The sequence below is a fragment of the Falco biarmicus genome, chromosome 3 (genome assembly GCF_023638135.1).
Source record: "Falco biarmicus isolate bFalBia1 chromosome 3, bFalBia1.pri, whole genome shotgun sequence".
Lineage (NCBI taxonomy): Eukaryota > Metazoa > Chordata > Aves > Falconiformes > Falconidae > Falco > Falco biarmicus.
The window spans coordinates 7,140,894-7,285,072 of NC_079290.1; positions in this window are offsets into that span (position 1 = coordinate 7,140,894).

Genomic DNA, 144,179 nt, shown 5'->3' on the forward strand with positions numbered 1-144,179 from the left:
GGTCTGGTTTTGCTCTATAAAAGATTCCAGCCTGGATGACAATTCTCCTATATACAAAATCACAAAATGTTAGATGACAATGTGAAATAATTCGCACATTACCAACACGTCAAATATTTTGTTGCAAAGTTTTCTAAATATTAAGAATATTGTGGGTTAGACTTGTTTTCTGAATCTGGAAATGCAGAATTCCGTTATCTAACTGATAAAATTTTTACATGTCTCACAATCTTTTAAGGATCGTGCCTTGCAGTTATCAAGAATTGTATCTGTGAGAACAATGGCAAATATTTGAAATGGCTACCAAATGACTGCCAGATAGGAGCTGTGGTTCTTCAGGGAACTGCCATCAGTTCCAAATTGCCAACAAGTTTTGAAATCCTCAACTAATAATACAAATTTCTATTATGAAGTATGTGTAAGAAGTCCTGGTTATGCTACTTCTTGTCTCCTGCATACACAGCCTTAACCTCCTGCAAATGAGAAGTGCATACATGAAGATGAATACACAGGGAAAGTGACATGTTCAAGAAATACTTCTCTTTCATAAGCAACTGTTCTTTAAGGATTTTCAAAGCATCACTCAGAAATTTTGAAAACCATATCTGAGGCAGGCCCAGTACAAAAGCAGAGATTATTAATTTTTATTAGGACTCTTTTCAAGCAAGAAAGGTTCAGACAAAATATTACTAGGGTATCCCATCAAATAAGAAGAAAATAGCTGTGTATTACTGAACACATACCTTTATCCCACTATAATATTCCTGAAGCTTGTTTATATTACACAAAAATGAGCAATGTTAGACTGGATTTTCAACAGCATCTAAAGACAGTGGCTAATTCCAGTGAATATAAAGACATACGGAATCCTTAGCTCCCTTTAGAAAAAACAAACAAGAACCCAACAAAAAACAGCAAACCAAAAAAAACCCCAAAAACACCAGTTTGTATAATTCTGTGACAAAAAATACATACCACGTACCACACAGAGTCTGCCGTACCTAGTGATTATTTCTGAAATCTCTTATCTGTGGCATCTGTACTGCTCATGGTTTTCCACTGTGAAGCTGCAAATCAGTGAACTGCATGGACCACTTCATTGACTAGACAAATGACCTTAGCACGTTACATTTAACTGGATTACCTGAAAGATTGCATGTTTATCTCATGATGTAGCAGCTATCTCAGTAAGCTTATAGGAAAATTTGTAGAAAGTTGTGTTACACAATTTGAGGAAAACTGTAACTTCAATTTCATAATTTCTTTTCAGTCCCATGGCCTCTTCTGATGTGGTTTTATTGATTCATCTGAGTGTTTCCATTGGGTTGTAGTGTTTCATTTATGAAAACTTTTTGTTACCAATCTGATCTGTAGCAAAGGATGGTTCTGTAGGATGAACATGGTTGCAGAGTAAAATCAAAACTCAAAAAACCCTGAAGATTTATTCCACATTAAGTAAGGAAAACGAGTCTTTTTTCAGTCAAAATTCAAAAAGTTCTATGCCATCGATACAATTGCATGTCTACTCACAATGCAAACTCTTCTAAGAATTTTTTTAAAAAATCGCTCTTAAAGAAAAGCTAGAATACTACAAAAATAAGACCACAAATACCTCTCTCCCCTTTTCCCTCCTTCATGCACGCAAGTGAACTTATCAGAGCAACAGTTAAAGGTCTACCTGATGTTTTATCGTTCTCTACAGGGCTTTGATGAATATCAAAGTGTAAAAGCCTTTTACCAGCTGGATACAAGATTTAGCTGAAAACATGAGTGATTAAAAGGAATTATGCCCAGTGTATAAAAAATTCCAAGATACACTAACAAAACAGATCAATTATTTCCCCTCAAAGTTAGTCTTTTTCCCCTCAAGCATTCTACTTTTTTCTTTTTACTAAAGAGACAAAATGATATGACAGTGATACAGCAAGAGAAAGATGGGTAAACTTTTATTCATATGGTGTGATTATGCTTATTATAAGCATAATTTTTTAAAAAGTTTTTAAACATTAATTATGTATTTGACAACAACCCTGACAAACTCACACAGTGGCACTGTGATTTATTTCCAGAGCTGTCTAAAAAAAAGAACCTGAAATAACGTTAATGACTTAAAAGCATGATACCTGAATTCTGTTAACACAGTTTTGCAGTGTTGCAATTGAACTAACTTGGAGCAAATTTGTGGAAATATGAACTAATAGTGGACTACAAGGCTAGTGAAAAAGTTTTTTTGACCATGAGGTTCAAATAGTAGTGATCAACATCTCAGAATCTAAATAGGTGTCACCTTGGGTGCAGTCCTATTGACACAGAGGCAGATATTGCTTAATGACTCTGACGACGTCCTGGAAGAAATGAGAATGCATGATCATCAGACAGACATGAGCCCTCACTGTTCTGGCAGCTGCAAAGCCTTACAAAGCTGAAGTAAGGCTATGAAGGCTTCAAGTGGCATTTACTATTTTCATGCTTAGCATGATTTTCACCACAGCTACACAACCGGATCTGAAAGATGAAGTCCAATTCTCTGAATACACAAGCCAAGCCAGCCTGCCTCAAAAAAGGTAAAAGTCAGGTACGTGAAAGAAAGAACACTAAAAAAAAAAAGTACCTACATTCTGGATTATTTAAATCTGTAAGTGGGAGAAGGTGGTCTGAATTAGAATAACCTACATATGGTATTGCATAACATTTATGTTCATAGCATTTTTCAGTGCCTTAACTTCCCTAACCTACAAGTTTTGGAAGTATTCGTTGGGATACCCAGCATTTCAGACAATACAAGTTTTCAATGACACTGGAGGTTTTTTTTAACAGCAAAGCATTTAGCTGTTTCTGAAAACTAACTGCATAGTTTTTCTGTTTAAAATAATACTTTTCTACTCCATTTTTCTACCAGATTAAGCTTTTGCATTATGCCTTCTCCTGGTAGTTTCTGTATGCTGGCTTGTGTTCTTCCATTGCTCAATGCAATACAGGGACTGCAGTCTAGCATGGGATACTGGAACTGGTCTCCTTATACAGTACAGGACAGTGGTGTCAAAAATACTGATCCCACAAAAAAGATGGTTTTAAATAACATGCTGCTACATCTGTCTTGGTTTTCCCAAGCAAGTGCTGTGATAACACTCATTACATTTTCACAATAAGCTCATTCAGAGGCGGGTCAAATATATCTGCACATAACTGCATTTTCATTTGCAAAGATGCCTGTATGTTTCACAGCTTGAAAAAAAGATGGCTATTGTAGTTAAATCTCATATAATCTGGCCATAAGTTTTATGAACAAATTATATAACTGTGGAAAAAAATATTAATGCAGTAGTCATAGACCTTATGTAAAAAGGAGTTTGTGACTATTAGATATGTTAAATAGCCTTCCTGAAAATATTTTATCATTAAACCAAAAGTTCCCTATCTCAGGCTTTCATAAGAACTGAAAATGACATCACAAAACAATCTATTCAGTCCCCCGATCTCATAAGCATCCATTTCATGTAACTCCTCTAATAAATTTTAATACACTTGTGATCTTCGCTGAAGAATACTATTTTATATTTCTCACTTATTTGTGACCAGTTTATATTTACTTATTCTTGTGGCAATATTGTCTTCCTGCTGTTCTGCTTCTCCAGTATCTATGCACTCCATGCAGTGAGAGTTCTGAGAGAGTGCCATAATCTTCTTACCCTTCCACAAACATAACTCACTTTTACAATTCAAGCTAAAATGTCAGTTATGATAACAATAATAAACTCTGATATTGCAGATACATCTTTGAAATATGTCAAAATAGCAAAGTAAGAGCAGGAAGGTGCCATGACTGGGGATTGCTGAGATCATACAGCAGCCCAGGGAAGGGGTGAGATGCACCACCACAGAAGGATGTATTGGGGTTTGGGAGGGAGGGAAGCAACATCAATGTATTGCTCCCAATTTCTGTGACCTTTCTTTTTTTTCACTTTCCACTGACTTTTACAAAACCCTTCTTCTGTCCACTTTTTCTGCCATCATACTCTTCACTTTATTTAGTCTACAGGGGCATTTAAGTCTAAAAATATGAATGGACACCCCAAAACACTCTGCAATAAAATAAATCCAAATTAGACTTCCACCATCAACAACTTCGGTTCATATCTTGTCTGCATATAAAAGAGGTAAATTTCAGATATTAACCATACATAGATAAGAAATGTAGATGACACTGGTTCAACATTGTACCTCATCCTTGTTTTCATTGGCACAGGCATGATGACACTGGTATTTATATACCAGCTCCTTTTGGAAACACCTGCAGGCAACAGAGCAGAAGGTAGGAAGTGCTTTAGTTCTAGTTCATCTGTAGAGAAAAGCTGTTTACTTAACTCATATTTCTGTGAAGTGAAGGTTAAATTTAGCAGTAGTTCAGGCTAATCATGGGTAATTGTGTTGTACATCTGCTCCCATGCATGTTTCTGAACTGTCTTTTCCAGTTTGCTTGATTTCCAGTGATAGAGTAGGTGTTTAAAACACAGGTTTTCAGAAAATTTTGAACCAGTCAGCCCAATTTAAGTCAGAGGTAGTGGCAAGTCCAGCATCCACATCTGATAATTGAGAAACAGATTCTTGTTTTTCCTCTGTACTGAAATGTCAAAGTTTCCTTAAATAAATATTTTAAAGTCCACATGACATGTCATTAAAACAACAGTGTTTTATTTTCTTCATTTAAAAGTTATGAAAATAATAAGATAGTATAAATTCAACAGGAAATATTTGTAGAGTTATAACCTTCACATATTACCATGACTTTCTGTGATGTTCTTTAAAAGTACAGCTTCAGCTTCAGAAATTCCACTACTGGATAAGTTAATTGTCCTATATGAATTCTCACCAGTTTATTTTACATAGTTTTTCCTGGTTACAGCTGGTAAACTCCACTGAAGACAAATTTCTTTTAATGATTAAAACAAGTTACCTACAATGTTCTTGACAAAAATAAACACATAAATATATACTGGAATAGAATTTTCTCAAGTACCCACAAGGATTTTTCTAATTTCTGAAGATTTAATGACAGGAAGAGGAAGGAAGAGGAAGCACAACTTTCAGGTGAAGAACATAACCCCCTCTTTTGACAATAAGGGAATTTGAGCTACATACAGTGGAAAATAAAAAAAAAAAAAAACCAACACCGAAGTCTAAGATAATTAGATCATTTGCTTTTCATTGGTGGCAAGAAAATAACTGTAATTGATTGTGTAAAAAAAAAAAAAAAGTATTATTAAAGTTTAACATTTCAAAGAATAATTTTCCCCCATGCAAATTTGTATGTCAAAATATTGCAAGTCCATCTAACGTGTAATTATCTCTGTATTCTATTGTCTTTCCCTGTCTTTCTTATTAAAGTATATCTTACACTGTCTTCCTCTAAAAAATGTCTTAAAAGTTAAGGTCCCTGTTGCATGACTTGAACCTTTGTAGAACAACAGAATAAACCCAAACTTTAACGTCAGTTACAATAAACAGTTGTTCTGCTGTTACTCAGAATATATTCCCCTTTCCCCTTAATTTCCCCCAAACCACTACCAGATATAAAACCCATCCAAAATAATCAGAGTAACAACATTCATTCTTTTGACAGAGCATTTGTAAAACAAAATGCTTTCAATATTTGTGTTTTGAGTCTCTATTTTTAAATGGCCTGAAGAAGTGATTCCCTGAATGAAAAGATAAATCATGTTCAATAAAGAAATAACATATTTTGAAAGGAAAAGACAAGTAACCAACTTACCAAAAGAAGAGAGCAAGAGGGTAATTTAGATACAATTTTAACTGATAAACAGGGGAGAGCTTTTTCTTTGCTATCTAGTCGAGTTGTAATTTTGAATGAAAGCATACAGCTCCATGAGGATAAAGGAATTGCAGTAAAGTGATATCAACAGAAAAATTACAGTCGTGACATATAAAGAAAGACAGTGTGTTCTAGTACATGTATAGCTAATTATCTTACTAAGAAAGCTGTAAAGCATACTTGGACTAAACAGCTACAGAAACTAATGAAAATCCGAGCATTGTACTAAAAGGAAAAAATTATGCGTACTGAGGCTCATAAACACCCATAAATGGGAAACCTCTTGTAATTATAAACCTCTGTGAGCATATACACTTAAATCTAAAAATATGTTTAACATAGTATTTGATTTATTAATTTTATTTCTCACAAAAAATAATTTTTAAAACAATTAACTTAGAAGTAGTCACGACCAGATTCTCAACATACATGGGTCCCAATGGGTTGCACCCCTGAGTGCTAGGGAGCTGGCAGATGTTGTTGCCAAGCCACTCTCCATCATGATTGAAAGGACGTGGAGGACAGGAGAGGTGCCTGAAGACTGGAGGAAAGACATTGTCACTCCAGCCCTCAAGAAGGGCAAGCAGGAGGACTCAGCAAACCACAGGCCAGTCAGCCTCACCTCCATCCGTGGAAAAGTGATGGAACAGCTCATCCTGGAGGTCATCTCGAAGTATGTGGAAGAAAAGAAGGTTATCAGGAGTAGTCAAAACAGATTCACCAGGGGAAATCATGCCTAACCAACCTGATAGCCTTCTGTGATGGAATGTCTGGCTGGGTAGATGAAGGGAGAGCAGTGCGTGTTGCCTACCTTGACCTCAGCAAGGCTTTTGACGCTGTCTCCCATAACATCCTTCAAGGTAAGCTCAGGACGTTTGGGTTAGATGAGGGGACAGTGAGGTGGATTGAGAGCTGGCTGAATGGCAGAGCTCAGAGGGCTGTGATCAGCGGTGCAGAGTGTAACTAGAGGCCTGTAGCTGTCGGTGTTCCCCAGGGGTCAGTACTGGGTCCAGTCTGGTTCAACTTACTTATCAATGACCTGGATGAAGGGACGGAGTGTACCCTCAGCAGGTTTGCTGATGATACAAAACCGGGAGGAGCGGCTGACAGACCAGAAGGCTGCACTGCCATTCAGCGAGAGCTGGGCAGGCCAGAGAGTTGGGTGGAGAGGAACCTAGTGAAGTTCAACCAAGGCAAGTGTAATATAAGTTCCTGCACCTAGGGAGGAACAACCCCATGCACCAGCACAGTCTGGGGGTTGACCCGCTGGAAGGCAACTCTACAGAGAGGGACCTGGGAGTTCTGGAGGACACCAAGTTGCCCCTGAGCCAGCAGTGTGCTCTGGTGGCCAAGAAGGCCAATGGTATCCTGGGGTGCCTTAGGAGGAGTGTGGCCAGCAGGTCCAGGGAGGTTATCCTGCCCCTCTGCTCTGCCCTGGTGAAGCTGCATCTGGAGTGCTGTGTCCAGTGCTGGGCTCCCCAGTTCAAGGCAGACAGGGACCTGCTGGAGAGGGTCCAGCAAGGCAGGTCTGTGAAGATGACTGGGGGACTGGAGCATCTCCCTTAAGAGGAAAGCCTGAGACAACCGGGCCTGTTTGGCCTGGAGAAGAGAAGACTGAGGGTGGGTCTCATTAATGTCTATGTATATCTTCAGGGCAGATCTCAAGATGACCGGACCAGGCTCTTCTCAGCGGTGCCCAGTAACAGGGTAAGGGACAATGGGCACAAACTGCAGCATAGGAAGTTCCATGTGAATATGAGGAAAAACTTCTTCAGTTTGAGGGTGACAGAGCACTGGGACAGGCTGCTGAGAGATGTTGTGGAGTCTCCTTCTCTGGAGATCTTCCAAACCTGCTTGGATGCAATCCTGTGCAAGCTGCTCTAGGTGAAACTGCTTTAGCAGGGGGGTTGGACAGGATGGTTTCCAGAGGTCTCTTCTAAGCCCCAACCATTCAGTGATTTGGTGAAAGTTTTGTTTGTTTTTCAGTAATATGTTATTTCTACCTATTAATTCATTAAGATTTTACTATTTAAATATCAGTATCTTTACATCTTAATAGTTGCTTCAGTAGGACACAAGTCCAGTAAAAATATTAAGATTTGTTGGAAATAAACAAATTTCCTTTATTTTATATCTCTTGGCCTGTATATATAAATTGAAGTGAGAACACCTTTAACCTTTTCTCTTTGAATACAGCAACATTCTTTTCAGTTATTCAAATACTAGCAAAGGCTCATAAACAGCAAAGAAACGTTAATATTAAAAAAAGTTTAAGTTTAATTACATTTTTTATTTTTAGTCTAATGATACAGAAGTTAATGTTCCATGTCTAACTTAGGATGGAATATATAAAAATGTTTATTCAAATTTTCCTTTTGTGTTCCCTACAGACTTGCAATGTAATTCCTCATATATTATTGTCTTATTCACCAAACTGATTGTTTTCTGTTCTGCTTAGTTTCAGTTTTAGGTACACTCGCTCAAATAGTGCTGCCGCTTTCTCAGGTTAGAAGTAGCATCATTTGTGTACTGTAGATTCCTCCCCTTTTTTCATATTCTAATGATTTTTAGAATGTTTCTTTTCTGCCACTGTTGTTTAAAATCAAATAAGAGAAAATGGTTAAATAGCTGTTTATAAGGAACATGATGCATTTATATGTAGATAATATTATATTGACTGCAAAAAAGGAATACAGTAACAGCAATTAAATATTATATTTAAACTCCTTGTACTAACAGTAATCCTAAATGTCATTTGTAATAATAGAAATTTAATTAAAATTTGTGTTACTTCTTCAGTCTAAGTATCACTGTAAAGTCTTACATATCTTAACTGTACTTTTAACAACAATTTTGGGCTGAAGAAACAATTTACACATATCTGTATGACAGTTCACAATAGCTTTCCATAAAGCTAGGAAATTTTTATTTTTTTTTTTACTCACCAGGTAAAGAAATAAGAGAATAAAGGTTGTGTTCCAAAAATCTGAAATACATCATAAACAAAATCCTTTCAAAATAAGAGAAAGTAAGGAGGATCTGTGGCTAAAATAAGAAACAAACAGCTGCATAAGATTCACAGATATCTTATGCAAAAGGGCCCCAAACCAGATAATACATTTTTTCTTGAGATAAAACCAAACCTTCCCTTTCTATGAAACAGTAGTAGCATGTGGAGAAAAACAAACAAATGAACGACCAAACAAACAAGAAAACTGAAAATAAAGAGCAGTTATCAACAGTTAACAATGTGTCATTCTGTGTGAATGTGAAGCTTCAGGAAAAAAATAAAATTAAAACCAAAAACATTGCATCATCTTACTCCAGGTGTCATATCAACAAAATTGAAGACAAGAATATGATAGATACACATATCCAATAGAACATAAGCAAGAATTAAACCTCAGTACTGCCTGAGGGTCAAGGGAAAAATGTTTGGGGTTTTGTCTCATTGAATTGAAATGGGAAATAATAAAATCACTTCTAGTACCTCTTCCACTCACCCACTCCCAGATAGCACTCCAAGCTGGCAATTTACTACTTCTCTAAAGACATAATGTATCCCAGCATATCCTAATAACACTTCTCAATGACCAGAGGTAAAAATATGACACATTTCAAAGGAGCTATGCAAATATTACAGGTAAAACATTATCCCTTTATAGACAGCAGACACAAATATAACAGTATTTGTGGACTATGTTAATAGCTATCTCCCTATGCATACCTATTGTCAGAAGGCATTGTTTGAACTAGCCCTGTGTGTTTGGTTATATGAAACGGCATATGTCTGAACCCAGAAGGCTGTACAGCAAACAATGCCCTGTCATATGATATGACATATGTATGCACCCGGGCTATGGAGCCACGACATTAATAAGGGCTTTTCTAACTTAACAGATGAGCTCTCTATACGATACCTTTAAAAGAATATTTTCTGCTTCTTTAAGCTTACTTGTAATGGGGAAGCAACAAAAACCTGAAAGACTAGGAAATAAACTCTTTCTTACTGTTGCCTTCTTCCTCCATTCTGTATTTTTTTAAGTCTATCAGCATAAGAAAATGCACGCGGTACTTAAGATGTCTGAATTTAATTCAACGATGTAATTATGGTTTCCTAAGAGATGCCATTTATATGATACTCTGCCATTTTCTGAAATGATGCAGTTAAAAAGTTAAGTATCTTGCAGAAATTTCTGATAACACAGGAGCTGTGTGAGCTAATCTGATGCAATTCTATCACTCCCATGGAAATATATAGTGGAATAGCTAAAATCTTATTAAAGCGTTGCATAGAATATTTGTTGAGTGAGCAATGACTCAAAGAAAAGTGAAGGTTCTGAATTTAAATGCGTGTACTTTCTTCCACCTGTCTTTGAAATAAACAGTAATCCGAACAAGAATATATATTAACTATGAACAATGTAATGTAAAAGTAACAAAATTGTGGAGAATCACTTGTAGTGCTTATTAGGAGCTGCAAACCCCAACAAGCATGTACAGCTTTCAGCTGTAAAGTACCTAACATACCCGAACCCCAATCTTCCAATAATTTTTTTTTGTTTTCACTTTACTTATTAGTTATTCTGAAAATAAGAAGGAAAACATCTGTTGGTGTGCCTACTGCATGGGATCGTTTTACTACTTACTTACCAAAGATTCACAGTATCTGCTGTGGTTGGACAGCAAGCACCCTTTCCCACTCACTAGCCATCCCTGTAGCCCCTTGCAGTCTATGGGATCTTCTGCAAGTACAGTTCTGTTAGTCATGGAAGTCTTCACAGTGTACTGGCCAGACACATTTTTTGACACACAATATGGAAGTGGATGTGCTGCCTCTGATGTCATAGAGACATCAGTGTGATGTCAAAGCTCATTATTGCTAAATGTCTCATTAAATATTTTTAAAAGAATCATGAAAGAACTTCTCATGACAATCTTATAAATATCAAATGAAATGCCTCTCTGGGGCATGGATAAAGTAGTATAGGAAGAACACATGGGAAGAGACTTAAAGGAGAATGATGCAGAGAGTGGGAAGAGAAGAAATAAAATGAGTATAAAACTAATGTTGCTTGGGCTGAGATTTTGGGGATTTGGCTATAATTTTTGCTATGTTTTTTTTCATGCTCACACTTAGAAAGTGCAAGTGGCCAATTCTCAGAAAACCAGTTTTTAACAGCTATAGAAAATTTGGCTTGAGCAAAGCATTAAAAGTTGCACATGCTAAAATTAACATATTAATTCTCCCATCTATCTTATGAGTAACCAAGTCCTTTTTCAGAACAAATTCATTGATTTAAAACACATTCTTCAACACTGGAAATTGTTCCAGTTGGTTAATTATTGTCACTGTCATAAGTGTGTGCTTTAACTCCATTTGAATGTACCCAGCTCAGAGGAGTCCAGCTATTGCATCTTCTTGTATCTTTGCACAGTCAGGGACACAGACAACTGGGACTGTTCAGGCTGGAAGAAAGAGTGCTTATGAGGATCTTACTGATGACTACAAATACCTGATAAGAAAGGATGAAGATGAGGGAACCAGACTCTTTACAGTGGTGCCCAGTGACTGGACAAGAGGATGTGGGCAGAAATTGAAGAACATGACATTCCATGTGAACACTAAAATGCTCCTTTTTACTGTGAGGGTAGTCAAACACTGGTACAGTTTGCCCAGAGAGGTTGTGGAGTCTCCATCCTTGGAGATATCCAAAACCCAATTGAACACAGTCCATGACAATATGCTGTAGCTGACCCTGCTCAAGTAGGAGAATGTTGAACAAGATGATCTCAAAAGGTCCCTTTCAAACTCAAGATTTCTGTGATTCTATGAAATAGTTTAGGGGAAGTCAATACTAAAAATAATCATCACTACTTTGTTTATATGCAACATAGCAGGAATTTCTGAATCTCTGATATTCTAGTCATATTGTGGTAGAAAAAGGAGGAAAAGGAAGAAACTAAGAGAGAAAAGATTTTAAAAAAGGAGGGAAAAATGGGGCAGGGAAAGTAAAACTGGGAGAAAATACAGGAGATGAGAGAAATCGACAAGAAAAAAAAACATGAAGAAACTCCCAGCAAAGAGGCACTGAATTGTACTGTCTGATGCTTAAACAAGAAAGGTGAGAGTGGTAAGAAAAAGCAGGGTGGGAACTGATTGTTTTGGAAAACAAACCACAAACTTTTCAATACTTACTGTTCAGGTTCCAGAATAGATTGTTAGAGACTGTTATGCTTCTAGCCCCCGCAGAGGGATAAACTCGTTCTTATTACTAACAGTGATTTGTTCTCTACATGAAGAAGCCCAGATGGCACCACCCCCTCTTTTCAAAACTAAGGGCAGAATATAAAGCTGACAGCCAGAAAAGGCCACCTACCCTCTCTATGCCAATTCACATAGCCAAGAAAAGCAAACAAGGAAAGGTAGTAAGAGGGATACTGGAAGTAGATACCGTCACTGATGTTATCTACATTCTCTATCAGTATTTGTCAGCCCTTCCTCTAATTCACATAGTTTAAAAGATTAGAAAGTGTGTGAAGAATAAAAATGTCTGCCATGTATCACTGTCATCAGATTAAATCAGAGAATAAAAATATACAATTACAACACAGGATAAAAGTGATCAGAATCTATGGGTCACCATTAGAAGTGAGAGGCTTCCTGGTTTCTCCCTAATACATTGTGAAAGGAATTCCTGCATTTTTTTTTCTAGCACATTTCTAAATTCTACTTAGATGGCAGGACACAGCTTTCATAGATCCTGAAGCTCATTTTTTGGTTATTGAAACCAATCCTTTATCCCTTATTTTTTTTCCACTTCCCCTCCTTATTTTATCAATGTTTTTATCATGAAATTTGAAATTAAAAAAAGGTTTATTATGTATGATGTACAAGACTAAGGTCTGATTAAACCCTTATTGCTGTTTTCATGCAGAGGAATAGCTGTACTCATTGCCAATATATATGTTAAGCTAACTATGAGTTTCAAGAAGCTATGCTGCTAGTCTCTTGCTACCAAAGGTCTACCTTACAAAATGGTAAGGAAAATAACAGAATGTTTGAGTCAATGAATAACTTGTATCTTCTTATTTTTAAGTCAAGTGTGTTGTCCAAGGACAGTTTATTTATGCATAAGCTAAACTTTGAATAGTGGCATATATTCAATGTTAGCTATACATACCTGTATGTCATGATTGAATAGGCAATGAGGCATATCTTGAGTATAAATTTGATGAATACTTTATTTGTAATCTCCTGATAACTACAAGTTAAATGAAAATGTAAAATGTTACATAAAAATCAATTTACATTAATGTATTCACAGTAGCATTCTTTGCTTTTGTCAGGCTGAACTTTGTCATTAAAGAGAGAAGCTCAAGCTATTAAGTTGAAGGCTGAAGTACATTCAATGAAGGGCAAAGCTCCAGCATATTGTGAACATCTTAGTAAACAAAACTCTTAATGAAAGAATTCTGTAAGTCACAGGGTAGAATATGAAAAAATAGGTCATCTGCAAAGCAGGTATTTCAACATAGCTTGAATATGTTCCGAATATCATTTTTATGTTATGTATGTTTTTACTGTTAATAAGAATGTACTTAGAAAAAACAAAAATTATGCAAAGATAACACAAAAACCCCTTTGAAGTTAATTTTTAGGAAATATCTGTACAAAATTGGCTTTTCTAAAATGGTTTTGCTGACATTTCTTTCATATTTTTTCTAATTCTTCAATGACAAAATGAAGTCGTATACTGTATTAATCAAAAAAACCAACCCTCTTAATTTGTTGTTCAGCAAACAACTCAACTCAGATATATTCCCATATGTAGGAGTTGAATGTCAAAGGACTGCTGTATAGATATATTAATTAGAGGAAACTAATCTCAATAGTCCAACAGATATAATACTGAAAGTTATTACCCAGTGAGAACTCAAGCACAAATGTCTTAAATCATAGCATATTCTATGTTACATTAGAATCTTACTTTAAAGGTTACTTCCTAGCTAGAAAATATATAATTGCTCCATCTGCCAACCCTACAGCGTTGCAGTACTGTCAAAAGTGCCATATGTGGAAACGTCAGACTGTTGGCCTGTTTATCTAATATATATATTCTGTAGAACCTGTGAAATCAAATGGCAACATCTCTCAACAGATCTCAAAATACATGGGGAATGTTTGTTTTTCTTTCTCCCTTTTAAATAAGTGTAGTTAATATGGAAAATTTAGAAAGAGCTCATCAACTTTATTGTTGTATCCCAGGAAGACAAATTAATTGTGCTCACCATTGTAGACCAGAGTTTTCTGAAGAGATCCACACACTGAAGAAACTTAAGTGTAAGTTTATATTTTTAATGCACCATGAGTTTTGGCCAAGATGCTTTGTGCAGCTTCCACTCTTTTTATTGCTAACTTGTAAGCATTTGGGTACAAAAGTTGAAATTAATCAAGTTGATATTGTAAACTCATGATCAGAACTGTTAGTCTGAAAAGTCTGGACTAAAAGGAAATGTTAACTTATTCTTTGGTAACAAATGATGGACACAGAGCCTTTCTGTTCATCTTTTTAGTATACAAGAGAATAGAAAAGGACATGATTAATATCTGAAAGTATAATGTATTTCTTAGATTTTTGTGTCTGGCTTTACTGTAAGTCAGGTTACTAGAACTGTTTGTAAAAAGGAGTTCTGTTTCCCGTCTTTACTTGAGAAAAAAAAAAAAAACAAACAAACAACAACAACAAAAAAAAACCCCAAACAACAAAGCCCATAACCAAACAGATTTGATAAAGTTTCCAGATCTTCTACTCTAAGTAGCTGCTTTTCTGTGATTATGGTGACTCTCTTCAAATACAACCATTACAGAAACATGATATCATTTATTGACAGCCTGTAATGCTGCATTATAAGTTATAATTCAATAAAGCTATTCATTCTACACAAATATTATCTTCCTTTAAAAGAAAGCTTATAACCTAAGGCAGCAAGTTAATACATATTTGCCCTGCTAATATATTTACAAGCCATTTCAACTACTTTGTTCGTGCATGAGAGAGTCATCTGAATAATAACTTTGTTTAGAATGACATTATGAAAAATGCTTAGTTGGAATCAAAGCACTTTTAAAAGACATTAAAAATAGAATCAACTCTAAACTTGTGCAAGACTGTCTCTAAAGTAGGCAAAAAGGAGCATGCGAGTGTTCAAAGCTCCCTTTCTTTCTTTCTTCTGTTAATTCATTCCTTTCAATTTCTATGAGTTGGTGTGGGTAGTTATGAATCAAAAGCTTATATTATCAGCATGAATAAAAGCCTACCACTCCCCTGCAATTCCTAGGCTCCATCCCAAAATGGCCATCTGCAGTCCATGCTAGGAGATTATCCCCTGGTTCCTCTGAGAAACCAAAGGACAGCCAATTTTGTGCTTGGTGTTTGTTCTTGGGTGTAGTTATTCTGGTGGACACCTATTGTACAGCTGTTGCACTTGCCAGATGACTTCATCTAGGAACGTATGACTGTGCTATATGGTACTAAATCAAGAGATGCATGAAACAAAGGAACAAGACTTGTTTGATTTGTTTATAATTTTTTACATCTATTGTAAAAGCACTGTTGTGTTCCCAAAGAAGAAACACTGCATTCCAGACTGACTTAAGAAGTATTTATGGGAAATCTTCATGGATTGACATTTCATAATTTCACACTAAAACTCTCTATACAAATGCACACATGCACCCACATATACACAGGATCAGTCTTAATTCTTTGACAGTATAGGGAACATCTCTCCACTCTAGTTCTTCGACAGTATCCCCCTACTTCTGCTTCTTCATGCATCTATGCATTTTCTCTGCAGGATAGATCCACTCTTTCAACAGGTTTTAGAGCTGAGGGTGATTTGAGTTGTATGTTTACGAAAAATAAATAAGCATTTCCAGAAAACTCATGGTGTTCATGGTTTATTTCCAGTTCCAGATAGTATTTATCAAAAGGCAGAAAGATTGATTTTCTTATTTTTTCTTTCCCAAAGCATATTTGAGAATCATGAGTTATTGTCAGTCATAGTCTAGGAACAATAAATCTCAAATACATCAAGGGAATTAGCTCCATCCCCTCACCTGTTCTGTGATCAACTCCATAATTCTTCAGCAGTGTAGCAAGCAGAAATATATTTTTCAATGTGCAAGTAATATACCTCCCATAGAAAATTACAATTTAGAACAAGGATTTTATTCTGAAGTCAGAGAGGATAAACAGGAACTTTTGAGTAATATTTCTGAAGTGATACAATATGACTGTAGGAATAGAAAAAATCAGGAATTATTCAAACATTTTTCTTTGTATTTCTTCTGTAATACAGATGAAAATGAACACTAAGGTAAACAGAGATAACCATATTGCTATGAACACCTCAATTTTCCCTCCAAAATAAATAAATCTATCAACTGAAAAAACCCAAAAACTTTAAAAAGAGAGCTTTGGATGACAGAAAACCAGTCTTTTTATAATCCTTTCTTGATTCCCACTGTGTCATATATTACAACCTTCATTAGTCTTTTTTTCTCTCAACTGAAAGTATCTTCTTATGCCATTTGCTTTCCTTTGGGTTGTGACTTTTTCCATTCTCATCTCTCCTGACATCTTTTTCCTTCCAATCTAGATTTTGATAAAATATCCAAATAAAAAAAAACAACTACATGGAGGAAACTTGGGGAGTACAATGAAGAGACTACTGTTGCTCACTCCTCAGTTTGATAAGACCTCCTATACGATGAACATAACTATAATGTAAAAGACTCATAAAATGCAATGTTAAAGACTCAATAAAAAGCAGCTAAAATTAAACATTTCTCCCTCATTCTAAGAAAGAGGAAGCTTACCAAATCAGGATCTGAAGCACAGTGGCAGGAACCAGTACAAACTTGTTCCTCAGCTTGCACAGCTGGGATGACCCAGAGTGCTAGCCAAATTTACGCATGGTTCATCTGTCTAGCTAAGCTCATATCCTTCCTGACTGGTTCTGTTTGTTTCTCCAGAACAAAGCTTTCTTACTGTCAAACCTCATAAGTATCTCAGCAGCTAAATTTTTCTGTGAACATCAATTCCCTGCTCCTTCTGTTGTGTGCACTTTCATGCAAATTCTTCCAGGCAAAAGAGAAGGAATTAGAACTTTATTTACCAGTTTTGCCACCGCTACCCTTTTCTGTTGAACTGAGTCCCTGAGCATAGAGCTCGCAGATTTTTGGTTTGGTGATTGGTTTACGAGAACAACATGCAAGGAGGAAGAGGTTGGACTCTTTTTCCTGTCTTGTCACCTTTGTGTTGAGAAAAGGAGAAGAAACAAGACAATCAGGCCCACAGCCACTGGGCTGTTTCCAAACTACAGAAGATACATGCTTCTAACTATACCATAGACATGGTCCTGTCTTAATTGTGTAAAGATCTGGCCTCGAAGTGATGCACCAGGACCCCTCCTCTCCTAAAACCAAATCACAGATACAACCCTTCTTCCTCAGGCCAATCCAGAGGTCCCAGCAGAGTAAGAAACCATTTATCCTTCCATATAGCTTGAGAAAGAGTAATTCTCACACTTCCCCTATCAGACAGATTTACTCTCTTACCATAGTGGCAGGATCATTTAAACGCATTTTAAGTCATTAAGATAAGACACCTGCACCCAGAAGAACCCAGTTATTACCTTTATTGTCCAGTGACAGCAGGCTGCATCACAAACTTGCAGGTGAAAGGCTGTCATACCAGATGGATTTTTCTCTTCAGTTTTTAACTTAAACTCTCTCCTCATTCTCCTACTAAACACAAGACAATGTTGCTTTCAGAAATAAAGTATACTAAGTAATTGAAAGAAGACCTGTTCTGAAGAACAGATCTCAAGACTGTCTTCTTCCAGAGTGCATGTTGTTTTAAGTATGTGTGTCATGCAAAACATTTCTCCTGAATTTTCAAGTAAAAATATTTTCCCTAAAAAATCTTTCCAAAAGTTTACTTTTTGAAGAACATTAAGACTAAAGTAATGCTCAAGAAGCTTAATATTAACTAAGTAAAAAGGAGAGCAATGAGATCAGCATCAGAAAAGTGTAAAATGGTTACTTTAAACTTGTGCTTGTTTCCCTAACTTTAATTTTCATGACTTTCCCTCCTCTCTCTCCCTCTGAAGAAAAAATGCCATGCTGGCAATTGGGAACTTCTAATAAAGTCTTGATAATGTAAATATACACTGACCTTTCTTCAGAAGAAGTAAATACATAAAAAAGTTTGTTTAATATAGGTAGTTTACCATATCATCTAGTACTTCCTCCCACCAAGATTTTATCACACCATATCAAGGCATCATTTAGGGAATTCTAGAATATGGATTGTCTGCAGACAAATAATTTAATCTCCATGTGTGTATCATTACGATAATTCTTTAGATATACAATCACACACTATTTTATTCCATATTACCATACAACATTTCTACAGAGCAAGGGCTGTGCTTGGTTCATGAACAGTTAATCACATTCAGCTCCATTTTTACATGCAGGATCAGTTACTGCACATTATTTAACCCCTGCTCTGAACACAGAATTATTAGCTTTGTCATGAGCTTTTCTACAAGGATCATAAATACAATAGAAGTGCATTTAATAAATTTAGATTTGTAACACCATTGGTAATTGTGAGTGGTATATTAGGGTGGCTATACAAAAAGTGGACAGAGACTATAGAATCAAATAATTTACTATATTCACATAACTAATATAAGAGATACAGAATCTGACTTTCCAGCTTGATTTGCATTTTGTAGCCACGTGTATTTAAAATGGATTAATTACTGTTGCAGTTATCAATTCCTCCAAACTGAGCAGCCAGCAAATGAGAAATACACAACTAATAATTGCCTTTGTGATATAGAATGTCACACAGACTCATTGACAGTGGTGTATACAGAAGTCCAGGTCTTTGGAGCAGTCATGAACTACCTTAACTACACAGTCTGCTTTTTCTTCCTAGACACACTTGCCTTTGTGAAAGGCTGAGTTGCCCACCTGAGCTCCCTCCGAACTATGAGTTAAGCAGACGCTATGAGACTGTGCTGCTTAGGATTGCTTAGCTCCCAGCTGAGCCCAGGGAAAAGCAGCTTTCCCTGGGCTGTCTGGGAATGGGAGTTAGGGCTGATGGGAAGCAAAAATCTGCTTTACACCCCAGGATACTTCTTGTTAGAGATGGCAAAGCTGCTCCTAAAACAGTAGAAGGAATGTGAATTTCTTTAAAACAAAATTATATTCAACCGGGTTGGTTTTTTTGTTTGTTTGTTTTCTGTTAGTGGAAAGCTAGTTTCGTCACCGTGATCCCAATATTGCTTGTGAATACTTTGTGCCCAGTAAACTTGTCACAGTGGGTTTTCAAATAAAGGTAATCCCAGTGCAAGTAACATGAAATTCCAAAAGGAAGTTGTTAGAAAAAAAAAACGCCACCAGTATAAAACCAAGAAGCAAGAAAGGGTGAAATGCCCTCCGGCTTGGACTAGTCTTTTTATAAGTTTTGATAATGCTTTTTTGTAGGTGGAATAAAGACTAAACCTGACAACAAATTTAGATTAAAGCAATTCATATAGAGAAAACAGGTAATCACAATCTCTGAGTTGCACTGATTGAATTAAAATACAATTTATTTTAAATGGAAATTAAAATTTCTGAATCCTTCCCTTTAAATTTCATTAATAGAAGATTTTATTAAACAAAAAATGGGAACAATTATTGCTTCTAAGCTGAACTGAAACAATTCTTTCTCAATTTGGAACTGAAATGGAACAATCATTTTGAAGTATATATTTAAACTTGGCAGCAAGCAAAAGATTAGATTATTTTCTCATTACTCATTCAGAATACAAGTTTAACTAAAATATTTGTTCTATTAGGCATCTATTCAGCACAGAGATCATTTGCAGCTGCTAAAGACTTCAGGACAGTGACAAACAGCAGACTCTTTTCTGCTGTCTTCGCTTTGCAACATGAATCAGCACATACAGCACACACTCAAACTTCAACATCATGGACTCAGTTGTACACTGCTCTGCAGGTTGAAGCATGGACCTGTTTGGTTCACCAAATTCTGTGTGCCTGGTACCAGAACTAGCTAAACAGCTACACAGCTCAGCAGACCCAAAAAGGAGGGGGCGCCCCATATCTTTCAGGTTTGTATCCCCGCAGTAAACTACCTGTTGCTGCAGTGGTGATCTTCTTGCCATGGGTTTACATCCCTGCGTATACGTTTATGTGCTCCTAGATCTATCTCTCTGTTATGTGTAAAATTAGTTTAAGTGGATGGACAATATTTCTCAATAGTTCCATAACTTAGCTGCACTGAGGACATTCTTATTGTCAGGGAAGCACAACACTGCAGCCTCTTTCCACCTCCTTATCTGCATACGACAGTGCTAGAGTATTTAGAAAGAAATTGAAATGGCATGTTAGAAATGCAAATGATGTATAAGCTCTTACATGGTAACAAAAATGGGAGATTAAATCCTTTCACCAGCTGCCCCATATTCTTGGATGACCCTATTATAAAATGTGGTCTTTTTGAAATCTGTTAAAGAAGTGGTGCTGGTTGAACCAAATCAACTTAACCTGTAACAAAGCTAAAAAGATGTTTGTATGGTTCTCTGATTTATATAGATCATTATTCTGGTGATACCTTTTCCTGTAATTATCTATGTAAAATTGATTAAAAGTCATTCCATACTGTACTCATAATAAAACACGGCACATTTTCTCCACTAAAAAACAAAGGAAAGCTGAACATTAAAAACAAAGAAAAAGCAGTCTGTTATCCACTTTGGAGAGAATACTCTAAGTAATTGTATTTCACTAACATGCCCAATAGTAATTTTGCAACAAGAGAAAACAAAAAGGATCCTGGACATGTACAGTTTGCCATTCCTGTGATGCTTCCATTTTACTGCTTTAGTGACTGATAGAGGAGAGTACATTCACAGGCTAAAAACTTTTGGATGTTGATAGGAGGGGAAAAGATAGACAATGACAGACAAATTACTTATTACAGCTCCTGAGGTGTTCACAACACAGTCTTAGTTCTAGATATGATGACATGAAATGACCTCCATCTGTTTGGTCCTACTCACCTTTTCCATTAAGTTTTTGAAAAACTGCAGGAATATTGAATGTTGCTCAGACTTTTACCATGCAGGATACTCTCCTCATCTAGACTGGTTGTATCACTCTTATGTAGTGGTTGCCCTCCGTAGCAGTCACATCTATAAGCACAAAAAGGTCTGAAAAAAAGAATTATTCTGTAGAAAACTAAGGGGAAAGTGAAAGTAAAGGAAATAATTTCACTTTTGCACTGTGAAATGAATAACACAAATCTTTCAGAATCTTAATCTGAAGGTACAAAGATTTTCCACAAACCCATCAGACAAAAATAAAATATATTCAATGCAATGCAGAAATATAAAATCTAAGGTAGTCGGAACAGGATATAGCATATTTCTATATTTGTGTTGGTCCGTTTAAGAAAATAAAACATATATAGCATTATCTTACAGAAGAACATGTGTTTTCATAAGTAATAAACCATGGTGGTTTCTTTTGAGGGGTTTTTGTTGGATGTTTGGGTTTTTGTTTGTTTCTTTTTTTTAAAATAAATTTATAGGAAATTTTTGCTTAGGTCTTTGACATCATTCTGTACATTTGTAAAAACTATTTCATAGTTCACTTAACAAGAGAAATTTTAAAATCCATTAAACAGTACTGAATGTTAGAGGAAGATTTTGACATGCTTGAAAAGTCCCTTGATTTAGAGATGGGATTTTCAATATTGCAAGTGAATTAGAAACCCAAGCTTTCATTAATGTATTTCTAAAACTTCACACAAGTCTCTGCCCCTTATGAAACATGCTATTAAAGTTTTCCAAACTTACAGAACAGAAAACTGGTCCAAAGTGGCTTGTACAAAGTTAGTCATCATCAAGCCATGTGCAATATTTTATATCTTAATACAGGCAAAAAGGAGCAGAACATATAGTTGAACCTAAGAATGTATTGGTAATCCAAATTAATTTTTAAGTCTATTAGGCCAAAACAGTTAATTGATACAGACACGCCTTGCTAATAAAAGTTAAAATTGTGAAGGCAAAAAAATCCTCAATGTCCTGCTGTTGCCCCTCCTCCCTGGTGTTAATACTCACCCCTTGGGCAACTCTGGATGTTCAGGTGGACAGTTTCACTCTCCCTCAGAAGAAAAAGAGGATTACAAGCTTTTAGCACCTTATGGGCTTCCATGAGAGGACTCTGATGTTCATGGAGGAGGAAAGGAATTTTGGGGCCATTTAGCTTTATTTTTACACCCTTCCTCAGCATGGCCCACACCACACCACCAACAGTATCATGCATTCCTAGTGCACCCTGGGGAGATGAGAGCCACTGACCCCCAGGCAGCCAGGTCAGACAATGCCACCTCGACAACGACCAGGACAGAGGCAACCCCACAGGGCCCAGACACCTCCCACAGGGTACTGTGGAGCTGGAGGGCTTCTGTTAATACCGGCAAGAAAAACATTTACTGGGATGCACATCTAGTACAAGAATGAGGAAACGTCAGGTGAAATTGGTCAAAGTTTCAAAATAAAGAAAAAGTAGGTTGTTCTTCAGAGGACACAATTTCTGGGAGACATTGTGGATACTAAAAATCAATAATGGTTCTAGAAGTTATTGGCTCCATGATTCAAATTCATGGGAATAAAAGCAAACTGCTTAGCCTAGAAATAAAAGGCACCATTTGGAAATCAGAAATTCAATGAGCTATAAATTAATGAAAGAGTCTGCTTATTTGTACTCTCTGCTGCTGTTCTCTGACTCTTAGCTAAGCATCTGCTGCAGACAGCATCCGTAAGAGACAAGATAGTTGGTTTGGCAGATATGGATCTGAGCTATACCACTCTTTGTTCAATCTTACAATCAAGAATTTAACATGCCCTGTAATAAAAATTATAGTACCATAATAAGCATTCTAGAATAATTGGAAATGTATTCAAAGTACGGTTCTTACAGGCACTCTTCTAGTCTGTGTCTTTTTGCATGTCTGAATTTACAGAATTATGTATTTTTTTCCCAAACTGTGAGTGTCCAGGCTAATACAATGGTCAAGTAACTAATGAGACAAAAACATGGGGAGCAATACAATGTTAAACTATGTGGTCTATAAAAAGCTCAATAGAAGAATTCTGTGTAAAGTGATAGAATTCTGTGTAGAATTAATCACTCGTTCTACTTATCCCAGCTTTGCACATTAAATTTCCATTAACTAATGGAGAAGAATAATGAAGTCCACGTACATTAAATGTTGGGGACAACAAGCAAAAACTTTGCTCAGTTTGTACCACTGAAATCAGTAATATTATATTGCTGAGAAATAAGCACAAGTAGGACCAGAGTTGGGACAAATATTTTAATGTTACTCTGAGTTTGCAAAAAAAAAAAAAAAAAAAAAAAAAAGATTTATGTTAGATTAACTCTATTCCCATTACAGAATATGCAGCTTGTGTGCATATTAATTGATCTATAATATTTCAGATATATGAAGACTTCTACTTGTCCTAGACATGCAGAGAGAAAGACAAGATAAAAGGATTGTGGTTTAATTAGGTTTCGGTGTTTTAATTCATCTGAGAGCTATCTGGCAATAACTTTCACATTTCAGGTCATGATTCATTTTTGTTTCTATCTGGCCAAGAGATTGTCATAAGTTGCCTTTGTCCACCAGTCAAGTAACGTTTTCATATGAATGCCTGTCATCACAAGGCACTTCCAGATTGCTAATTTCTATCTAACAGTCCAATGAATTTTGTTGTTAGTGGTTTCCCTAAAAAAATACGCAAAAATTATATTCACTTCCTAATAAAACCCCACACCATTAGTCCTTGGAAAATTCAGGTAAGTTGTATTATTTCAGCACAAACTGATTTTGCGTTTACCCTACAACTAATGTACCTTTTGGGTTGTCAACCCCCAAAAAACTTGCTTCTCATCTTAACATTTGCTGCAGCATTTCAGAACACCTTAGTCTGGGATAATTACTTATGCAACTCTTAAATCTTTTTGTCCTATAATGAATACAGGCATGTTATGTGGTGTGGCCAAAGCAGGCCTGTTGCATGAAGAAGACAGATACATACTAAGCATGATACAGTTAATATTTGCTAGCTTGAACCCAGATAGAAGTGCACAAAACAATAATTGGTGACAGCGTGTAAGTATTTTATGACATTTAAACACCACCAACAGCATTTTGTAACACAGCTGAGACACAACTGCAAAGAGGCCAGCAGAGACTTGTGGTACAGTTGCACAAGTGGAGTGAAGGAAAATACATGCAAGACATAAAATCTGCAGGCCGGAAAGATGGCTTGGAAAACTAACATAATTCTGGAGAACAAGCAGGAAGGATGTACAGTAGAATGATCCTGTAGAAGAAGCAGGAAAGACTACAGCATCTTACAAGCATAGGTAAGTCTAGGTAGGAATAGTCCTCTGAAGATCATCTGATCCAACTTTGTGGTGAAACCAGAATCTTAGATCAATTTATGCAAGGACCTGTCAAAGTAAGTATTAAACATTTCCAACAAGAAAAACACCACAACTTTTCTGGGCAACCATTGTTTAACTCTTCCCACAATTAAGATTCTTTTTGTCTTGTATTCAGAGAAAATTTCCCCTGAAGCACCTTGTGCCCATATCCTCTTGTCCTGTCACCTCATCCTTGTGGAGAGAACACATCCACCTTCTCTGTGTCTACCTTTTAAATACTGGAAGGCTGTGATAACTTCCCCCACTTACACACTTCTCTTTGCTAGGCTGAACATACTTTCCCTCATATTTAAAGTTCTCCAACCCTCCTGCCATCTCCATATCTTCATAGTGCACTTGGTGGCTCGTGAACCCCTCCATTTTTTTAATGTCTCTTGAACAGCAAAGACAAAAACCAGATATAGCATCCCAGCTATAGTCGAAAAGTATCGGGTAATCATATCCCTTGATCTGCAGGCTATATTCTTGTTAATGCATCCCAGGATATAGCTTGCCTTGATTGCTGCAAGGGTGCTTTTATGGCACATATTCAATTTCTGGTCTGCCAGATCCTCAAGACTTTTTCTATAGGTGCACCACAGGCAGTCAGACCCTGGTGTGTACAGTTTCTTGAGATTTTCCCATCTTTCTCAAACTTTATTCAGCTCTTACTGACCTAATCTTCCTGCTCATTTAGCTCTCTTTGAATGGTGGCCATTCTTTCTACTGTATCTATATTAACTCCTAATTTTCTTTGAGTGGGATACTCTAAACCATGTCATCCAGACCCTTTACAAAGACATTGAATAGTATCAAAGCTTGAAGGGATTCCACCCACGACTAGCTGCTATTCCCTCAAATTCTGATGGAATCAAAAAAATACTGCAGAATAAAAGAAACATGAAACAATTTTGATCCCAAAATTAGCATGTCAAAATCAGATTAAAACACCCCTTTTGTTCCCCAAGGCTCAGTATTGGGGCCAGTTCTGTTTAATATCTTTGTCAATGATCTGCATGAGGGGATCGAGTGCATCCTCAGTCAGTTTGCAGGCAACAGCAAGCTGGGCAGCAGTGTTGATGTGCTTGAGGGAAAGAAGGCTTTACAGAGGGATCTGGACAGGCTGGATCAATGGGCCAAGGCCAGCTCTATGAGGTTCATCGAGGACAAGTGACAGGTCCTGCACGTGGGTCACAACAACCCCATTCAACTCTACAGACTTGGGGAAGAGTGGCTGGAAAGCTGCCCCGCGGAAAAGGAACCAAGGGTGTTGTTCAACAGCAGGCTGGATAGGAGCCAGCAGTTTGCCCAGGTGGCCAAGGAGGACAATAGCATCCTGGCTTGTATCAGAAATAGTGTGGCCAGCAGGACAAGGGAAGTGATTGTCTCTCTGTACTTGGCACTGGTGAGGCCCCAGTTCAAATATTGTGTTCAGTTTTGGGCCCCTCACTTCAAGAAAGACATGGAGGTGCTGGTGCATGTCCAGAGAAGGGCAATGAAGGTGGTGAAGAACTTCTTAAGTGAACAAATCTTAAGAGAATTTGCTGAGGGAACTGTGGTTGTTCAGCCTGGAGTAAAGGAGGATGAGGGGAGACCTTAGAACTCTTCACAGCTACCTGAAAGGAGGTTGTAGCAAGGTGGGTATCGGTCTCTTCTCCCACATAGCAAGCGATAGGAGAGGAAATGGCCTCAAATTGCTCCAGGAAAGGTTTAGACTGGACATTAGGAAAAATTTCTTCACTGAGAGGGTTGTCAAGAACTGGTACAGGCTGCCAAGGGAAGTGGTTGAGTCACCATCCCGGGAGGTGTTTAAAAGACATGTAGATGTGGTGCTTAGGGACATGGTTTAGTGGTGAACTTGGCAGTCCCAGGTTAATGGTTGGATTTGATGGTTTGAAAGGTCTCTTCTGACTGAATGATTTTGTAATTCTATGATTTTCTTTTGGGCATGGGGCTGGCACCACAATGATGAAAGAGCAATGACAGCAAAAAAAGGAACAGGCTCATTTCAGTTCTGGCTTCCCTTATCAACAAACTTTCAAGCCTGATCCTCTTCACCTTTGCAATGAAGGACACAGCCACCAGTTCCAGCTATACTTCTTGTGTTCCATGGTATTGTAGACTGACAGATAATTTAGGGTAAATTTCTACTGACCCATTGTTTTGCAAAGGTAGTGATAATGATTGATAGCTATTAAGAACTGAATATTGGCAATGTGTATTCAGATTTTCTATATAATTTAAAACAAAAAAAGACAAAACACTCTTTTAGTGTTAGGTCCTCTCTCTTTCTTCTTTCAATCTACTTTAAAAAACCCACAGGTATTAAAAAAAAAGAGAGACCTCTACAGTGCTCGGGCAATAGCTGTCCAATAATTACTCTTTTTGAGCAAGCAGGGATGGCTCTGCTAAAACTGCACAGTGAAAAGCATGGCATTTCTGGACAAGAAAAAACTAAAGTTATTCCTGAAATCAGATCCCATTATCCAAAATAATATCACTAAGAAATATTTCATTTATATTTCACCTAACTTCTCCTGACTGAATCATATGGTGACTAGAAGTAAAGCAAAACAGCCAAAGGGGCTTGTGAATCAAAAAGTTCACTGCCCTTTCCCGCTGGTTGTAAGCTCCTTTATCTACAAGCACTCCCCCCACCGCCCACCCCCCACCCCCTGCTTTGGGAACATATACAACACATGTTAATAGCTGAAAGGAACCGGTGTTCATAAGCACATTCAGGTAAAGCTTTCTCAAGTTTACTGCATGTTGAGATAGGTGATAGAAAAAGTAAAGCATCACAGAGAAGATGGAGGAAAAACAGAACAGAGCAATATTAACTATGCCAGAAGAAGCAGTATTCTAATACAAGGGAAAGCAAAAATCAAAAGCATTAATCTTGTAGCACTCCAAAGAAGGAAAGGAGGGTAAAAAGCAACAAACCATTACCAACATTTTTCTTAATGCACATTTAAGTAGCTTTTCAATTATTCTAAATCTTACTTTTAATTAAAAGTTCCTGCATTTATTGAGACACTGTAATTTGTCTTTTTTTTTTTTTGTTCTTAAATATAAATACATAATCTATTTCCAATAAGGAACATAAGGATCCCTTGTATGAATTCACATCTCTCCAGGCAAATGTAGCATGAAACACCAGATATAGGAGAAGGAGCAGAAAAGCTATTTTATGGTTCTCCTCCAAAACTGAAATTTTAAGTTATGTGAGGACATACATACACCAGACAGATTTAGATAGATGGAATTCCGTAATGCAGGAGCCCACCTAGAGATTCGGTAAGGGGATGTACTTCAACTTAAATCACAAGCAAAATTTGCAAGGCAACCCATTTTCCAGCCTGTCCACACTATTCAGGTTGTCTGAAATCTTAGATCTGGTATGCAGCTTACATGCTTCCTTCCCTGTTCACCACCAAATGAGAAATGTGATACCATCTGCTTCTAATTCACTTGCATGTTTCAAATCAGCAAGATGATTGAACTGACACTATAAGTGCCTAAGTTGTCCCATTGATTTTAGCACTCATGCTCAAATTTAGGCTTGCTTTAAGTACCTTGTTGAATTGGGACCTCAAAGTGCATTTAAGGAACTCATAAACCCAGTTAGCAGTGGAAGCTATTATTAAATGCATCAATATATGGTAGAATATCAGATTGTCCCTTAATATCACATTACAGAACAAAATATTTCTGAAAGTTAATTTGGCATTTGGAAGGGATGGACTGAAAGAAAATTATGTTAAATAGCAAAAAATTATATACAAATTAATTCAGCCTGGGAAGCCACCCCATCAGACATGTATTCCTTGAGTAAAATGGGTGTATTTTTATTGAGAATAATGTTTAAAATACTGCCCACTAATGTGGGGTCATTGCTCATGCAGAACCCAGTTTCTGCATGGAGGTTACAAGAGGTATCTATTTGCTCAAGCCAGCTCAATGACTGAATGCAGAAATGTATATTTACATTTACTCACAGTAATCTATCATTTAGCTGCTTATACTGCACAGTTCCTTTTTATTGAAATATATTGCTTTTTCTCTGTATAATTTTCTCCTGTCTTGTTTCATATAGACTTTCTGTTACATTTTTTGTACCAGCCACCTCCACCATAACTACTTTTCTTTCCAACAAACTCAGTGTTTAAAACTCAGCAGACTCATTTTCATACAGATCTGCTGAGAGCTTCTGCTGTTGCTCTTCACTTTGTCAAAATCCATAGACAAGAATATGTGGGTGTGGGGGGAGCAGGGCAGAGCGAGGGGGAGAAAGACAGCTGACACACATAAATAAAATAATAAAAAGAAGTGTATGTAATGTTTAAAGCAATGTTTTGTACCAGTGGAAAGTTATTACATGAGCTCTTTGCTCATTTGGTGGTGGATCCAGTAAGTACCAAATCAGAATCTCACCAGGCAGGTTTTGATCCCCCCTGGAGTGCTTGACTTCCCACAGAAGACAGGAGGGAATCAGAATTATCAGGCTACAGTCATGAAAGTAACTACTTACATCATGGCCTGCACACATTCTTCCTGGGACTCAAGGGGACAAGGGGAAAAAAAGACTTTTCAGAACAGTAACCAAACATTACCTTAAATGCTGACTAAAGTGAAGGACTTTACCAGGTGTAAACATACTACACTCATAATTTCCTACTCCTTTTATTTAAATGTTACAACAGCACTATATTGAAGCCAGTGTAAGGTATTATAACCATATATAGCCAAAAGTTATACGTTTATGAAAAAATGTTGCATTAAGCATTTCAAGTGGTCTTCTGATAAATCTCAAACTTTTTCATATATAACCATATATATGTAGTATGTTGCTTCCCAGGTGTTGTTCTTTTATTTTTAAAAAAAAGTATTTATAATATTTCCAAGTACATAAAGGTAGAGTACTCTCACAAGTGCTGTTATTCATTGTGACTCAGTCACTTGATAATGTGAAATGAAAAGCTAAGACAATCTGAACAGACAACAAATGGGATAAAAAAATGCAATATACTTCTGAAGCCGTAATGTAAATGTGTACAATTCTGCAGCTGATTAAAAGCAGAAATTCCTTTCAACCTTCATTTTGTAGGTTTGATAATTTCCTTTGCTAACTTCTATAGTTCTTTTAAACTTTTGCCATTATTGTTGTAACTTGTTTCAGCAATCATCAATGGAATGAAGAATCTATGTAAAAGATTTCACACACAACAAATGGCATTCAGCTTCTACTTTTCCTGCATACATATTGGAACAAGTACTGCTATTCGTGGACCTAGCTATGTTTACAAAGGGGAAATCCACCTTTGCCTGGAAAGAGAAAGTATCTAGTTGATATAGTAACCATAGTTAATATGGATTAATATGCAAACCTATTCATACAGTTACAATGTGATCAGAGCAGATCTGGGTGGTTTACCTTGTTTTCTATAAGGGAAAGAACTCAGGGAAATGTTGAACTCTGTCACATTTTTCTATGACTTGTCAATTTTTATTATTATCCAAAACAGACCTGACTTCGTCCTTTCTCAAGCTGGTGTATATTAGGGAAAAATCCATTTGATGGAGGTACATTGTCATAGCATCACCTATCCCGTGGTTCTTTAAGGTTAACATTTAATTATTTTGTGTTTCTAAATTAATCTTCATGAAAAGGCAGGGAAAAAGTAGCTAATAAAGTGAAAATTCAGACGGTGAATTATTTAGAATGTCTCCAGCTGGTGACTGACATTCTGATCTTGTTAAAAATTTGTTTTGGTTTTGGTAAAATTATCATGTAGGTTCCAAAAAAATGGTGGTTTTGCTGACACAAAATGCTAGCACAGTAATAAACTGTCAGGCTGCTGTTAACATATTCCCATTTGACTTTCCTTTAGTTATTAAATTAACTGATCATTTTCTTGTACTATGTGTTTCTAGCTTTGAGTATATGTTGATTAAAGATCAGTATGCATAGTAGTTGATCACCTGCTTTGTAATTAACTCTCTCAGGCTCCTTAGCTGAGTGAACGGAGTCTGCTTCTGAATATTGCAAGGGTGCTTTTTTTAACTCATTGGTCTATGACACTCAATTCAACTGGCACCCAGAGCCAGATGTAATTTCTTTCAGGCAACAAAGAGTGGAGGAGTTGTTTTGGCAAGACAGAAACTCCATGGACAGGCAAATTATGTTCAACAATATAGTAAACATAGGGATTTATGTCTCCAATGTTGATGTTATAGTATGCCTTACACACATTGCACAACTGTCTCATGAAAGCTACAGGTTCTGATGATAAAGTCTTTTTTTCTACAACCTGTACAATTTTGTGAATTTGCAAGTACCCTTTACACTGAAGCTACTTTTCTGCCTAGTCATTGATGTATCAGCATGATTCTTTTACTAAATGTACTGTCATGACTACTTACAAAAGCATAAAGTTGCAAGATTTTTCTCTTTCTAAATTTGTAATTATTCTTTAAGTGACTCCTCAATGAACTCTACATATACTAGAAACATGGGAGACTGGAATCTTTGTGAACAGTGTTTTTCATCCAGGTCTAATCTGTGCACTGTGTACCAGCTGGCATTCACTAGCTAAAGGTATAAAGGGGAGAACAGACATGTCTTGCAACTGTCTATTAACATATCATTATTTATTCTACTTAAAATCAACATCCCAGGAATTTCTTCCTCTCAGTGCAGGTTTTAAGTTTTGGCCTCTTTGTTGCTTAAAGAGAATTTATAAGTTCATGTTCTTCACAATCTATTATTTGTAAGAATGCAAATAATGCAACCAGTATCTGAAGTTGTGAGGCTGTAGACAGTTCATCAGAAAGTGAATAAATCCACTGAATTAACTTGGAATTCTATTGTTAATTCCAAAGAAAATTAAAGTAAAATCTACCCTTATTGCCACCGGAGGCACAATATCCATATAGAAGGCCTAAATAAGACAGAACAAGTTTCTTACCACTCTGAAACTCAGCAGTCAGCTCCATGTTCACTTTAAAATAGAAGTCAAGACAAGTGTCAGACTCCCAGCATTGAGGGTTTCTTAAATGTCCATGACAGTCTGCCAGATTTTGCTTATGTTCCATGAACTGCTGGCTCAAATAAGCATAACTACCAGGCAGATAGGATTGTCATGATTATTCAGGAAATACTTTTATTATAATAAGTAGAGACTGAAATGAAAAAATGCACATTCCAATTTATAGAAAAAAATATTTAGCTTAACATTCATAACAAAATAGAGGAGCTTCAATTCACTCAGCAGAACCTTGGTACTATTTGTGTCAGCGTGGAACCAGGGCCAGCTGCTCCCTAAAGCAGGGTAAGCTTGTCTGAATACCATCATGGTCAACCCTGTTCTATGACTACAGGGACCTCATAAGTTATAATTAAAAAAATACCAGGATTTCATTTGATGCAGTTTGCCCTAAGTAGGAAACCAACATGAGGGACCAACAAATAGTACTGTTTGTCAGAAGGAAAATATAAATATTTTTATTGACTCTACTGCAACCCCAAAAGTTAAAGATACCTGAAAATTAGTCAGTACATCCACATTATAATAAACCAAAAATAAATAACCCATATATTTTTGTCTATAAAATATTGAAAAAGTGATCTTTTAAAAACTTTACCTCTCAACTTATCTATGAATTGCCTGTGTTCAAAAACAAATATGCCTTCTTCTGGCATTTACATATTTGATGATATCCTAAAAAAATAAAGGTGAACTTTCCACATAATTTGAGTTAGCACCTGAAAATGGAATACAACGTTTTTTAAAAAAGCCTTAAAATGATAATTTCTTTATTTTTCAGTCTTTTTCTTATTCCTTGCTATGTATCAAATATATGACAATGGAATAAATATATCAAATATCATCAATTTCTTTTTAGTGTCCACTACTGAGACACTGTGTAGGCTGCAGGTCTATCTCCATTAACTTTGTGGATGCAATTAAAATTTGCAATATTACTATGGCAAGCTATTTATGAAATATCAACAGAACAAATACAAATGGAAAGTTATTGAAAAGCTGATCCCCCCCCAACACACACACACAAGCGATCATGTCTCCTATGCAGCTGAGGCATCTCCTTTGTTACCTAATGGGAAAAAATGAAATGATGCCCTGAAGACAGTGAGTGTTGTTTTGGAAATGTTTAAAACGTACTGTTCAAGTGTTTTCAGCAGTTAGCCAGCTTGTAGGCTCTCCTGTGGCTGTCAGCTGAGAGATCCAAGTATATGACAAAGTGACAAAAAAATTTAGCATCCCCATTAAGTACAAAAATAACACCAAACCAAATTGACTAGTAAATTGTTGAACCTTTCTCTAGCTATCAGCTCATGACAATCAAAGTTTCCAAGGTGTAAAATCTGCAAAAAATCTACATAATTTTATTCTTCAAAATGTAATTGCAATGATTTAAATTTGTGTTACATTATATCCTATGATACTGTAATGGCTTTTGGGGAACTTAAAATTTGAAGAAGCTCACTGACTTATAAGGACTTCTATCAAATTTGCAGTGTCCTAACAGTGTCTCACTCATATGAATGAATACTACTTTTAAAGTCACAAATCATGCAGGTAGCAAGGGTTTTTCTACAATAAGACACATATTTAACTGCATTACTGGACATTATCAAAATATTTTAAAAAAAGAGAAAGTTATGCTTGGGAAGATGTAAAATTATAATTTTATTAAAATCTAACATATGTAAGGCATATTTTCAAATGCCAGAGGTGAGAAAACATATTAAATCATTTCCTTTCAAGGAGTGGGTCTTATAATAAAGTCAACAATACACACAGAATCTAACTTCAAGAAAACAGTAGGATTAAAGTAAAGAAACTAAAAGAAAATAATGTGTGCAGAAAGATTAGCTACTTTATCTAGAATTCAGATTACCTGGGGAAAAAATATAATATGAAGTAATACTGTTCTGTAACTATTACATTAAAAAAAAATGCGTGAAAATAGTAAATATTTGAAGAAACATTGAGATTACCACAACATTTTTCATTTTTATACTGATAATTTAATGAACATTGGAAAAGGCTGGAAGTGACTTCTTTAGATCATAAAAATTTGCCATATCTGGACTGATATACAATCTAACACAAGTAATATAAATTCTCTGAAATAAAAAAGTTAATTAATTGTGCACTTTCTTTTCGGTTTACATTTCAGTTGGATGTCATGTGCAAATTGTTGATAATTTCCATTGTATTCTATATTATATTTAGCATATATAATATACATTTCCTTCTATATCTTCTGTAATCATATTGTACAATTTCATTCATAGATATGTATGAAATCTTAATGTAAAGCTTGTGTTGAAATTATTGAGATTGGAAAAAAAAGATCCAAACATGTCAAAAGTAGCTTTGCACATACAAGACCTTGGTTTTGGGAACTGCCATGGCCATGGCATGTCAGCTAACTCCTAGCCAGGTCGTTATATCAACCTCAGCCCCAACACAGGTGATATTAACAGCAGTCCTTCTGCATTCAATTTTTTGAACAGATGAGGAGTGCACAGTAATCAGCGACAATTCCTGAATCAAAAATGGAATTTGGTGAGTATCAATAACTAGAATTCAGTTAAGACAATTTAGCGATTCAGAATATTCCCCAGAATATTCTCTCATATACTGCCATGCCTCATATTCTGCTATTGTTTGATAAGTGTTCAGCTGTTCAGGAGAGCTCACTTCTGTGACATCATGAGGAAGGAACCAGAAATCTTCTAATTAAAATTTAAAGCCCCTTGAGTGCTGTGGGAAAATCTCATCAAACCATATGCCAACAGGCAGGACAGAGTGCAATCGTCATGTGATCATTGGTGCTGGAGACAGCAAAGGCTACGTTCCTTCTCTCTAATTAACTAAATTTTTCATTTTAATTTATTTGGGTTGCTGGTGATTACCTGGCAACTATTTTAAAAAAAAATAAAAATAATAGGTTGACTTACATTCCCCGCTATGATTGCCTGATAGTTCAGTTTAAGAGTTTAAATGGGAAACACACCTTTATGGCTGGCTTTCCATTAGTATTGAAAAGATGCACTTTTGGACAAGGCATCATGCATATTATATGCTTCTCTGTGTGACATCAGAAAAACACACTGGCAAGGGAGAAACTTGCTCGTTTTAACTCTATTCCATTTAAGCTTATTTTACCTCTTCTGCTTTTCAAACACTTAAAGAATAACTCAATCCTCAGATGTAATGTTGCTTAGAAAAGTACCCACGCTTGATAACCACTAAGAATGTCCTCAAGATTAATAAAATTAGCAAGGTTCAGTATTTTATTTTATTTTTTTAATATATAGGATAAAAAATTTTCTCCTTGAGAGGTAACCTATGCGGAGTGTCCAATTATCTGTTGGCAAAAAAGTATTACTTTTCAAAATATCATTTCACTGGCAGCGCTATATAACCCATTGCCTGACAGTTTTTGTGATATCTAGCGTGGAAGCAATTCACATCTAGATGTGGTCCTAAATTTTACTAAATAGAAAAGAAGCATTTTTCCACTTTATTAAATAGTCACTGTAAACAGTATTTTAGCAGCAGGTTATCACAGAGTTTCAAAACACTTTCTCTGCCATCCATGTTTAAATTTAAAGTGACATGCAAGTAATGATTCTTAGCTACACAGAAAAAAGCTACAGATTTTCTTACCATATGAGATATAGTACACTTGTGGGTTCACAGATGGCCAATGAATATTTCTAAAAAAAATTAATACAACATACCAAGAAACTTTGAAACCTGACTGCCTAAAGTTAGGGTTCTGTGTTGATATTTATATCTACAAGCCACTAAATACATCCTCTTGTACGAAACTGCTGAGCATGTGAAATTTGAATTGAAGAAAAATGAGTTACAAGTGCTGAGCACTTTGAAAAAACAGACTTAAAATATTCTTTCAGTAAGTAGGCACAACATATAATGCTTTACAATTAAATATGTATGAGCTTAACTTTTAAGCACATACTTTAAAATCTTTAGATGACTTTTTTTAGCAAAAATGATTTGCATATTTAACATTATTTAGATTAAAGTGAAAATAAGGAGATAACATTTACATTAAACTGGTTCTCAAACACGATTATTTCTAATGGCCTCATACCTTATATTAGTTGGCTGTTATATTTTAAAGCTTAGTACAAACATTGACAAACTAGTGTCTTGCAGTAGGTGCATGAAGAAGCAAATCTTTTGGGGATTAGATTCTTACGGATATCATAGAATTGACATAGAATTGAACTGATATGACTCACTGAAGAGAAAGGACAAGAAAATCACAGAAAGATGGAGTTTATATATTTAGTTTTGAAAACTGTTCCTCTGATTTACTATTGAATCCCTGAGTGAAGACAGTGACATGTTATTTGGATCGAGGGTTGATGGTGATTAATGAAATTATATTTACTAAGGACCACAAGTCATTTCTGCTAAACATTACATGAATAGCAATACACTGTCTTCAGAGTATTCTGTTTATACCTCTTCAACAGATACTCATTTTTCAGAATATTCCCTCCAGAATATTCTCTCATATACGTATGTAATTTTTAATGGATGTGTATTCTTGTGTGCCTATTTTCATCAGGGTTAGCTTTTCACAAAAAACAGCTGTATCCAGCTTTGTGAAATCTGGTCAGATCTACAAGGTGGCAATCTTTTCCAGTGCTGGCCAATTAAGAGGTAAAGTTCATCTAAGGACATAAGCTCAGTTGGATATGACAGTTCATGAGAAGGCAGTATAGGATACTGACAACTAAAAGAAAGGCTAAGGTCATGGCCTAAATAACCAGGCAGAAGTGAGAGTGGCAGGATGAAGCCACAATAGTTCTTGGGGGTTGTGCTATTAAGGTGGAGAGGAAGTTCTGTGTGGGATTGCACTAATTGTGACAAGACAGAGGCTGAAGGAAGTAATTTACATTGTTTCTCACACTGTCATTTGCATCCCACCTTGCCGATGTTTGCTTCCTGTGATCCAAGACAAGCTGCTCTAATCTCCTGAGCAGGTTGGTGCCCTGTGACACAAAGTAAGATTTCTGGATGCCTGGCAGTTCTCTGCTGTGCTTCTCCTACCTCCTTAGTCTGTGTGTTCCATCACAATGTCCATCAGACCATGAGCCACATCTGGAAGCTTAAAATACATGGGAATGAATTTAGACAGGTGGTTCCTAGATGTCGGCCCCATGCAGGATTTTTCAGGAATCACACTTTTCTAGTGTAGCCTTTGCTCCACTGTTGATTAAAATATTTTCCCTGAAGGATAAAGGTGAGATGCCATGGAATATGGAGGTAATGAACGTGGATTATCAGGAGGTTTTTGCAGAACTAGCCTCCACAGAAAAGTAGCATAAACAGGGAGCTCAGGTAGAGAACGGTGGGATGTTTTGATGTGAGAGCTCGGTTCTCTGGAGTAAGGAAAGTCATACAAATGATTGACTGGACTGGGAGAAGCTCTGCAGCAGAATTAATGGACTGGTGGTCTGGGAGAGTTATGAACTCTGAATTGGAGACAGCTTAGGTATCACCATTGTAGACCTTTCTACTTAGACACGGGGTTCAAAGAAGGGAACTTCCACTCAAAGATTAGGATTGAGGGAGAGATTATTTGCAAAAACTCAATCTGTACATGTTCATGGGGCCAGGTGGGCTACATCTGAGGGTACGGAGAGAGCAGGTAGATGTCTTAGGAAGTCTGCTTTCTATCATCTTTGAAAGGTCATGGAGAAGTGGACGGTGCCCTTAGTGTTTGGAGAAAGGCAAATGTGACATCAAAAATCCAAGGAACTACATGCCATTCAGCCTCACTTTGGCCCCTGGGAAAATCACAGGATGAGTCCTCTGGGAACACATTTATGAACACAAGGAGAACAATAAAGTAAATAGGAACAGTCAATATGGATTTACCAAGGGTAAACCAAGACTGACCAATGTGGTTGCCTGCTGTGATGGTATCAGGGACTGATGGCCCCAGGGGTGCTGAAATGGAGTCCTTTGCCAGGCAGGGACAGCAAGAGTTAACAGTGTTCTCAAGTCCCTGAGGTGTTCTCTCAGTCTGCTCTATGCACCAAGATGAAATAGTATTCTGTATCTGTGCTTTATTTTCTCTTTGTTTTCACTATAAAGTTCTTATTTCTACTGCTTGTTCATTTCATCTTTTGTCTTGTTTCCAACATACATGACTAACTTATAAATGTGTGTCAGCATCTACAAATAATAAATCAAAATTGAAAGTCATTCCCCAATTAAATTTTAGTCCAAGAGACAATAGTAGTTATACAGTTCCATGTTGCTTACCTGCTATTAATGAAGAAAGAACCTCTCCAGCATGGACTATAAGAAGAGTTCTCTTAGGACCTTTCCATGGGCAAGATTCAATGAAACTTTGGAGAAATACTTTTTTTCCATTTATATTCATACCACTACTAACTAGATCTGATTAACTTAATTTGGAACAGGTTTTTATTTTTGGTTTGTATTGTATTTTAACTGTCCGTTTGTACACATTGGTTCCAGTTACTCATTGTTTGTTCTTCAGCTTCTCTGTGAGGGAGCATCATATTTTAAGGGAATGCAAAAAATGCAACAGAACCTAAACACTGTTTAAAAAAGTAATTGTGTCCTTTTGGTCAAAAGCAAAAACTGTGCTAGAAACACAACCTACGTTGCGTGCATGAAAAAACATTTTGCCAGCTGGAACAATGAAAATGTTTACAGTATGTTCACAATATGATTTATTGGAGTTTACAGCTCTGGGATGGGTACATTCTCTAAGGTACTAGATTGCCTGGAGCCTACACATCTCTCCATGTTCTTAAATTGTTTCCAAACTACTTTTAAAGTATATTAGATATATTTGCTAACCCTTCTTGTTCTCTGACAGTCAGAACCACAAGCACAATCTGTGGAATCTATGTGAACAGATGGATGTTAAAAACAAAACAACAACAACAAAAAAATAGCTTGCCCATGTGAATTCACCCAAAATGAATGACCAATGACTTTTAGATATCACTTCTACAATAAGTGGCAACACGGTAACACTTTGGTATTACTGGAAGTGATGCCTACTTGAGAGAGAATTTTTCTGTATGCACAATATGTCCAGAAATAGTACATTTATTTCAGTGAAGAGTCAGTGCTTTTAAAGGCTGATTAAGTGACTACCATGTTCCTGTTTTGAAGTACAGCCCAGATTCAGAATAAACCAAAGTCCACACATAACACAAGTCTTGCCCTAGCAATCTACCTTTCTTAAATAACATGGGTGGGGCACCTTTTAAAACAGCATTTTACAGCATTTACATAGTTTTCAGCATTTAAACTCTACAGCATTTTAAAACAAAGTGCTGAGGTCATGTCTATACAGGAGGTGGTAGACAGACAACCTTCAAACAAGATTTATTATTTGGGCAAAATAATGCAACAGCGCAAATACACAGTTTTGAAAACAAGGTTTAGAAATGCTGATGTTCAGTCATAAGACTTTTCACACATCTGCTCATGTTGGTCTAATGGAAAAATGACATTCACTCCAGTCATTAATGCACATAGATATAAATGTGTAACGAAACTATCTTATTAATGTCCATGACATTCTGTCATCTGAGAGGTAGTCATTCCAAAACATGAAAAAAGCATTTGACTACTTACAGAGATCACAAACAAACATAAAAATGGAGGTTTCAAATACTTGCAATGTATGATGGGTTTATCACATTTCCTTTTCTCCTTTCTGTTCTCTAACACCCACATTTCTGGATAAATTATAGTTCTATTTATGCTTAATGTTATTAATAAATTTGCAATGTATGCACCTGGCATATATAGACTCATAGAACTGTTTAGGCCTTTAAGATCATAGAGTCCAACTACCACTTCCAAGTCCACCACTAAACCATGTCCCTAAGCACCACATCTACATGTCTTTTAAACACCTCCCGGGATGGTGACTCAACCACTTCCCTGGGCAGCCTGTACCAGTTCTTGACAACCCTCTCAGTGAAGAAATTTTTCCTAATGTCCAGTCTAAACCTTTCCTGGAGCAATTTGAGGCCATTTCCTCTCCTATCGCTTGCTATGTGGGAGAAGAGACTGATACCCACCTTGTTACAACCTCCTTTCAGGTAGCTGTGAAGAGCTGTAAGGTCTCCCCTCATCCTCCTTTACTCCAGGCTGAACAACCACAGTTCCCTCAGCAAATTCTCTTAAGATTTGTTCACTTAAGAAGTTCTTCACCACCTTCATTGCCCTTCTCTGGACATGCACCAGCACCTCCATGTCTTTCCTGTAGTGAGGGGCCCAAAACTGAACACAATATTTGAACTGGGGCCTCACCACTGCCAAGTACAGAGAGACAATCACTTCCCTTGTCCTGCTGGCCACACTATTTCTGATACAAGCCAGGATGCTATTGTCCTCCTTGGCCACCTGGGCACACTGCTGGCTCCTATCCAGCCTGCTGTTGAACAACACCCTTGGTTCCTTTTCCGCGGGGCAGCTTTCCAGCCACTCTTCCCCAAGTCTGTAGAGTTGAATGGGGTTGTTGTGACCCACGTGCAGGACCTGTCACTTGTCCTCGATGAACCTCATAGAGCTGGCCTTGGCCCATTGATCCAGCCTGTCCAGATCCCTCTGTAAAGCCTTCTTTCCCTCAAGCACATCAACACTGCTGCCCAGCTTGCTGTTGCCTGCAAACTGACTGAGGATGCACTCGATCCCCTCATGCAGATCATTGACAAAGATATTAAACAGAACTGGCCCCAATACTGAGCCTTGAGGAACACCACTTGTGACTGGTCACCAACTGGATTTAACTCCATTCACCACAAATCCTGGGCCCCGCCATCCAGCCAGTTTTTTACCCAGTGAACAGTACATCTATCCAAGCCATAAGCAGTCAGTTTCTCCAGGAGAATGTTGTGGCAAATGGTGTTAAAATTTTTACTAAAGTCTAGGTGGACAACATCCACAGCCTTTCCCTCATCCATTAAGCAGTTCTCCTTGCCAAAGAAGGAGATCAGCTTAGTCAAGCAGGACCTGCCTTTCATAAACCCCCATTGACTGTGCCCGATCAACTTGTCACCCTGCACATTTTGTGTGATAGAACTCAGGATGATCTACTCCATAACTTCCCCCAGCTATAAGGTCAGACAGATAGGCCTGTAGTTTCTTGGAGCCTCCCTCCTGCCCTTCTTGTAGATAGGCATCACATTGACTAACCTCCAGTCAACTAGTACATCCCTGGTTAGCCAGGACTTCTGATAAAGGATTGAAAGTGGCTCAGTGAGCACTTCCACCAGCTCCCACAGTAGCCTTGGGTGGATTCCATCTGGCCCTATAGACTTGCGTGTGTCTAAGTGGTGTAGCAGGTCACTGGCCATTTCCCCCTGGATTATTGGGGCTTCATTCTGGTCCTTGTCCCTGTCTTCCAGCTCACAGGGTACCCCAAGAACAACTGGTCTTAGTATTAAAGACTGAGGCAAAGAAGGCCTTAAGTGCTTCAGCCTTTTCCTCAGCCTTCGTCATTGTATTTGCCTCTGCATCCAATAAAGAATGGAGGTTCTCCTCAGCCCTCCTTTTGTTGCTAATGTGTTACAGAAACATTTTTTATCTTTTACAGCAGTAGCCAAATTAAGTTCCAGCTGGGCTTTAGCCCTCCTAATTTTCTCCCTGCATAGCCTTACAACATCCTTGTAGTCCTGAGTTGCCTGCCCCTTCTTCCAAAGGTCAGAAAATCTCCCTTTTTTCCTGAGTCCCAGCCAAAGCTCTCTGTTCAGCCAGGCTGATCTTCATCCCTGCCGGATCATCTTTTGGCACACAGAGACAGCCTGCTCCTGTGCTTTTAAGACTTCCTTCTTGAAGAATTTCCAGCCTTCCTGGACTCCTTTGCCCTTCAGAACTATCTGCCAAGGGACTCTGTCAATCAGGCTCCTAAAGAGGTCAAAGTCTTCCCTCTATATGTCTAAGGTAGCAGTTCTGCTGACCCCCTTCCTTACTTCTCCAGGAATCAAAAACTCTATCATCTTGTGATCACTACTCCCAAGATAGTCTCCAGCTATCACTTAAGTCAGAAGTCCTTCTCTGTTCACAAACAACAGGTCCAGTCTTCCTAATTGCCTCACTGACCAGCTGTATCAGGAAGTTACCTTCCACACACTCCAGGAACCTCCCAGACTGTTTTGTCTCTGCTATACTGTACTTCCAGCAGACGTCTGGTAAGTTGAATCCCCCCCATGAGACCAAGGGCTAGTGATAGTGGGACTTCTTCCAGCTGCTAATAGAATATTTCACCTGTGTCTTCTTCCTGGTTGGGTGGTCTATAACAACTCACACCATAATATCTGCCTTGTTGGCCTTCCCCCTGATTTTTACCCATAAACACTCAACCTTATTGTCACCATCATCAAGGTCTAGACAGTCAAACAACTCCCTAACATATAGGGCTACGCCACTACCCCTCCTTCATTGCGTATCCCTTCTGAAGAGTTTATAGCCATCCATTGTAGCACTCCAGTTGTGCAAGTTATCATACCATGTATCCATGGTACAGTGGCAAATATATCGTAGTTTTCCTGCTGTACAATAACTTCCAGATCCTCCTGTTTGTTGCCCATGCTGCCACATACACAATAAAATAATAACTTTATTTTCTTAGGAAAGTCTTCTAATCAGCTTTTCTTCAAAACAAAGGAGTAACTCTCTTATCTGCCACTAGGGAATTCTTTCAGAAACTGAAAAGGCACTATCCTGGAAAGAAAGTTAATAAAATTAGTATTGTGACACCTAAAATGCTTATAATGTTGCTTAAAAACAGTGAACAATGAGCTGATGGCGAAAGACTACATAACACCAGACCCTGAGACCCTGCACCCACTCAAGAAATAAAGGATGAGTCCTTACATTTCCCTAAGATTAATGAGACAAGAAGGGCAAAGACCAGGTGATCTAGTAATCCTAGACATAAGCATGGTCCCAAAAATGTATGGCCTCTCTTCTTCTCAGGGCAGGAGACAAGCAAATACAGTATAAGTATCAGGATTTCTGAAAAAATGGCAAATGAGCAGGATTTCTCAACATTTATGAAACAAGTGAGTAGCAAAGTAATTTTCAATTGATTTTGTACTACAAATACATAGTAGTATTGATATAAATTGATAAATTGATAAAGGCATGTATTTCATGTGTGTACACTTATGTTGATACATTTATGTATATTTATACACATTCTGGAAAAGGTAATGTTGCTTTCATCTTCCTAATACAGAAACATCCCTATACATTTTCATTTCTACGGACATTCTTGGAGTTCCCCAGGAATCTTTGATGGAGGCTAGTAACTTTTGTTTAGTTAAAGATTATTATGCAAAAAGGCATACAATTTTAATTAAAATATTATTAGACAGAGAGTGCATTCCCCTTCACAGCTTCCTTTGTCCAGGTTTTACCACCCTCTTGGTCAAAAGGATAAATGACATTTCCAGTTTACTTCATTTCAGGCTCAAGCCACTCATTCCTGTTATACTTTTTTTTCTGATAAATGAAATATCCCAGCACTCTCTAGGACACTTTCTTCACAGATATGTTAGTACACTGCAAATAAGTTCTTCTTTCAAAGCTAAGTAGACTGTTTTGCATTTGACCTTGAATGAAAAGTTTCTTCACCTAGACACTTGTTTTCATGCCTTTTTTATACATCCCCTTTTTTCAACACCTTTTTAAAATAAGGACACCATAAAAGTACAATGTTCCAAAATCCATTTAAACAGCACACCTGTGTGGATCAATGGTAGGTCAATACTCCCCTTTTCATAAAGATAACTTTTACATCATTTTTTTCTATCACAGTATAACACAAAGTCTTTAGTATGTCCTATTCAGGTTTGTTTATTATGACCTCCACATTTTTTTCAGAATTGCTGTCACTGCATGCCCAAGCATTGTAATATTACTCTGCATTTTATTCTCAGGATGAGTCATACTGAGGTTTCTTACAGAAATTTGCCACTAGCCAAAGGTCTTGCTACTAAAGCAGCCCATAAAAAAATTAATGACAAAAGAACGCCAGAAACAGGTTCTTTGCACAGGCTCTAAGACTGTCCACAAGGTAAGTGTGTAAATTAGTTAAGCCTCCTTGTCATGAGTGACAAATATCACATGAGACAAGGAAAGGAAAAAAAATGCATGGCCACTAAGATGATTCCAGATCCAATAAACAAGTACCTCATAAATGTGGATTACATGTTCTTGCATGCACTGAGCTTGTTCTAGTCCATCCTGCTGTTCCAGCCTCTAACAGATCATGATTTAGTGTCACATTAATGCAACATTTTACTCTGCAGATGGGCTATAGGGCAATAAACCCACCAAACTGCATCAACTATTTTTCCAAAATCTCCTAAGACAACAAATACTTCATACAAGAAACAGTCATTCATTAAACAGGTATGGCCTGCATTCCTTGTTTCCAGAGCTATAATTGTACATATGGCCCTACAGAATAAATCCTATTTAAGTGTATCACTCATCAAGTAATCCAGGCAGTTTTGTTTGACTGTGTTCTCTCCATTACATTTCATTCCACTAACTTTTATGACACACATCAATCTTCCCAGTGATGACTTTCATATTTGTTTCCAGATCACAAATTAAAAATATTAAATAGGACTGGTTCAGGCCTTGTTGAACCTGTTTGAAATACTCTCATTTGATTATTGTTTTCTTCAGCTGACAGTTGTTGAGATTTGACATTTACCTAGTTCTTAATTTAGTGATGGCCAATACCTTCACTAGTCATTATCATCCGCATAAGTTATCCTAGATGCAGTTTAAGGAAACACCATGTTCCCTTTTTTAAGTGGAATGTGACCCATTCTTACACAAATCACTACACAGCCTACTGTAATTTTCTCTGTATGTGTTTGCAATTTGAAGTTGTCTACACTTCATAATGCACAACACCTGAAAGAATGTGTAGTAAAAACCCCAAAGTTTGTAAGTTTTACACATTACTCATTATTATAACCAATTTGCAAGAGGTAGTCTTTAGCTATGAGAGTAATCTGGGTCTAAGCCATGATAGTATCTGAATTTTTAAAAAGAATTGGTATCTTTGTTCCTCTCCTTCCCTGTCATCTGAGGAGCTGAAATTATATCACAGTAGCTTGAAAAGCAATTATAAATAAAGATTTACAGTTAGATCTTTCATTCTTTCTCATCAGTTATATTTGCTCTAGAGTAATTGGCAACAGTGATCTAAGTAATTGTGGTTTATGATATTTCATTTAAATGCTGTAAGTCAACACACCTTAGTAGCTGAAGGATAAGGCATATTTCTAATGTATTAATAAATCTTTTTCACTTTTAGTTCCTGTGTCCAGTTTTATTTCTTAGAACTGTTTCATAATTTTGCAGCTGTACAGGCATTTTTAGTTATTTTAAAATGTTAATCATAGAATAGTTTGGGTTTGGAGAGACAATGATCATCTAGTTCCAACACCCTTGCCATGGGCAGGGACAGCTTGCACTAGAAGTTGAATGGCACTAGAAATGTTCTGATAACTCATTCAGTATTTAGCATCTGTGTGGTACTAAGGAATTTAAATATTTAGTCCTTTATTTTATAAAAGAAATATGCCTTTTATATGACTATGATCTATTCATTCTTATTTTTTAGTTCTTTAAGCCAGTGGGCATAGCATCAATAAAATTCAGGATTCTAGTAATTTCTATATGTATTTACATATTCACTCTGTCAGCTACAGTTAAACAGGCTGACATTTTCCTTGAGCAAAGATTTGATGTGAAATCTAACTTGTGACTCTACCGGACACCAGAACTGGTTAAATCTTCATCTAGTTCACACACTGGTGGTTGTTTTTTTTTCCCAAGAGAAACTACCTTTTCTCTGTATGCAGCACAGCCACAGGCTGGCATTGTAGGGTAGAATGAGGAAATTACCCTTAGGAAACATGGTTAACAGGGTAGGGTGAGGAAATTACCCTTAGGAAACATGGTTAACAGGGTAGGGTGAGGAAATTACCCTTAGGAAACATGGATAACAGGGTAGGGTGAGGAAATTACCCTTAGGAAACATGGATAACAGGGTAGGGTGAGGAAATTACCCTTAGGAAACATGGATAACAGGGTAGGGTGAGGAAATTACCCTTAGGAAACATGGATAACAGGGTAGGGTGAGGAAATTACCCTTAGGAAACATGGATAACAGGGTAGGGTGAGGAAATTACCCTTAGGAAACATGGATAACAGGGTAGGGTGAGGAAATTACCCTTAGGAAACATGGATAACAGGGTAGGGTGAGGAAATTACCCTTAGGAAACATGGATAACAGGGTAGGGTGAGGAAATTACCCTTAGGAAACATGGATAACAGGGTAGGGTGAGGAAATTACCCTTAGGAAACATGGATAACAGGGTAGGGTGAGGAAATTACCCTTAGGAAACATGGATAACAGAGTCAGGGCCCCTGTTGTTTCTATGTTTGTATTAGGTTCTGCGGTGTTGGTGCCAGGAGATGCCTTTAAGCACAATGATCAGGCTCAGCATAAGGGATTCCTGACCACTTGAAATCTGGTTTTACTTTCCAAATATTTTTTTTTCCCCACTAGCTTGTACATAATTGTTTTTGGCTGGACTGTAAGTTTTTTTCAGTATTGCCTAGCGTTTTAGTCTACTGCTATATCATTAATATAATGAGGGCATGTTTTTCCCCTGAAAAATCAGCAGCTACAGTAACAGTTACAATTTTTTCCCAGAAGTTTGCTAAAATGCAACTGAAATAGACTTTGTTACTATGCATAACTGAAAATCGAGGTACTCTGAAGAACAGCAGTCTGGATTTAATTTTAGGAAAGAAGTGACCAATAATTGATACAGTTGAAGTACATAATGCCAGCTTAAAAACTTGATTTTTAAGTTTATGTAAGTAGCATTGCACTGCAATGTTACAACATTTAAAATAAGTATTAAATATTAGAAAATACTGGAATCCATGATATATTATTCTCTACTGGGTACAGAAGGTCCCTGTTTGAATGCAATACTTCTTGACATATGAGCCGACTCAAGCTTAGATGGGTCACTATGCTGTTTATAAAACTGCTGTCTTCTAGCTCATGACCATTTATTATCTGTTATAATAAATCCCCCATAAATTTCTAGCAATTTATTTCACCAGTCCTCACCAAAAAATGTACAGGTATTTTGCTTTCTAACATCCTTACTTACACCCATCCAAAATACCATGAAAAACAAAGGCAGTTTTGGGCCATTCAATCTTTTCCAACATGTTTCATCACATACTTACAATACAGTAAATAAACTCTTTATTTTTAAGAAGCATGGTGCCTTGGCTGACTGCCAGATGCCCACCCAACAGCACTCTCACTCTGCCTCCTCAGCTAGGACAGGGGGAGAAAAGAAGATAAAAATCTCATGTGCCAAGATAAAGACAGGGAAATCACTTACTAGGTACCATTCAGGGCACAACAGACTCAACTCAGGGAAAAGTAATTAAACGTATTATCAACAAAAAATAGAGTAGGAAGTTAAGAAACAAACACCAACCTTCTTCCCTTCCCCTTTTTCCCAGGCTCATCTTCACTCCTGACTCTTCTACCACCTCCTTCCCTAACAAGCAGCACAGGGGGATGGGGAATGGGCGCTGCAGCCGGTCCATACCAGCTGCTCTCTGCCAGTCCTTGCTCCTCACACTTTTCCCTGCTCCACTGTGGAACCTTCCCTTGGGCTGGAGTCCTTCAGGGAATATCAACCTGTTCCAACGGATACCTGCTCCGGCTGGGCCCTTCCCAGGGGCCGCAGGGAACCACCCGCCCGCCGGGGGCTGCCCCGGGCCAGCGGGGGCGTCTGTGCGGGGGCGCCCGGAGCCCCCTGCCCCCTCCCGCTCCCCCCTCGGGGCTGGCCGGGCTGTTTCTCACCCCGTTGCCCTCAGCCCTGGCTGCCGGGCACCGTTTTGCCCTTTCTCAGCCCGGCTTTCCCCGAGGCGCCCGCCCGTGGCTGCGGGGCTCAGCTGTGCCCTGCGCTGGGGCCGGTGGAGCCGCCTGGAACCGGCTGGAACCGGCTGTGCCCGGCACGGGGCAGCCCTGGCACCACCTCATGGGGGCTACAACTGCTTCCTCCAATGCTGCTGCTGCTGTTTAGAGCACCTGGGCACCTGCACACAGTACAAAAAGTTACAAAAAGATCAATATATACCAATGTGTAAGTGTAACACTGTGCTATAATGAATGCCAAGCTCCAGTTTAATATTTCAAGGAAAATACAGTCCTGCAGAAATCAGCTAAACAGTATAAATCTTTACGTCCCAGTTTTCCTTTCTCCTTTCATCCTTTTCCTCTTTCCACATTTGTATCCTTTCTCTTTTCCTGTTCCTCTTCTTTTCCTCATTCATGACATTGTACAAAATAGAATTAAAATAATATTGGTTCAGAGTGGAAGCAGAGACAAGTATGCTGGGAAGACTACACGGACATTGCCTGGTTGCATGTAGGGATGGGGTCAGGAAAGCCAAGAGGCAGCTGGAGCTGACCTTGGCAAGGGACACAAAGAATGATAAGAAGGGCTTCTACAGGGATATCAGCCAGAAAAGGTAGGTCAAATAAAGTGTACCCCTGATGAACATGACTGGCAAACTGGTAATAACAGATGAGGAGAAGGCTAAGGTACTCAAGAACTATTTTTGCCTCAGTCTTCACCTAGCAACCTCTCTTCTCACACCTCTCAAGTAGATGGACCTTAAGGCAAGGACTTACAGTTACTCCCAGTGTAAGGGAAGATCAGATTTGTGTCCACCTGAGGAACATGAACATGCGTAAGTCTATGGGACCTGATGACATGCATCCCAGAGTCCCAAGGGAACTGGCTGATGTAGCTGCCAAGCCACTTTCCATGATGTCTGAAAAGTCACGGCAGCTAGCTGAAGCCCCCAATGACTGGAAAAGGGGAAACATTGCACCATTTTTAAAAAGGGTGGAAAGGAGGACCCTGGGAACTACTGACCTGTTAGACTCACCCCTGTGCCTGGGAAGACCATGGAACAGATCCTCCTAGAAGCTATGCTGAGGCACATAGAAGACAGGGAGGTGATTTGAGACAGCCAGCACAGCTTCACCAAGGACAAGTCTTGCCTAACCAACCTAGTAGCCTTCTATGATGGATGGAGTGACTACATCAGTGGGCAAAGGAAGACACAGAGGTATCATCTATCTGGACTTCTGTAAGGCCTTCGACACAGTCCCCCAAAACATCCTTCTCTCTCAATTGGAGAGAGATGGATTTTATGGATGGACTCTTTGGTGCTGAAGAAATGGCTGGATGGTCGCATCCAGAGGGTAGTGGTCAATGGCTCGCTGTCCAGATGGAGATCAGTGACAAACGGTGCTCCTCAGGGGTCTGTATTCGGACCACTACTGTTTAAGATCTTCATCAATGACATAGTGGGATTGAGCGCACCCTCAGCAAGTTTGCAGACAGCACAAAGCTGAGCGGTGTGATCCACACACCTGAGGCACAGGATGCCCACCAGAGGACACGGAGAAGCTCCAGAAGTGGGCCCACAGAAACCCATGAATTTCAAAAATGCCAAGTGCAAGGTTCTGCACCTGGGTCATAAAGCATCAAAAGAAGCGTGTCCAGCAGGTTGAGGGAGGTGATTCTCCCCCTCTGCTCTGCTCTGGTGAGACTCTACCTGGAGTACTGCTTCCAGCTCTGGAGTCCTCAGCACAGGAAAGACATGAACCTGTTGGAGTGTGTCCAGGGAAAGAGCACAAAAATGATCAGAGGGCTGGAGCACCTCTCCTATGAAAACAGGCTGAGAGACCTGGCGTTGTTCAGCCTGGACAAGAGAAGCAGGCTTATCAAATGGGAACAAACATTGTAATAGGTTCTTTAGGAATAGGACAAGCGATGACGTTTTTAAACTAAAAGAGGGTAGATTCAGACTAGATATAAAGAAGATTTTTTATTTTTTTTTTTATGAGGGTGCTGAAACACTGAACAGGTTACCCAAACAAGTGGTAGACGCCGCATCCCTCAGCATTCAAGGTCACATTGGAGTGGGCTCTGAGCAATCAGATCTATTTGAAGACATCCCTGCTCATTTTTGGGGGCTTGGATTAGGTGATCTTCAAAGGTCTTTTCCAACCCAAACTATTCTATGAGTCTATGTTGTTTAGATAGGTAATACTTTGTTACTTAATAAAATTTAGCTCTTTATGGTTATTTAATTTTATCTTTCATCTATGAAAAGAAACAACAAAAAAAAAAAAACCACAACCCAAAATGCAACTTTCTTTGAACAAAGAAAGATCCCTATTAAATACTATTCCAAGATGGCTTTAGAGAATCTTTACATTTTAAATCTTTTTGACAGCCTCTTAAAATAATCTGGTTACTAGTAGGGTATAATTATATCAGTCTTCCATCAATTTTCACTTACACTGCTGCAGTTCACCAGAATTAAGTGGATTATATGTGATCATTAAGAACTGTTAAATTTAATGTCATATTGGGAGGTAAATTACCTTAGTCATATTTTAAGTCTCGGTGAAAGCTTTAGAAATGGTGCAACTTGAACTGTAAAACTATTCAAACTCAGCATTGGACATAGGTGAAATCACTAAGCTGTAAGCATTGCTGGCTCATTGAAATTCTGTTTGTGCTTCTGAATTGCCTGTGAAAGTTTCCAGACTTTTGGGGTTTTTACTGATTTTAATGATCTCTTATTACTTCTTATATTCCTCCCCTCGCTGCCCCCCCCCCCCCCCCAACCTTCCCCCCTCCAGCTGTTTCTGCTTTATTTTCAAGTTGATTTGACGAGAAAGCTGAAAAGGCATATCATAGGTGAAGATGTTGCAATACTTTTCTTTAGTGTTTTCAGATTGGACATATTATTCTTTCTCAGTAAGATTGGTCATCCCAGTACAGCAGCTGTTGTCATCTGATTTCAGACAGAAACTGCATTTCATTCAAGCTGTGTGTTCTTTGGGAAAGACATGGCTTTTTCTGTTCCTTCTGCTTCACAGCGAAAACAACTCTTTTTGTGGATTGTTTTCTGGGAAAAAAAAAATATCTCAGCTTCTCCTGATTTTACACTTCTTTTGTTAGATTGAACCTATCACAGCTATGGTGATGCTTTGTCAATCTGCAAGCATAAATGATTATAAGTTTTGTCTTTTCACAGACATTCTGTTGCAAAAATGATTAATTGCAACTTTCTTTGCATTTCAGTCTAAGTTTCACTAGCTTTGAAAAATCCTTTAACCTACCCATGGAAATTGAATTAGTAAAAAGACTGGGAAATTATAAAACCAAAAATGAAAAAAAGATCTAAATTTAAATTCAAACAAGACAGTGAGAGTAAATCACAAGTCATTTTGGGGAGGAAAATTTATATAGGGAAATCTACCAGCATTTTTTAGATTATCATTCTAAAAGCCTGCCTGTTACCTGCATTTTCACCTTAGATTTGTATTCTTGCATCAATAAGATTCAGAATCACAATTCAGCCTTACAAATTGGAAGGAAACATTAAATCTCACACATTTGCTGACAGGAACCCTATTTCTTTTATATTTGACGTGATTCTTCTTTCTAATTTACTAATATAGAAAGATTTTTTTCATTAAATTAAGTTAAACAGAGACCCATGCTAATAGTCTATTTAATATTTGGAAAATGCTTGTTGATATGTTATTCTAATATCCTGATAGTAGAAAAATTATAACAACTTTGGGTTGGTTCTTAACTGGTTGAGTCTTAATGCTAGCAGGGCTTTCAGACTATTTCACAGTGCTCTTCAATACTCATACTGAATAAGCGCCTTTGATGAAGTATAATGAATTCTTGTACTTGGTATTAAATAAGTTTAGTGACATTAATTATTGATTTTATAGCATATAATTCAATGTAATATACTTGAAGTTAGTCAGCTAATTGATACTAGCTGAGAGCACTGAAATAAATGATTAAATACTATGTAGAGTTAAAAAACAAAAAGATCTGGCTTGTAATGCTCTCTGAAACAAAAGTAGAGAATTATTTGCTAATTACAAGTTAAACAAGATGTCAAAAATACTTCTCAATGTTTCCTAAATTATACTCTATATTTTATTATTTGTAATATAAATGTAACTTGCATTTCAGTTTAAAAACTGAACTGAGAGTGTCTTGGCCTCTTAAAGTTTGAAATGTGCTTAAAAAATGGAAAGGACATAGATGCACTGAGAAGTCAGTGAACAGACAGTAAGTGAGAAACCTAGGAAGACTGTCTGTGGTGGCAGTTTGCATGTGCTTCTGGCATGTTTATTGAGACAGAAGTTTAAGCAAAATATTCTGGTTTAACACACCACCCTATATGAGATCATATCCAATGCCACTTGTAAGCTCTTGTTTGAAAGCTGCACAGAAACAGAAGACACCTTCATTAGATGGAGGGCAGGAAAAAAATTCCAGAAATGGAAGTAGTTCTAATTATATGGGCTCTAGGTGTCACCACTTACAGACTAGACCTACGTTATAGAACACAGCAAGTGCATGTAAGTGAAAGAACATACAGGCTCACAGTGATGTTATATATAACTTCAGTTTGAGCTACAACACCTTGTGAACCCGTATTGTGATTTTTTAATAATTCCACTATTGATTATCATCCATAATGTGTGCTGTGGTTACTTCCTGCAGCTGCTTGTTTAATAGCTAAATAATTTGTTTACATTTCATAGCTTTTATTCTTCAGCTCTAGAGAGAACTGTGAGTTTGAACAAATCTGTTTCCCATCAGCACCGTTAATCCTTAAAACTTGGCATGGGTGCCCTTTAATAGCCCTCCAAAAACTTTAATGTTAGCAGTGGGAGAGAGATCTGACACAGGTCTTTCTGCAGCAGGCTCAGCGCCAGCGTGAAAGCTATAGCCTAAGGCTAGGCTGTTTTAGAACACCTCGCTCTCTGGACAGGCCACTAGTGCTGAGAGTTTACCTTGCTTTCTTTCATGCTCACCTGGAATAAAAGTGATTTCTCAACCTTATCAATGTTTTTCCTTCCATTTTGCAAGTTGTGAAATGGCTTCTCAGGTTGCAAACGTCCTGTAATAGTTTAAATAATATATGAAGTTTTAGTAAATACTTGATATGCAGTTAAAATTTTGTGCATCAGGCTGTGCATCAGGCAACAGCTCTCCAGAAGACTATAATAAACACACCTTCCTGCTTGCTAAGACAGTTTTACAATATTGAACGGCAATGAGTAGCAATAATCTGTACAAAATACCCAGTTACTAACTGCAACAATTCCAGTGTACACAGTGCAATCTGAAATCCTTTTTTCTTCCCTTTGTTGGCTACACATTTGCTAGTAATCGCCATCTCTTTCTGCATAGCCTCTGAACTCCAGAAATCATCAGCAATCTGTTAGCATGGCAATTATTCTAAGCCCAAAAGCAGTGAGTGACAAACAGCTGTTACTTGTAGGGGGAATTACCCTGTAGCTTTTATTTCTAGCAAAATCTTCTACAAAGCTTTAATATATCTCCACATGGGACTGCACTGTCATTTCAGAAAGCTGACTTGGAATGTCAGAGGCCAAGGCTGTGCCCCATGATAACATCCCATCATGAGCAGACCAGAAGTGAACTATTAATGATATTACTGTCCACACCAATCTCAAAATTGAACATTAGAAATGGGGTTTCAGCTTTGTACTTGATTTTTTTTGTTGTTGTTGAAGGCTTGCTGAGATTCAGAAATGTTCACACTTTCAATTTTTCTGCATGATTTGTTTTTCTATATGCTCATAGACAAAAAACTCCAAGGGCCTGACACTTTTACTTATGCAGTTATTTCATAATTGTCTAATGATGCTGAGTGGAACTACTGGCAAAGAGGACAGCTTGTTTATTTATTCATAACAAAACTATTTTCATGCTTTGAAACTGGGCATATTGCACTTTTCTGTGATAGCTTACTGTTTACTCCAACAAATGTCATTTTTTTCCCATTTCATCTTCTGTTTTTGAAAACGTACTAAAATATATTCTGAAATTAATGTCTCATTAGAACCTTGGCAAGTAAAAAAATAGCGTTGCTACAGTTCTGTTCTCATAGCATAATGTGAAGTATTGCTATAGGTCAGAAAAAAACTGGTCAGTTTAATCCACAGGTATTATGATTCTAAAATGACAGATTTTGAAATGTTCTGATTATCTTGCTCATATGTTTAAATGTTTCTTGGCTTCAGGCCAGGACAAAATACATTGCAGCTGAAATACTGCTAAATAGAATGAACTGAACATTCTTCATATAAAACCTGAGCCACTGATAGTGATAACTTAAGTTCCATCTTTGTCAGCTGACAATCCATCAAAATTATTTAGGGGTAGATTCTGTCTTCCTCTGTGTGGAACTGAAGCACATATAGGAATAAAATAAATAAGTAAATGAATAAAAAGACTGAGATTTCCCTACCATTTGAGAAGTCAATATTAAGTATAGAAAGATCTGCTCTTCCTAGAATCAGGAGTTCTCCTATACTACTACTATTACATACATTTTCTCATAGCTAGTGGAAAGTCCAAATAATAGAAAAATGCTAGCAAAGCCTTATTAGATCTTTGTTATATAAGGGCGGGAAACATACTATACTCTTTCAGTATGCAGAAGCATAAAAACATGTAAATCAACACAAATATTCAGGAATGTTTTAGAAACACAATGTTGTTTAACCAAACATATAAAAATGGAATTACTACTCAGTTATGAAGTTTAAGGTTCTATATTTGTAAGAAACCTTTTTGCAACCACTTCTTTCATGTTTGTGTTTTGTTATTACAACGTAAATCAATTTTACTTAAATGCAAATAAGATTTTCTTAAGAAAAAACATAAAAAAAGAAATTAAGTCAGTAACGGTGTTATTTCTTTTGTTTGAAACTGTACTAACTGTACCTCATAAGGATTGGAATTTTTTAGATTGTGTTACTTGTGCTTTTTTTCATCCAGCAATACCCATTACTGCAAGAATGAGATTTTTAATTCAACAAACACTGTAGTAAAAAGCGAACAGCATAGTGCCACTTTGACCTTTTCAGTGACCTGTTTTAATGGGTGCTCATGTACCCTGCTTTCACAGCTCTTACAACCTCTGAGGATAAAAGAGAAGATGGTCAACCAATCAAAACACATTACATCCAAAAATTTAGAGTGCATATTAAGGCTTTACGGGTTATTAATCATCTAGATATTAATTTTAAAGAAAATTGAAAACTGCACAAACTCTTGCTAAAAAGGCTGTTCAGGTTTTTGTTACAAAAGGTTCCTTGCAAATAATTTGCAAATTAAAACATGCTTTCCTGCAAGATACATATGCATTATAATGAAAATATTAATGTGATGCATTTGTTTGAATAAGAAATGCATACAGAGAAGAAGCAAAAAAGAAATGTTGAAGGTTACAAAATATGAAATGACAAAGTGAATCTCAAAAGCTTGATGTGATGCTGATTGAAAAAGCCCTTTTAAAAGTGGCCTCTCTGTCAGCTTGAAACACAATTAAAGCTTACCTTGTATTTATGACATTACTCTGTTACTGCAATGTAAGGGCAAACATTTTATTGCTATGTATCTTATGTTAAAGGCCTTTTTTTTTTAATTAACAGATTAGTAACAGAACAAGCACTACTTTTCAGATTTAGTTTCATTATTCATACCACAGACATTTAAAATTAATCAGATTAAATGTATTTTGAAAGTTCCTGGGTTTATTCATTGCCTGAAAAAGTAGTTCTGATTATTTGCTTAGACAGAGATGCCAACATTTCAGGCATTAAAACTAGGCCTGAAAAATTACAGGATGAAACCTAAATTTTTATTTCAAAGTTTAGAAGATTAGAGCATAGGTCAGCAAACCTAGGTATATTTCCATTCATACATTTCACTATAAAAAAATATTACACTGCGTTTTCCCATATTTTCACTGTAGGTGTGTTTTAGAACCTCACTACTCTAATGGATATGAGACTTTCTTCTCATATCCTGTCCTTACTTTTTCTTGTCCAACATTTCTCAATAAACTCTTGTGCAAGTACTGGCTTTACTGTTCCCAAATGAAATATGAACACATGAAATGCCTTTGTTCCGATCATCAGTCTTTGCTCTTTCTGCTTCAAATGTTTAAACATATTCTGAAGTGTCTTTGCATTGTATTTAGGTGCAAATCACCAAAGCTACTCAACAGTGTTGATGAGATTGTCTTAGAGTATTATCAATAACTATTTTTTTGTCATTTTGAATTGTTTTGAGTGTTCTTTAATCTACTCTGTTCTAAGAAGTGCTATTATCATATTCCAAAATAGTCTGGATTTAAATTAATCATGTTTTCACAAGTTTCTCTCAAAACCTTGCCAGACTTTGCAACAAACTAGGCAGGTGGCGCTTCTGATAAACCACACCATCCAGAGGTGAGAGAACCACTGTAAAAACAATCCATGCTTTACTTTATCTCAAGCGTTTCTGGTGGCTTTACCTGAGTCCTGTTATAATTTGAAAAGAATCAAATCAAACCTTTACACATAACATTACTATAAGTAAATAGATACTATTAAATATAGATAGAAGTACATTTATAAGTATTTTTTACCATTACTACATAACAACTTTCTGATGATCCTGTAACAGTACCTATACCACATAGGACTAAAATATATTGTGGCTGTCAGGAAACTACATATGGGAAGACTTATTAAACATCTATGTCCTCAAGAATATCAAATGAATAATCACATGATGTTGCAACACAAACAAACTAGTAGGCTGCAACAAGGCTTTTACCATCAACCAGATCCTACTGTGCATGCTGTAGCTCCTTCCCCCAGAAATCAAACCACACTACTTCTGACCACTCTTCCACAGTCCTCAGTGCTACTTAACTACTTAGCAGGAACCAGCTACACCTGCACATCATCCATGTCAATCAACCCACTGCCTTTGCGGCAAGGCCACAGCTGCATGTTATCAATGCTGATCAACCCACTGCCCTCATTCCTCTACAACAGAATTATAGCAGAAGCCTTGGGAGTGTAAGATCTGGATGAAATCTGAGGTCCTTGGGCTAGAAACACTGATTATGACCAACTGACCAATGCAGATCCAAACTCAAGAGGAACAGGCTTTAAAACTGGTCATTCTCGTTCTGTACTGTACTGCTGTGTGTATTTATTAATTAATTAACAGCAACTGTAATTTTAGCATTTGGATAACATTTCTTTCCTGTATTTGGTCAGTCTTTGAGGAACGGCTGTTAAAACTAGTTGCAACTGTTTGTTTCTGTGGCAGTTCAAGACTGCCAGTGAATCAGTTATTGACTGTGCAACCTTCCTTCTCCTCAAAATTCACAACTGAGAGAAAAAATGCGTATCCAACATGGTCAAGAATTTACTGCATTTCTTTAAATGAGATCCAGCATTTGTTTGAATATCTTTCCACTATGTCCTACCATCCCATGACAAAAATGTTGTAGCCAAGTAAATAAGATGTTGCCATCACTAACAGAAATCCCCTGGCCCTGCAGTGCTCTGGGGGTGCAGGGCCTGGGACCTGGGCCTGGTCTGCTCAGTGCACTACCCTGGCTGCCTGGGAGTGGGTGGCTCTTGCCTCCACAGGGTACACTGAGGCTGTGCAATACCATCAGTGGTGCAGCCTGTGCTGAGGAAATGTACAGAAATACACCTAAGTGGGCCTGTGGAGGTTTGACCATGGCCTAATACCAGGTGCCCACCAAAGCCACTCTATCACTCCTTCCTCAAAGAGACAGCGGAGAGAAAATATAATGAAAGGCTCATGGGCCAAGATAAGGGTGCGGAGATGACTCAGCAGTTACTGTCACAGGCAAAACAGACTCAGCTTGGGGAAAATTAGCTTAATTTATTACCATTCAAATCAGAAAAAAAAACACCTTCACCCCACCCCTCCCTTCTTCCCGGGCTTAACTTAATTCCCCATTTCTATGCCTCCTTCCTGCCAAGCAGTCAGGGGAATGAGGAATGGGGGTTACAGTTTGTTCATCACACCTTGTTTCTGCCGCTCCTTCCTCCTCACACTCTTCCTCTGCTCCAGCATGGGGCCCCCCGATATGGGAGACAGTCCTCCATGAACTTCTCCAACAGGATTCCTTCCCACAGGCTGCAGTTCTTCATGCATCAGTCCCTTCCACGGGGTGCAGTCCTTCAGGAACTGATTGCTTTGGCATGGGTCCCTGTCACATGCAGGCAGGAGGGGAGATTTTCTCAACCCCTAGTGTTTGATCTGTCTATCAGCACCCCAGGAAAGCCAAGACCCTTGTGCCTGACCAGTCTGCCAGCACCCCATTACAGGGACCCTTCACTGAACAGTCCTGCTGCATCGGAAGGTAATTTGACTGACTTGTTCAGGGAAATGTGCCAACAGCATCAGGGGACCCCTCAGCAGGTCTTCCAACTGTATTTGAATGTGTTGCCGCTGCAGGTGAATGGTAGCTTCCACAGTGGATTAACACTAACAGTTTACGGAATAACACTCTTTATTAATATAAAATCTTGACAATATTAAGGTTTGTGATTGCCTGTGATAGAGACTGTCTGCAAAAACAATCTTTAAGTGACACACAACCAAACTACATACAACCAAACTATAATCACTAACAACAGCTACTGTGAGTTAGTTATTTAGCACGCATAAGATAAAGTTCTTACCCAATAGGCATCCCTACGGGGAAAAAGACAGGTTCAGCCAGTCAACTGATCCCAAAAGTTACAATGGAGTCTTCCCTAACTTCTCCCCTCATCTGTCCACTTTTTATACATTATAGTATGTTGCATATCCATTCGTCATACACAGGATTGGTTGTCTAACTAATTACGTCTAACGTAAATTAGTACACATCCTCAGATAACACTACTGAAGTTCTCTACCAACTACACATGCTCCTCAAGTGGGCTTTTGCCCTCTTTCAGGGGGCTATTTGAGCTGGAGGTATTGATCTCCCACTACTGCAATTATCTTATTTTCAACTCATTTTCTGTTGATGTCAGTGGATTGCAACAACTTTTCAGTTTCCTCTTGTAGCTAGAACTTTCCTCACTTAAAGGTTTATTTCTGTGTATCTTAGATAATGATGTTCTTTTCACTATCTGTTCTTTGTTTCTCATCCTCCCCAAGGCTGACTGCTTCGATTAGAAGTCTCATAACAACTTTAGAGTGAGTCAGCTTGACCTAGCTTTGTGAACACTGAATCAGAGTTGGGTAATTGGGAGTTTAGACAACATTCCCCTCCACATGGATTTATTTCAGTCCAGGAGTAGTCCATTTCTATCACATTTATCTGGAGCTTGAGTGACTCTAGTCATACATATTGTTGTTACAGACTGTTATCTTGTGCCCAGCGAGGTGTAGTAGTACCTTGGAGGCAGGTAACATTGCAGTGGAGGTGTGCACTAATATTACAATGAGATTATTTCACCTGAGGAAAGTCATTTCACCACAATGGTTGGCTCAGCCATGGATATCTCATAGATTCTTCATGCAACAACTGCTATGTATCTTGTCAGCTGTGTGGTACCATCAAGCTCCTGTTCCTTCAGGAAGCACAACAGAACCTGGCCTCAGTGTCTCCACTTTGCTCCACTCTCTGTCACTCCTATCAACATGTGCTGAGATGGCAGGACGTGTTGCTTAGGGAACTGTGGTGATGTAGATTCTGTGCATGCCAAACATCCTGAAAGCCACGGCTGTATTTTACCCTAAAACAGGCTTTGTCTAATACTATGTTTCTATTAGGTCTCAATTTTCTCTAATTCCCCCCCTCAAGGTGATTTTCCCACAGTCCCCCACAGGTCCACAAGTCCTGCCAGCAAACCTGCTCCTGCACGGTCTTCCCTCAGGTCACACCTTCCTTCAGGCATCCACCTGCTCCAGCATGGGGTTCTCCACAGTCTACAGGTGGGTATCTGCTCCACCGTTACCCTCCATGGGCTGCAGGGGCACAGCCTGCCTCACCATGGGCTTCACCATGGGCTGTAGGGAAGTCTCTGCTCTGGTGCCTGAAGCAGCCCCTGCCCCTCCTTCTTCACTCACCTTGGTGTCTGCAGAATTATTGCTGTCCCATATTCTCACTCCTCTCTTCCACTGCAGTGTTTTTGTGCAGATTTCCACACACACCCCTTTCTAAGTATGTTACCACAGAGGTACTACCACCATTGCCGATTAGTTCAGTCTTGCCCTGCAGTGGGTCTCTCTTGAAGTCAGCTGGGATTGGCTCCACTGGACACAGGGGAAGCTTCTGGCATCTTCTCACAGAAGCTACGCCTGTAGCCCCCTGTTGCAGTTTAACCCTGGCTGGCAACCAAATACCACGCAGCAGCTCACCAACTCCTCCTTCACCCAAAGGGATGGGAAGGAGAATTGGAAAGGAATGTAAAACTCAAGGGTTGAGATAAGAACAATAAGTAAAGCAAAAGCCACACACGCAAGCAAAGCAAAACAAGGAATTCATTCACCACTCCCCATGGGCAGGCAGGTGTTCGGCCATCCCCAGGAAAGCAGGGCTCCAGCACGTGTAACGATTACTTAGGAAGACAAACACTGAATGTTCGCCCTGTCCTTCTTCTTCCCCCAGTTTATATACTCACCATGATGTCATACGGTATGGAATATCTCTCTGGCTGGTTCAGGTCAGCTGTCCTTACTGTGTCCCCTCCCAATTTCCTGTGCCCCTCCAGCCCTCTCGCTGGCAGGGCCCAAGAAACTGAAAAGTCCTTGATTTAGTTAGTATAAACATCACCCAGCAACAACGAAAACCATGAGTGTCCTATCAACATTGTTCTCACATCAGAGCCAAAGCACAGCACTGTACTAACTACTAAGAAGAAAATTAACTCTATCCCAGCTGAAACCAGGACACTGCCCCACTACCAAAACTTTGCCATGCAAATCCACTACAGGGTCCAAGGCTGAGGAGGAAGAAAATTCCTCCATGAGTATCAGATTCCTCTCAGTGAAGCCCTGAGGATGCTGAAAGTTTGTAACCCTCCTGTTCTGAGGGAGAGTGAAACTGTCCACCTGAGGACCCAGATGCCCAAGGGGTGAGCATAACACCTGGGAAAAGACATAGATGTTAGTAAAGTGTCTGGTTTAATAATTTTAAGGCTACTATTATGTCTCTTCTATATTAGTTTTGTGTATGATTATTAGTGCTATTGCAACTAGATTGCTGATAACTTCATTATTTTTATTAGATTGATTAGATTTGCTAAAAAATATTTTACTGCATATAGAAGGTTTATTCTGTTTCTGCTCATGTCAAGCAAAATGCAACAGTACTTCTTATTCATAAGTCACACACCCCTATCAAAATAAGAAGTCAGCCTTCACCAGCTATATTCTTTCCAGGCAGTGTGGTTACTGTCTGTCTCCCAACCCATCACAAATGTTTTTGGAGTCTTCAGCTACCTTTGACTTAAATTATCAGGAAACCATGAAAATATCATATCTCTTCTCTTAAAAACTTTACTTGGAACCAGGGGTAACATATGGGAAATACATAGTCTTAAGGGAAAATATTTCATGTATTGTGTGAATGAGATGCATATACATGTATTATTGTATCTGTCAAATAGCTATAGTTACATTACAGTTAATAACAATCACCTTAAGAATCTGATTTATATGTAAGGGGCCAAAAAAATAACAGTTTGTTTTGGTAGTAGGCCATGAAGGAAGAAAAGAAAAGAAAAGAAAAGAAAAGAAAAGAAAAGAAAAGAAAAGAAAAGAAAAGAAAAGAAAAGAAAAGAAAAGAAAAGAAAAGAAAAGAAAAGAAAAGAAAAGAATAACGTAAAATCGTGTAACATTACATATAAAGTATAACACAATACAACACAATACAATAGAATTTAGGGTACTCAACTACTGAAGCTGCAGCTTTCACTTTATATGGATGTTAATTTTGGTCTGTACAATATGATGAAATTTCAAAAAAAGTATAGTATTCTTATTAATCATTTGAAGAATTATAATTGCTTAATACCTGCAACAGCCTCAAACAGACATGGTGCTGCCTGATATGCTCAGAAAAGATGGAAAAGATTAAATAATAAAAAAAAAGAAAACACAAAAAAACCACCAGAAAACATTTCTGCTGTTTGGTCTTTCGTGGAAAGTAAATATACAGATCTATGAATAGGAAAAAATAATTAATGTAGCAAAACACTACAACATATAAAAGATATTCTACAACTGTATTATAATGCATGAGCTTCATAGTCTAAAGTCAAGCTGGACTGCTGCACTTTTAACGGAATATAAGGTCACCTAAGCTTTTTATTCAATTCCAAGCAGAAATCCAGCTTTCTTGTTTCTCCTCCTTATCATAATGTGAATGTAGCACAGATCAAAGCTCTCTGAAAAGATCAGTGCAGTTTCCTGAAAGAAGTAAAAAGAACCATCTGCCCAAGTCTATGTTTTCCTTGGCAATTACTAAAATCATAGGTTCTTTGAGTCAGGCTTCAGACTAGGGTTTGATTTTTGAAATTCACCTCTGTTTTCCTCACTATGTTTATGTCGAAGTAACTCACAGATGGTGCAGTAATGCTTTTATATGCCTGTGGCGTCAACTTAGAGCCAAAGCTGGCCTTATGAAAAGTTATGGACTTACATTTGAAACTTACTAGAACTGAAATTCTTTGCCAGCTCCATTAAGTTCTTTTAATCAAAGCCATAATTAAAGTCATGTCTACACATATTTCAGGGTTCTCCAATTATTTGTCCCCCTGTGAGACAGTGGTTGCAATATGTGTTTGTGCTGTTCAGAATTATTACATTAGAGGTGGTCATGTATCTATTGACTTTACATCTAAATGGAAGAACTGAAGGCTATTACACTTATTAAAGTGTAGTGGGAGAAATGAAAGCAGTTTAAGTAGTCTTTCACAGAATTTACTGTCTATTTTTTTATACATGACATATAATGAGACTATTTAATTTAGTACAGGGACATAACTTAATGTATTTCATTCATTCATTTATTGCTAGAATTTTATGGCAAAAACCCGAAACACAGCTATTTATTCTACAGCTAAAGAAGTGGTTAGGTTATTTTGCACACTCAAGTGGAAAATGTGTAACCTGAATTCTGTCCAGGATATCTCCATGATGTCTTTAATATGAGTTTATTTGGTAATAGAAACTTTCAAATAGCTTGACACATGTTGATCTCTGTTTACAGCAGTTAATATATGTTTTGTCTTTTTCCAGAGTGTCAACTACATGTAGTTACTACTTAACTTTTAATTTTATTATGGTCTTGCATAAATAGGGTTAATTATATTACATCAAAATAAGCCATCAGAGCATGTTTGATGATGTCTGTCTCCTTTTCTGAGTAAAAGGTTTGTTAGTCAAATAGATTGCAATACTATCTCTGACCACCTAATCTAGAAATTGTCCTTTTAATAGCTGATAGCAGATAGCCCCTGTGATAAAACCTAATGAAGTGACTTTCAAAACTCTATTCATTCTAATATGCAGAAGGAAAAGAGAACCTGAAAAGGATACACTGAATCAAATTTAGGCCTTAACGTTTTCCAAAACCTTTCCTATCCCCTTCCCTTTCCATGCCACTCCACAATGCTTTTCATTAGCACTCCTGATCAGAAAGGACAGGCTTAGGACAAAGTTGATTATTTTTGGAACATTAACTCTATATTGACTGTTTAGCAAAGGTGAAAGTATAACTGAGAGTGTTAGTTCCCACTGTCCTGTGTGAAACCCACTGTCATGGATGCTCATTAACAACCTGAACAAAAAAATCTAGTGCTTCTTGCATCCAGTGTTTTTAAATGTGTTTATTACCACAGAATCACAGAACGGTTGAGGTTGCAAAGGACCTTTGGAGGTCATCTTGTACAACTTCTACTGTGTTAAAACAACTCCAGTTATAGCATTTCAGCAATTATATACATATCAATACAGGCTTAGGTTCATCATCAAATGTTGCATTTTCCGTCTGAATTAAGATAATTTTATCTGTAATTCCATACCCTCCAGTAATTAGATTTACTTCTAAATTATGGTAGTTTAAATTCTTCAAACTTTCCATTGCATTCCAAAAAACTTGAAATAATTTAATGCTTTTTATTAATTTCAACTACTAATTTATTAATCCATAATTAAAATGAATAAATTATCAGTGGAAGCTAATGAAAAGTGATACATTATCTACAGAATTTTTAAAATAGCTCTGAGAATTTAAATAGTCTATAAATGTGTGTAATACTATGGAATGGCTTTAAAATGCTGTCCTGTTCTGTTAAATTGTGTGTTTGGTTTATAAAAGAAATACCTCACATTAGCAAATATATTTTCAATAAAGGCCTTTTCAAGTCAAAGTTTAGAGTAGAAAGTATCTGATTCACCAGAGTAATCATAATCTAGAATCATATGTATTTACTATAGTTAGTGGCTAACTCAAGCCTCTGAAAGAATTCTTCCAAAAATTTACCACCCATTTTTATTGAATGAAGATTAACTGCTTAAGAAAGTTGTGCAGAGAAATTATTTTTAAAACTTTGTTAGGGTATTTCATCACAAAATAACATATTGTCAGTAGAAGGACAGGACAGTTACCTGATGCAGCACTGACATGATCTGTGGTTTAACAAAGTTGCTGCGTGGACCAGAAAAATTGGTTATGCACCTTATAAGAATTAAGATAGACTTGAGTTGAAATAACTGAAATTTTCACCTTGCTTTGAAAGGCAAGGATGAAACGGCTGAATAGTTTCCTGTGATTAATCTGAAACTGGGAAAAAAGTATAAATAAGTTCCATGTAGGATGTGTCATACTAGATGAACACTTTTCTAATATTTGGGTCATGTTGCTAGTTCAATACTCCTGGAAAAATAAGCTTTTTCTTGCTATGTTCAGTTTGTATTTCTCTAGAATAACATCTTTGACCTCATAGAATAGATAGTTTTCAGAACCTAACATCCTTCTGTCAAAACTGAGTGAATATGAGAGGATAGGATGCTTTATTTGAAAACCTTTGGAAAAAGAGTGTCTCCAAAACCTGACTCTTAGCGATCATACAATGATGTGAAAGTATCAAAATTATTATTATTATTAGGACTTGGATTCCCATCCAAAAATAGTAGTACATTGTAGGTCTCTTGGTTTAAATGGGATAAATATCAGTTTTGCAGACTATTGAAACCTTACTTATCTATAAAATAGGGAACTATTTCTGTCCTTCTTTTATTGCTTTTGTCCAATAGAATGTGATAGAAACAATAACTGTTTTTCTCTTTCATGCTAATTGGGTTTACTGATTGGATTAATACCCTGTATGCCTTATCATGCATAATTGGAATAGCCAAAGAGGGTTAACAGGCTGCTGAAAGCTACAAAACCATGCAAAAAGTGCAACTCACACTTCCTAACTTCCCAGCACTGCTGTGAGATGACTGCAAAAATGAATGCTACAATCCCTTCATGTAAATGTGAAGACACTATCTGCCCAGGAGAAAAGAGGAATGACAGAGCAATATTTCCTGCAGTTTTGGCACTGGTTTCCTAAATCTCATGGTTGTTCTGTTAAACAAAGCTTTGTTTTGAAAGATGCTAGATTTCAGTTGCTCTTGAGTCTGGAATTTTCATATCAGTACTTCCCATGGGTAGGTAAAAGTACAATGCAAATAAATGTTGCAAAACTCTAGTCGTCATAGAACAGGGCTTTTCATATCAAGTGTCAACATTTCTTTAGTACAAACGAAAGATGTGATCAATGGCTTTGATGAAACTTACTTTTTAAAGGTGGGCAATTATCAAAGTTTTCCTTCCTGGCTAAAGCATAATTATGATAAAGGTGAAAAGAACATACATCATTACATAAGCAAATTTAACAGGATTTTGGACTGATGTACCATTTTAGGTAGTTTTAGTTTACAAGAAAAGATATCCATTTGGTTTTCCTCAAACATTTTTTTTAGGTGTAGTAAGTGAAAAAAAAAATCCTTGAGAAAGAGGTTCTATTGATTTGTTTAAAGCTGTTAATAAGAAAATAGTAACTGCCACACCAGACTACGTCACATCCAGAGATGTTAAATTTTATGTATCCTATATTTCTTGTAGGATTGCAAACTGAGGTACGTTATATTTTGATTTCTAATGCTGGTCTGAATTAGTTTATTGACCTGTACTTCATTTTATAAATCTCTTTCTGTTTGTTTCCTGAAGGGTCAAATGGTTTCATCCAGAACCTTAAAAGTATTCATATTAAAGGTCTTTACAATCTGCTTTACTACACCAATATGTATTTGGTATGTCCTGCCCATAAGCGGTAAAAGAGGAAATCACCTCTATGTAACAAAATATTAGTATGATGATAGCATAACATTGAATTACTTTCAGTTAAGAAATAATGTGAACCAATTATTGTTTTGAAATTCATATAGTTACTTCACGTAATTTACATTCAATGCTATACAGAACATTATATGAAGTATCTACTTGATTAATGTTTCTTGAGGACATTATTTCTAATGGTGGTCAAAGTTTTAATGAATTAATTTGACCATCATTATGGGTAATGTGCTGGAGATACATTAATCTAAGTGATATCTTATCATATCCTATGCAGAACTAATTCATCTGAATGGGAATTTGGCAAATTAATTCCAGTTCCAATATGGGAAAGGAACTGATGCCCAGTTTTGAATCAAACAATGAATACAGTCTGGCATATATTTTTTTGTTAAGAATTTATGAATTTGAGGAGGATATTTCTCATAGATAATAGAGTGACATTCCTGCAAGTGTACAAGTGTAAGGAAATGTATGAGGCTATGAATTTTAACGTGTAATAAATTATTCTTTCAGTAGGACTCAAAAAAAAATCTTCAAATTACAAAAGATAATCATGTCTCTAATTATGTAACAGTTTCCAAATCATAAATAATGCTGCATGTGTGGTATTCAAATCAGAAAGTAATAAACTGATTTAGAAGTGTCTCCTGAATTAATGGTCTAGCACAAAGTTCTGCTTCTGTTCCTTCCAGCAGGTAAGATGTTTCACCTATTAGCTAGCTAACTGCATGTTAGATTTCCCAGGTTCACAGTCATCATGGGTTTTCAGCTCAGATGTTTCCAATGAAGCAGAGTTTGTGATGGGCATAAAAAGAGTCTCTTACCAGATATTCTACATATTTCTTTATTTGTTTTTTCATGTTCTGTGGTGCATTTTAGCATGCAACCAATATGCAGTTCTCCAAACCATAGAGAACTAATGTCAGAGATATGTAAAGAAATTAGCCTGAGCTTCACAGATTCCTTTGACATGAGTAAAAATACCTGCAGAACATTACTAACCATATACATAATAGCAGCTTTTGTCTAAAAAAACTGCACAAAATTATGATTGATTTGCACTGTATTCCAGTTTGGTTTACTTTTTTTTTTATGTACAAGGTATATTTCCACCACAAAACATAACTGTATGTCAGGCTTTTATTATTATTATTATTCATTTAGTTTATACAAAATAATATTCTAATAATGGAAATCTCAGAACACATATGATAGGATCAAGAAACTGTTAGGAGTTTTAAGCATATTTTTGCATGGTTGTGAGCCTGGGCAATCTATAACAGCCATTAGGCTGAGCATTTTCCAGCTTCTTGTTCTCTGTCAGGCTCCATATGTGGAGCATGAAATGGGAAATCAAAGTTCATTATGCCAAAGGAGGGAAAACCTTCCTACTTCAAATAATTTTTAAACACCAATAACTCTGTTGACTTCGTCACAATCAATTTCTAATTGTTTTTTAATGGAGTCATGCTCCCATATGGAGAATTGTTAGAAGCTCAAAAACCCGGAGAAGCTTGTTAGAAGGACATGAATGAGAAGCCAGACAGGATGATCAAGAAAGAAGGAAACAGAGGAACAATGGACTTAGCACATCTCAGGAGCCTTCATGCTTCTGTTTCATTTTGCAGTCCCATGTTTTCTGTCTGTCATACCACCAGTGACAAGAGCTACTTATCTAAAATTTGTATACTTAGAAATTTGCATACCAAAGCCCTGAGGGCATCTCCAACCTGACTGTGCCTACAGGGTCCCTAGGGCTCCCCCTACCCTGCCCACAGGCCAGGACCCCCTCTCATCCCCCACCCTACCTATGGCACAGGACCTCAAGTCAGCCCCCTGGGGCCTTCAGTCCTTACTTTGGGGATGCTGCAGTGGTGTGGGTCTCCAGCTTCCCTAATATTTCTAGATAATGTTTAGAAATTATAACCCCCGAGAAGAATCTGGCATGCAAAACTAATTTCAGTAGAGGTGTGCTATGGCCTGTCTGTCAAGGACAAGATTTTCAGCAGGACAGGTGACTTGTGCAACTAGATAACCAACCAAGGGATTACCACCTCAATCAGCTTCCTTGGTGTGATGGCTGACCTTTGTTGAGTGATCATGGATTACGGAGTTCTTTTCTTTCAGGCTACTTGTTATTGTAGTTGGCATAAATGCACATCTCTGTACAACTAGATTTATTACTCTTACTAACTACTTGGCACATATGCTAGTCTCTTTAAAGATCTCTTTAATGATCTGTTGAGCTTGTTTTTAAGTTAGTGAAAAGATGGTTCTACATATGCTGTAGTAATCTAACAAAAAAACCCAAAAAAATGAAAAATTCCTTATTTCACTTCTTGGTACAGTAATATAATACTCTTTCATTTAAAGTGTATACAATTTTCAAAAAAAAAAAAATTCCAAAAAGCTTCTTGACACCAGAAGTTGTACAGCTAATACACATTTTTCCTGATCATTTGCCACAAGTCTGGCTTAAAGCTCACAGAAGTAAACATATTTACAGACATAATTAAATAATAATAATAGAGAAGGAATGTTAATAAATATTAGCTAAAGGGGAAAATGTTGCTTAAAAAATTATGATCAAAGGCAGCAGTGTACCTTTGCAGATAGCTGTGTTTCAATCAGAGCATGATAGCTTTCACCTTTTGAAATGTACACTCATACATTGTCACCACAAATAGTATTTACTTCTGCTTCTGTCTTATGCATCATGCCGTTAACAACCCTGGCAACAACATAAGGAGGACTGAACAGGCAGCCATTATCTCATAGAAGAAAACCTTAATTGAATTCAAAAGGAGAGAGGGGAGGAAACAGCTGATTCTGAAGTAATTGCAGATGTAGAATAAAGTACAATTATAGGCCAGTTTTAATTTTTATATTTTCAAACATTCAGGTTCTTGTTACTGCAATTATAACAACATCCTTCTAACAGAAGAATCTCAGGCTAGACACACTTTCTAGAGTGAGACAGACAAAAAAGCTGAGTGTCTCAGTAGCAAGGAGACTGCAGCACATATGGACAGCAAGCCACTCCTCAAGGACAAATAAAGGAAATAATTTTCCTAAGAAACCTAGACAGGGCACTGTGGAGTTTGTCTTCACAATAAAGCCACTGAAAATTGCTGGACATTGAAAATGAAACTGGAGGAAAGTATCCACCCTTCAAGGGCACAGTGAGCAGGGCAAATCTTTCAAAATCCCTTTTATTTCTGATGGTCTTATTCTGCTTTTTGAACTCTGAAAGAAGTATGATTCTAGTTTCTGAGCAAATTAGCACTTTCTTAAGGTCCAGATGGTTGATGTGCTCTGGGTGCTTACTTCAGGGAAAAGGTCCAGAATACTGCTTCTTAAAGCTCTGGCTGCCACGATTCCATCACAGCATGAGTTCATGTTAATGCACCAAAAATATGTATTTACTATGAATAAATGAGACAGCAATACCACAAAACTTTTAGCACCTCAACCTATTGAATATTATTTTTACTCTTGTTACCATCTCTGCTCTTGGATACTATCTCACTTCAAAGTAAGTGTCTTAACATGCTGAAAAAAACCCTAAAGTTCTTTGAAAACCAACTTGGACGTTATCCCATAGGCTTTTTATAAAACAAAGTTACTCAGTAAACATTTCTAAAAATTGGGAATTTTCTTTTAAATACAGACTTGTTAGCAAAATCATTAATCTTCAGATAAAACGAGAATATATATTCATTCAAATTAAGAAAAATACTAGTTCAAGAAAAAGCTGTGAGAGGAGGAGAGTATATAAACAGCTCTACAATATATGTATAATTCAATTATTAAGAACATGTGAGAAAGTAAACAGATAAGGTTACAAGTAATACTCTTTATATATTAAAATAACTAATTTTCTACTTGGGTGGGAGTAAATTAGCTGTTTCAGAATGCATCCTTATCTGTTGTTCATACTCTGGAGCACATACCAACACAAATAAACCACCAGAAAAATATTTTGTGTAATGAAACCTTCAGCAGCTGGATACTACTGTGATTGGAAGAGCATATAAAAATCTGTGTAATAGGCAGCAGAGATGAAGAAAAGGACATGAGCAGGAATCCAATTAAGCCAACTTGCAGCAACTAAGCAAAGCAAGGCTTTTCTAAACTGTAGATACAGGGAGAGATCTAAAAAAAGGCTGCAGTTTGTAAACCGATATAATGTGGATTTGGGGATTTGGAATGAATGATTCTTTCAAACCATTCAACTTTAAACATCCAGAGATAACAAATTTACATGTCATCATCATGAAACTCTTAAAAGATTGAGAAGCCTCCCAGAGAGAGTAGTGGGCATATGATCAAATCCTATAGAGACCTCTCAATTTGTCTTGTTTTAGTGTCATTAGAGAGTAGAACGTGAGATAATACCTGAATTATTTCCCCTCAAAGCTCTGACCAATGACCTTTAATTAAAATACTTAGCAATTAAAAGGAAGCAATAATTAATTTTTTTCTCCTTTTTGTTAGGAATGAAAGTAAACTTCATTTTAAAAAGACACTTAGAATTCCATCAGTGAAGTGCTTTTGTTCCAATACATGTGGACTGTAAATGTTCAATTTGTCAAAAAGTGCTGAGCAATGAACCAAAACTTAAGCAGAAGCGTGTATAAACAAGGATTTTCTTTTTTGTTTAAAGTTTATCTCTCAATTTTATTCTGTCAGATTGTGATGTTCACTGCTGCTGGGCCCTGGATTGCCCAGAAGTTTGCATGATCACTCAGATTTAATCTAAGCACCAACACCCACTGAAGTTTTCAGATCATAAACTGTATCCTTTGTTCTCTATGGAAGTTAATTCATGATTCATCAGCTTATGTGACATTAACCCTATAAATATGTGACTTTTTATTATTGCTCTGAAGATTTTTCCTATAGCAAAACTTTTTGAACTGTACATATTTAAAGAGATATTTAAAATTTAGTGAAATTTCATCTTTTTTACTATGTATTTGTTTTTATATTTGTATGCACACGTACAAATACTCATTTTAGACAGTCATTGTGGTATCCTTGTCTTGCGTTTATTTGCTAACATTTTCAAGCTTTCCATCACACACTACTGCTAAATATATTTTCTTCTAACAGTCTAAACAACTGAAGTTGTATAATCTGGTTGAATTGTAAACTCACCCTTTTGCTTCAGCATTCCCTTTTCATAAATACTTCCTTGGAAGTATTTGCTGTCATGAACACAATAGAAGTGAACGGCTTGTTTATAAACTCTTCCTTCCAGTACTTCTATCAATAAATGACCAAAATGAAATTTACAATCATAGGCTCAAGAGATAAAGTGTGCATTTGGCAACTTTCAAGCTCTTATTCCTCAGAACAGGTAAGAAATAAATATTCAGGTAGCTTGCACTGCCCAGCAATCAAACCCTTATCTTGTGCTTGTAAACAGGTAGTATTTGCAGCCTGACCTACTTGTCTATAATCAGATGAGGGGTCCTGCTTCTCTTATGGATTCTCATCAAAGACTCAAAACTCTGAGACTGCAGATGATAAGGGAGAACAGAAAAGCGAGACTGTATCCCATTTAGGAAAGCTGGAATATCCCAAGTTGGGTTTTTTGCCTTTCGTGTTTTTTTGTTTTTCTTTTTTTTGGGGGGTGGGCAGGAGCAGGGTTCATTATTATTGTCACAGACAGCAGTCAGAGTGTAGCATCCTAAGAGCTCCCTTAAGTATCTTTCATGAAGTTAACCTAGGTAAGGAAAACTACTGCAGAAACAGCATGAAACTTCATTGACACTAATCTACATTGCTTTTCAGTAAGATTGCACAGTCTGCAACGTAGATTTCCTCCCCAGAGCTTAGGGCAGAGGGAGTAGTTGCAAAAAAAATGAAGAGTTCATGCAGTAGACTAATACCAGGTACTGAGGAGGGAAATGCCAAATACTTTTTTAAAATTGAGAACCTGTTATAAAGAGAATAATTGACCTCCTTTTAAAAGTATAAACTATGCTAAGACAAACCTGGCTTTGTCATGCTTCAGTATGTCTTGCTTGCTTAGATTCCAACAAAAATCAAACAAGTAGTGCATCTGAGTAGCATAATCAGATGACAACACATATATGCTTAGTCAATTAATAAGAACTAAAGAATACATTTGTATTTTCTCACAGCCTTCTGCAAAAGGCCTTATTCTCTTCCGATATGGCTTATTATTTACTCCTTCCAATCAGCTGATATAATAACTGATTTATGAAGAATCAACATTTTGGCTAAAACTCATTTATATTATCCTTATGAACATGCAGAAGCTTACAATCTGGGAACAGTGACTTTTTTATGTTTGTAATCTTGGTCTCACATAGATTCTTGTGATTTCCTCTAACATTTTCATATTTGGCACTAAAAAGGAAAAATTTTGAGACACATATTTTCCTTCTGCTGAAAACTCATGAGAATTAAGCGTAATATCTTTTATCTTCCTTCACTAGCTTCTATACTTCTTGGTAATATGTGGAATCCGCTGGTACCAGAAACAAAAAAAACCCATGGTAATTCCAAAAAACAACCATGTTTATGACTCTTTAAGTTTGCTTTTAGCCTTTCTAATTTTCAACTAGTCTCTGTATGTTTCAGTTTATGGTCTCATTCTAATGATTATGCTTAGCCTAGATATTAATTTATAAAAGGAAATAGGCTTGGACACATATAATAGTTTGTCCTTTTCCATGTTGCATTAAATATCCTTTTTAATGTTGCCTTTTAACTCCTTATATTTAGAATGCTACTCAAATAAAGGAGCATAGTCTCATATGAAGTGTAAATTTTTATGTTACTGGCAATTGCTGTACATGTTCACTGCTAGTATTTTTCTGAGTTTTAAAATATAAAGGGGGATTGGAACAACACTGGAAGCTTAACAGTACATGTAACTACTGATGTTTTCTTATCTGTTTAGGAACGGACAAACTTATATCTAAAAACGGGAGCACACATCTATACCTACATATGTATATATGTAGAATCTCTGAGGCAGCTTGTTCAGTACATTTAAAGGTGTTTAAAACTTATACTACAAAATATGTCCTACAATATAAAGGAAAAAATATCCCAATTAAATTGGTTGCCATACAGTTTCAAAAATATATGATATCCCTTTCTATTGCAAATCATTAAAATTTAAAACAAATATTCTATTAAGCCTTTGTGTTTATTTGTTTATAATATTCACATTTATATTGTTTGACTATTTTAAGTGATATAGCAAGTATTAACATACTTTTACAGTGGAAGAAATTTGGAATTTGGTTTTGTATGTAAGCCTTTACTATATATGAAATATTATGGTGCTGGAGAGCTAAGTCATGGGGTTTGTTCTCAACAGAGAAAAGTTTATCTTAAATTGCAAAAATTTTGAAAGTACAAATAAAGTACTGCTAGACTAGCTTTTTCATTGTAAATTTTTAACCTGGTTATATATAATGAAATACTGAATGTGCTTCAGCTGCATAAGTATTGTTTTCACCATGCAGAAATGTAATTACACATGTTGTTATATACATATAACAAATTTAGACAACGGTAGCTAGTTTATCTGTCTCTTAATTCCACCCATAAAAAGGATTTTTAGTCACTTATTACTAACCCAGGAGCTTCTAACCATCCTCAGTACGCTAACTGCAGTGATCCAAACTTCTGTCATTCTTAGTACAGTACAGAAAGTTCATTTTAAAATTGCTTACATCAGCTATTGGACCATATGATATTAATTTAATTACATGCTGGTAATTCATGGCACTTCTCACACCTGTCTCCACAGTCTAAACTATTTTTTTCATTTGATTTGTATGTGACAATGTTATATCATGAAGGTTGTGTAGATTCAATCTCTTTCTGAAATAAAAGGTATGATCCCATAAGTTAGAACTTTACTGTCAATTTCTCAGAACACAGGATATTCATATACCAAGAAGAGTAAGATTTTTTTTAAAAAGACCCAGAAATTTCTTTCCCCAGAGACCAAGGAAAAAAATTATTTTTTTCATTCTGGTTATAAATTCCATCCTCATAACAAGCAGAAAACTGTATTAAAATCTTAAACTAAACTGTTGTACACCTGAGTGACTTAATGAACTGTTGTGGAGTTGGTCCCAAATCACTCCAACACCAAGAATTTGGTGTATGGCTTACCTGTTTTGTATTATTATGCTAACTTGTGTCTGAGTGTGTCTAATTGGCTGTAAGGTTTTAAGTTACTGAAGTTAAATTTTCATAAGAATGTCACATTTTCATCTACAGTTGCTCTGTAGTTCAAATGATAGGGAAAAGGAAAAGAATTTATGTAATACCAAGCACATTGTCCAGTAAAACATTTCCATTAGCCAAAGTCAACATGCTTTGGATAACATTTCTGTCAAAGAAAAAATTGTGAACATTGCACAGAAGTTAGAGTATCTAATAAAGACATGAAAGGTGCCTTATCCATAGTGTATGCCACACACTATGAATTACAGTTTCATGAAACACAACACAGTTGTCTCAAGAAAGTAAATGCTACTGTATTTATTTACCATATGAACATATTTTTGTAGCTTTTGGTCAGAAAGGGATATATTTCTGAGAATTGAACAGTCCAGAATTGAAAAAAACCAAGGATACTATGTCAACAATTGCTGTTTACTCTGTTCTTTGTTACAAGCTTGCATTGTTCTGAACATTTGGATTTCTTTGTGTCATAGCTATTAATTTTCCCCTTTCCATTCTTTTTGTTGCAAAAATGACACAATCTCTTAGTTTAGAGGAACAACATATTTTTTGTGTAAAAAAATAATTAAAAAAAATCAGAAACAATTGCAGAGCTACTTTGTGATATTTTCTCATCAAAAAGATAGCTCCCAGTCTCTCCAAAGGCATATTACATACCACTGAATCTTTTACAAAAAACCCAACCGTTTGGGGTCACCAGCACTGGAAGATGTCACTGCATTGCTATGAAATAAACCTTCTGTTTCCTTTTTTTGACAGAAGATCTTGTGAATAGTATGAATCCAAAGATGTGTGTGAATTGTTTAAGGTTTTGAGAAAGTTATTTGTGACTTTCTTATAAAATACGGAAATATGGTTGATGAAAATATGCAAGGTATAAATATTTGAAGTTGAAGATTATATTAAAAATTTGAAACAGACACTTCTGGAGATTATATGAGGCTGGAGCCAAGCACATTAGACAACAATGACACAAGTTCAAACTAATTTGAATTCAGAAATACTGTGTGGAAATAAAGCTACATTCAGTGAAAAGAAATGGGAAACACTATACTTCAAAGGTGAAATCAATATAAAATGGAGACTTCTGAAACAGCAATGCTGCAGGAAAGATTTGGAAAAGTATAGAATAAAACTGTGTCGCACTTGGCAGTACTAAGGTCATAGCTGGAGCATGACATTCTAATACTTTTCAGAATAAAGCTTTTATTTAAACATACGCATTTTTTTCCTGCAGAGGTGGACACAATCATTTGAGAATTATAAGTAATACTTTAAGGGCCTTGTTTAGACACAACACTAAGAGTGGAAACAGAAAAGGAAAAAGAAAAGGAAAAAGGACACCAGCTCTTCTAGTTATTCTAGTGAAAAGCTGCCTAACACAGCTAATGCAGAGGAAAGTTTAAGAAAAAGAATAGCTTTTTTCATGGTTTGCTAATCTTCCGAGTTCTGAAGGAGGCAAATGTTCAAACATAGTGTTAAGGGAGAAAAAATCTTATTGCTTCCCAGTGTTAAACTTGTTTTCCAGACAAAAGAAAAGATGTGAAAGAAGCTAGGCATTACAACATGGGAGGTGGGGGTGGGGGGGTAAGGTGTGGAGTGGGAAATCAGAGTTAAAAAAAGCAAATGAACCAAAAAAAAAAATATCTAGAAACAAGCTATTAAGAAGAAAACACGCATATTCTCAGGACATTATGTTACAAATCAGCTAGTAAAAACTATCAGTACACAGGCCTATAAGATGAAGTGAACTAATACCAAAACATTTTTCATTGATTGAGACTTCTTTAATAAAAGTCAAACCTTTTACACAGTATAATATTGCAATTGTTTATCTTAAGATATCAGTAATATTTTTTCAATCTCTGAAATTCAGTATTCTCTGAGACTTGATCATACAAATTCAGATGTAGCATTGTAAAATATATATTCTTGATAAACTTGAATAAATTACAATAAATTTCCTTTTGTATTCTTTAATTTATTACATTTTTTAAGAAAACCAAGCTCTAATATAAAATATTTGTAAGTGCCAGCAATATTCAGTGTGTAGGTATGTACATACTGTTAGTTCTTGAAGTATTGGATAAGACTGGGATATGTTAATAAGCAGACTTCATGTCTGGTGTAAGTCTAACATGACTGCGTTCAGTCTACAGATGTTGCTCCACAGGCACCTTGCAGTTTTGCAGCTAAAGAGTCTGTAGGTAGACCATCATTATTTAGTTACACAAAACAGGTACCCAGTTAGATATAGATTTGTTAAATTAAACTTACAAAACTGCACTATACCCAGTTAGTCTAGATACTGCTGTAATTATTCTGGAAGAGGTTCTTTGTCCCAGTCAATTTCTTTCATGCTGTTGTGGTAGTGCAAAAGGAGTAAAACTAAACTGCAAGCCTCCCCTCAGTGCAGAAAATTACTAACCAAATACACCACTGCTACTTATATCTCCATAGCACTCTTCACAGGGAAAGCATCAAGAACAAATTTTAGGGGAGAGTATAATAACTTAAACTCAGGCTAATATCAGCTGCAGGAGACCCCAGTTCAGCTGGGAAGATGCCAGTCAGCTGGGGAGACCAAAGTCAGCTGATACAAATTAATGCATGACCCAGAGTCTCAACTGTGCTACAGCAGTTAGTTAATGAGCTGTAAAAGGTGGAACAGAGATAAGGGAAGGTAGCCAGGGGTGTTAATTGCAAACAATTTAACTCTGCCTTTGGAAAGCAGAATACCAGCTATTTGGTTGATGGACTTCCACATGAACAGCTCAAAACTGAACACAAAACAAAAAAAATTAATCATGTTCCAAACTTATTTTTGCTGACATTTCATCTCTTCTTTCTCATTCTCTGATTTTAAATGTTGGTCTAGAGGGCTGGAATTCAACCACTGGTCTAGTTTTAAGAAAGCAGGGAGCTTGCATCTTGGTAGCCAAAGTGGTTTAAGGCACCCAGTCAAGTTCAGAAGTAGCCTTGGTTGACCACAGGGTCATGTGTGACATGGGGATCATAGGTGCTTCGATACAACCAGAGGAGAAACTAGCTATCCAATTTCGTATAGAGGTGGTTTTGTTTGATAGTGTCAATAGGAAATATCTAAGCAAGTTTAGCAATGACTAACATTCATATAGAAATATTTTTTCTACAGTATTCTTCAATTTATCGCACAGAAGCTGGAAAGCCTTGTCGTAGACGTTCTTGTACTACTAAAAATGAATAGTTTATCGTAACATATTAATGCAGTTGTTATTCTCATGGTTTCTTTATACCAGTAGCAAAGCTGTTATTTTCACAGGAGTTGGGCATTGCTTATATGGGTATAACTGAAACTAGAATCAGTCCTTGTATATGGAAATCATAATTAAGAAATTAATCCACATTAGCTTAGTAAACATCTAAGAACAGTAGATATGTGAAAAACATAGCAATATTAAAATACCAAGTAAATCTTGCATCATTTTGTGCTCCCTTGTGTCAAGTATATAGAATTGTGGAACGTGATCTCACAGGAATTCCAACACATTAATTACTAAGTAAGTACAACAGAAAATAGGTTGCAGTAGCTTTATTTTCCTAAAAATCACACATTCTTTTCTACATGCAGTTAGAAGTACCATTCCTGTTTATTACAATTCGTTGCCATGTGCTGTATATCATACATAATTCTGGGTTATTAAATTCCTGAAGCATGCAATACAACGAACTTAATAGATTTTATGCAAATCATTATATAACAAAATAAGAGCAGATGGTCCTCATCACATAAGAATCTTTCCATAACAGTTTCATATTTTGTTTAAATTAAACAAAACATAAAGGTACCTCTGTGGCACCTAACTTATTTTAATTTATTCTACCCCACTGTTTTTCTTGCAGTTTTCCTATTCCTTTTATAGCATTAAAGTAAAATATTTGTGTCAGTGTTCCTTAGTTATTTAGTTGTTTATCCTTTCTGAATTTTGCTGTGAATCTATACAGATATTTGTTTATTCCTATTTTTTCCATCAGAAGAAAAACTATTGCTATCAATACAGTACATAATTCATCTCACAGAGTTGCCTAGAGGAAAGAAACCAAGCTTTACACAGGGAATCTTAAACTAGTATCTTTTAAGCTCTACTGCTATACAATTCTATAACATTTCCCTTAATACTCAGTCATTTTACACTCTCCCTGCCATCAGCAGTGTTAGATGAAAGATAGAGCAAATCAACCTAAAAGAACTTACAAAGAAAAAAATTACTGAAAGTAAGGAAATGAGAAAAATAAGAGCAATATAAATTTCTTGTGTCCTGAGAGACTTCAGTATATCTGAGGGTGATCTTTCCTATTGCCATGTAAAATAAATATCTTATGACCTTTTAGATCTATTGCAGCAAAACCATGTCTGATCCATTTCCATGACTCTGAACTTGTGCAATAACTTGTTAGTTTTGTAATAAGTAATGAATGAAGTAAGAAACAGTCTATCAAGAGCTATTGCAAAAACATTATTCTCAGTCCTGTTTCAAGCAAAGATGCATAATATTATAGACTAATCTTTTTTGGGGTCTGTTGATTTATACTGTCACATACTGCAACATTTTTCAGGAAAAAGAAGAGTCTTCCTTTCACTATATCTGTCAGTTCTAGGAACTCCTACTTTTATGGGATTCTCTGTAAGATTACTTGCTGTAACATTTCGATTTTTCTGAAAAGGAATAATGTAATTAAGGCACTAATATACTGGGCAGTATACTCCCCTGAAGTGGTTCAACAAGTGCAAGGGCTATAAAGAGCATAGTTGAAACTGAGTAACCTTCACCTCTTTCCCTCTTTTTCCTTTTAACTCCAAAACCCTTGGCTGCGGATAATTCTATTCCAAGATATATGATCATATAATAACTGGAGAGAGGAGAAAGCCATATTCCCAGCTTTGATTCCAGCCAGAGGACAACTGTGTTAATGTTTTTCCCACCTAAACCAAAAATGCCTAATTTTTCTAGCACAACTTTGATGCAACTACTTGTGTGAGTTTTCACATTATATTAGGATTTTGACTGAAATGATACCATGTATTCTGCAATAAATGTTGTATTTTTTTTCCATTGCAGCATAATTCAGGAATATTTTCCCAGAAGCTGTATCTCAGCATCTCAGGTTTTCTAAATCCTACTAGAAAGTGGGAAATAGTCATCAATAACAGAGTTAATCAGCACAAGCTAAAGAATTTAAAGTCTTTTTTTTTTAAGGGAAAATAATTACTCTCTGATTTTCTTAATATAAAGGTATAATTATGAACAAGTTCATGGAAATCAGTAATCCAAAGAACTAGTCGTGCTGTAAATTCTTATGAGATTGCACCCTATTTACTCTGCCTTGGTCCCAGTAGAGATACTACAGTCCTATTCCAAGGGTACGTTCACAGTTAATAGCAAATTAAATTACTGTTCAACACAAAGTCATCAGTGTTGGTAGTAACAGAACAGCAGGGTCTGAAATGGAGAAAGCCACATGACCCAATGGTTTTCCTCTTCAACAGCAGGATAACTCTACCCCTCAAAGAGGGAAGAGGAAAAAAAACCCAAAACATATGGCCTATCTGGATATCAAAATTCCTTATGACTTTTCTAATCCTAAATTCCAGAAAGCTCTCAAATCTGCCCTGAAACCTGGATGCCAGAAGCTGTCATCTCAGTAGGAAGAAATAATACTATTTCCATCCATTTGTCCCTCCCTCCTTCTATCTACTCATTAGTGCCACATTTTTCAGCTTCCCCTTAACAATTGTGTGAGCTCAGTTGATTGTATCCTACTGCAAAACAAACCAAATTGTCTGATGTGGTATAAAATACATTAGGTAGGTATCCAAACACTATCTATTATGTAGAAGTTCAACAGATAATTCTGTTTTGGGTATAAATGATAATTTAATTAAAATCCCACAAACTTTGCATACTGTAAAGAATAAGCAATGATATAGAATGATGCTATACATATTTTTTTTTTCCTGATGAAATAGTCCTGAATACTGTGATTAGAGCAGGGGGGGTTTTTTTGTTTGTTTTAGGGTTTTATTTTGGTTTGGTTTTTTGTTGGTTTGTTTGGGTTTTTTTACTAGAATTTATACTTTTGTGGCTAGCAAACTTTTCATTGTGACAAGATCTATTTCTATTTTCAACTTTTTGGGCTTTAACAAATTTGTTCTTTGGATGACAAGATAACTGAATGTACAATGTGTGTTTTGTGGAATATTTTTTCATAAAATCATCCAGGTTTTTTATAGAAGTTAATGTTACATGATTGTGTTGAGACTGACCTTTTCATGGTTGACGTGAATCCTAAATGAAAGTTTCAATAAAAAAAAATTATTTTCCTCCTATTTTCCTCCTTAATTTTTTTGTGGTTATATCTTTTGTTTTCAAACCAGAAAGATTTATTTTTTAAAAAAACCTCAAGTTTATGTAATGTGTTTTGGAAATATTCAGGAAAAGATATATTGCTTAAAGGGCAGTCTGGCTTTCCTTTAATTCTTGTAAATCCATTTAATAGTCTTTTATGCAGTCTTTAAGTCATTCAACCAGTAATACTTCTATTATGTAAAAGGAATGCTTTTTAATGTATTGGTTGCAGAGAAGTGAACCTGAGAGAGTCTGGTAAACGCTGAGTATGCTAGATTAGTATTAAATTCTCCTTCTGTTTGCCCAATTTAAAATGCCTTCTACAAATTCATATAAGCTTATATTTTCCTTCTACTCATCATTTTAATCTCTATATCCACTTATGTTTTCAAATACACAAAGAATGCCATGAGGTTAAGATAATGGTAAGGACAAAGAGAGGAGGTAGATAAAGAAATCTATCATTGGACTGAAACCAATAAAATATGCTTGTTCTAATGCTTACACTGTCCAATGGAGTCACAACAGCTCAGGATAAAACTTTGAAATTGATTAGTTGTGCATTTCTATACATCAATTTGGCCACGCTACATTAAATTAATTCTTTAGCAGCCTGTTCTTGGGATTAATCACATAATCTCTGTAATGGCTTTTTATTCTTAGCTTATATATGTCCTCTGCCCTGATGTCATTTTAATAAATCTTTTAAGGAGTATAAAAATATACAGTAGTTTGTGTTTCATGTGTTTGTGTTAGTAGAGTGTTTCTTGTGTTTGTGTTAGTAGATATGTACACAAGACATACATGAAGATGCACAACACGTAAGTTTGTATATTGGTCACTCTATTTTACAGTCTGATATCTTTGAAAATAATCAAATGAATCACAGCAAGTGCCATGCTAGAACAAATTCTTGCTTTGATGGCATGGTAATGCCATCAATTATATTCAGCTCCCTCATGGTTCTTTCCATATTTTGTTCACAAACTAAAACTTGTGCAGTCTCAGCTCATTAAGTCTCTAAGAACACTACCTTTGAACATTTAAAGGTTACTGATTAAAAAAATAAACTTGTACTTCTTACAAGCCACAGCCAAAGGTGGTGCACAGTATTCATGTAAGCTAGAAAGAAGAAAAGGGTAGATTTCTCTAAAATCTTTTTATAATAAATTCTTTTTTCATGGCTTGGGTTTGCTAATGATGTGATATGTATATAAATTACCGCAACTTAGGAGTTCTGCAAGAATTTCAATTAATAAAAATATTCTGCATCAGTTTTCTGTTCTGATTCACCTCTCTGCAACAAACATAAACTTGGGTGTTTTTTCATTCTGTATATATTTTTCCATACATAACTGAAGATAGTCTCAGTGAGGAGGATACAAGTAGCTCTACATTGTCAGTCTCCCAGCTTTTGCTTCCAGCTGCATTACAAACAGAAGTTGCTAGGTAAGTCCTGCTCTGCTCTTGCAGGTTTTAAAAGAATAATGCTCAGTCATTCTGCAAGTGGCATGTGTCAGCTATCTGCATATGTAAGTTACATAGGCTTGCCTCAAAAAAATTAAGTTACTAAAAAGGTATCTTCTAAGGTCTTAACTTGTCTGTTAGGCATATATGGACTGCAATGGTTCAGTTTTATGAATTAGACAAATATTTACAGTTTCGGTAGACTATTAAGAATTCAGCAAAGAACACATATGACTTCTGATCTGCCAAAACCGTGCTTCAGAGAGATCTCCTTAAGAATGAATTAGTTGCAGGCCAATTTTGTTGTATTACTAGTTATAATGTTACAGACTACAGACTACAGAAATGTATTTGTGGAGATACATCACATGTCGCTTCCTGTCCACATACTCACTAGTAATAGTAAAACACATTCATACTAGAAACAACATGGAACATTTATCAAATTAAATTTCAGTCTATGTAACTACAATTTGGCATAGTTATCTGCAACTAAAAAGAAGCAATTTCCATGAAAACCAACAGATCACTCTAAATAGTGATTATATTAACAAATTCATCTGTAATGATGAAATTATAGATGCTGGTATGACAAAAGCAAGAGATAATTGAAATTTAAAAAAAAATGTTAGGAAATAAAGAAAACAAAAGAGTTGATTTACAATGCAGTTTTCAAAAGCCAGAACAGATTATCATAAAAAAAGAATAACTAGATTGAAATAAAAAATAATCTAAAGCCAGGGAGAAGTGAAAACAAATAAAATACAATGGCAAAGAAACACAAAATAATAAAGGGACTACTGAAAGAACAGCATTAAACAAGATCAAGTGTAAAAATGGAATGACAGACAATAGGTAGCAAAAGCCATCTGCATACTGGACACATTAAGAGTGAATATAAAAGATAAATTTTCTTCCTGATAATTTTAAAACTAAATAATACTTTGTTGGGGTTTTTTTTTGGGGGGGGGGTTGGGGTGGGTTTTTTTGAGTCAGGATACCAAGACAGTTAAAATCTTTGAAGAGGTACTGCTTGAAGTGAGCATACAAACACAGCAAAAGTTTCCAATCTCCTAAATTGTGTTTTGTTACAACACAAATACAAAACCCGCTACAAGTCAACCTTTTCAGCAGACTTGCTGTGGTAAAGCATAAAAAGCTTTGAAAAATATTTCTGCTCTGCCCACTGTGTCCTCACAGAAGCAGAACTATTCCTGTGATTCTTCCTTTCTGCACTCATTGTTAGTTGTTTCCCATGTTGCAACAAGCTCCCTGAAAACAAACAAAAACACACACCAAACTTTTGATTCTTAGGGCTTTCACCACTTCTAAGGTATGGCTTTTGTTCTGATGCCTGCTGGCTGCAACTTCCCTGTTCATCTCAGGAATCTCAGCTCAGACACATAATACAGGATCAGGGTACACTGAAATAAATCTGGTTGTTCCCAGAGAAAGAGCATGCCCTTTATCCCTCCTTCCAGAAGATTGCCTCTGCTTTGTAATGCAGTTACGAAGACAAGGTGAACAGCCACATTTTTTTTAAATGGAAGATCAGTCACATAGGAAACACATGGTAAACTGTGAACAAGCCAGTAAGTCTCCTGTCATGCATTTCTACAAGCCTGAACTCAGATGAGTATGGGAGTTATAGCAAAAAAAAAAACCCTGTAATAACATCAGCTCGTCAGGGAAGGACCCATTGTGCCTTAAGTTAACTGTATTGAAGGAGAAGAAATGCCTAGAGATAAAAACATGCTCTTTGCTGCCCAGCATTGAAGTTAAATATATCTGCTTAGCTGCTGCTTGGAGTGGCTGTATCTCGCTAGCTACTGAGTCTGGGTTTGTGTTTTGGAATGCACCTCTCTGCTGTAGCAATATAGCAATTGGCCTATGAGTGCCAACGTATGGACTCTTAATAAAACTATTAATGAATTTAATCTTCAAGCAAGTCTTTCTTGTAAGGCATGTGTTTTACAAGCAGAAGTCCTTTGTCACAGCATTTTTCTTGCTGTCTACCAAATGGTACCTACTGTCCTAATTATGCGTATAGCATTGCCACCTTAGGGTCTACCCTGCCTATTTTCATCCTCCCTTTCCTTATTTAACCTTATTGAGTACAGTGCAATGCTTGCTATAAGGAGCATTTTTTTTTTTTAAGAAATAAGAGAAACAACAGTCAAATAACAAAAGTGGAAAAGATGGCTGAATAGAAACAGAAAAAGAAAAGTAGGTGAGACTCAAACTTAATAGCTTGTGTGAAGGAATCATATTTCCTACAGTAGCTGACACCTTTGTAAAATTTTCTAAATCTTATGAGATATTTTACTCTGTGTGAAAATTGTTAAATTTCTGAATAAATAGTTCATGGCTCTGATTTTTTTTAAAAAAAAGCTGTGGTTAGAGGCACACATTTTTGTTTCGGTTTTTTTGTCATAATCACTCTGATTAGGTTTAATTCTGAATGCAAAAGTTTTCTCTGCTTGCTGTAACCATGTAGCCCAGTAGAACAGTATTGCAATTGCTAGTAGCTGGCTATAAACTTTGTATGGAATTTGCAAGGTCTCAAGATCAAGGTGTCTTCTTCAACCTCCTGCAGCTTTGTTTTACTTAGTGTAGGTGTGAAATTTTTTTCTAATTCACCAGATATCACACAAAGATAAACAAAAGCAAACCAAATTGCCCTTAGATATGACCATACTTTTATACAGATAGCTGTAACAAGCAGGTAGTCTATGTAGAATGGCATGTTTATGACTAAACTAATGACGAAGTATAGAGAAATACTGACCTGGTACAATAGCAAAGGCTTTGAGCATAGACACACGATGAAGTACAGAGGAACACAGATGTGGGAAGAGACAGGGCACAGGGTCAGCAATGGAGAGCTCCACAGCAATAAACAGCTCTTCAGTGGTCAGTTAAAGAAATGTAGACCTGTATCTAGTCAAAACTGGTCTTAAGGGTAACAAAGAGAACTAAGAAATTATAGATAATATACATAAAAGGCATTTGGATATAGCATGGAGCTGTAAATCAAGGGAGAAAGGTGTAAAAGCATGTTAGGAAACAAATAAATGACCCCAAGTGGATTCTGTAATGATGAAGAAGAAACTGTCAACATGAACATTACGTACCTTCTGGAGAATGACTCCAGATGCTGAAAACTCATCCAGCAGCTCCCAACCACTACCACCACTGGAGCAAGACCACTGACCACCCAGAACAATAAGGGAAGTAGAAATTAACACCAGGAAAAAGTGTAGAAACTAAAGTGTGTGCTTGTTATAACTTTAACTGAACTACTTGTCTTTCTTTTTTCCTTTAACAATAATGACTTGATTTTACTTCTTATATATAAGGTCTGCTTCCTCTTTGGTGATGAACAATATTTGCAATATTTTGAATGTAATATCTTCAGGGATATATTGTGGTTAGGATTCCCCAAAGAAGGGCCCGATGTGTAATCTGTGTATGTGTAAGCTATCTGTAATGCTGCAGAAGGCCTAATATAAATAAAACAAGTTATACTAAAAAACAGACTTCAGATTTATTTTTTTTTTTTCTTTTAGCACAGAGTCAATGTATAAGTCACCAACATTTGCTGCCTCTTCAGAACTGTTGTGACTGGCTGGGACAGCCATATACCAGTCAAATTAGTAATGCTATAAATTAAAATGGACATAAAGGTTCCCAGATTTGTACTTGGGTGTCTATTGAAGGGATTGCTGAGATATCATGAATATTAAAACTTACGACTTGAGATGCCAAACTTCTTGAAACCAGGATATCTGTCACAGGAAAGACAGTTTGGAAATCTGAAATAATTTAGTGACATTTTGGAAAGAAAAATGAGATTTTAAAAATTGTCTGCAAAAGAGAAACCAAAAAAAAAGTGAAAAAGACAGTTTAAAAATAAAAATGAGGGTGAAAATACAGACTGAATTCACAGCTCAGACATGAGCCCCAGGGTTTCTAGTCCTGTAGCACAGCATTATGGAGGCAAATGAGAAGTGAGCTGGAAGCCCAGAAATCTGTGAGGGTTAGGAGCCAAGGCTCCAATGAAGGCTGGCAGGAACCCCAACTGCCTCTGTCTTATCAGAAGTTCAGCATGAATAATGTATTCTCACTCTTCTCTCACTACTCCAAAATCATTTAAACCTTTTCTGAATGCAGCCTGTGACACTCAAAAATTTCCAGCCAACCCTACTATGTTGGAAACGAGAATGGTACCGATTACATAGTTGACTTACAGTTCTGTGGTGGGCTGATACTGGCTTCGCGCCAGGCACCCACCAAAGCTGCTCTATCACTGTCCCTCTTCAGCTGGGCAGGGGAGAGAAAACATAACAAAAGGCTTATGGATCCAGATAAGGACAGGGAGAGATCACTCAGCAATTACTGTCACAGGCAAAGCAGACTTGACTTGGGGAAAGCAGTTTAATTCATTACCAATCAAATCAGGCTAGGATAACGAGAAACAAAACCTTAAAATACCTTCGTCCCACCCCTCCCTTCTTGGGTTCGGCTTTCTTCCTGATTTCTTTACCTCCTCCCTTCCAGTAGCACAGGGGGATGGGGAATGGAGGTGGTGGTCAGTTCATCCCATGTTGTTTCTGCCACTCCTTCCTCCTCAAGGGGAGGACTCTTCACACTCTTCCTCTGCTCCAGAGTAGGGTCCCTACCACGGGAGTTAGTCCTCCACAAACTTCTCCAACATGGGTCCTTCCTACAGGCTGCAGTTCTTCATGAACTGCTCCAGCATGGCTCCTCCCACAGGGTCACAAGTCCTGCCAACAAACCTGCTCCATGTGCACCTCTCTCCACAGGTCCTGCCAGAAGTCTGCTCCAGCATGTGCTTTCCTCAGATCACAGCCCCCTTCAGGCATTCACCTGCTCCAGTGTGGGACCCTTCCCAGAATGCAGATAGATATCAGCTCCACTGTTAACTTCCATGGGCTGCAGAGGAATCTCTGCTCCAGCACCTGGCACACCTCCTCCTCCCCCTCCTTCTTCACTGATCTTGGTGTCTGCAGAGTTCTCTCACATATTCTCTCCTCTGTTGCAATTGCTCTTGTGCAGCTCCTGCCCTCTCCACCCCCATTTTTAAATGTTATCCCAGAGGTACTACCACTGTTGCTGATCAGCTGTCTTGACCAGCAGCATCTGGGAAAGGGCTGGCGTTGGCCCCATTGAACACGAGGGAAGGTTCTAGCAGCTTCTCACAGAAGCCACCTCTTTAGTTCCCCCATTACCAAAACCTTGCCATACAAACCAAATACAAGTATTCTGTTGCTCTTCACAAATAGAAACTTTCCCCTGGCTATGAAGGAAGTTTTATTGCTCTCAATTTATATATTATAAGATTTATAAAATAGCATTTTGCTGTTATCAGATTGATATTGCTGAATTTGCACTGCCTGGTGTACTTGCAGATGTACACAGGATGTATGCAGCCTGGAATTTGGCATCAAAGTTGGTTTAACTTCTCTGTTCTCTTGGAAAATCTTCTTATTGGGAGTATTTGTTAAACCCTGATCTAAGGAAGGTTTGTGACTAGTTTTGAAGGATGATGGGGGCTTTGATGTACTATGGGATCAAGGGGAGTAATAGCAAGGAAATAACCTGTGTTATGGACAGTGTGTTCTGCTAACAATAATAACCAATAGCAGTCTTCAGCATTTTGCATTCAATTAATTTGCACTCAGTTAATTTTAGGTATTATATACCTACCTTTTTCTTCATGTTTCACAGTACGCTTATTACCAGACTGTCTCAAAAAGAATATGAATAGATTAGCTCAGGGAGAAGGCAAGGTTATACCAGTTACACATGCTATGTTAGATCGTCTGAACAAGTTTAGAAAAAGCAACCCCATGGAATTGCGCAAAGCAAAATATTAACGGCATTTCTTTTAGAATATGATGGGGTTTATGAGTCTAGATGCAGTGTAGGAATTCCCTACTTATACCACAGGAAAATAATATTTTGTGACTGACATAGCGTTTGTGTCTTCAGCATGGGAGTGCACAACTTTGAATCAAAAATGGGGAAATGAAAATAATTTGCTAACTAATCACATTATGGGATTTGGGATTATAACTTCAGCTCCACCTGGAAAGTTCCAAGCAGAAATACAGACATTTTAACTACATAACACATACATAATGCCTCTGAAGTTTCCCAGAAATGACATGCAGTGACTCCATTATGTCTAGAACACCAGATCTTACTACAGCTGTGCAGACCACCTGTGTGGCACATGCACAGCAACAAGCAGAAAATGGTTTGCACTGGGATTGCTAATAAGGATTGGTAACTATTGCCACACTGGCAAATTTTTGACTGATGTAAACTAAATTTCCACACGTTGAGACAAAATTGCACTATAATGAGAGAGTCCCTGCCATGATTTAACCCCAGGCGGCAGCCAAGCCCCAAGCAGCTGCTTGCTCACTCCCCCTCACCCAGAGGGGTGGGGAAGAGAATCAGAAAGGAATGTAGAACTCAGGCGTTGAGATAAGAACAATTTAATAGGGAAAGGAAAAGCTGCGCATGCAAGTAAAGCAAAACATGGGATTCATTCACCACTTCCCATGGGCAGGCAGGTGTTCAGCCATCCCCAGGAGAGCAGGGCTCCGTCATGTGTAACAGTTACTTGGGAAGACGAATGCCATAACACTGAACATCACCCCCTTCCTTCTTCTTCCCTCAGCTCTTATATACTCAGCACGATGTCATACGGTATGGAATATCCCTTTGGCTAATTCAGGTCACCTGCCCTGGCTGTGTCCCCTCCCTATTTCCCGTGCCCCTCCAGCACTTTCGCTGGCAGGGCCCAATAAACCAAAGAGTCCTTGATTTAGTATAAACATCACCCAGCAACAACTAAAACCATGAGTGTCCTATCAACGTTGTTCTCACATCAGAGCCAAAACACAGCACTGCACCAGCTACTAAGAAGAAAAGTAACTTTATCTCAACTGAAACCAGGACAGTACCCTAAAGCAGACATATGATTGTGTTGCTGGGTGTAAATGTTTTAAAACCACAGTCTTAGTACCTTTCATTTTTAGGGATAGCCAGGCTTTAAGGAGCCCATGCAACCAACACCAGCCAAAGAGGACGGTTTCTCTGTCGTAACAGAGATGAGGTTTGCATCTTGGACCTTGTATGTAAGGGAAGGAAAAAATTCTCTGTAAACCTTTCTTTACACCTGCAAGATGGTTGGGACAATCTGACCTTCTGAATTTATCAACCATTGTAGAAAATAAAGAGAAAAACAAGGCAAGGGATGCAGTGTGAGCATAAAGCAAACTTGACATTAGCCACTGCATTGGGAAAAGTCTGTAAGACATAAGAAATTGAGAAATAAAAAGTTAAAAACTGGTTATTTAAATGTTAGGAGGAAATATAATAAGGTCACTAAATAAGCATCCAGACCTGGAGTAAATTATGATATAATTGAAGAATCGTAAACTGAGAAGAAAGATAAGGTAATAGAAATTGTTATAACTTAAATCAAAGTGCAGTACTTTCAATAGCCACATAGAGCTAAACTTTATTACAATTATACTATTACAATTATACTATTCTTCAACTGAAAACTTACTATTGTGAATCATCTAAACAAGCATTTACTAATCAAGCATTTGATTAGCTGGTGGCTTTGTTTTTTTGCCCCCACTATTTTGATAAAAATGCAATAAATAATATATGAAACTAGTATTACAATTAAATTTCTTATATAATATGTGTATCTCAGATTCACCATGAAACATGTTTTAAATTTTCAACCTTATTTCCTTTATAATTTTTATATTTTTACCTACCAGTGGTGATTCAGTCTCAGTAATGCATACAGATCAAGCTTGTTACCTGTTATTCCTTAAAAATCCCAACTAAAAAAAAAGTGCACTACAGATTTATATTCTATTAGTGAGGTTTCTGTACTGAGGTACTTTCCTCAAATTATGTATGTGGTAAAAGCTCAGCAATTTCATAGTTCCTATTTCTTTTTCTTTTTTCCCTAATACAAAGACTAAGGTCATTCCATTGACATTCTGTAACTGCTTAAACATATGTCCTCAGGTGACTAATGTTTAATAAATATAAATATTTTTTTTGGCTGCTAGAAACAAAATCAACCAAAATATCAAGCTGTGTTTTGATCAAGTGTTTTAAATGCAATTATTGTGACAGCATTTGTTATAGAGTTACCTGTGACCTCTCCCCGAGCCTTTTCAGCTGGTTGCTTTCCCCTTTCTTTGCTTTCCACCACAACTTCTGCTGATGTGGAGACAGCACTTTGGGGAGCACCAGGCCACACAGCAGGAATGCAAGTGGTACTCTCCGCGCTGGCAGTGGCTTGTCAGACCCAACACCCTTAAGAAGCGAATGCAGGCTGGAGTCTCACTTCCACCTTGTGTCCCTGTATGACGAGTCAGTAGCTCACAGAGCAAATGTGGTTTCTAAAACTGGGGTCATGGACATGAGAGTGGTTGACCTACACAGAGCCATGGGAGAGCAGAGTGGAGATCAGCACTCCCCACAGTAGTTAACAACATGAGAATTAATATTTTCCTGTTCCTGTCACAGTGGACCCCAAGAGAAGGAGGCAGGAGCCTTCCTTTCTTGCACAGTGGGGACCTGCACCTCTTCTCTCCTCAAACCCAGTGACCCTGTGAGGACAGAAGAGCAGGGAGCAGGGACCTACAGGAGTCAGGTCAGCCCTGATGCCCTGTCTTCCCCCAGATCCAAATGGTGATCCTACTTGAACCATAGAATGATTCACTTCTTGGCCCCTTCAAGGGTGTGCAGCCAGCTACCTAGCTCCTTTCACTAACATGCCTTCCTGGCACAAAGCAATGCCAGTGGCTCGCCTGCTCCCCACGAGAGCCCGAGGGCTAGCAGCAGTCGAGCATGTATCCGACATGAGAAGTGGAACAGAAAAAGCAGATCTTAACAAGCAGATGAAAAGAGAGTAAATGACATACTGGCAGAGGTGGAAATGTAATTATATCAAAGATTGCCTGTAGGCAGCGGCGAGGAAACACGCATACACACCCCAGTACCATACGGCAAGTGCTGCCATGGTTGAACAACATCAGGGTGTGACACCTGGGTGAGTTTTGTAACCCCTTCCCATGAACTCGGCGCTGTGGCAGTCCATGAAAAGCTCAGTGAGGGACCCTGTGCAGCAAGACTGATTCTGTCTTCCTGGCCAGCTTGTGTAGCTGGTTCCTGAATGTAACATTTCAAATGTGTTTTATCATGACACACACAATACAAAGAGATAAAACTCTTTAAAAATATATTACAGAGAGTGAATATTTGCATACAATAATCAAGAGTTGCCTGACACTATGACAAATGCTAGCAGATTGAAAATTCAAAGCTTAGAGGAAACGTAAGTGATCCCCTGTAAAATTACTGTGAATTTTAGTGGATAAATTGTTAACACATCCTCCAGCTGAGACTTTTTAAAAGAAACTACATGGTTGCATGCTTTAATTTTCAGCAATCAACGACTAACTTGCAGTAGACTATATTTCCAAAAGGATCTGAGCACTGCCCTTTGAAATAAGGTGGTTGAAATAGACTATCAAATACATTTTAGAAGGGGACTACTTTCTCTTCCACACCACATATTTGCAATGTATGTATATATTTTAAATTATCTATTACTTTAGCTGTCTGCTCATCATGCTAAAGAGAGGGGTGGTGAGGTGAATAAATGGTCCTGTGGCATTTTTTCCTCTAACATTCATTTAATTTCAAAAGAAATGTTAATTCTATGGGACAATGCAACAGGCATTCTAACATGGTAATCAAATTCTAAGTTGGTGTTTCTAGCTAAAATAAGATATATTTCTCAATTATATGATATCTCTGTCCTGCTTTCAGCTGGGATAGAGTTAATTTTCTTCTTAGTAGCTGGTGCAGTGCTGTGTTTTGGATTTGGCGTGAGAACAATGTTGATGGCACACTGATGATTTTGGTTGTTGCTGGGTGATGTTTATACTCAGTCAAGGGCTTTTCAGTTTCTTGGGCCCTGCCAGCGAGAGGGCTGGAGGGACACGGGAAATGGGGAGGGGACACAGCGAGGACAGCTGACCCGAGCTAGCCAAAGGGATATTCCATACCATATGACATCGTGCTGAGTATATAAGAGCTGAGGGAAGAAGAAGGAAGGTGTTATGGCATTTGTCTTCCCAAGTAACTGTTATGCGTGACAGAGCCCTGCTTTCCGGGAGATGGCTGACACCTGCCTGCCCATGGGAAGTAGTGAATTAATTCCTTGTTTTGCTTTGCTTGCACGTGCAGCTTTTGCTTTCCCTATTAAAGTGTCTTTATATCAATCCATGAGTTTTCTCACTTTTACTCTTCTGATCCTCTTCCCCATCCCACTGTGGGGAGAGTGAGTGAGCAGCTGTGTGGTGCTTGTCTGCTGGCTGGGGTTAAGCCTCAATGGTCTGTTTCATTTTGGGGAATGTGCAGAATGATTCTTGCCAGAGGTATTTGAGAAATATAGATTCAGTGTCCCAAAACTTTAATCAAGTTTTATATACTTCTGATGGGTTTTACTATATAAGGAATTCTAATAATGACATATGTTTTAATGCTGTAGAGCAAGAATATGTCCCAAAGTTAATTCCATGGTTATTTCCAAACAAAATGTCTGGTTGTATCTAACACCTTAAACCTCTGCTACACAGATCCCAAAGCAACTGCAAAGGTTTACCTGACATGTTTCTTACTTGTTAAAACATCAATGACAGAACAACAATGCAATATGTCATATACATTGACTGTGGTCTACATTTAGAGGGCATAAACAATATGAAGTTTGTAGAAAAAGTAAAAGACAATGGGAGTTAATGGCCAAAGCTATACATTTATTGCATTATGGGGCATGGGAAGTTAAGGATTCAACCTGGGATGCCCTGGTTGTTTTAATAAAACAAAATCTCCAGTTTTCTGCGTTTATTATTGTGGTTTTGGGGTTTGTTTTTTTTTACAATAGACAATGGGATGTAATTTTGTTCTGCTAACAGTTGTCTGTATCTTGGATTATGGTAAATAAACTGTATTAATTTTATAGATTCTTCCACAGTTGCCTTTTTTTAAAACTGAAAATTCAGTGGCTCTTTGATTAAAACGAACCAGAACCAGAATGAAATTTTATTTGGTCATACAGTGTATTTTTCTTCTCTTAAGGATGTTAATACTTGCCCTGATGACTCTGTTAGTAGTCCTTTTACACTTGAAGGTGAAGAGACATTTGTTAAACAGTGTTGTTGACAAGCCAAAAAAATTGGTGAAATACACTCTGCTTCACTAATTTGTGGTATATGTATGTTTCAACTGCAGCAATATATCTATATCGCATGTATTTATATGTTTATGTTGCATTCTAACTGATTTTATTTGAGCCTTCTTATTCAGTGGTAAGACCTTTTTTGTTTTACTTTTCTGTAACACTAACTATGAAGCAGGTACACATTCTGTAAATTCAGTAATTCTCCCTAATTATGTAAATTCAGTGTTTCTCCCTAATAGTTATGCAACATTTTTTATCTCACAGGGAAGATGTTAGGTTATGGATTTTGTAAAGTGGGTACATGTGATGATGACCTCTGCAGAAAAATCCTGCAAAAATCAGTAAATGGTAATGGTAGTGTCCCTTTAGGTGATTTAATCCTTCATATGGTAATTTTAAGGATCCTTTAGTGCTGATTCAGAAGATTCTTGAAGACATAATGCTAAGAATTTGCTTACAGAAGTAGGATGTCTGAAAATTAGGTACTGTGATGTCCAACAAGGAGGATCATAAGGCCTTTTTTTGTATCTGGGACTGCTTTTCTAAGGAAATTCTGTGATCTGAGAAAGTGACATATCCAGCTGCAGGTACCTATTACTGGCACGCACTCTGCCCTTACCTTTTTGTCATTCAGAATAGTACAGTATGGTACATTGTGTTCAGAAGTGACACTGAATCAGTATCAGATAGTTGGGGAACATGAACTGTGCAATAATATTGAGGAATTCTGATAAATGCTTTACACAGAGTAGTAGAATGGGATACATTCTAGTTCTTCCAGATAATTTCATGAGCTTGATCTTACAAAAGACCATGCTTGCTTTCATCCTTAAACAAGAAAGTCCATCGGTAATTAAAATAAGTAATGCTTCAGCTACATTAGAATAAGTGCTATGGTAATTTCACGCATATTACCTGAGGAAGTCTGCCAAAAATCTTCAATTCCATAGAAGTACAGGTTACACTCATATGTCTATAAACAGTCTTTTCTTTCCTCACTTCTACTTTTTCCTTCTTTCTCTGGATCTGAGATATTTCCATCACATAGATGACATATGATTATCTAGTACTTTTATTCAAGCAACAATGTTTTAGAAGTGTTGATTATCTAGGACAGCTTGTAAATATGAAAATGAAGTATCATCTTCATTTGCAGTTGATTAAACTGCAGAACAGAGAAGTGAAATTACCTTGTTCAATATCCTAAGTTAAATGTGTGGCCGTAACAGGAAACACAGAATTGGAATTATAGAATAGTTTGGGTTGGAAGGGCCTTTAAAGGTCATCTAGTTCAACCCCCAGCAATGAGCAGGGATATCTTCAGCTAGATCTGGTTGCTCAGAGACTCCCTCCAACCTGACCTTGAATATTTCCAGGGATAGGGCATCTACCACTTCTCTGGGCAACTGGTTCCAGTGTTTCACTACCCTCATCATAAAAAAATCCTTACTTATACCTGGTCTAAATCTACCCTCTTTAGTTGAAAACCATTACCCCCTAACCAATTGAAGAGGCCCTACTAAAAAATCTTTCTTATAAGCACCCTTTAAGTACTAAAAGGCTGCAATAAGGTCTCCCCAGAGCCTTCTCTTCTCCAGGCTGAACAACCCCAGGTCTCTCAACCTGTTTTCATAGGAGAGGTGCTCCATCATTTTTGTGCTCTTTCCCTGGACACACTCCAACAGGTTCATGTCTTTCCTGTGCTGAGGACTCCAGAGCTGGAAGCAGTACTCCAGGTAGAGTCTCACCAGAGCAGAGCAGAGGGGGAGAATCACCTCCCTCAACCTGCTGGACACACTTCTTTTGATGCTTTATGACCCAGGTGCAGAACCTTGCACTTGGCATTTTTGAAATTCATGGGTTTCTGTGGGCCCACTTCTGGAGCTTCTCCGTGTCCTCTGGTGGGCATCCTGTGCCTCAGGTGTGTGGATCACACCGCTCAGCTTTGTGCTGTCTGCAAACTTGCTGAGGGTGCGCTCAATCCCACTATGTCATTGATGAAGATCTTAAACAGTAGTGGTCCGAATACAGACCCCTGAGGAGCACCGTTTGTCACTGATCTCCATCTGGACAGCGAGCCATTGACCACTACCCTCTGGATGCGACCATCCAGCCATTTCTTCAGCACCAAAGAGTCCATCCATAAAATCCATCTCTCTCCAATTGAGAGAGAAGGATGTTTTGGGGGACTGTGTCGAAGGCCTTACAGAAGTCCAGATAGATGATACCTCTGTGTCTTCCTTTGCCCACTGATGTAGTCACTCCATCCATCATAGAAGGCTACTAGGTTGGTTAGGCAAGGCTTGTCCTTGGTGAAGCTGTGCTGGCTGTCTCAAATCACCTCCCTGTCTTCTATGTGCCTCAGCATAGCTTCTAGGAGGATCTGTTCCATGGTCTTCCCAGGCACAGGGGTGAGTCTAACAGGTCAGTAGTTCCCAGGGTCCTCCTTTCCACCCTTTTTAAAAATGGTGCAATGTTTCCCCTTTTCCAGTCATTGGGGGCTTCAGCTAGCTGCCGTGACTTTTCAGACATCATGGAAAGTGGCTTGGCAGCTACATCAGCCAGTTCCCTTGGGACTCTGGGATGCATGTCATCAGGTCCCATAGACTTACGCATGTTCATGTTCCTCAGGTGGTTATGAACCTGATCTCTTACAGCTGGAGAAGAGCATAGAATTCCTTCTGCCATTAATGACTTATTGTTGGTGAAACACACGCTCTTTATGGGTTATACTTCCCAGTAATTTTGATTTGAATCTCGCTAAGAGGCTACTGTTGGGTAGAACCTTATTCTAGAAACCTAGTGAAATATTAAACAAATAGATATGTTCTTAAGTATGATGTAGACTCATAATAAGAAGAAAACAATAATGTGTCATTAAGTAGTTGTCTTCTCAGTTATGACAGAATTGAAAGAATGATCTGCAAATGTGCTGAAGAAAGTCAATCTGGTTTCATCAAAGAAATGGGTATGACCAATGTGCATTCCTTGACATGTTGTCATTCTTTAACCCCAGCCAGTAACTAAGTACCATGCAGCTGCTCACTCACTCCCCCTGCCCCTCCCTCTGCCCAGGGGCATGGAGAGGAGGATGAGGGAGGAACGTAAAACTCAAGGGTTGAGATAATTTAATAATTGAAATAAAATAATACTAATAATTATAATGAGAAGAAGGGATAAAAGGAGAGGAATAATATCCAAATATCAGAATAAAATCCAAAGGGAAGTGAGAAAATAAAACAAATTATGCACAATATAATTGCTCACCACAGTCCCCAAGCCTGATCAGCAGGCCCCAGCCAACTTCCCCTAATCTTAAACTTAGCAAGACTTCCTGTCTTATGGATTATTCCTTTGGTTAGTTTGGGTCAGCTGACCTGGCTGTGTCCCTTCCCAATTTCTTGTGCCCCTCCAGCCTCCTCACTGGTCCTTGACTTAGTATAAACATCACCAGCAACAACCAAAACCATCAGTGTGCCATCAACATTGTTCTCACATCAGAGCCAAAGCACAGCCCTGCACCAGCTCCTGAGAAAAAAAATTAACTCTATCCCAGCTGAAACCAGGACACATGATTATGTTGTATGACATGCATATTTTATGGATGGACAAAAATTCATTGTTCTTCACAGTTTTCTGCTGCATGTGGTTTATTTTTTTCTTTTACTGTTTCACACAACACAACCTCAAATAGCCTGTTTGACATTTTACTTAAAATAATTTCTGTTGTCACATTAATTTCAGTATTTTTTGCTGCTTGAAACTTATATTACATAAGGATACCTTGAGATACATGTTTAGTTGTTTTGGCACATGACATTGTAGAAAAACAACAATAAAACATTTAAATATATTACTGAATTTCATTTTAACATCACTGCTTCCTCTCAGGTCCATTGTTGTTGTGCTGTGATTTAATCAAATTCTAAAGGAAAACTGTAGAGTCCAGGGATTATCTTCATTCGAATACAGTTCTGAAATCAATGAACTGGAAAAATGTCTGCTCATGCTTGGAACACAACTTAGCTGTATGGTAATAAACATACAGAGAAGGTGTCATGCAAACAAAGTCATAGCCTGCAGCAGCAAGTGACAGTTCTCTGAATTAGTATCCTTGTCCGCGAGCTTAAATTTGGATATGCTTCAAATCTTTCTGATAAAATGCTTGATATTGTACTGTGAAGTTAGCAGATTAATACCTCTCTGGTTTTGCTAGATAAAAATGACAAAAAGTGCTATGAAACAAAAAAGGGAGGGGGGGAAGTTCACTCAACTAATTTTTTTCCCTTTGGAAACAAAAATGTTGCAAAAGTTATGGTATTCCATAGAAATGTCAGCACTGCAATCTGTCTGCAGAAGTCTGCATAATTGGGAGAACTTTCACTAAACACAATGTAGAAGCGGAACCAAGTAAAAGGTCATGTGTTATTATTCACTGTGTAGTGCAAGAGGGAAGAGCAATTAAAAAAGCCAGAGGGAAAGGCAAAAGCAGCAGTAGTGCACCTAAAGCTCTTAGCTAAATTTTAGAAGTGGCAGAGTGGGAGAATACCATGTGTATTAGTCCCTAAGGCTAGCATCTTTAATTTCTGGATGAGATGAATCAAGGTAAAAACAAGAGTCACAGCCTATACTATCAGCAAAAGTAACAATTAATTGATTGGGGGGAAAAAGGATTTATTAACTAAAAATACAGTAGGAGAAGACTAATAAACTATAATGTACCATTCAGCCCCCCTCCCAACATGCTGCCACCACCACATACAAGTCCTGCTATATTACTACTATGGATAGGAGAAAGCTTTTAGCAAAATGAGTGCATCTGGCCAAATTCATGAGTATTTATGTGTTTTGTGAATTCCTGGATAACAGTTATTTTCAGTTTTTAAATGCAACTGAAGAATCTGGGGTATGCAGTTACTGGGTTTTGTTATCCCTATGCTCACTTTTACTTCACAGTAGTTAATTCTTCATCCTCATCAGTGTAATCCACTGCTAAAATGGATGTGACTGCTGTTCATGTAAACTCATTTTCTTTCCTCCCTGTTAAATCTTTTTTACCTGGTGGAACAAAGATGGGAAAACCTGAAAGGCATTTTTAAAATAATCATTAAGACATGGAGCTACTAGCTAAATACAACTTAGAAAACACATGCATTGGAAAGATTGGCTCAGTTTTCCAAAGTTCACTTAGACTGGAGCTTCAGTAATGTGCTGTAACTATTTCAGAGGTCTAGGACTGTTATGTACAAAATCTTGTGGGAAACACACTTTATAGGTAGAGCCAATAATGTTTTGCTGGTATAGCAGAAAACAACAATATAATCGATTCTTTTTAGCCCAGATTTAATTATGACAGAAGAAAAAAAGAAATTAAAGAATCCTACTGTTACAGAAGATTTCAGTGCTAATAATAGTTAGAATAGACATACATACACTTCTATTATACATCTCTCTTTCTGGTGCTATTTCCAGTCTTCCACAGCCCTTCTGGATCCTTGGGTAGATAGTTTCAGTTTCGTTGTCGTGTATAGCAAGTTATCAGGATCTGAAGTCCTCTGTCAGGAGGGATATGATGCTGGTGATTTCTTCTTCCTCACCCTAGGATTCAGTTTGGGTCACTTCTGTATATTTGCAAATGTACTTTTGCAGGTCCATGTTACACCTGAATTTACTGTGCATGGTAAATTTTACATACCTGTGCTTCCTTACCCCAAGAGTGGTTAGTCTTAGCTCTAGGTCTGCTTTTCTTTAATGGATATTTGTTGAGTCTTTATAGCCCTGGGGTCTTCAATGCCTGCTTTTGCCCCCGTTCTTTGCACCTTATGCCTGCACTTTTACATGGCATCCTGTGTTCCAACTTTCAAGGCCCCCATTGTTATACCAGGGCTGTATTCCTTTACACAAGGCCACTATATTAGAGTTGTATATACTTCATTCTGCACAGAATCAGTACTTGTTACTACTATTGTATAAAAGTATGGCTATATCATAGGAAAATAAACAAAAATAAAACAAATTGTAAACCAAATCAGAAGTAGCTATCTTGTCATCAGGAAAAAAATTCTTAAAGCTAAGTGAAGTAAAATAAAGATCTAGGAGGGGCAAGCTGAGACAAGATAAGCCTGACAAGCCTGTTTTGCAAACTCAGTGCAAAGGCTGTGGCCTGTTACTAGCAATGTTAATATGATATGTGCTGTGCTCAGTTCACTTTGTACTTCAAATATTCTGAGTCTATATCCTATAGGAAGGGTATAGCAATAATTACATCAGGTCATCGTGTGTACCCTTTGTGTAAGAGTCAATTCTATAACAAGTCCATAGATTTTAAAACAGACTATGCATGGCTTTTAAGCAGGCTGTGCAAGGATGAAAAGTTCTTATACTCTTCTAATTGTCTGCCAGATTGGTCAGGAATCAGGCATATGCTGTGACCAGAAGCAGAACATGAAATTGTCAGATTTCAGTTCTCATGAAAGAAATTAAAAGAATGACAAGCATAACCCATCAGATTCAGGCCTCTAATGCATTCATATATAATATATAGGCTAATATTAAAATATGCAGGAATTTACTGTGTTGTAGTTAGTCTAAAAAATAAAAACTATATAGCTTTAATTGAAAAATTCCACAGTATACGGATTGTTTTTCATTAGCTTGAATGTTAGTCCCAGTAGCTGTAATTAGAACATGTTTAACTTTAATTGTTCATTAACATATCTGTTATGTTTCTGTTAAATGATACAAATACAATTAATGAATTCTTACAAAATCATTACAGATTCTTATCCTTAATTGATAATTAAAATAAAAATTTCCACTGCCTTTTTATCAATAGTATATGAGCCATAAGATAGTTTACGTTACAATGGATTTGGTGGGTTTGTTGGTGGTTTTGGGTTTTTTTTTTTATTTTTTTACTACAATAAAATACTTTGTTAAAATATTTGATTGTCTAATAAACTCCAAAATAACATTTTGGATAAGTATATGGTCACAATATTGCATTTAGTTTTTCTTTTTCCTTTAGCTTCAGAAAATCTTGATAAAGTAACATTAAAAAAAAAAAAAAACCCAAAATAAATTACAACGAACCAGGAAGTTTCTTTTTTCCAGTGACATGTCAAGCCATATGTCAAATACAAGAGAGACATTTTGTATAGTTTTCAGTAAATTGGGTTGCACTGATTAATATTCCTTACTGCTCCTTGTAGCAAGTTACTCATGGTGTGATGAGATTCACTACCTACTGCAGTGATTCTTTTGCTCTACAGTACTTGATCCTTAATTTTTTTCAATGCTTTTTATTGCCTGGGATTTGTTAGTTGTTTTTATCCAGGGTCAAGGTGGGTATATACTCCTTGGTTATCTAACTTTTTTATGCATAAAACACTTTCTAAATAAATAACATTATGTATTTTAAGCTCTGCATAAGCAGAAATGCTATATGTAAAGGTTAAACTATCAGGACAAAAGTGTGAAGTGTGTCTCATGCACAGTAAAATTCACTGTAATAACTAAACCAATTATTATACTTACATTTTAATTGACAGTCAATTAAGAAATCAATAAAACAAGAGAGTAAATACTACTGCATAGAAATTCCATGTATAGTTCAACGAGGTTATATCAAGCTGTAGTCATCACAAAATTAATTTTTCTTGTATTATCAGGTTTTAGTCATAAATATTTCTTTAGGAAAAGACAGGCTGGTGCAAAAAGTGGTAAAAGAACTGCTAAAAACCCAACACAACTTCATGAAAAAAAAAAATAATAGCAAAATGCAGAACTATAATCAGTGGATAAAATTCCTAACTGCATTTCCCTTTTTGAAAGGGAAAACCTTTCAGTGATGTGACACAATGTCTTGTATTAATCATAAATCATCCCCAGTTGAGAAATATTTTCTTCCAGAATGCAATATAATGATATATTTTTAGGTCTTTGTGTCCTTGTGTTAAAAATATTGGTAATGCATATGCCAAGTATCTGTAACTCCAGAGTAATATTTAAAAGCCAAAATCCATTAGTGACTCCATGGTAAAATAGAAAAACTTGATATTTAATGAAACTGATATCCTAGTTGGATAATAGAAGTTCAGAAAACATATTACAGGAACACAGACAAAAATGCAAAAGAAAATCGGAAGTTACAATACATTTGTGGCTTGATGTAAGGAATGAGTATGTCAGGAGTAGTACTATGATAGTGATAGGTTGCAAAGATGAGTGTACACCATATTTACTGATTTAATTATACTTCCTTAGTTCACTTGTAAAATAAGGTACTTGGATGCCTACAAGAAATAATTGAATATTTACATGTGCCCCTCACTACTTACACTAAGACTGCAACAATTTGAAAAAGTCTATCTACTTTTCAAAGAGTTCAACCTAAGCTTACATGCAGTACAACATTAACATCAGATAACTTTATGTTCATGTAACTACTAAATTAGTACCTTTGATTTTTATAGTAATTTTACTTTTCCCTTGAATTTCAAAAGTGCTTGTATTGAATTGATGTTGATTTGTAATAGTATATACTAATAGTGCACGACTAGGTGTGCTTGCAATTTCGTTAGGAATTCATATCATTCTTCGTATTATGGATTACACTAGCGCTACCAATGAGCAGAGACTGATGATCTCATCTCCCTACTTCTGCTAAAACTGAATGTCCTCTGGGCCTGGTTTATCAAAACAATAAAAATAAAAACCTTAAATAAGCCCAGATCTATAAAAAAGAAAATAACAGATTTCTAATATCTAATAGAATGTTCTGAAAGCCTGGTTCATTAATGTAAGGTTATATTTTGTGTTCCAAGCCTAATCAAGGACCATGAATTTTAAGCACTATATTTTTTCTTCCTCTTGGTTCAATTGGATTTGGCTGAAGTTCACTCTCTAATTTTGTTTTCCTTTAAAACTGTGTCTTTAACAACAAAAATAGCTAACCAAATAGAAATGGACCTTTAAAAATGTTGGGATATTGTAGGAAAGAAGATTTTACAAATTTGTTCCATTTGAAATGATTGCTGGTTTATCATGAAATAATCTACTATGTACCAGTATGTTAATCAGATACAGCAACTTAATTCTTACACTTCCCTTCAGAGTAAACCAAAAGCTGTAGTTTATCAGGATTATTAAGTACATAAGAAGTCTTCAAACACAATAGGAGTGTCAGATTATTGTAATATACTAGTTAATGATGACTTCATATTAGCAATTGCCAGAAACTCTTTTTGATTTATTTAAAAAAGAAAGGTTTAGGTGTTGTATTACATTTGTGCACACTACTTCCCTCATATGTTAGTATCCACAAGAACACTATAGACCTTAACAATAATCTGCACTGTTGATATAAAATATCAAACATATTATAAATATAAATTGTATAACACATAAAATAATTTTTGCCACCTGTGTACTCTACTCAGTGATTTACCTATTGACATTAATACTCCAACATACTGGTCTGTCAAAATTGCTGCCATATTTTTGTGCTTATATAAGGAATCAATTCAGGCCATTAAGTAATTTGTTCCAACCCCGCCCCACCCCACCCACCCCCTTTTATTTAAGCCCCATATTATATCACTAATCCAAAATTCAATAAAAGGCAAAACTGATCTTTAGATGCAGATCTGGGATGTTGTTTATATGTCTTACAGCTTTACAAAAACAGAAGCAGGAGCTTTCCATCACTAGAACACTTTCCAACAGGATATGCAGCATTTGCTGTTACAGATCTCATGTCATAATAAAATCTTTCTCTAAATTGTGTTCAGTTATATAATCACAATATAAGAACAAAGCTAGGCATTGGTTCCACATATGACATTAGTGTTACATAAGCCTCTTCATATTAGTAAGCAAAGTCTCAGCAAGGTCATTTAGTGCAAACAAACAAATTCAAATGGCAACAATAAGCTAAAATATTTCTAGAATATTGTTTTCTGTGGCATAGGGAATAAGCGGTTTTATAGACATGACTCTGCATTTTATATGAGATTCTTGTTTTGTTGCCAAGGGATAATATTACTAGAAAACTCTTTTTTTTTTCTTTGAAGTGAACATCATAAAGCAAAATGGTGAAGAATTAATCAAGTGGACTTAAGGAAGACAGTACACTCTGAGAACTTTGTGAGCATTTATTTGAAGATGGCACATTACAGTGCATTGAATATTGAATTTATCTATATGAATATGAATGAAAAATTCACATACTGTCATATGATTTATTTGGGTTTTATTTTGGTCCATATACATTATTTATTGGATCTGATTTCTTGTATGCTTTTATAGTCAAATACCATGGAAGAAAAAGGGGAGATAAATTTAGACTAAGACTAAAACCTTATTTTAGAAAATATTTTTTCATTTATTGAAAATGCTATTATATTAAAGTACATTAACATTCCAGCTGTAAAAGTTCATTCTATCTCATTGAATGCAGAGGATATCTGAGATGACTCAATGTTACACAATGCTTCTTTCTTCTTTTTATTCCTTTTTTGAGTCATGTTAATGGTTCAATATTATTTGTTCTTGCTCATATTATGAATATTAATTGATAGTAATTTAATTAAATTGCATTAAAAAATTAATTTGATACAGAATTCATACTGTCAAGTCATTCCTGTGGTCTTGTATCTAAAAGCAGTGTGATTTTAGAGAGTTATAAATTACAGCTGAACAGTTGTACATTTTTTGTGGTAAGGTTTGGATTTAGGTAAATTCTCTGTGGGTCATAACTTCTTAAAAGTCGTTTACAGTTTGCACTAGTAGTATAACTATAGTTGTTGAACAACAGCTTATGTTGACATATGAGCATCTTTGATAGATATGATTTTGATTCCAAAACAAGAAAAGCAATGTTATTATCTCAGAGGAAACCTACGAGTTCACTGTACCATGTTGCTTCTTGTTTTCATATCTAAAGACTAATCCAGATACAATATTCTCAATTTAAAAAAAAAAAACAAACCAAACCAAAAACAAACAACAAACCTTCAGTCATTATTTTGTAGCACAGATAATAAGAGACTTTGTATGTAAAGCAGAAATGCACAGGATATTTGTGTCACAACTGAGAATTCTGTCAAATTTCTGCTTAAAATGTAAAAGTCTGCATATTATTACTTCATTTATGTTGGTAAAATATCTTATTATAGGAAAAGTAAGTATAATGAATCATAAATCTTTAAAAGTATGATACTTGAGGGATTGCTGAAGGCAAAGAAAGGAGTCTTGCTAGTGGTACATCATTACTGGCCAGTTTCTGATTAATGACTATCAGTTCTTGTAAAAAAAATTCAAAGAAAAAATAATGATTCCAAGCAGCAAAATGGAAAATCTCATCTATGAGGAACATTTGAAGTACAGTGCTATGGAAAAGACTTAAGGCTTTTATTCATGTAGTTGGTATTGTATTATATTATAATCCTTTCCCTGATGTAGTTTTGGGAGTTATCTGCCAGTCATAATGGCTTAAATATTAAATCATTGTGTGCTGTAGCCAAGAGGTTCAATGTTCATGAATTTCAGATGGTTTTATCACTCACTGCACATAATTAAGGTTATCCCAAGCAATAGCCAGCAGAAATTTAAACTAAAATACACAGAGTTTATTTTGTGTAAATTAGAATTACTTGTACAGGGAAGCTAGCTTACTAAGTTTCACAGCTACTTTTGGGGTTTTTGACAGGACTACATTTTATACATTTCAGCAATACAAATCTTGACAGCTCCATGCCATTCTAACTATGAATTGTTCAAAATGTACTATGGCTAATGATCTTCCAAAGAGCAGAGACTATCCCATGGTTTTTCAGTTCATTTCAAAGTGTTTATGACAGGCATATATAGGCTAAATATAGGTAGATAAAACAAGTGCTCAAAAATTAGTAGAATATGCAAAACTTAAAAAAAATTCCAATAATTTTGCCTACAGTGGTAACTTTAAGTGCCTGAGGAAAATAAGTCACTCCTACAGCATAAGAACACTTCAAAAATATACTGTACGGTAAAATATTACTTTTAAAGTAAAAAAAAATAATAAATTAGGGGTATTACAGAGCTGCTAAATGTACTTATCAAAGGAAAGGAGATGTGTATCTTTCTATTCCAACTTAATATTAGATTTTAAATACTCAGGAGTACTGTTTGAGGAAAGTAGATTGCATGAACATTTATTGAGGAAAATAAATAAAAAACAAGTGCGTTTTTAATATTCTCAGCACAGAGAAGAAATCAAAATAAAACCCATCCTGAAAAGTAAATATTGTTTTTATTTAAAATGAAGTTTTCTTTCAAGAATGATCTGGCAAGACTCATGTCAGTTCAGATATTCTGACTGCAAGACAGGATTGCAGTATAATGACGACAGAACATGATGAGGGAAAATAGGACTCTTGAACTCTTGATGTTTACTAAGCAGAATGAAAGTAAAAAGAGCAGAACATAAGTATTAGAGCTGAGGCACTTGAGTCCAAAAATAAAATTATGTAACCCTTTTCAGAATTCTTTTCAGTCTCACTATGCAATGTCATAATTTACTTTCAAGCTCTTAGGAAACAAGTTTGTCTGATGAATACAGCCATGACTGCCAAGACTGGACAGCTCTTTTTCTGATTTGTGACTAACCCAGAATCCAGGAACTAGGCATTTTTCATGTAAACCTTCAGAGAATCTTGATCTAACAGACAAGTATAAGACTTAAGAAACCCAGTCTGGCTGCGAGTTGCAGATTTTTCTTTTAAAATGGAACTAAATGAGGAGCTAGTATGGGTACCAGTGCTTCTATTGTTGTTATTGCTGTTGTTGGTATTATTATTACTATTAAAAGCAAATCTTAAATTCATTTATGTCTGGAAAAAAGCCACTTTTTTTTGGAGTGGATGTTAACTTCTGGGATACGGATGTTAGATACACATACATATGTACAAAATAATTCATTCTTTCTCTTTGTTCCTCTTACTCAAGGAAATTATGTTTTTTCCTATACTACTTTATAAACAAAGGTAGAAAGTGATTTCATTTTGGACAAGCTAAAGTACCTACTAAGAAAGACAGTTTTAGGGAATGGAGATTTGAATTGCTTCATTTCAGCAGAGAAATTAGAAGATGTCTGCTTGAAATTCCTAATTACTGAGATATCAGATGCTTCTTCCTAAATTGTATTTTGCTAGAAAATAGCCTTCCACAGTTCTTTGAAAAAGCTGTTATAGAAGAAGCTTCCAAATCCTTGACAGAGTTGCTTAAGCCTCAGAGAAAATCTCCATCAGACAAGCTGATACAGCTTTATGCTTACAGTTTTCCTTTTGCTTACTCTAAGTGGTTCACTGTTCAAACTAAGGATTTCTAGAGGTGCTATTTTAAAGCACCTAACTCCTTTCAGATACTACACAAAACTGAAGGAACCTGACTCATGTGAGGCCTTACACCATTAAGTAAAACAAAGTAGCTCATAAAACTTCTTTCTGTCTACCCAAGACAAACAAATTAGATTTACACATACAGGGAAAAGTGTTAACTTAATAGGATTTAGAATAGAAAACACCTGTCTTACTTCATGACTCTCCTGCTATATAACCGCACTTGCTATTGTTTCTGTTGTGACTTTAATTATTACAGTCAGCTGTGATGCAGTAGGGGTAGAGAACATGAGCAGTAGCTCATGGGTTCATGTCATATCTCAGGACAATATATTCTGACTGAGTATTTTTTCCTGTCATTTGATAAAGGCAATGTGTTGCTACTTGATTTGGGGGCATTACTTTTACTGATACATTGAACTTTTTCTTTTCATTTCAGCTGATTACAGCAGTATGAAACTATTTGATTGACTTTTGTTTACTGTTGAGATAAAGAATACATAATTTCCTGCATGCTTTCTTGCTTTAAGAATTTATTTTTTTTTTTGTCCTTGTGTCAGTGTTTGGTGCCAAGGGACTAAAATCAGGGTACCATCATGGATTTGTAGCTTACTTCTATTCCTATTGAAATCAACAGAAAATTTTCCTGTGGGAGTTAAAAGACAAAAAAAATAAGTTATCTTAAGGGAAAAAAGGACCATTATGTCCATTTCCATCATTTTTTAAATCTAAATGATTGCTTAATAAAAATTTTAAAGGAAATATTAATAAATCCTACTCTATGTTGTTCTCTTAGGGCCATACGCCATGTATTAGATAATAAACAACAAAAGGAGAGTAGGTATGCAAGCTTCTCTGTCACAGTCCGTAACGGAGCTTGCCTACTACCCTGGGGTTTTTTTCTGATTTTTTTTTAAGAACCTAATTTTGCTGAAATAATCCAGTGAAACTTTTTTACCATTAATAGATATGCCTAACAGCTGTAAAAAGGGACAGTTAAGATGTAATTTTGTTCTTCCTCCTCCTTCTCCAATTCCTTCTCATTTCTGGTAATTCATTGTTCTGGGCTCTTCTTGCTAAATGTGTCCTGTTGAACTATTTTTCTGTAAGTTTCATACATTTGTGTGTGCGTGTGTAGTTTTTAATAAGGTTTTCAAAGAGTCAGTGAGTCTGTTGCAGTAAGTTTAGTTGAGATTGCTGTGAGGCAGCTAACTTAACCTCTTATTGTAGGATAGGTATTATTTGGTCATTCTTTTAGGCCATAAAGTCACAAGCATTTGTTTCAAATGCACCACAACTGCCTGTTCCCATCAGCAGGTTGGTCATGTCAGTACAACTCCTGTAAGTCCCCACGGTGAAGCAGATTAGTGAGCTGACAAGGGTTCACCACACAGCTGTGGCTGCACAGAATCTGGGATGTGGCTAGGACAGAATCATCAGCTAGTGTTACTGGGGAGGGAGTAAAGGGAAAGCCTGCGAAAATTAAGCTGCAGTCTTAGCTAGTTGTCATGGTTTAACCCCAGCCAGTAACTAAGAACCACACAGCTGCTCGCTCACCCTCCCTCTTCCCCACAGCAGGAGGGGAGGAGAGATCAGGGGAAAAGGTAAAGCTTGCGAGTTGAGATAAGAACAATTTAATAATTGAATTAAAATATAATAATAATAGTGAAAAGGAGAGAGAAAGAGAGAGGAATAAAACCCAAAGGGAAAAACAAATACCCCCCTTCCCCCCCAAATTGTGCACAATATAGTTGCTGATCACGGCTCAGCCAGTCCCCGAGCAGCAATTGGCCTGCCCCAGCCAGCTCCCCCCAGTTTATATACTCAGCATAATGTTCAGTGGTATGGAATATCCCTTTGGCCAGTTCGGGTCAGCTCTCCTGGCTGTGTCCCCTCCCCATTTCCCCATGTCCCTCCAGCCCTCTGGCTGGCATGGCCTGAGAAACTGAAAAGTCCTTGATTTAGCACAAACATCATCCAGCAACAACTAAAACCATGAGTGACCTATCAACATTGTTCTCATACCAAGTCCCAAACACACACTGCACCAGCTACCAAGAAAAAAATTAACTCTATCCCAGCTAAAACCGGGACACTAGTTCTGTTTGATTAGGCTTTCCCTTGGTCTGCAGTTTCTTTTCTGTGTTGTCTTTGCTTGTTTGTGCTGTATGGGGACTACTATTTGTAACTGTGCCTCTAAAGATTCCCAACGGTTTCATTTATTTTTAAGTAATATCACCTAGGGAAATACTTTGAGGAATTTAAAGCCATGTTACCCTCCCTCCTTTAAACAGAGGACATAAGAAAAACATGACAAAATGGAGTTAGTATCAGGTTTTAAAGCAGGCTGAGAAAAAAGTGGATATAATGTCAAGAAAATTTTTAAAAAATAGTGTGTGGTTTCTTCTTAGCTACTTTTTGGGGTATATATTTGAGTTATGAATTCTGTTATCTCTGTACAGAATGAAAGAAAATATGTGAGTGCAGAAAAATAGAAAAGTTTTTTACAAAAATATAGTCCAGGGATATATAACTTCACCTTCAGCCAAGTAATAGAAATAGTCTTGTAGTACTAAATTTCTAATTCTCAGTTCAGCTAGCTGTCATTTTTTACTTATATAACAAAGTGTTCTTCCAAATAAAGAAGTCCCATTTAGTTTAGGAAGAGCTAAGATGGACTGGGCAGTTCCACAGGTGTAAGATATCCCCCCACAATAAACGAACTTGGGTTGTCACTTCCACTTTTGTCAAAACTGATGAAGAATGTATGTTTTAAAAACGTCTGTCTCCTAATGTGTATGGGCAGTAAAAGTACGATTTTCAGCTTTTTTGTTTTATTTTAATAGCAATAACATTGCATATCTAAATATCACTAATTACATCTCAAGGAAGAAAAGAAAAAAATCCCATTTTTTTTATGTTTTGTGTTGTTTACATTGAGCTGAAGGGCTGTGTTTCATCTTCTAAAGCATCTGCCATTTTCCACTGTCAAAGGATGAGGCTTATTATCAATAATATGCAGCTAAGTCAGTGTTCAGTTTGAAAGTAGAGGGGGGGAAATCTGTTTATGCTTTCTTTTAAAGTTTTAAACTGTAGTTCTAAACAAGTTTTATTTGCCATGTTTTTCATTTGTGTGACCAATGGATTTAGCTGGCATAACACTCAAATTGCAGTTTGGCTAGGGTACTGAAACAAGCATTCTACAACTTCTCATAATTAGCATTTCCACCACAACCGTTTTACATGTTTGGGTGTTCAGTATTATTTTCTTCCCCTTTTGATATCTTCAAGATGTTTCTCCAGGGTTTTCATCAAAGAAAACATTTTGATGAATTTTGTCTGGGATGAATATAGTGTATCTTTAGTGGATGATTGCATAAGAGTTTGTGATACATCACCCTCATAATTGATCTGGTGTTTGCAACATTAAAAAAACGCCTCAGAGGCAAATATTATAGAGAAACAATCTTGAACGCTGTCTTAATTGTCTGTTTATAAGTGAGGTATTGAACATCTGTTTTCCTTTCAACTGGTCTTTACAAATATTTTGAAGTTTCACAACAGCATCATCAATATGTTAGGGGCCAACAAACTGGAAATGAGAACAAAGCAGGAAAAAGAGAATTTAAATGGGAAATACAGTGACGTGAAAGATGATAACAGAAGAAAAATGAGAGGGAAGTAAGACTAGAGATTCGTTTTTCCAGTATCAGTGTTTTGACCATCAGTAGGCTTTTCATATAACAAGAATATAAAATGATGCAAGAAATACCAAATGTTACTTATATGCCTAATGCATTATGACCTACCCCCTGACAGATAATCCAAGGTCATGAAAAATAAGACAAGTCTAGCGTAAGCGGGATAAGTTACAGTGTCACAGCACTTTCCAGACTATCAAACTGTAACAATGTCTTTTACCATCTCATACCAACACACCCTTCATGCTAGTCCCTCTGCTGCTTTCTCCTCACCCAATCCAGAGCATGTGTTCTCTCTCCTTTTGCTTCTTCCTCAGCTGCTCTCTCTTCATTGGCTCTCAACCACTTAGCAGGAACCAGCCATACCTGCACCTTATCTACATCAACCAACCCACGGCCCCTGAAGCCAACCCACAGCTATATATTATCAATACTAATTAATCCAGCTTCATTATTCTATATTGTATTTCTCTGCTTTGTGGTGTCAAAGTTTTGTGATACTTCTTTTCTACTTCTCATTCCAAATATTCATGTAGGTTCAATTCCAGAAGTTCCTGTGTGTATTACATCACTGATAACTCCCACAAAATACTTTTCATTTTAACCAATTGGAAATAGAAAAAATACAAGAGTAGCTAAAGCTTCATAATGTCCTTTCAACACAGTAAAGGTGAGTTTTAATACAAATGAGAGCGTAAATTATCACAATACATCTTGGTAGATATGGAAAAGAAAACATTTTATTTTGTTCTGCTTTAAGTAATGTTAAATGTGCTAGATTTACCCTTACATAGAAGGAATGCCTATCTGTGCTGAAGTGTCTTTGACATAACTTTAAAATGTCACAGGTATTGTATCTTCTCACACAAAAGCCACTCTACCTGACTCAGTGACAAGCAACTGCCGTGGTGCGCTTCTCCCCCTTTTCCAGGCTAGGAGACTGGAGTTTAGGACCTAGTTCTAGGACCCCGGGAGTTGCTGACAAGGCCTCAGCACCTTGTGTAATGAGTTGGGCAGTTAAGCACCCCTTGACCTTACCAGTACCTCTTACTCGGCTAAGGCAGAGAATGGCACCACTGTCCATACTGGCACTCCCATTGACTGGTTGAAGCAGGGAACAAGAAGGGAGACAACCATTTTTTCTCTGACAACCCCCAAACACTCCTGCCCAAGTGGTAACATGAGTGGAACCATGCCATTGTTCTTGGAATTTTTGAAAAATTACTGACTCAGGTTGCAGTCAAGATGGAAATTTACTGATGACTAAAGCAAACAATCTCGCAGCCTTATAAACAGCAGTCCTAAAGTGAGACCCTTTTGAGCTCTCTGGGACCGCAGTGGGCTGTGACCAGCATCTCTCTCCCCGAGAGGATGCCTCTCAGAGCTCACAAACCACCAAGTCTACAATACTAGGGGAAGCATCATGGAAAGCCAGCAATGGGGCCTGGGCTGATATCCCTGCTTCTCGGTCTCAGCCTTTCACCTGTTGAGAAATGCAAAAGGCATTAAACATGAGTATTTCACTGGACTCAAGGGGAACTTTTAGCAGGTATATCTTCATTATGATGTGCATTGCAAGCTTGAAGTACTTAGGTTATTGTAGAGGAATGAAGGCAGTGGGTTAATTAACATCAATAATATGCAGCTGTGGCCTTGCTTCAAAGGCAGTGGGTTGATTGACATGGATGATGGGCAGCTGGAGCTCATTCCTGCTAAGTGGTGAAATAGCCCCGAGGAGTGGAGGAGCTGTGTGGTTGGGTGGTGCAGGTGCAGGGTGGTGTGGCCTGGCTCCTGGAGGAAGGAGAAACAGTATGGACGGTAGAATCTGATTGGTGGTAAAGCCTTGTTGCAGCCTGATAGCTTGCTTGTGCTGCAACAAGTTATTTTGTGATTTGAACAATTGTATTGATTTCTTTTGTTGCTAAAATCTTGAATTGTGAGCAAGCTCTCTGTATGTCTGTCCACTTTAGATACAAACTCTTATTCAAGTCTGAGGCTGAGATTGGATGTAGCTATGCCTAAACTCTATGAGGGTTTAGAAAGCAAGGGGGCCTATTCTGAGTCTCATGACTTGCCCTTACTGTTAATGTTTCTTTAGATGTAATCTGTTGTCCAAGTCTGAGACTAGAAGTAGATCCAGATGCACCTAAATTCTGTGAGAGTTTAGAAAGCAGGTGGATCCCCTTTAAACCTCATAACCCAATGGGAGGATCTCCTTTACCTGCTTATGCCTTTGGTCTTTATAAACTGTTTCCAACTGTATTCTGACTTGATTTCAATTTGATTTATCTCTGCATTTACTCCATAGAGCATACCTTGCTGTCAAATATTGTGCAGTTGTATTTCCACAAATTTATATTAAACCTATTTCACTCAAACTCTTTTTTAGTGATTCTTTAAGTGACCTGACCTAAACCAATCCTTTTGTGACAGCAACAGAATAATATAATTTATGATCTGTATCTACTAGGACCATGAGCTCATTTTTGAGGGGAAAAAATCTCAGGCTGATAGATGGGAATACCTACTGTATGCCACCAGATTAGTCATACTTAAGTATTATTGTAAAGCAAAAAAAAATAAATTTGAGTACATAATTCAATGTAAAAGTTAAGTTTGCACATTTGGATTGGATTTGTGGTTTATGCTAGTTTTCAAGTAGTACTTTCTTTGTCAACTTAAAGGGATACCTGGGACAAGCCAAACCTTTCCCTGCTAAGTGATTCTATAGGAGTTCAGTAGCTAAGAAACAGTTGCATGTGTAAATTTTTATAATAGTTTTCTGTGTTCATGAATAGGTGTACATGGTTCATCTGTAAAGAGAATGATGTGAAGAGATAATGGAAAACTGCATAATCTCTGGGAAAGTAAGTTATTGATAAACCTGAACAAAAGTTGTAAAAAATTACATGGGAAATCCATCTATGTCTGTTTTGGCCTACATCATGGACTATTCTAGGCTGCAGGTTTTTGAAGTTATAAGTTTTATAGATACTTTATTAGAAGTAACTGCTGTTTCTTCCTGATTCAGAAAGATAAATCAGGCAGTTTACCAAGTCAAACATGATTTGAAATTCTTAGTAAAAAATATGACAATTATATAGATAATTGAATCTACTTCCTAAAACACAAAATTATTTCTTCCATTTAACTAAGTTTGTATATTTAAATATTACCTGAACTGTGTAACATACTTGACATTCTTTTTTCCCATTTTGTTGTTGTTCATGTGCAAAAACTGTTAATAGACTTCTATAACAAAAGGTCTATCAAAGTATGAATTTTTGCAGGGACAGTAAGTGAAATTATATTTTTCCCTTTCAAATTTGCTAATGAAAAATCTTCATGATGGTATAGTCAGATCTACATTACTGTTTGATGGAAGTGGCTAACTGTATTAATCTAATGTCATTTTGTTGCCACACACAACTGCTGCCTTTCCAAAGTGCTATTGTTAGTTATAATATTTATTCATAAAATGAAAGTATCTTATTTGTTTTGCATGTGGTCCAAGTTGGAGAGAAAAAACAGGGTTTTCTCAGGCAAACCTGCACTGAAGTTATTTTAAGTGATATAAAAAGTGTCCTTTTGTACAGAAATTCTACTGTTTTAATTTATATCTGTGAAAAAATATTTTATATTAATGTTAAGTGGTGCCATGTCTAAAATTTGCTTTACACTCTTGGAAATGTTATATCATCCTTTAGTATATGAAAAGACTAAATGGGAAGAGCAAAATTAGCTATACAATAAGGACTTGCAACTGAGTGTAAGAGATTGCATCAGTGAGAACCACCACCGTCACAGCAGATGTTTGTCTTCACATTGCATTGGCAGGTATTGGACACACATGCCACTGCCGGGTGGAAGGTGTAGTTAAGCAGAACAGCTCATGACAACCCTATAAAAGAATGGAACCAACCAACATCAGAGGGAATGTTCCCCCACCAGACTTTGAAATAAATTGGTCTGTCGGGACACTGCAGCTCCGGGGTGGTAGTTATTACTGTGAACTATTTAATTCTATCCTCCTTTCTTTCCTTCCTTTCTTTCTTTCTCTCTCTCTCTCTCTCTCCTTTGCATTTGCTAACCTGTTGTTGGGCAAATAAAGTGCCTTGGCTCTTGACTCCATTGTAAGCCTTAATTCTGTTCATGAGAATACAAGAAGAACCTTGCTCCTGTCTTGGACCAGCATGCAACATTAACAAACTGGATTTTTCTTTTTTGTAAACAGGCACTAGAATGGACTTTATACCAGTAAAATAACTTTAGTTCAGTGAGGAAAAATATCAACAACATATGTAATGTTCTGAGACAGTGATAGTACTTTCTCTTTAGCTCGCAAGTGATCCTCTTTCCTGAAAGCAAAACCCAAATTCTTCCTTAAATGAGAATTGTTGAAAAAAGCCAAAATACTAATGAGCCTTTAAAGTACAAAAACCTTACTGTATTATGTTAGGTGATTTTTAATATGTTATAGTGTTTTATCAGGTTAAGCAGTTTTATTGCCAAGAATACATGCACTTAAAGGAAGGTGCTCTGGTGGCAAACTAATATATTGCTACCCTCTTGCCAGAATAGTGGGAAGATATTTTTTAAATGTAGACTTGGGGAAATGGGAAATTAAGTCTTTTTCATAGTGCAAAGTATTCATTAATAGTTATCTATTTATAAAGAATGCAGACAACAACCGGACTGCCTCAATTTCTATATCAATGCTTGTATCTGCAGAGCTCACTGCTCCTCCAGAAGTCAAGATTGCTACTCATATTATATTCTTGCTTCCTCATGTGAGATGCACACAGCTTCCCACACATTGCTCTTGAGCATTACTTTCTGCAACCAGTCCCTCAGAAAACCTTTCAGACCATGTAAGTTGGCTATGCTCAGGCTGTACTCATGTGCAATGGTGCCATGCACTGTAGAAATGTCTTCAAGGTGACCAGGCTTCTTGCAGAAGAGTCTTGCTCAGCCTGCAAGGACGATTTACAGAAGCAAGCCAGCTGTCTCACTCTCTTCTGACTGAATCCTTTTAACAGGACAGAATGTAAAATTATGAGCAAAGAAAGCACGTTCCATCAAAAATAGAAATCTTAATGCAGTCATTAACACTCCTAATTAATAGTATATTTGGACAATTAGGTGATAATGTATTTAGAAAGATAATCACATTTAAATCTCCAGCAGCTTCTGTGTGTAATGTAAACTGATGCTGTATGCAGCCTCACTAGGCAAAAAAATATTTAAATTGCCCCCATACTTCCAGTAGCATCAAGTAGGCATGCAATGATACATTTTCCAGATGCACATTTCCTGTTGAGTGCTTCACAATTAATTCCAGGCAAAATCAGTCAGATTAGTTTAAATAGTTTACACAGATATTTTGAGAACTTCAATGAACTGCCTTGTCATCAGGATAGCAGGGGTGCTAGCTTCCATGTCGTGCTGGTTGTGTAAACAAAAGGAAAACAAGATGATATCTGCAGATGTTGCTAAACTGAAGGCCTCTGCACATCACTAAACTAAAGACCTAACATATACTGAACCTCTCAGTATACAAAACAAAGTTTCTGCAACACTGTGACCCATGCTTAAACCTTTTCATTTGGGAGATTGTATTAAACAAACATGTTAGTTTACAGAAAGAAGTAAGACAAACGGATAAAGTAAGAAGATTTGTTGCTGATGGCAACAGATCCATCAGTAATAAAAAAAGACAATCAGAAAACCTGAATTCTATTCTTTAGGATATTATGCTCTGTTACTCTTCTATCAATAAAACATTTAATGCCTCTGCCTGCATTTCTTACTTGGAAAATGAGGATTACATCAATAACGTTTGAACTTCTGCTATCTGTATAGAAAAGGTCCTCAAATCATAGAATAATATAATTGTTTAGGTTGGTAAAGACTTGTAACGACACTTAACCTAGCACTGCCAAGTCTACCACTAAACCATATCTCTAAGTACCATGTCTGCACACCTTTTAAAAAAGTCCAGGGATGGTGACTCAACAACTTCCCTGGGCAGCCTGTTCCAGTACTTGACAACCCTCTCAGTGAAGAAATTTTTCCTAATGTCCAATCTAAACCTTTCCTGAAGCAACTTGAGTCTGTTGCCTCCTGTCCTGTTGCTGTTACTTGGGAGAAGAGACCTTCCCCCACTTCACTACAACCTCCACTCAGGTGATTGCAGAAAGCAATAAGGTCTCCCCTCAGCCTCCTTTTCTCTAGGATAAACAAGCCCAGTTCCTTCTGCTGCTCCTCATAAAACTTGTGCTCCAGATCCTCCACCAGAACATTGCCCTTCTTTGGACACACTCCAGCACCACGGTATTCTTCTTCTAATGAGGGACCCAAAACTGAACACAGTATTAGATGTGCAACCTCACCAGTGTGAAGTACAGGGGAACAATCACTTAGTTCTGCTGGCAACACTATTTCTGATAAAAGCCAGGATACTATTGGCCTTGGCCACCTGGGCACACTGCTGGCTCATATTCAGCCATCTATTGACCAACACCCCCAGGTCCTTTTCTGCTAGGCAGCTTTCCAGCCACCCTTACCCAAGCCTGTAGCATTGCATGAGGTTGTTGTGATCCAAATTCAGAATTGCTGCAAAGAGAAGACAAGGTATGTGTTTCTTTTAGGATGAAAGGTGAAGCAGGACTGTGAAGGTCATTTTTTGGATCTTTGTTTTGTTTTCATAATCTGTTACTGAACTTCTCCCACTGCCATGTGCACACACCCCAGGGGACATGTAAAGAAATCTGGAATATTTGATATTGATCTGTATGTCCTTGGAAAGACTATGGCTCCATTAAAATTCTGGTGTCTCCCTTGAAGACATTATCTGTATTGTTTCTCTTTGGAAAAGTGTATGGGCATCTGCCTACATTATCTTTCTGTGAGAAGCTGTATCTCTCTCAGCCTTATCCATGCTGACATTCTTATCCTTCACATTGTAAAGGATGATAATGTGAGAACAGAATGTGAGGTGAAGAAATGTACTGAACTTCTGGAAAGGGCTTTCTGCCAGCATCTGAGGTGGCTAAGGCAGGATGTGATTCATCAAACAATAATTTGAGTGTGGATTGGATTAAGAATGGTTTCTTAAGTAATAAATTGGGATGAGTAAATGCCTGTCTCCTATGAAAGCCTTTTTCATTGTTCTGAATAGAGTAGAATGCTGTGAACTCCTTTGATTTACTTGAAAATTTTGTGGTTTTCCTAGTAACAGCTCCTAGAGTTGTACATTTTCATGGAAAGTTAAAGGCTATGCTTATCTACTTCTCTGTACTTACAGGTTTATATAAGATATTATATTTATAATCTTTTTTTTTTCTTTAATTGACAATGAAATATAATGGAATGAGACATTTGGACAAACTACTGAGATATCAAAGGAAAGAATTTGGAAACATGATAATCTGGGTTTTATTTTTATTTGTGTTGTTTCCTAAGAAAACCAAATGCTAGTCTCTTATTGCCTATAGAAGCCTCAGGAGACCAGCCCGTTTCATACAGAAACCTTAAGCTGTTGTAGGGGTCACTTCCCAAGTGTGAAGTTTGAATTTTACATGGCTAGTTAGTTTGACATAGATAGTTTTATCTCAGCCTAAAGGAAACCTGTAATGTGAAAGTATTCTTACAATACATTAATTTCTATATGTGAGCATCTAATAATGGAAAGTGTATTGCCGGTATTTGCCAACTTAATCATTTCTTTTTGTTGTTATTTTATGTCTATTTAATTTTACATAACAAATAGTTAAATTAATTTGCCTTCCTAAGAAAACTGCCTTACATGTTAATATAACCATTAACTCCTCTGATTAATTAGTCTGTACAAGTACCTGCTTTCTAACAAATAAATGGAAGGATAAAAGGCCATAGAAATAGCAAGCAAAACCACATAACACCCTCTTAGTTTATGAACATACTGATATTTTCAGTGACCTTTTGTCACCCCTTTAAGTAAGAATATGTTTTAGAGAAAGAAACTGAAACGTTTTAGTATCTCATGTTGTATTACACATTTTCGTAAGGTACTGAAGTGAGTTGTAGTGTCATCTAGTCTGACATAATGGTAGTGACAACCTCTTTCCTGTGTTTTAGAACCACTATATGCTATAACTTAAGTCAATTTTAGACAGATTTAGAAACATATTATATTGCTGACACTGAAGAGTACACCCTTGTGAGAAATATTTTGATTCTATATTTAGAATTATTTTCTCTCTTTCTCCTCTTGTAGTGCAGCACATATGTACATTTACTACGTACTTAAGTGAAATGGAGGAAGGCAACTGCCATTACATATAATAAAAGAAATAGAAGGGGATAATAGCTATTGTTTCTCCCCTAAAGGAGTAATATACACTGAGTATCCCAGATTTCTTTGCAGAATTATTTTGAGTCTAATATAGGTAAACATAATGACCTCTGGTTCTTTATACCTGGTTTCCTTATTCCAAATCAATTGCTTGCACAGGCCTAGTTTATTGCATCTTTATGGTTTTGCTCAAAATGTTTTCCTCAGGAAATCAGCATAACAGGAATCTTCATATTACATAAAACTAAATTTGGAAGATAGTTAATTTCCTATTGTCAATTTCAGACATGAAAAGGAAGCATAGAAGAACGAATGTCTTTATTTGCTAAAGCTAATTACTACTATGAGTTACATGTGTTTAAAAACAACACAAACACCAAAATATGCAGGTTAAGTATAGACTGCAGAAATTAATCATATGGATCTATAGTAGCACTTGTGCACTTTCATTCAGAGTGACCTTTATTTTCTTTATTCAATACACTGATATTAATTCCATAGCTTACATTTTGCAAGAAAATACACAGCATTCAAAAAAACATGGACAAATATAACAAGGAGAAGCATTTTCAATTTTTTTCCTTAACATTAAGAAGCTTTAAATACAGGAATACTTTAAATATAAGAATGTTTTAAAGTATTCTTTAAAACACTTGTGACTTAAATTATCTTCTACTTTTACCAAAAACAAGCTACAGGTTATCTGAATATCAATATTTTATGTCAACTGTAATGTTATGTTGTCAGAAAGTGATTTATAGTAGTAGCCTAGTTTTACTTTTTGGTAAAGCTTCCCCCCCCCCCCCCCCCCCCCCCCCGGCCCCAATCCTCTAAAAAGTGAAAAATTTCAATTAACACATGTTCATTTTAGGATACTCAAAGTCTGCCTTATTCCTGTAGTATACACCGTACTTCTGTTGGGCTACATGGCACATAATTGTTGGTTATTCATGATTGTTGAGCTACTATTGTCATAGTTTAACACCAGCTGGTGACTAAGCACCACACAGCCGCTCACTCGCTCCCCCCACAGTGGGATGGAGGAGAGGATCAGAAGATTAAAAGTGAGAAAACTCCTGGGTTGAGATAAAGACAGTTTCATAGGTAAAGCAAAAGTCATGCATGGAAGCAGAGCAAAACAAGGAATTCATTCACTATTTCCCATGGGTAGGCAGGTGTCAGTCATCTCCAGGAAAGAAGGGCTCCATTACGCATAATGGTTACTTGGGAAGACAAATGCCATAATGCTAAACGTCCCCCATTCCTTCTTCTTCCCTCAGCTCTTATATACTCAGAATGATGTCATACGGTATGGAATATCCCTTTGGCTGGTTCGGGTCAGCTGTCCTCGCTGTGTCCCCTCCCCATTTCCCGTGTCCCTCCAGCCCTCTGGCTGGCAGGGCCCAAGAAACTGAAAAGCCCTTGACTGAGTATAAACATCACCCAGCAACAACCAAAATCATCAGTGACCTATCAACATTATTCTCACGCCAAATCCAAGACACAGCACTGCACCAGCTATTAAGAAGAAAAGCTGAAAGCAGGGCAGTTATCTAAATTTTATTTACTACTGGCACTGTGGTGTGTCAACAAGACATTGTTTTCTGAGGGTTGGCTGAGTAGCATTTAAAATGTGAATAGACTTTGGTATGTCCTGGTAAATAGTAACTAACAACTAAATCTTTGATTCGCTGAACATTTCATGTTTTGTTTAGAACTGGGAGACTACAGTGTATGTTTTTCTCTATGTTAAGTATTGATAACCCAGGAAAAACAGCAGTTTGTTTTATGTTTTCTTCACATCCTCCAAATACTCTTCCAGGCTACAGTAATCAATGGATCTGTGATAGTTGCTTGGTGTTTGAGGCTATCGCACATGGATGATGGGCCTGATTTTTCTATGAATTTCCTTGGACTGATGAGTACCCCTGTGTCCAAAACTGGAAAAAATGTCCAGAGGTGATATGCAGTTTTTTGCATTTGTTACTATTCTCTTAATAATGTATTTTCAATAGAAGATAATCAATATCCTAGTTTCTTTTTTTTTTCTTTCTTTCTTTTTCTCTCTTTTTGGAGGGAGATCAGAACATTTAGGTGAATATGGAAATAAATCTAGTTTTTAAATTTGAAATTAAACTTTTTATATATCTGTGATATTGTATTCTAATTTAAGTTTCTTAAAGCCTGTAACACCACTTTGCATTCAACAGCGTGCAACACTTCTGCAGACTCAGTTGCAAAATATATCTGCTCTGTGAATTGGTAATGGAACATTCAATCAGCCTAAAACAAACTCTTTCTACACAGCATATATTATAAGGTGGAAAACAATCCTGAAGTCTAATTTCAGCTGTAGCTTTTTGCTTCAAATCTGTTTTGAACTTTGCTTACTGCAACAGTTTATGTACTGGCTTATGTAGCTGGCAAAGATAACTGGAACTGCCTATCAATTTTACAGAATTTATTAATACAGAGGGGAAAACAAATCAAATTCCACTTCTTGATTTGAGAGGTCACTTGAGGATAATCATGTTAATGTTTGAGGTCTATTTATTTAGTACTAATGATACTCTCTAGATTTGCAATTATTGTTAAGACACATTTTGCAGGTTACTGAGCATGACTGTTTTTATATTAAAGGGACAATATTTATATGCATTATTCATTAGAGAATATTCTATTAAATTCTGCAATATAACTGTCTTTTATCTGAGGCAGGATACAATTTAATCATTCAAATTCCTCTTATACACACAAGAAAACTTTACCTATCCCACACATTTAGTTTAACATTTATGCATTGATATTTCAGCTGAAAAATCAGCCATATAATTCCTAGTTAGATTTTTAATCTAAGAAGATTCCAATCTGTATACAGCTTTGAAATTGTATAGAGAAGAGCATTCAACTATTGTACTGTGGAGTCTGTTTCACAGTGAGCACTGTGCTGGTTTTTGCTGGGATAGAATTAATTTTCTTCATAGTAGCTAGTATGGGGCTATATTTGGATTTGTGCTGAAAACAGTGTTGATAATGCAGTGATGGTTCTGTTTTTGCTGAGCAGTGCTTACACTGAGCTAAGGCCTTTTCTGTTTCTTACCCCACCCCACCATTGAGTAGGCTGGAGGTGCACAAAAAGTTGGGAGGAGACACAGCTGGGACAGCTGATCCCAACCGACCAAAGGGATACTCCATACCGCATGACATCATGTCCAGCATATAAAGCTGGGGCAAGAAGAAGGAAGGTGGTGGGTGTGGGTAGGTGTGTACATTTGTAGTTATGGTGTTTCTCTTCCCAAGTAACTGTTAAGCATGATGAAGCCCTGATCTCCTGGAGATGGATGAACACCTGCCTGCCAATGGGACATAGTGAATGTATTCCTTGTTTTGTTTTGCTTGTGTGTGCAGCTTTAGCTTTACCTATCAAACTGTCTTTACCTCAAACGATGAGTTTTCTCAGTTTTACTCATCTGATTCTCTCCCCCATCCCACTGTGGGTAGCGGGTGAGTGAGCAGCTGTGGTACTTAGTTGCCAGCTGGATTTAAACTACAACCAAAGAATGATGGTAAGTGAACACAATATACATGGTAATTTTACTGTTAAAGTATTTTTATTGTGGAATTGCTGTACATGGCAATTTCCCTCATTCCGTCCCACCTACAAAACTTCATACATTTAGGACAGATTAGTAGCATCCTTCTTGATGAAAATATATAGTAGGGAACTGTTATGGTTTGGTGACATTTATATCAGCTAGCTAGTGGTTATTCCCTTTCTCTGAATATGGAAGGTCTGTTCCATCTTCTGACTGAAGAGAACTGATCCTGTGACTCTGTCTAAACTGAACAGACAATAACATAGCAGGTTATCACCGTTCCACCACATTTGCCTTTCCTTTTATTACAAATATATGAAAAAATCCTACCACCTCTGTAAAGGTTTGTACGAATATTTGTTGTAGTTCAGACTAAATGACTTGCTTACCCTCACAGATATTTTTCACATTTTTTTCATTAAAAATCTGGAAATAAAAATAAACCACTATTAATGTATAGCCATTGTTGATGTTTAAAAACTTCTTTTTAAGAAAAAAGGGTTATTCTGTGAGTTCTCAAAGTGTAAATAACTTTAAATCCTGAAAGTATAAATGTCTGCTGAGGAATTCAATGAATTTTTGTTCAAATTATGTACAGATGTGATGCATGATGCAAGAAGCGGGATCTTCCAAAATTATATTAATGAAGGATTAGAGCAGCTATTTACACTGAGAAAAAATCTAGAAAGAAAGAAAATACATATAAAAAAACCCCTAAAGATCTTATGAGTGTGAATGACATAGTTCTTTATACTTTTTGTTATATCTGAAGAACTTTGCAATACCCAGTCCAGAAGAGGAGATACTTAAATCTCCAAACTTAATGTAGTTATTAAATACTAAATTATAGTCTAAGTTGAAAAGCAAGCTTTAAACAACTTAACTTTTTTTGTGTGTTTGTTTTTTGCATTTTGGTTGGGGTTTTTTGTTTTGTTTTCTTTGGTTTTGGTCAGCTTTGGCTCCATTGCTTTAAACATAAGGGTGATCTTTCTTCCCTCGGGCACTGTGATTCTCCATGTGTGTGTGTTTGTGTGTTAATGTGTACTAATATCTCTCACGTATGTGAGATCTACGCAGCCACACATTGGCACAATCCAAAACTGGCAATTGCAGGGGCTGGATTTGGGCTCCTGTTGCCATTTCCTTCCTTTTTACATCTACTCATCTAGCTTGAAAACTTGCTATCTTCCCTTTCCCTGGCGTTAGCAGCAGCCTGCAGGCCTCTCCTTTGTGCAACAGGGAAAGAGGTGCAAGGGGAGGAAGTGTCAGGACACTGCAGAAGCTCTGAGGTGTAGCCACTGTCTAGCCACTGACCCATCCTCTCAGCAGAAGCAATATACTGTCATTGTCAAGCTATGAGTAGCTATTGAGTAAACAGGTATCCCTTATCTCTTTCAGGGAAAAGGCAACAGGCCAGATGGTTATGGGTCTCAAGGCTGTCGTTTGAACTTGTGCAGGACTAAACGGTGTCTTATTAATCAGTTTTCCACATTATCAGAATTCATTTGTCTCCTGCAAAGTACTTTAACATCTAGATAATTATTATTTAGATTATTATTATTAATGTATTATTTGGCATGTTAATATGAGAGACTGTTCAAGCTACACAGGTAGAAACTCAGAATTCAGAGAAATTCCAATTACACCTTTAATTCAGTTAAGCACAAGTGCCTTTATTTGTCTAAGAAGCTGTAGGATGGAGAGGGACTAAGACAAGAAGATGGCACATGAACACTGTCTTTAAGAAATGGCTCCATTGTTGTTTCTGCTGCAGAGGAAGTACTGCAGACACTCATTAAAAAAAAAAAAATAAAATTGATGTTTATAAAAGGATGACTGAATGACAGTGCTGAAGAAGGACATCATTCAAACAACTTATTCTTTCTGTTCATTGTATTATCTATCCATTGAAAGAAGCAGAGTTACTGTAGAAAATGTGATTGTGTCACTTAAAAACTGTCCCATGGTTTGCCAGCACGTAAGAAGATTAATTGAATGTGCATAGTGTTGACATGTGTATCCCTAGTTTTTGAAGGCTTTGTTTTACAGCTATGATAGTTTCTTGGTATGGAAGCAAAATTAAAGTTTTCTATTTTATTATTAACTGATCTTTCAACTTTGAACTATTTGAGTTACTGCCTTGCAATACAAAAGGATTTTATGAGTGTGAAGACCATTGTCTTGCAAATATTTTAAGTGCATGAAGTACACACAAATGAAAGTTGGAGGGAAGTTTGCAAAAGCAGCAGGCTACATATGATGTTTATCATAACAGAGAAAAAAAGGACACCTTTTTTTCTTTTTTCCTGATATACACTCTAGTATGAAAGGAATTTTTCTAGACTATATATTTTAAATCTATTAATTTTTATAAATCTCCATATGAATTACATTAGTAGTGTTATACAAGCAATACAAAACAAATAAACAGAGCAAAACACTTCTCATTGTAAAAAATCCTAGTATGTTCCAACAAGAAAATAATTCAGCTAACTTCTTTTTAATAATTTGCAAGTCATAAGGTTATTTCAAAAATACTATTTTGGTAATTTACAAATGCATGTTATTCCTCATAATAAAATTCAAATTACAGATGCTGAGCATAGCTTTTTTGTCAGCCGTGTCAGAATCTAGGCTGTCATATGAAATACAGGAGTTAATGCACAAAGTTACATAAGTGCTTCTATATATGTATGTGTATATGTGGGTAGTTTTTTTTTTAAATCTGTAAGAGCAAGCAGTGGTATAACATTTTTCATCTTTTCCTTATTATTGGCAGAAGACAGTAGCCATTTACTTATGGGTATACTGACATCTTGATCTCACACAAATCCTTGACCAGTTATTTATATTCTGGGAAGATTGTATTCTTGTGTTCCAATTCCCTGTGGAAACAGTGTCAGGTAACTAGTGCACTTGAGCATGTTTCACCCTCAGCTGGTTGGATAAAATTACTTTAGGACAAGGTAGGTATGATCTTTCTACAGTATGAATCACACAGGGTAAATGTGGCCTACATGTGTTAAGTATACAGATATGATGAGACGAAAATATCAAGGAATTCTACCCATTGTGATATTTATTTAGGACTTCCTAATTTAAAAATTAGAAAGGCATGATTCTCTACAAGTGTAAGAGTTTGATACTCATTTACCTCTGAGTCTGGCTAGAAAGGAAATTTAAGATGCACCTTTGTGGTGTGCTCCCAACACAGACTGCATATTCATGTGAAGATACCTTGCCCAAAAGACTCCACAGCTGAAGACTAGCTACACGTGACGTGCAGGGAGAGTAGAACTGCAAGTGGTACAGTGGCTACTGTTGCTGAGGGAATTAAAGGAAAGGAGTGATGTTTTCCTTACTTGAATTGGAGAGGCCACAAACAGATGGAGTACAAATTTTAGCAGAAATTTTTGCAGAAAAGCGAGCAAGCAAAAGGTAAAGTTGGTGATGTTGGAAGAGCATGTGGTGTGGATCAGTGTGCTGGAGCAACAGCTGAGAAAAAAAGAATGTGGTTTCACAAAGCATTGGCATGGAAATCTGGATGTTAGTCTTCTGTTCAAAAGCTAAAACTTAAATTGGATAAAAAACCAAACCAAAAAACCTAAAAATAACAGCAACATCACAAATAAACTACAAAGTGCTGTGTTTTCCAAAATAAATTTTCTGGCAGATTGCCTCCTGTTGCAATCCATTGTGACAGTTATATTCTGCTATGCTTTTTGTGGATAGCTTAAATTATTTTCCCTTATAATTTCTAAAGTATGTGTTTTCTTTATAAAATTGGTACAAAATTTTTTTAATGGTTAAGTAATACATATAGCATTTAGAAGAGTTCATCTTTTACTCATGTATTGGAACAGTAATAGGCTTTAATTATTTTTTTCCCTTTAAATTTGCTTCCCTTCTCCCGAACAAAAATTCATATGTCTATTCCAAAGGGAAGTGTTTCTTGCTAAGCAGGATTTCACTCCCCACCTGGAAACTACAAAAATAATTGAATGAGAATATTTTTTAATAATTTTTGTATAATATCAAACAGAGAAATACTGATAGTAAGGAAAAGATAATTTAATGGATCTTGCTAACTTATAATATGTTATTCTTTAATTCCCTTACACAGAGAACAGAATATATATTGCATTGACACTGTTGCTAGTAAGTTGCCCTTCACTGATAAATAGTAAATGTTTCCATCAAAGTCAGTTTTCAGGAGGATTTTTCTGATACCGCAGACTCCTTAAAACTTTGTAATCAGAACGTAAGCCTGCCCTGAAAAGGATTGCCTCTTCTACCTCATAAAGCTAGTATAATTTGCTTGAAATTTAGAAACCTTATTTAGAAAGAAGTTTCCTCTCCTTTCCTCTTTATTCTGTTCCTATTGCAAGAAATGGTTGCTGTTACAGTAGCAATTATGACAAATAATTATAAAAATGAAAGCAGAATTAAGAGGTGAAGGCTTTAGTGTTATGTTTGACTTGGTTTTTGTACAAAATCAGAGTGCTGCAGGGATGGGCGGAATGAAGGCTGCTTGACAGTGGTCAAAACTTAAGTTCATTACTCCGGGGTGCTATATCACCTTACTCACAAGAAATCATTGGAGAAGAATGGAGAGGGATGGGAATCCCTGTTTCTGTTACTGCTGGTGGGATGGATGTGCCAAGTATTGATGCTCGTGAATGGCTATCACTAGACATGCATGTCCTTTAGTAGAGGCAAGAACTGCAACCATTCTGGGTTTCCAGGGATACAGCATGGACAAAGTAAGCTCTAGTGTAAGGTTATTTTGTTGCCCCAGGTGACTGGGTACATCATTTATGATAAAGTCCAATTCATGTCTTAACCAAAACCACCAACATTAGCTTATTAACCAAATCTGTGGATGTGTCTTCATGGATCACCAGAGAATATTTTAGCTGGTAAGTTGTGGCTTTTCAGTTAGTACACTTAAGAAATGTAATTGATAATGCTGTAGCAATTTCACACAATTCAGAAAAATACTTTGATCAGCAGAGCAAGGAAATACTTTCATGAACTGTAGTCATAACATACTTTTGAAATGCTATGCACAGATTCTAAGTACTCTCAGCTTGTGCACCATGGTCATATATCTAGGGCTTATTTTGGAAAAAAAAGTACAGAAGTTTATATAATAAAATAGATTATAGAAAGGTTTTGTTCCTTTATGGAAAATCATAAAGCAGTTGTTACTTTTTCCCCTTTTTTTCTTTTAACTGATTTTTATTCATGATTTTTTAAGAGGAAAGACATGATGGAAAGGGAAATAATCAGACCTGTTATGTACATCTCAACCTAATTTCTTATCAAAATGAAGATGACAGCTGAAAACCAAAACCAAATAGCCATTGTTTTTTTGTGTGAAATAAATTGGATTATTTAAGATTTCTAACTTCTAGTTTCTTGTAACTTTCTAGTCTGTGCATTAGGTCTGTTACAACATGATTTGTTAAAAAAAAAATACAATTTGTTTGTGTAAAGATGAAAGGAGCTTCCTTTCCCTCCCCCCACCCCCCCATTTCTTTTAAAATGTCCTAAGTATCATTGAAAAACTTGATCATAATACTAGATGAACATACTTAATTCATTAAGATTCATTAAGAGTTTTGAAAGGTATTGTCAATAGAAGTTGTTTACATTTTTAGAAACCATTACTAATTCAGTGGGTTGGTGCTATACTGGTTTCTGTTAAAACAATTCATAAACACTTAATTACAAAACACTTGATTATTTTTCTTATGTAGTTGTGAACCACCTCCTAACAACAGTTTACAGAGATTCACTCAGTACTGGTCTCCTCCTGCATTGTGTCATTAATGAAAGAGCCCACTGTTTTACATCTCGTGCTGCCTAACACAGTTTTCTCTTTGTCTTTGTCTTAGATTAATCTCAAAATTTTGCTGAAAAGTTTCTTGTCCCTGTCCAGGACCTCTAAATACAAGGGGACTAAAAATGAAATGAAATTTCTTTTTTTCCCCTTTTTTAGTTAAATATTGTGGGTGGATCTGTCTTAAAAGAGAAAAACAGTAATGAGCATTTCAGCAAAGGTAGTGTCAAAGCATTAATATCAGCAGAGTTGCAAGTGTGCTTATGGATAATTTCAGAGAAAAAGATTTCAGGTGTGTGCATTGTACACAGACAGTCAGTACTGGATATGCATGAAAGATCCCAGCCAAAAGCATGGGAACTGTCTGGATATTTATTGACTGCTCTGCAGAAGTACAAATAGTTTCATCAGAGATTTCATCATAAAAATGTAATTAATTTAATTAAAGGACCTTGAGATGAAATAAATGTGAAATAATTTGCACGGAAAATCACCACTTTTAAAGTAGGAAAAACAACTCTGTTTGAAACTGTTTTTAACTTCAGTTCTTGAAGTGTGGGGGATGGAGTCAGACACTGAGAACTGAATGTTCTGGCCTGTGAGGAGGGAAACATGGCCTGAAACCAAGAGTGGCCTAATCATATGGGGCAGAAATGTGACAAGAGAGAATTGAAAGTATCTATGAGGTGAGCCAAGAGGAAGGGCTTTTTTCCAAAACTGTGGAAACTTAGAGGTGAAAGAGAAAAAGGATACAAAATGTGTGAGAATATTTTTTTTCTTTCACTGGATGAGATGAGGAAGGGATTATGATTTAAAAGAAATGGGAAGGAAAAAAGAGTAATAAGGAAATAATGAGGGAAATACTGAGAGAGAATGAAGGCAGTAGTGTATTAGAGGGAGAGAAAAATTTAAAAAGGGGAAGGAAGTTAACTTCTTTTTGGCAGAAAAAAACTAAACAGTAAAACATTTAATATCTTTGTGAAGGGGCTGAGGAATGTTAACACGTCGGAAGTTAGAAATTAGACTTTGCAACTCTCTAAAACTGTCACTAGAATACTTAATAATTATTAGAAACTGACATGCATAAGTTCCCTCAAAGTTCAGGTAATTCTCTCTCTTAACATTTTCAACTGGTTTGATCCTTTAACTTTTCTCCTTTAACATTCAGTAAGGTAGCTGCACAAAAAGATCAATATGACCAATGTCACTATGGCATTTGATTAAGCAAAGTCTTGCCTGGTTTATCATGAGAAAATTCTGGATTCTCATTGCCAAAAATTAATTAATTCCCATCTTTCCAATTTGATTACCTTTCCAAATTCAACTTGCATTTTAATTGTGAGTAATGTTTCAGAAGCTAAATACTGCCTTGATAGTCTGAACCATTGACATTTGTATAGTTAATTCTTCTTATATTCACAATGTACCTTTGTGAGCTGGGTCTTCTTTTCCTTTCACATGTAGAACATCCTGTGTGATGTAAAATCTGATTTATATTAGGGCTTCAAGGCCAAAACAAATTACATAACAACACTGCAGTTCTAGTTTGTTGTGTTTCTGCTATGGGTTTTCAATTTTATTTTTGGTGTGGTGTGTTTGCATATTGGGGTTTGGTTTTGTTTTGATTTTTTTTTGCAAGATACAATTAAAACATGAAATGATATTATATTCTTAATGATAAAGGGTTTTCTTTTTCTTATGAAAAGAGAAAGGTATTGTGTTTGGTCTCTGCATAGTTCTTCCAGAAATCAACTCAGTAGCTCTTAGTTTAGAAAGAATACCTAAGCGAAACATTTACACGGAAAGGCGTGTGTCAGCGGGGAGGCTATGTCTGGATTAATAGGATGAATTAATGGCCATTACCCACAAAAACAAATTTTGGTCTTATTATTACTTAAAGATTTGTATTTATATGGCCAAAATTCACGAAGCTTAGTGAGGCTTTGTGTACTTCAACGTTAATCGTTATATTGCACAATGGATATCATAATTCACAGAGTGATTCAAACCAGGAGGAGTTATTGTGTATTTTGCTTGACTGATAGCAGTTTTCAATTCACCCTTGTGATATGTAGGAGTTTAAAGCTGTAATTCATCACTGAAATCCATACTAATGTTACAAAAAAAAAAAAGCATTATTCATTATTGTTAAAAAAGGAACATTGTTACTTTAGAAGGCAACTTGTGTTTTAAAAACAGTACCACTTGAAGCTGCTATTGGTGAGAAAGTATTAAACCATTTTACCTTTTTTTCAGACTGCTGCAAGTTTAAGTCAGTTCAAAGGGAGTGTATTCAGATTAGCACTAGTAACAGTGTGAGTTTCCTGGAGGACATGTCTAACCTAGGCAAGGAAGGTGATAGAATCTATCTCTTCTGAAAATTCACTTAGTTGCACAGCTAAAAAAGTCTTTGTTTTCATTTTGGATAGACTCGTACTCTTACGATGTCACTGAAGGACATGTCCCTAAACATTGGCCTACCACAGAAAACTGTGATCTAGAAGTGCACTTAAGTGTCTCTTGTAAATAGAAACGCTGTCAACAAAGTCAGTAAAACTGCTGGGAAAAATCAAATGTTGTGCTAAAGCAATTTGAGTCAAAAGATCATAAGGAATCTCAAATATAACTGGAAAACAGACTGGAAACCTACCAGGTCTTCTAAGCTTTTGAGTTTCTTGAAATGTCACTGACCTTGAGACCAGTAATGCATTTATTATTATTTTGTTATATTCCATTATACACAAATATAAACTTATTGATGTAGAATCTATCATATATCTTTCCTACTGATACTTTAGTGTGAGTTTTACATCTACGGACAAGAGAAGAATTTTGAGTTCTTCAAAAACTTTGGTGGTACTTGATGTTATTCCCAAATTCTGGGTTTGCTAGAGGTCAGAAGTGTGCTGACCATCCAATGATTCATTTCATATAAATTCTTCTAGCATTATCAACTGCTCCATACAGGCATTTCAAAACTGGCCTGTATAACTTGAAAATAAATAACTTGACCTGAAACTTGTTTGTTTACAAGACTTCTAGAGGTCTACCAGTCCAATCTGTGCTTCCAACAGGTCCAATGAGACCAAGTTGCACAGAGCCTCAGCTGCATGGGCTTGAAAGGATGGAAACCTCAGAGCTGGGTTTACTAACAAGGTGATTGTAGCAGGGAGCTGCGGAGGCAGCCCCATGAGGTGGTGGCAGGGCTGCCCCATGCCGGGCACAGCCGGTTCCAGCTGGTTCCAAATGGCTCCACTGGCCCCAGCACAGGGCACAGCTGAGCCCCACAGCCAAAGGTGGTGTGTGAATTTTTGGGTTTGTTTCACACTACTGAAATCTATTTTTACTGACAATCTACATTAGTTTTCCCTCTGTGGTGGTAATTGGTAGATGATGTCCCTGTCGAAAAGGTGGAGTGAGGGAATGGCTGAGTGGGCATCTGGCTGTAGGGCAAGGTGTACTCACCACATCTGCCTTCAAGGTACATGTAGATGGCAATAAATCCCACTTAGGCTTCCTCTTCTTAAGGCCAAGCAAGTCTTTTTCTCACCTATGTGGCCCTCTGCTGGAATCACTCCATTTCATTGTCTCTCTTGTACTGGGGAATCTCAAACTGGATACATTTTCCATATGTGGTCTTGTAAGTGCCTGTTGTTACTGAACTGGGACATCCACTTCTGTTAATGTAATACCTCTACTAACATTAAAATTTAACATCATCATTTATTTGAAAGACTTTTTCATTTGAATATTCTCTGTCACGGAAAATGGAGATGGAGAAAATTCAAAATAGTACTTGAGTGGACAGATAAAAACAGTTTATAGACATGGAATAAAAAATTAATGAATTATGCATGTCAAAAGTGACTACTGAGATCAGCCTAATATGGAATTTCATTTCAGTCTTTAGGCTGTAATAAAATTTAAACTATTAAAATACCTTTTTAGAAGGGTTCAAAATGAATAAAAAACCTGAAGAGGTATAGGAATTTTACCAATGCCTTTGGTAAATTTTGCATTGCCTAAATAAATTGACCACTTAAAAACACAAATGTAAAAATAACCAAGATATTGGATTCGACCATGCACACACACATCCAGCTATGCCAATTTTTTTGTTAATCTCAGAAATTACTTTCATGTGTTGGGTTTTGTTTTTCTTTTTGTAGACAAATTATTCTTAGAGCAACACACATAAAAAACCGCTAGAATCATGTTTGCAGCAAATTATTAAGTAACAGTGTTAGCATAATATTTCAGATTTTTACAGTCCATAAGGACAATGGTTGGCTAACACAATAGTATTGGTCAATTCAAGAAAATTGCTAATTGGTGACCAGACAAAAAAAAACATTTCTGTTTTTATTATGTTAAAGTATTCTCATTTTTTAAGAGCATGGCATCTGTTGGAGAAAAAAAAGATCAATAGCAAAGTGCAAATATGTATCGTAGCAACAAAAAAATCAGAACAGCTGTCAGAAGATTTTAGAGGAAATAATATATCTTTTCAAAGGGCTTTTATTGTTAACTGCTTGTAATACTTTATATACCCGTAGTGGACCAGAAGATCAGTTTCCTTGGAGACAATTCTTATATATATATATATTTTTTTTAATGTATGTATATACAATACATATATTCTTTTATATATCCCTACATACAACAAAAGTTAGACAAGGAAGAGCAGAAGAGGGAAATTTCCCTCTCAGTGAATTACTACTACTAGTAGTAGCATTATTTACTTCCTTACAGGAGAATGAAGCTTCTCTTTTAATGAGCAAAGTTCCCTGCTTCTTCAAGGAAGTAAAATATTCCTGCAGGTAATTTTTCTATTTGCCAAAATCAAAATGGTTTCTGAAAGACGTATTAGCAAGAACTGGAGATTTTTAATAAAGATTCTAAAAATTATTACTGCTGATGTAAACTTAGAAATATTTAAACTTTCTTTTAATTCTGATCTCTTTCTGTCATGTCTCCACAGGTCATATGCTGTACATTTTTGGTTTTCAATTTACTGCACTGTAACAATGAACAAATACATCATTAATGTTTTTTACTTAGGTGGTTTCCATCAAAATCCTTGCCTTAGATACTTAGAACTATCTGTAATGCTTAGGGGTTTTTTACAGACTTTAGATTAGGTTTATTCAAAGCCAGAATACTGAATACTGCAATGCATTTGGATAGCTAATAAAATATCACTACTTGAATTAGAAACCATATCTTTAAATTATCCTTATAAAATGGTTTGAGATAACTACATTAGGTCCTTAATTTTGGAGATTAGATATACAGTTAAAAAAACACAGGATTCCTCCTACTTATTAATGTTCCTTCTTTCACCTTCCAGTAATTACTTTTCAGTTTCAGTACGTTTTAGTTCTCCTAGGTTGTTTTTCTTCATCTTGCCTAGTGTTATTTAATTTGTGCATTCCTCCGAAGGATGGAGATTCCTTGTTCAGCAGTTACAGTGGACATGCAGTACATTGCATTGTGCTGAAATGAGAGCTAGTCTTGAGGTCTGTTATCCAAACCTTCTATTTGCCGCATTCAGCAGAGCTGAATCCTCCCTACTTAAACAAGTTCCACAATTTCAGGTTACACTTCAGTAAAGCAGTACAAAGGATTGAAAGTCCTTGGGTATCTGGATATTTTCATTTCAGGAAGAGATACAGGGAGGTCTGCCTAAGATCCATGCATGACATGGGATGCCATTGTGAGTCCCTTAATCTGTGCCTGTGTATCACTAAGATCATTGTGTTGCATCAGCATAACATTTTGGACTGAATTTTAAAAAATATAATGTTTGCTGTTTGAATTTGCAGTGAAGCTTTATCTGTCATTAGAAAAATGAATGCCTTCTTGAAAGGCTTGAATAATTGCTCAAAGTTTTATAAGGGGATAGATGATTTTCTTCCTGTGTTCATAGTACAGATCTTCCAAATTTTTGCAAGTTTCACCCAAGGAATATTTCCACTCATTTTCCTTTCCTTTCAAATGAAAATAAACATTCCTTGTTTAATATTTCCCATGTGCTGTTATCCATTTTGATAACTTTCCTCTTTCTGAATTTTAATGTTTTATTAGATTTATTTATTTTTTACATTGACTTTCATATAAAGGGGAAAAAATGTCTGTGGAACACTTCTTTGCATTTCTGTTTGTTGCTTTGGATTATTTTTCTTTTTTTTTGTCCTGAGATTAGAATGAATCTTTCACAAGAGAACAAGGTTTTCCTAGTAACTGGACTTACAGAAGCAAATATTTGAAAATGAACTCAGGAAAAAAAAAAAAAAAAACAACCAAAAAACCCCAAACTTTAAAAAACTGGTGGTCTGTACTTTCATAATTTCAGTGAAATATAGTCAACAGAAAAGTTGGCACAGGATTTTCTCTTCCTTGGCCTTTGTAGATGACTCATCACTTCTGCAACAGTTTTACAGTGCCCTTGCATTTTCCTTATTAGCTTACACTGTGTAAAGTTTAAGCAATTATTTGATAACCTTATGTCTAAGAGGAAAATCTTTAATTTCTAGAAAATGTACAGATATGCTAGGTGATTCAGTTATTTGGTTTACAATATTGAACAGACATTTCAATTGATCTGTGTAGATCATGCAGATATAAAATGCAAAGTGTCATACTCTTGCAAACAGTTGCTTTGGAAAAGAAGAGACAAACAGTGATACTATTGCAGTTTCCTGTAATAAATATTCTCCAATGTATTATATACAATTTTATGTGGTACACGGCATAAAAGTATACTTAATGCACGTGGTTAACAAGACAAACATTTTTACAATGCCTTTCCAAGATAAGTTAGGTAAGGAATTAACTACACTGTGTAGCCCTCAATTTCTGTCAGAAGCAAGTTAATGAATATTTGTGGGTTTTTTACAATAGCTAATACTGAAATTTATTATTATTTTTGTTAATGAAGAATTTATGTATCTAGGAAGAGCTGCTTTACTAAAAATCTGGCAGTGTACAAACCAAAAGATGATGGAATGATAACTGAAGAGATTTAAGTGAGATAAATTTATGCATGTGTGTTGTGAATGAATACAAAAAAGGAAATATGAGGTGAAAAAATAGAGAGACCAGAAGTAAGTGAGACCAAGAGGATCACTAGGAAGCTTAAAGATTTAAAACTGATGAGAAACTTGTATGTAGGAAGGAAGAAGATAAAGTGGGGCAGGAAATGAGAAGTTCTCACTACAGTTTCCTTTTGGAAAAGCTCAGGTGTTTAGTCAGAAAAGAAAGCGGAGATTTGTGAAAGGAGTCATAGAGACTGCAAGAGTAACATTCATTTTAAGTAGAGAAGCAGGGGTCGGTCCATGGAGAAAGGAGAAAACCTAAGTTATGAAAAGCATTCCTGGGTATCCACATGTGCAGTGGTGGTGGGACTTTGGGGGTGGCAGGCAGTAGCTGACGATGTAAGGGTATGGAGAATGAATTCAGAGTGGAGTGAATCTTGAAGAGATTAAACTGTTTTGGTTTATTTCCTTCCTATTCAATGCCAGCTTCAATCAGGCCTGCCACAGCATCTCTTTGGGCTGGTTGGTGTAATTCAGAAAATTGTTTTACCTTCTTCGATGCAGAACAGTACAGTCAATGTGGAGAAATCACTTTTAGGCAGCTATACAGCTATTCTGGGTTGGTAAATCTTTCTCTTTGAGTCTCCTGTTGCCAGTTTGGGACAAAAATGTAGGTGACAAACAGCTAACTAGGTGTCTGACTGAGAATAATAGCAAGCCTAGCAGGCAAAGAATCAAAGCAGGACAATACATGAAAATACAGTTTTCCAACAGGCTTATTTACCCTCTGACAACTATCTGATAACCTTGGGTTCCATTGTGACACATTTTCATTTTCTTCTTATTTTGAGCAATGTACAGTAGCTGTGATGTGCCCAGATATTTCTAGTTTGACAGAGGAAAAATGAGGGAAGAGAAGGTGTCAGTAACAGTGTAAATATTTTCCCCTTTAGACACAGGGTGAGAGGTTCAGCATTATTAAATATATTAATAACTTGCTGGTATCTGTTTTATTTCAGTATTGTACTTTTTTTTCTAAATTCTAGAATATGTGTCTCAAGGGACTTTAAATACCCTAGAGCTCACTGATAGTCTGAAAAGGAAGCTTAACATCGACAGCAGTCTTTCCAGGAAGCTTCAAATATAGGAAACAATAACTTCTCCACATAGACTATGAACTATGTACCATGGATACAGAAGATAGTCACCAATTAATCAACAGATAGCTATTTTTATTCTTATCCCATGTCACTAGTAAATATTCTTAGAAAACAAAAATAATCAGATGGTTGTTAAGAGGTACAGCATTGGACTTTGGGGGAACAGGCCTATAAATAACAAAAATTCCAAAGAAGAGATCATATTGAAATTGCATATATCATTAGTTTAGATGGAGTAATTTTGTAATTCAAAACCCACTAAACAAAATACTCGACCAAAAAAACCACAACAGAACAGAATGAAAAAATTCTTGCTGTCCTAGTGAAAAATTTACTGTTTCCACAGACAGGGACTTGATGACTTCTGATAAATTATGTCCCACTCAAAAACTTTTACCTTTGACTAAAAATGAAGTTTTGCCTGTGGGAGAGATGAAATGTCTTTTTGATCTATTTTAATAATGTAAACAAGGTTCAAATATCGTCTTTCTCTCATTGCACATGAACGTTAATGCAACTTTAATACCAACAATCTGTCTATTGTGGATGGTACCTTAACACTGTGCTGTACAAATACAGGCAATGTTTAGAAACAAGTAATGGCTGGTAGTGTATAAGTGTCCTAACCTCTTTAGCTTTTATTTAACTATTATATTACTATTATATATTTACAAAAAAATTGGAAAATAAACAGGCATGCTAACATTTTCAGCTTGAAGATGTCTCCTGGGCAGTCAAATCACTGAATTTTTTTCAATCATTACTGAATGGATACCCTAATAATGCTTCCTGCCATATGTTTTTTGTCAATTTTTTTTTCAGTTTTTTCCCACCAAAGTGCTATATTTCTTCCTGGAATAAGTGTTCTTTGAAAGTATGAAACTGAATTGACAAATGATATAGGTGCCACCTTCCTACTTCATCTCAGTTGCAACAGCATTACAGCTTTTTGTAAGTAATGGCTTAGTCTACTAAAGTAGGCTGAGATAAATATTCAGGATCTCTTGACTTGTTAATGCTCCTTAAGTAAAGTTGTATGTCTGTCAAGGGAGAGAACATTGTTCTTTCTTTTGGTCATTCATTCTGTTTGGAATTTAACCCCAGAGCTGAAATAAAATAAGATGTCCACGAGCTAAGAATGATATATGATTAATGGGAGATCTTGGTTTCAGAGAGTCAATAAACTGAAGACCTTCTAGCTGTTACACTGACATAAACAATATTTATAAGGATCAAGTAAACTAAAAACAAAGGCACATTTTTATTATTTTTTTCCCCCTTTAAGAAATAGTTCTCCAAGTTCCTGAAAGACTTCTGGGTCTGTAGGAGGCTAATTTCCAGTGCATTTGTTTCTTCTTTTTAGCTGATTTTTAAGCTAAATTGTACTACAGATGTAGTGCACATTCATCCTTCATTAGATACAAGAAAATGCTCATTTGGGAGACATGAGACAAATGTCATAATACCAAGAAAAGTTTCAGTCAGCATCTCTCACGGCACAAGCAGTGATCTACATTCCCACTGCTTCACAAATTCTTCACAAATTCACAAAGGCACCCACTGACTGGTAGGTGCCTCACTCTACTCTTGGCTTTTGATGCATAGGCTAATACGTTTTACTGGAATAAAAATGATCCATGTTAATCACCTTTTGCATAAACTGTGTGTGTCTCATTCCTGGAGGGTTTTATTTGTTTACTTTAACCTGATACGCACTCTTCCATCCCAAAATCTGCTGACATTAATAGCAGTGTTTTCTTATATGTGTAGTAACGTAACATTTTTCTACATTAAATTTGATAGATTGTATGTGTGTGCATGTGCATGTATATAACCGTCTTTATGTACATTTTTTAATGTATCATGAAATAGAACCTTTGTAAGAGCTTATGCATTACTGTGATTTCTTCTGTAAACTGCCAAAATGATATATCGCACAAAATGTGATGTGTGTATATGTATCTAAATGACTTTAAAAGAGTAGAGAAATGCCTTGGAAAATGATGGCAAATCTGCACTGAACAGTTTAAGACAAATTGTATATGCAGCTAGACTTTTCTTTGATTAAAAAAGGTATAGCTTATCCAAACTATTTTGCCTTCCACCTGGTCACTCACCTAAAAGGTTTGCTTTAGTCAAAAGCATGTATTTTTGGTTGAAAAGCTGTGAGTGTGAGAGTGTATCTCAAGATGTGGTGTAGTGTGTACTTCAGTTCCTTACTGCATCCTGTTTTGGTTCAGTTTTTGAACTAGAAATTTGTTTCTGCTGATCTGAGGATCATCATCATCATCCTCACCTCACCCAGTGTTTTTTTTTTTTAATTCCCCACTCTTTCAGTTAAGTGGTAAGAGAAGGATCAGAACAAAACCTAATAAAGAGTAAAAAAAAAAAAAAAATAATGGTCACCTTCACATACATTTGCTTTCTCTTCCATACATGAGAGAAAAAAACACAGTTTACATCCTCTTAACCAGATAATAAGAGATACAGAGTCTGTATCAGTTTTCTGTAGAGCACCCTGGTATAACAAATACTTAGCCATACTAACGGACTTTTTTCACCTGACTCTGAAATGGATGAAGAGGCTTTGGGGCATATGTAACCTAGCCCTAACCTATTGTATGTGCCTGTAGGTATCCTGTATGGCTGACTGCTATCTTGGGGCTCTGGGATTAGTAATTAGAGAATGATTGTTACAGAAAATGACACAACTATAATGGTTTAACCCCAGTAATTCTGTAAGTTCTTGTGCCATGTGGAAGCTCTCTCAATTATGAATCACATGAAAAAATACCAGCAACTAAAATTAGAAACACCATGCCATTCTCCTGAGTGGTTTCTTCACTCACACAGAAGAAATAAAACTGTGTTCCCTGGTTATTATTGATTTGCTTACGCATTTCTTGAGAAAGATGGAATGATTTTTGCCCACTTGTTTAGAATAGAAATGCTCTATTTGTTTTCTAATCCAGTGTATGATTTAGATAAAGACATTCTTTAAATTTGGTTAACACGTCAGAGTTTGAGTTGTGCTTTAACAAATGCATCTATTGTAATTTCCCTCTATCCCACTTTGCTATTCTTTTCCACAGGTAAATACAAGTCCAACAGAAGTTTTGAAGCAGAGACTGAATGGTCATCCTTCAGAAATGAACTAATCCATGGAATACAGCTGCTCATACTCAAGGTAAACAGATAATGAAATAACCTTCTTTAAGGTTTATCTTACAGCTGCTTTTGTGAGGCCCTATTCAAAGAATGTTAAAGGCCGATTCCTAGCTTGAAAATAAAGTTAAATGCAAATTTCAGAGTTTAAAAATGAGGCTGAGATTGACACGTTTTAAAACCATTAAAATATGTTGCATAAATTACTGTTAAAATTAGGTACTGTTTAATTTTGCTTTCTATCACAGTATGTTTAAGATTCCTTTTCGAAATCTTCCAAGAAAAGCAAAGGGGTTTATTTTTAAAATATACCATATCAGAGCAGCACAGAAAACCGAACAATGGAATAAAGTAGATCTTGATATGGCTTTTCACACATGTGTATGTTCTAGCATATCAGAAGGAAAGTCAGTGGGTACATGACCTAAATCAAATATCTCTGTCATATGACAGAGATTAACCTACAAGGCTAACTCTGTAGAAATACCTGTCATCTTTCAATAAAACACTTGCATCTCTAGTTGTTATTTTCTCAGAATCTGAAGGGCCATTTCTAATTTATACCTTGAAAGTAAAAAATGCTGATTCCAAAAGGACAGAAGTTTCATAATATGACTGTAATGTAAGAGTGTTGCTTTTGATGTTCTGGGTATTTTAACAAGATTAATTTCTGCCTGTTATATCTGCAAAGACTGAGAAATAGGGATTTGAATCTAAAATGCCTTTGAAATACAGCATGCTGTTATGAAATAACATAATTGTACCTTGCCTGTATGATGTGAAAGTTAGACCAACAAGGCTTATTGCTTTCTCTGGGAAACCTGACTTTCTGTTAGCCTGGCCCAGAAAGAATGCCATTTTGAGAAAAGCAGCATGTCTTTAATGAACACAACTGTTGTCTTACTTTGGATTTCTTTTTGCCTTTCTGGCAATCCGCAGCAGGTTTGTCTAATCCTAACTTTGCGGTGACCTCAACTCCATAGGCTAAAATATTTTGGTTTGATTTTTTTTTTTTTTCCTTTTGACCAGTATTTCTTACTTACCTGTTTCTTGATACAGTGAAAAGTTAACTGCTGCTCTCTGCAGGCACTGTTTTCATGTCTCTCTATATATGTTCTCACTGTGAAGTAAAAGATTGTTCTGGAAACATTCCCATGTTCTGGGGAAAATATTTTGACATTTCAATGGGGGTGGTGACCTTTCTATTTTGTCATATTTACTGCAAACCTTAGAATTGTTCTTAGAGCTCCAGATAAAACAAAAAATTTCAAAAGATTCTTATAAAAATATTATTTATTTTAATACCCCCTCTAGAAAGCATTTACTTATTGTTGTCGTGGTTTAACATTGGCTGATAACCAAGCACCACGCAGCTGCTCGCTCACTCCCCATCACCCAGAGGGACATGGGGAGGAGAATCTGAAAGGAATGTAAAACTTGAGGGTTGAGATAAGAACAACCTAAAAGGTAAAGCAAAACCCACACAGGCAAACAAAGCCAAACATGGAATTCATTCTCTATCTTCCATTGGCACGCAGGTATTCAGCCATCTCCAGGAAAGCAGGGCTCCATCATGTGTAATAGTCGCTTGCAAAGACAAACATCATAATGACAGATGTCCCCCCCTTCCTTCTCCTTCCCCTAGTTTATATACTCAGCATGACATCACATGGTATGGAATATCCCTTTAGCCAGTTGGGGTCACCTGTCCTCGCTGTGTCCCCTCCCCATTTCCCATGCCCCTCCAGCCCTCTCGCTGTCAGGGCCGAAGGAACTGAAAAGTCCCTGATTTAGTATAAACATCACCCGGCAACAACCAAATCCGTCAGTGTGTTATCAACATTGTTCTCACATCAGAGCTGAAACACAGCACTGTACTAGCTATTAAGAAGAAAACTAACTCTATCCCAGCTGAAACCGGGACAATTGTAAATTATTATTATTTATTGCTGTTATGGTTAATATCCAATTGCTTTCTATTAACATGGTATGAAGATTAGCATGACACCTCTTACAGTTACTGGAAATGCCAATGAATAAAAAATAAAGTTATTATTTGGTAGTACTTACTGAAGTTATTTCATGTTCTTTAATGACAATAGAGGCATTACTTCCCATTATATTTCTGCCAATAGTTTGTGGAAGGTAATTAGGAATTTTTGGATGTTTGTGGCTGGTAACAAAAATGTAATTGGTTAAAAAGCTAGACTTTACCAATTAGAGGGAAAAAAAACCCCACTGTATCATATATGTTTCCAGACAAAATTAGCTAGCAGTACATGAGTTTCGGTGGACAAAAATTGCCAGCTAAGTTGAATGATTAATTATGCAGAAGAAATGCAAGGAAACTGTAAGCTTTGCATGAGCAATTTGCAACTTGAAGTTGAAATATATTCATTCTGTAATTAAAATCTTGATCGCAGTGATGAACACAGGTAAGTGATTGGCCAAAATGCACAAAAGGTGTTGATGACAGAGATGGAATAGAAATTATTATCTCCAGAAATTGCCATATATAGATTCTGTTAGACTAGACAGCCTTCACAGTTTACAAGCTATTGTATAACACCTAGAGAAGGAATTTTCTGTTGTTATCAGCTTCTTCCTACTCACATTTTTTTCCTGTAGTAAACAAATTAATGAGGTCTCAGGCATCATCTTATAGCTTTCATAGTTTAGTGTTAAATTTTACATTTTTGACTAATTTATGTCAATTTTTGAAAAATTTGTGTTCTTTTCTTTACAATGAAACCTAGGAAGCTGTCGCGGTAGCCTTGTCTTATTGTAAGCCATGCAAACCCGCAGGGAGGCAACATGTTGTGTGTATTAGTTTTCATTCTATGTAGGGATAACCAAATATAAAAATTATTTACTTATTTATAAATTTTTAACTCATCTGATTTCATAGGCAGTTTTCTGTGCCAATGTTTGTTCATCCATTTTTATTTTGGCATCAGATGTTATGCTGTCACCTAAGCAAATCTTTCCTATTTTGTTAAGTCTGCCAACAAGGTTGCTACTCTAATTAGTATTGATAGTGATTTTTATGTGTGCATATTTATGATGTGGGTACTTATTCATTGGGCAATGCTCCAAGGCAATAAATGATTTTTTTGTACACCACTAACTGGACATTGAATTATGAAGATTTCTCATTAACTACAGACTAAGTTTTAGTATAAGGTTACTGCATAGTCATGGCTTCAGTCAGTATTTTGCTTATTCTGACGACGTCCTTTTCTAAAAAGAGACTTGCCTGTAGCTATCACATGATTTTGAATTGCAATTTAATATGATGTTATATGGATAAAGGTTGTTTTTTGATACCGTTTTTTAAAGGACAGATTGGCTTGAAAATGAGACGATGACACTTGGTAAGGTTCTTCTCTCAATATAGAACGATCAGATTTCAAGGCTTGAAGAGGCACAATTGTGTCATCTCAAACATTAGCAGGAACATTTGTTGACTTCAGGTAACTGGCCCCTGGGGTTACAGTTGAGCACATATCTGCAGTCTGAAGTCTTTCCTGCTGGGTGAGGACAGTTATTCTTCTGCAGCCTCAAGTTCTGATTCCCCTTTGCATCCCACTGAAATATTAATATTATGAAATCTAATCTGGGGTGCTGGTTTATACCCAAATCCCTACAAGTCCCCCAGCTGATCTGTGTCTGTTCTGTATTTGGAATAGAGGAGCTGGTGATTTGACTAAATTTTCCAGGGGATAAAAAAAATAAAAAATATAAACAGATGAATACAGAGGTTAGAAAACAGCTCTGCTTGCAGATATTGGTGATGCTTTTGCAAACTATAATGGGTAGTTTGTCTTTTTCTCCCTTCTTCAGAGAAAGGTATTGCTATTACTGTAACAAAGATGTTTGCTTACCTGAGGAAGTTCAAGACATGCTGCTATGAGGCAGGGGTGGGGGTGGGGGGAAGATGCTGTGTGCAACAGCAGTTACATTGTTTTAGCACAGATGCAGAGTTTCAGTGAATTATCTGGCAATTTAATTTTAAAGTGTAATCCTTCTATTTTATGGGAGCCTGTTGTTGGCCTTTTTTTCCCTTAATTCAGATTAAATCATACAGATGAGAGATTTGGCTTTTTGATTGGGAACTTAGGGTAATTTTCAATGTTAACAAAAGGTGCTTTTTTTTTTTTTTTTAATGTGGTGCCTTGTTTCCTTTGCTACAAGAATACTAAAACTGCCTTCTGCTGCTTGGTACGTGTCTTTTAACATCCATCTAATCAAGATACGTTTTTTCCTTTTAGAATGGGACTTCAACTTTTCCTCCCCTTTTGTTTTCCTTGTACTTTTAGTCTAAAACATATCGATAACACTGAATATTACTCTTTACAGTGTTCTCTACCCTCCCAAGTATTCTGCCTTTATGATATTTATTTGGTTTATTACAGCTTTTATTTATTTCTATTTATTCAGAGATATTATCTTCAAATATTGATTTAGAAACATTATTAACTAGTCTCTATTGCAAGCACAACTTCTCCAGGATTATTTATCCTATTATTACAAGTGCAGAGGAAACTGCCTGATATTGTCATGTTCTAACCTAACTGGTGGAGGGCAGAGCATCTGCTATCTCTTGGTGCTACAGTCTCTTGAAAGCCAGCAGGGACAGTAATGGTCTTAAGGATAT